This window comes from Petromyzon marinus, chromosome 55 (genome assembly GCF_048934315.1).
Source record: "Petromyzon marinus isolate PM22_M1 ecotype Great Lakes invasive population chromosome 55, UKy_Petmar_22M1.pri1.0, whole genome shotgun sequence".
Lineage (NCBI taxonomy): Eukaryota > Metazoa > Chordata > Hyperoartia > Petromyzontiformes > Petromyzontidae > Petromyzon > Petromyzon marinus.
Window position 1 is genome coordinate 765893 of NC_133721.1, and position 144179 is coordinate 910071.

At 45.0% G+C, this 144179-nt stretch overlaps 1 protein-coding gene across 1 annotated transcript; it reads left to right on the plus strand.

Moving 5' to 3' along the window:
• The first annotated feature begins 33919 nt into the window (after nucleotides 1-33919).
• LOC142905582 (exosome complex exonuclease RRP44-like) lies at nucleotides 33920-118984 on the plus strand. Its single transcript, XM_076052209.1, has 6 exons — nucleotides 33920-34154; nucleotides 35107-35275; nucleotides 115200-115327; nucleotides 116392-116478; nucleotides 116887-117043; nucleotides 118744-118984. Exons 1-6 carry the CDS (start codon nucleotides 34015-34017, stop codon nucleotides 118963-118965), a joined length of 903 nt encoding a protein of 300 aa, XP_075908324.1. The 5' UTR covers nucleotides 33920-34014; the 3' UTR covers nucleotides 118966-118984.
• The last annotated feature ends 25195 nt before the right edge of the window (nucleotides 118985-144179 follow it).

Consider the following 144179-nt stretch of genomic DNA (forward strand, 5'->3'; position numbering starts at 1 on the left):
AGACACAGAGATACATAGGAGATACAGAGAGACCCATTATGATTCCTAGAGATTCATAGAGACTCATACAGATACATAGCAGTGCATTAAAAACAAGCTCCTGTACGATTGTGGCCATGCAACCCAAACTATGGACCACATTTTACACCACTGTAGTCTGCGCTCCTTCAATGGAGGGGGTGGCAAGATGACACAAACTCTCTCCTGAGGCTCTTCCGTGGCTATCAGACCCATCCATTGGCATTTAGCCCCTGAACTTAATACCCTTATAACACAGGAATAAAATATAAACTCCGGTCTTGGATGGAAAAAATATATGTATAGCTAGCATTTTGAGCTGCAGTCTGTTGTCCTATACCTCCTGTAACTGGCAAATTGGATATAACGCGATGATGAACGTATGAGGGAACGCATTTTTTTGTATAACGCGGATCTGAACTGGATTTAACTCGGTTGAATGAATGGAACTACGTCGCGCGATTAGGAATAAGCGGTTGTGTAACGGCTGCCTCGGCGTAGCATCACACAAGGCGGGATGCTGCTGGATGCTTCTAGATGCTACCCACGTTCCTTAGTCTTTATTCAGCCTGTGTTACGCATCTCACGCGTTATTGCGGAGTGCGCTTTACCCCATATAATATATATTATTTATTATAACACGATTTTTCCAAAACGCGGTGTTCTTGAGGTACGCAACTACCGTATTATAGAACAGACTGTATATCCAAAGCCTATGGGATACTATCCCTACCTATATCAGTTGTGACTGTCCGTGTGTTTAAATCCAGCTTGAAAACGTCGTTATTAATTGGCTTTTCCTGGATTCTGATTGGTTATTACTGTGAGGGGAATCATTATGATTAGCTTTTATTACATTTTGCATGCTGTGTAAAGTGTCAGTATCACTGTCATTATTGTTATTATCGGCTTTTACTTTATTTCTATTGGCTTGTATCTATACTTGAGTAGTTTTTTAATGTCCAGTGCTTTTTTGAGATATTTCGATATCCAAGGTGCTGTATAAATTAGATTTTTATTATGGCCCTAGTTCATTGCACAAGAAGGGCCATTATCTGAAACATGACCTATTTAAATGATCGTTTGGGGCTGTTGTTGATGAATGCGAGTTCTCAAAATACCAAGCTAAGTCAGGGTGTGGGAGCCTTGGTAGATATCAGATGTCTTAACAAAACTCCATGAGTCTGTTCTGCATGGGTTTCCTCCGGGTTCTCTGGTTTCCTCCCATATCTAAAAAGAATCATGCGTTGAAACTGGTATTAAGGTAGTTTACGTATCGCCATGGGCGGCAGGGTGGCACATTGGTAAACCCTTGCGTCTTGCAGCAAGAAAACTGGGTTTGATTCCCAACTAGAGTGTTACTGTGTGGAGTTGTCATCTTCTCTCCCCCTGTTCCTCAAAAGTCTTCAGACTTGACGAAGTTTTTCAGTGTTAATAAGTGTAATAATAACGTATCACTTGTGTTGGAAATACTCGCATGTGTGTGTGTGAGAGCATTGGTGTAGTGGTTAGCACGCTGCGCTATGAACCCGGCAACCCAATTCCCACTCACCGCCAACACCAGTGAGGATTATCTGAACTGCTGTTTTGCCTACCCAAGGTCAACTCTTTCTTAAATGAGTACCTGGTGCAGTGTGTAAACATCAGCACTGGGGAGAGGTGTTGGCCACTTACCCCCTCGTGGGCCATGCCGCCTAACAGCAGCACAGTCTGTTAAAGGCTTATTTGGGTGACTATCTTCGTTGTACGTTTGTGCCATTTGTGTGTCCGCTGTCACAGATTCCAGGCTACAACCCTGCGGAGTCCACCCCATGGGGCTCGCCTTCTCCCCGGCCTAAGAAACCCAGACAGCACTAGTGTATCGTGGATGCGGTGTCAACAAGATGTCGGAGGAGGTGCATGAGTGGGCACACACTCTGGGTTTTACATCTGCAGAGTTAATTAAGTGTACATTGTGCTCGCAAGCAGAGGTGAACAATTGAAAAAAAAGCAGTGGCGGTTATGAGAAATGTTACCCTGAAGTAACAGACGGTTTGCACTCTGAACTTGCAATCCAGAGGTCACCGGTTCTTCGTTCTCCTGTCGCAGCGGTTCAAATGGTAGTACAATCAGCCAATGAAGGTGTATACGCGTCAAGATGTATGAAAGGTTTAGGATATCTTATGCCCCACTTCTTTGCCAGCCAAGACACTGACCCCCTTGTGATGAAGGTGATTTCACAAAAATATTGGTTACTGAATCGGTGGTGTGTATTGACTAACGCAGCAGTGTCCAACCCACAAAGCACTGTGATCCATTCTGGTATATCTCAACATGTTCCGTGATCTACCAGCAATATATGACCAACAGTTACCCGGATGGATTTAACCGACTAATAGAACACTGTAGACATGCCAAGTGCTAGTGCGATCTATTGGTTTAAGATATATATTATTAATCCATTAATTCTTAGTCGGGGATTTTGTTTTGCCATCTGCTATAACAAGAATTGCTTTATATTAGAGGTGTTAATTCCTATTTGTCCAGAGATCCACAATCAAATCTTTTGCGATCATCCACCCATGGATCGCGATTCACATATCGGCTACCACTGATCTAACAGTTGAAAACCAGTTTAACACGTAGGCTTTCGCGACCAATATCCATAACACAGGTTTTTTGGGTTAGATCGCGTAATAAATATTTAAATGTGTCGGTAAACCCACCACCACCCGACACAGCCAATTCGAAAGGTTTGTCACATTAACAGAACGTGCCAATTCGTTACTAGTAACATCACACCAGTGTCTTGGAGAGCAAAGCCCCAACATTTACAATCTGAGTACAATGTTTCACCAGTAATTACAACCAGCTTCATCAGGCGACAGCCAGATTCGTGGAGAATCCTCGTTCCTTAATGCGCATGCATAATGTGTGTTGATTAACATATAAATAACCCAATCGGCAATGGATACCCGTAGTCATATGCATTCATTGATTCCCCTCCCAATTCGCGAAAGAAGTGCTCACAAGTGATGGCTGTCGCCTGATGAAGCTAGTTAGTGCTGGGGAAATGTTGTACTTAGATTGTAAATGGTGTGGCTTTGCTCTCCAACACACTGGTGGACTGTACTAGTAACGAATTGACATGTTCTGTTTATGTGACAAACCTTACTAATTGGCTGTCGGGTGGTGGTGGGTTCAACAACACATTTATATATTTAAACGATCTAACCCATAAAACGTGTATTATAGTTGAAAACCTACAATTGTGCCAAGTTTGGCCTGTCGGAGTGGGCCATTAGGGTGGCCACTCGGAGGGCAAAGCTCTGGGGAATCCGAGCAAGAGCTTCGAAGTATGATTGTGCACGGTGACACCCGCAGGGGTCTCGTGATGGATGGCAAATGGAAGATATTTTTTTTATCGCGAGAGGATTCCCTGCAAGGGATGTTAGGTTACTTATTCTTGTGAGGATGCCATTTACTGTATGAAGGGGCAGCGGTCAGCTGCATAGAACAGAGTATAAAATTCCCCGAGCTGTTGCTGTTTAAATCGTCGGTTTAATGAAGAATTTCACCTCAAGTATTTTTTACACAGCTACCCCACCCCTCATCGGACTCTGTGCAATCACACAAGGAATGTTTTTGGAAAAAATGTCGGTGTCAGAATATTTTAAGGTTTAATCGTTTACAAATGCGCATTTCGTTACAGCTTCTCTTGTCCTTTAGACGTGCAAAGATAATTTCTGACAAAATATTGACACGTTTTCAAATTGTTTCGTAAATGGTTATAACTTTGCTTACGTATATACAGTACTTGGGCAATAATTCTGAGCTCCTGGAGTAGTGGTAAAGATTTAAGGGAGTTGATGTCTTTGCGACTTTGTGTAAATGTGTTTTACATTTTTTAGCTGAATCGTATATTCACAAGCATGTACACATGAGTTATACGCGTTTATATACAAAATTAAACCGATTTCTTTTCCATGCATCTTCTGTTATTTTGGTTACTTTAAGTTACGTTTTCCACTGCTGGATGAACATCTCGCCACGTGATGTTGGATGTCAGGTTTAGTTTGACCATACTTCACCATGCTGGTCACTGTTGGATGATAATAATGTCCACTTGCAATGCACCACCGCGCAGTATTCACTCGCCTTCGAATCGAGTCCTGCACCGCCGTTTCACATGCAAATTTGATTCTCAATCCCTGGGCCAACTTGCTCCTGATTAGCATGCGATTTGCCACATTTCGATCTCGGAGGTGATTAAATGCGCCGGCTTCCAGGCTTGTTGAGCCGCTCGGAGCCCAATTAACGAAAATTGTTGCCAAAGCAAAAGCGTGAGCTCGAATGTTTGTCCGTGTTCTTTTCAAACCACCAGTCGAACGCCGGCCTCTGCCCACTCCGACCGTGCGGAGGCCCTGGCCGTCGGGGAGGCCCTCATGGTGCCTCACGGCAAACGTGGGGCCCGGGTGGGCGCGTCGACGGTTGATCGCGTACAGGCGGTGCAACTCCCACAAATGAAACATCACACCTTGCTGATCTCGTGTCCAGGAGCATAAACGATCATCACGCAAACTCCGGTCATCCTCGCAGCAGCAGCTCTTGGCCATCGAACAAAGACGATCACCGCTTCCTTCCGATATTAGAAGCCACGAGCTATGAACGACTCGGAGGTTCGAGCAACCACAGCCGAGTGGGAAGGCAGCAGCAGCCCAGGCGGTGAGCCAGCTCCAAAATCCCCCAAGCACTGAAGTTCTCGATTTAGTACATTGAAAAACACGACGGTAAGTGAAACAACGTAAATCGAAACCAATTTTGCCATTCACTTGAGGGGCCGTCCATGAATGACGTCACGCAATTTTTGACCTCTCGTCACTCGGCGTCACAAAAAGTCAGACCCCCCCCTCAAATATGACGTCACACAGGTCTGCCCCCCCCCCAAAACCATATTTCCATTTTGAAAATAAAACATGCTTCAACTATTGTCATTGTAGTGCATGGCGCTGCACTGATGTTGTAGGAGTGTTATAACAATTAGTGTTATAACAATTCTATACTTAAAGTTGCGCATTTTGATGTGACGTCACATTTCTCAAACCCCCCCCCTCCCCCTCGTCACACATCGTCACAAATGTCTGACCCCCCCCCCCCCCCCCAAGGTGCATGACCGCGTTACCGTGTTCATTCTGTGAAGGGATGAGGAAAAGGAAGAGGGAAAAGCATCCAGCGTCGCCGCACGCAGGCAAGGTGTTTATCACACAGTGGTCAAAATATAAAAATACATATATGTAGTGGGTTCCACGGAGACTGGAGACGTCTTTAGAGGCAACGCAGTTTATTGGTAACTATGAACAGAACTCCCCTTAACTCCCACTATCTAGGGAGGTACAGCCTCCAGGCTAGCGTGCCCTCGCACTGATCAAACCTGGCTCTCAGCCCTCTGGCTATCTGTGCCCTAGGGGAGGATAACTGACCCGACCCAGCCAAGGTACGGGTCCTGACCACTGGTCCGCGCTCGGCCCCGACCCTTATAAGGATGTCGGGTCCCAGGGTCCTAGCTAGGCTGGTCTTCTGTTCTTCCTCTTCGGAACACTGCCCCGAGCTGTCCCAGAGGTGCCCCTTTAATACACCTCTCGGGGGCTCTCCACCCCCGGTACCGCCCCCTCTCTAGAACCTTCCAGGGGGCTCTGGAAGAACCCCCCAACCCCTCACCTGGGGCCTGGCTCTCTCTGTCCTTCCTCAGCTCAGGGTGGCACCCCCTATGGGCTTGTGCCCGCAACTGCAGGTAAGTATACCGATGGTATAGGATGTGCATTTATTACGCTACATCTATGCGAGAGAGGTTGTGGACAAGAGTCTGCTCTGCGGGAAGCAAGCATTGCCATACGAATGAGATGAGCTCGCGTTCGATGCGGGCAGTCTTGAGGACGACCGTCGACAGGCACGCGTGGAGGCACGCCGTGGTCACAGCGCAGCGCCGACTCGTGTAGGTGGTGATGGCTCAGTTGTAGAGAGGAATGCCGGAGCTTCGAGCAGATGTAGCCGAATGTAGGAGAGAGCATCTTGAGGAGCGTTGCCCTCGACCCCCTCCGGGAGGCCGTATGGTTTACTTGGCACTCCCGTCCCTTAGAGTCCAGTCTGATGTAAGCCTCCTCAGGTTCCAGCAGCCTGGCTTGGTAGGTCTTCATTGCACCGCTCTGCTCGTCTAGCATAGTCTGAAGGGTCATATGTGGCTGCCTCCTGAATCTTCACCCTCCTGCAAACCTTACTCGACATCTCGTTGAGGACCCGAAGAAGGGCAGTATTCTCTTTGTTTTTTTTTTTACAAAAGGGCTTGTAAGAGCTCTCCTTCCTCCCACCGGGATCTCTGGTGTCAACTTGAACGGGGGGGGGGGGGGGGGAGACAAAGCTATGGCTTTTTTCCCAGGGGATCTGTCTTCCATGGAGCACAAAGATACAGGCGGAAGGTCCCTTTGGCCTAGCCATGAGGTCAGGCTCGAGTTGCTTACTGAGGACCCTACACCTAAGCAGGCTGTGGATCGCCCTAGGAAGCTCCAAAGTAGAAAACCAGCTTTCCAAGGCCCCCTATAAAGTGCCTGAGGCCAGGTAGAAAAATAAGAAAACTATCAAACAGGAAAGCGAGTGGTTATGTTGGGTCGAAAAAGGTAATGTTCTAATGTAGGGGTTGGAGCGGTCATTGCTGCTTACTCGGCCATGACGTCACTGTAACTCGTTTGATTTACACTTTTAAAATACAAAAATCACGACGTGTACTGAACATATTATTCCAAATCGGTTTTACCACCACTACCACCATGACACAGTGGCAAGGCTGGCACATCGCAGTGCAGCTGCTAGGCTGAATCATATGAATAAATATAATAAAATCTATAAATATCCTTTATGTACCCAGGAGAGCCACATTGAGTCTCGAGACTCATTATTAGCTCCGTGCTGCATTAAGATGTTTGGACAATTTCAAGCATCAGGGTTCGGCACGTAGGAGGAAACCGGAGAAACGCGCAGATGTTGTGAAGCTGGCTTGGTGGTAGAAGTCAGTCCAGAACATTTGGCCCCACACCTATCACTGTAACGAATCAAGTGTTCTACGGTGGCATTCTAAGCGAGGACTGATTGTATTAAAATCTACTTTGATCTACTAATCGTAATGTATCAATAATGTTAACGTGTAACATGCCCCACGGTTTTTCTTAATCTGGAAGGAGAGAACAACGGATGATCTGTGTGCTGATGATGTTGGTGATGATCTCGTAATGGCTGTTCACTTCGAGGAGTGGGAGAGTCTGATGGTGAACCTGGATCGTGCCAATAAGAGGTAGGGCCTTACCATTCGCCCTACCAAATAAATCAAAGCAGTACCTGCCTTGATATTTTGTATGTCTTCAAGGACTCCACCCCCTCAACTCCGCATGATAGGTAGTTGTGGAAATAGTGGAGGTATTCCCATATCTGGGCAGTTGTTCATGACCAGCTCCAATTTCAGAGCGAAGGTCTTACTCTGAATTAGTTCAATGGCATATCCTTTTTTCAGCTGCATAGCGCTGTATAAAAGTTACATGGCCTATCACTTCATAAAAAGCTCTGGTTCTTTTCTGCCAAACTTGTCCTCTCCCTCCCAGCTATAACCTCCCGAAAGCAACATGTGACCTTTGTTTTGGCGTGACAAACACCAGTGAAAGCAAAACACCGAAAGTGTAATGACTACACGTAATGCAAGAATCTCAGTTGTATTTCTCAACGGGTATTGAATATGAAGTCCCAGGAGGGGGTGTCGATGCATCTCCCAACAGCATCCCTGGTGGTGCTGGGGAATGTTGGTGGGAAAAGCCATTAGGCTGATGTATTTAAACATCGTATTCTGATTTATGTGGAGACACAAAAAGCGAGTTATGCTTCTACAGTATTTGCTTGTGCAAAGCATGGACAATCATTGCCACAGAGAAAGAATCAGCTCGGTGGCTAGGAGATGTTAACTACCTCACCTGGTATGGAGGAGACCGAGGGTTTGATCCCGACTCTGATGCCTTTATAAGGAATACCTTGGATATCGATGTGGTTAAATTTTTGGAAAGTGCAGCAAAAGCCAAAAGCGTGATATTCAATACTTAAGCTTGACCTAAATAATGAACTTACATACACGGCAACCAAAAATAGACACATCACAATAGAAATGTGCTGTACTGAATGCCAAATTTACTACTATAATGAGCCAATAATGTCTGTGTCCCGCACGTGACGTCACTCCACGTCGAGCAGGCCCCCTCATTAATACTCATGAATAGACTAATCTCTCACAATACAAAGGCCACTGCCACATCCATTGACATGCTAATCTTACAATACAAAGGCCACTGCCCCAGCCTCTGTGGTTGGACCATCTCTAGCTCCACCCACCTACCTTGATGCACTCATCTCAGGCCTATATAAGACCTTGTCTCAGCAACTTTCGGGTGACGTCACTCCACATGGGGGGGTGGGCGAGGTGCCTCCTCCCCCCTCCTCAGCGTCAACTTAGAAACTCACTACAAAGGCAGAACCCTCACGTCACGCGATCTCCCTAACGCTATTGAGACATCGAAGTAGAAAGGACGTCATGATGAACAAGGGATTATAACCTTTAAATGAAATAGGTCTGTCACCGCGGCCTTACAAATTGCACACAAATGGATGCAATGAATATCACTTCGCGGTCTGATTTACTGCAATAGATTTACTGCAATACACCCATCCTTGGACGGGCAAAAGGCTAGTAAACAAATAATCCCCTCGCCCGCTCCCCACAACGATATCACACAATGATACAGTATCTCCTTGTACAGTATACCCGCTAAAGACCAAAACTAATCCCCATGATAGGTAAATTGATATACATAGAGCTTGCCGGCGATAGGTCTAAACCACGAACTATGAATTCGTGATATTCAAGGGTCTCCCGTATTTGGAGTGTGCATGTTCTCCCCATGGTCACGTATCCTTTTCTCCAGGTCCTCTGTTTTTTTTCTCCACATCTAAAAACATGCGTTAAGATAATTACTGCTATAAATATTCACAAAAGCCACTACGTTGAGCAACCATATGTGGCCAGGCTGCTTCTGGAAAAGAGCTATATATCTCAGTGGGCCTTACCTGGTCAAATAAAAATAGGTCGCTTACAGGAGCTGAATGGATTGCCACATCACAGGGACGCAAGGAATCGCAGCATGGAGAGGGCTTCATCCAGCAGTGGATTGATCCTGGTTTATGTTTTGCAAATAGTAAACTTCAGCGTGCACTTCCAAATGAAGGTGTTTAAAGTGTCTGTTTATCTTATTTGGTTCTTTCGGTAAAGTCACGTAGAATGAGAATAAAATAAAAATAAGACAATAACATTCTCACGACGTTTCGGCCACAACACAAGCGGCCTTCTTCAGGTGAAAGAACAGAACTGTCGGGACGACAGTGCTTCAATGAATGCTGCTGAGATTCGTGGCGTCTTTTAAACTCGGTGATAGGTGTGAATGACCTAGAAAGCAGGAGAATTTAGCATTGAAATAGCTAGGGATTAGCTTGTGACAAAAAATAGCTGTGTTAAAGTCAAAGTTTACATATCAACAGAGGCATTTAGTATATGGACGCTAAAGGGCCTCCAACTACCCAACTATCATACAGTAAACCAATGTGAGAAAAAAAAGAAGTCTATATTACATCAGTATAATTATTGTACTTGATATGTTCTTCAATAAGCTGAGCTATTAATCACAAAGCAACTGGGTATACACTACACTATATAAACAGGTCCCTGCAGGGTGGGCTGGTAGGAACATTGGAATTTTGTCTATTGCAGGCTGGTACACTCAGTTTACAACTTCGTTCCTTCCAGTATTAATACCATATAGTAAAAGCAATGAAAACCCAAATATAAACTACCTCAATGTTATCAATAAACTCTATATACTCTCCAATCAGCTGAGCCACCAACAATAAGTCGTTATATATCACAATGCCATATTGCGAAAAATGGCGTTTTTTCTTCCCATCAACGACCAGCACCACGGACAACGAACGAGCTTCGTTCAGACGGACGACTCAATCCATGCTCGGGAACGGAAGAGGGAGAGAGACAGCCATAATGCGTTGTTATACTCCATGTTATAACCCATACCATTAACCGTGGTGTGAGAGGTATTAAGAGGCAATATCAGCGAAAGAGCTGCGGTCTGACGGTAACCGTGAAATACAATTAATGAAGAACCATTGGAAAGATGTTTTAAACCATTTTGGAACTTCATTAAATGTATTGGCTGGTTGGGGAGGCCATATTAAGTTTGCGGGGTCTGAAACTCCAGGCCAAACATAAATAAACTTCCGTTATCTCCGAAAAAGTAAGATGGATTGATGACCAAGCTGTGGAGGTCTGCCTAAATTTATAAGATGTCCATTGTTTCACAAGAGATAGCATGAATCGGATAAGAAATACACTATTAATTCTTATACACTGGTCCATTCATACAATTAGTATATTAGTGGGCTACATTAGAGAAGATGAAGGGAGGAGAGGAGAAGAGGAGGGCCGGGGTGCCCGGAGCCCAGAGAGTGCCCAGAGGGGCCAGAGAGCCAGGGGCAACCCTGATGTTTATGTTGGCTGGATAGCATGTGCTCCCGTGCATGTGAGGTTGCTCTCAACAGAAGTCGTTCCTTGCACGAGATTGGCTGAAACGCTGAGTAACCACTCAGAGGTATAGTGGTTAAGCAGTGGAGACGGTATAGTGGAAAAACTGGAGATTTCTGAAGCAAAGTTTAAGATTTGCAGTTGTCAAATTATATTGAGCCGATCCATATGGCAAGTGAAAGAAAGAAGACTTAAAGTGTGTTGCTAAAAAAATCTTGGAGGAAAGAGAGGATACATGTGTGCCTCTTGGAGAAGGAAAGGCATTGCTCAAAACTGTGCTGCAAGGTCACGTGCCATGAATCACATGAGTTTAAAAAACGTGACTGTAAACCAACAAGCTTGTGAATAATATTCATGGTGAAGACACCTCTATACGTTGGATGCTGCACTTTGTCTTTTCATAAATGTCATATTGTGCACTGGGTTATGCCTTATTAACCTAAATTCTGAATTTAGCTATTCATGTATTTCTATTACAGTATCACATATTCTTTGGACCAAGTGTCAATTGCCAATTTGATGACTGGTACTCTGATTATTTTTTGCAAATAAGGGACTTGTTTTATTTAAAATGTGTCTGTGTGTGTAGTTGAACAGTGTAACAAATCCATGCGTTACATGTGTAGTGTTGCAGCGCCGACCTGGGCAAGGCCTATGATACAATCAGTAGGCCAGGGCTCTGGATTGTTATTCGTGTTTTCAGAGTTCCTTACCCTCTGCTCACAATGATTAAGGACCTTCACGATGGTCGGCAGGCCCGGATAAAGTTGCGTGCCCGGGAGTCAGAGCAATTTCCTGTTTACAGTGGGGTGTGACAGGGATCTACAGTGAGGGAAAAAAGTATTTGATCCCTTGCTGATTTGTACGTTTGCCCACTGACAAATAAATCATCAGTCTATAATTTTAATGGTACGTTTATTTGAACAGTGAGAGACAGAATAACAACAAAATCCAGAAAAACGCATGTCAAAAATGTTATAAATTGATTTGCATTTTAATGAGGGAAGTAAGTATTCGACCCCCTCTCAATAAGAAAGATTTCTGGCTCCCAGATGTATTTTATACAGGTAATGAGCTGAGATTTTGAGCACACTCTTAAAGGGAGCGCTCTTAATCTCAGCTTGTTACCTGTATAAAAAAACACCTGTCCACAGAAGCAATCAATCAATCAGATTCCAAACTCTCCACCATGGCCAAGACCAAAGAGCTCTCCAAGGATGTCAGGGACAAGATTGTAGACCTACACAAGGCTGGAATGGGCTACAAGACCATTGCCAAGCAGCTTGGTGCGAAGGTGACAACAGTTAGTGTGATTATTCGCAAATGGAAGAAACACAAAAGAACTGTCAATCTCCCTCGGCCGGGGGCTCCATGCAAGATCTCACCTCGTGGAGTTGCAATGATCATGAGAACGGTGAGGAATCAGCTCAGAACTACACGGGAGGACCTTGTCAATGATCTCAAGGCAGCTGGGACCATAGTCACCAAGAAAACAATTGGTAACACACTACGCCGTGAAGGACTGAAATCTTGCAGCACCCGCAAGGTCCCCTGCTCAAGAAAGCTCATATACATGCCCGCCTGAAGTTTGCCAATGAACATCTGAATGATTCAGAGGACAACTGGGTGAAAGTGTTGTGGTCAGATGAGACCAAAATGGAGCTCTTTGGCATCAACTCAACTCACCGTGTTTGGAGGAGGAGGAATGCTGCCTATGACCCCAAGAACACCATCCCCACCGTCAAACATGGAGGTGGAAACATTATGTTTTGGGGGTGTTTTTATGCCAAGGGGACAGGACAACTTCACCGCATCAAAAGGACGATGGACGGGGCCATGTACCATCAAATCTTGGGTGAGAACCTCCTTCCCTCAGCCAGGGCATTGAAAATGGGTCGTGGATGGGTATTCCAGCATGACAATGACCCAAAACACACGGCCAAGGCAACAAGGGAGTGGCTCAAGAAGAAGCACATTAAGGTCCTGGAGTGGCCTAGCCAATCTCCAGACCTTAATCCCATAGAAAATCTGTGGAGGGAGCTGAAGGTTCGAGTTGCCAAACGTCAGCCTCGAAACCTTAATGACTTGGAGAAGATCTGCAAAGAGGAGTGGGACAAAATCCCTCCTGAGATGTGTGCAAACCTGGTGGTCCAACTACAAGAAACGTCTGACCTCTGTGATTGCCAACAAGGCTTTTGTCACCAAGTACTAAGTCATGTTTTGCAGAGGGACCAAATACTTATTTCCCTGATTAAAATGCAACTCAATTTATAACATTTTTGACATGCGTTTTTCTGGATTTTGTTCTTATTCTGTCTCTCACTGTTCAAATAAACCTACCATTAAAATTATAGACTGATCATTTCTTCGTCAGTGGGCAAACGTACAAAATCAGCAGGGGATCAAATACTTTTTTCCCTCACTGTATGTGAGAAGTCTGTGGGTCGCAACATCACGTACGGCTGGAAGTAGGACATTCCAGACTAAGAGGGTTCATGATGGCAATGTCAACGACACTGAACCAGCCAGCACAACTCACTGCCAATAACACATATCCACATAATTCACTCTTAAGCAATTGTTCAATCAATTAATTGAATCAATACAATTAAAACCAAAGAATCTACCAGAACAAACACTTCGCACTCTCCTCCGTCAGCCACCTGCATCGACAATAGAAACGCATCAGTCCAGCAGTGGATAAAACCTGGCGTGGGAGGTATGGGGGGGGGGGGGCGGCTTACACTTGCGGTGGACAGCAGGGGGGTGGCTGGATGCAGTAGCCATCGCAGATCAAGCGGTAGAACTTGTCATCGACTGCCATGCGCCAGGGTAATGGGCCTCTCCTACACCCACACACATCACACTGAGCGGCACACACGTCACACCGAGGAGCACGCACGTCACACACCGAGCAGGTTGCACAGGTCTCCTTTATCAAGACAAACGTGGAGCAGATTACAACTACAACTCTTCTACGCCTGTCACAATGCCCCCCTCTCCCCCCCACCAGTTTATGGGGGGCCGCGGGCCTCACTCCCCCCTTCGCGTCAGCCCCCCCTAATAAATGATCCGGTTGCATTGTGAATGCACCACTCGAATGACGTGCAGTCCCGTGGTGCACTGTAACGGGCTCGTGATTTACTCACTAAAATTCAATGTAAAAAAATAAAAACGATCCCAAGACATTATTTAAAATAAAGTATGGCCATCGTGTGACAGCATCACAGGCGAAAATTGGCATGTAAAAAAAAACTTCACTCCGAATCACTCAATTGGGATTGCTCGCAGCAAACAGCACTTGACCTGCTTACAGGTTAGGTGCTGAACAACCGTGTGTCACACAGAGAACAGTTGCCACTGAGGGTGCCCTTTTCAAATGCTTGAGATGAGATGTGATTATCGCGTGTAAATGTACGCACTAAAATAACGAAAAAATTATAAGCGAACTATTATCGTTTCAGGTGGCAGGGTGGTGCAGCGGTGATCTTTGACCCTCGCAACAAGAAGGGCCTTGGTTAATTATCCGACTGGCACTTTGCGGAGTTTTCTACGTTCTCCCCTTTGTTCTGTATGGGTTATCCAGTTTGCTCACATAGCTAGAAAACACACAATCACAATGTAACTGGGTATTGGCCAAGCATCCCAATGCTAAAGTTACCTGCAAATTACTTCATTGGGATGACACTCGGCAGCAGAGCCGGATGATGGCATTGCTGGGGCCCTATGCCATTGTCAAGTTTAAGAGGCCCCTTCTATGAATGCCTGTATATTTTTGTCAGCAGAATGAAAATAACTGCTTTGGAGAGTCTTTTTTTCTCACCGATCTTTATTTATTAAGCAATTATGTTAAAACTCGAAACCTCGTGTCCATTTCTTGTTTCGTATTTAGAGATCCCCCCCCTCTCTTAATGCGAGGCCCTAAGCTGCAAGTGTGGCCGGTGTGAGCTCGCCTGTGATGAATCACACGTATAATTGTGCACTCTAATTTTCTATGGGTGGCCAGGATAATTTATTATTATTTAAGTGAATGCAATGGTGATCAGGGGAATGGATCCAGAGCCCCACGTACACAGTAGAGTACAAGGGAACGCCCACAATACAGATTTGAGCTGACCTGCGGATTGAGAAATTGAACGGTTTTGTGACGTGGAGGGTGTTTCTGATCGCTATTATGATCGTCCTGTCCCGTCGGGAGGAGAGAGGACAGGGTGGACCGGCTGCATGAGCTTACTCTCCGGCACTGCACAGCACAACATCGCCTCCCTACTGCAAAAATACTTGGCAGGACCCTCCTGAAAATGAAAGTCTTCGGAATCAGTGAGGCCTGTCCTTGGGAGGACAGGCGTAGTCTTGGTCGTCACAAGCGAACATTTGTTTCTCCACATGAATTTGTATCCCCGGGTTACCATCAGGGCTGGGTGCTGCAAGCTTAGCTTCTGAGATCTGATGAGACTGGCCGTTTTTTAAAAGGTAATTTCGGCATCTGGAGCCCAAGCATGCAACAACTTTATGCAACTTCTTGGTTATTTTGGTAAAGTCACGTAGAATGGAAATAAAATAATAAAAATAAAACATAATAAAAAATAAAATTCTCACGACGTTTCTGCCAAAACACAAGTAGCCTTCTTCAGGTGAAGGAACAGAACTGTCGGGACGACAGCGCTTCAATAACTGCTGCTAAGATTCGCAGCGTCTTTTAAGCTAGGTGGGAGAGGTAAAGCGCCTTGACAAAGGAGTTTACATATCAAACAGGAGAATTTAGCATTGCAATCGCTGTGTTAAAGTGTTGGATCAGCAGCGTGTTAAAGTCAGAAATTAGCATGTAACTGGGAGATTAGCATGATGTTAATGTGAGCGATTAGCATGCGACTGGTCACGGAAATAGCTATGTTAAGTCAAAGTTTCCATCTCAACAGAGGCATTTAGTATATGGACGCTAAAGGACTGCAACTACCCAACTATTATACAATTAACCGATGTGAAAAAAACTAAGTATAAACAACATCAATATAATAAATGTACTCAATATATTCTTCAATAAATTGAGCTATAAACATAAAGTAACTGGGTATACACTACACTATATAATGAATACCATATAGTAAAGGAATTAATAAAACTAAAATATAAACTACATCAATGTTATTAATAAACTCTATATACTCTCCAATCAGCTGAGCTACTAACAATAAGTCATTATACATTACAATGCCATATGGCGAAAAAATGGGTGGCGGTTTTTTCCTTCTTTCCAACGTTAGCACCACGGAGAGCGACGAGCCTCGTTCAGACGGACGAGTCCATCCATGCTCGGAACGGAGGAGGGGGGAGAAACAGCCACGATGTGCTGCTCTGTCCTGTGTTGCGTTACAACCATGCCATAAACTAGACTACTATACATTGTAACGTTATATCTTCCAATCTAAACTACATTGTATAATATCGTATACACAGCCCAATGTAAGCTTGAACATTATGCAGTATATTTATATGTCTTCAACTAAACTTTTTCCTACATTACACGACTATACACCGTAATATACACTACCATAGACAAACCCACCCTTGAATTACACAATGTGTTACTTTACACTACCCTATACTTTAGACTGTAAAATGTTAGACTTGTAATATTACACTATGTATTATTCTACTAACCTTACTGTATACCACACTGCTGTATATTCACAATACAATTACGATACTATATATTGCCTTATGAATTATGTTAAACATTAAAATGTTATACTATTTATTATATAACATGCTATAAACCATACCATTGATCGTCGTGTGAAGAGGCAGTGCCAGCGAATGGGCTGCAGTCTGAATGTCACCATAAAATACAATCAATTAAGAACTGAAATTGTTTATAACGTCTTTCCAATGAAATTTTGATTTAAAGCTTTCGTGACTGCAGTAATTCATATTCTTAGTTCTTTCGGTAAAGTCACGTTGAAGGGAAACAACAAAATAATAAAATATATATAAAACAATAAAAATTCTCACGACGTTTCGACCATAACACAAACCAATTCCTCGACCACATCAATTCCATACACCCAGCCATCAGATTCACCATGGAGGTCGAAAAAGATGGCAAGCTACCCTTTTTGGATGTCCTAATTAAAAGGAGACCTGATGGTTCAATGAGCCACTCTGTCGACAGGAAAGCTACGCATACGAATGCTTACTTATAACCGGATTCCCACCACCATCCATGCCAGAAGAACTCCCTCATCAAGACTCTATACCATAGAGCCCAATGCATTTCCGACCAGGAACACATTGCCAGTGAACTTAAGCACGTACACCAAGCTCTCAAGGCTAATGGTTACTCCGACTACACAATCCGCAAAGCCATCACCCAGCCATGAAGAAGGATCCTCTTGAGGAGCCATTCAAAACCATCACCTTACCCTACATTGCGGGGGTCACAAAAAAGATCTCCAAAATCCTGAATAAACACAAAATCCAGGTCCGATTCAACACAGTACATAAAATCCGTGATCTGGTTCCGTCTGTAAAAGATGTGGTTCCAGACATACAGTACCCGGACGTCTACAAACTAAGTTGCCTCTGTGGTAGCAGTTACATTGGAGAAACCAAACGACATATCTGGGACCGCATCTGTGAACATAAAGCAGACTTGAAACACGGTAGGACGAGCACCTCAGCCGTGGCAGATCACTTTTGTAATTCAGTGGGCTCACATGACATTGACTTCTCCAAGACGGACTTTCTCTGCAAGCCATCCGGCTACCATGAGAGATTCGTTCATGAGGCCATCCACATATACAAACACAGAAACAATTTCAACCGAGAAGATGGATTCTGGCTTAGTAACCATTGGAAAGACGTTATAAACCATTTTGGTACTTAATTGATTGTATTTTATGGTGACTTTCAGATCGCAGTCCATTCGCTGCCACTGCCTCTTAATACCTTTCACACGACGGTCAATGGTATGGTTTATAGCAGGGGTGTCCAAACTTTTTTTCCCGAGGGCCACATACAGAAAAAAATATACGAAGGATTGGGCCACTCACTAGACGTGAGGTATACTGCCTCACTTCTCATGCACTAATATTGTAAAAATCAATCAAATGCAGGTAAATTACATTTGATTATTGAACATGTTTGAAGAAAAAAAGCCTCCATCATAGCTCTTCATTAGTAGATATTAATTTAATTTTTTACAAAAAGGTTGGCAGGTAATTCTCTCAGTGACAGCCTCAGATTGGTTCTTAGGGTGCTGATCCCCCTTCATTGTCCATATGAAGGGAGAGACAAGAAGACAAATAGGGGATGTGGATATTTCAAGCTTATTACACAAATAAATTATTGGGCTTGTTAACACATCAACTAACGTTTGTTAAAAAAATTGTCATCAACTTTAATTGACTGAATTTATGAAGTAATTGGGCTTATTAACAAATGAAAACGGTGTGTATATTTTTAACTCACCTGTAATGGGAATAATGTTACGCTCAGTGGGAGCAGTGATGCTGTGCTTTGGTCTGAAGGATAGCTGGCAGGTCAGGAGTAAGTTTGGTGGTTGAGATGCGAAGGACGTCACGGAGATGGCTGTCGGTCGTTCTGGTTCTCAGCCTGCTTTTGTTCAGCGTTAACAGAGAGAATGTCTGCTCACATATGTATGTTGAGCCGAACAGACTCATCATTCGTTTTGCATGGCGTCTCGTCAGAGGAAACTTGGCCTTTTCCAAACTCCGGTAGAAGTGAGGTAGGGAGAGAAGCTGATGCTGATTCTTCAGAGAATCATCACACTGAATTTCGATCAGTTCTAATTGCAGACTCTCCTCCACTTCTTTTGCATCCATTGAAAACGGAGCCGCAAACAGTGTGATTTCCTTCTCAATGACAGAAAAATCTTGGAAGCGCTGACTGAATTCTGTCATGAGAGATGTGATCACAGACACATTCTCCCATTTTTGCAGAGAGCTTGGCATTTGGAAATGCGCATTGATTTCGGTCAGCGTGGGGAAGTGCGCTACATTGAAGTTGCGCAGTTGTGACTCGAAGAGACGGAGCTTCGCACGGAATGCTTTCATGTGCACATACAGCTGTGGTACCAGCTGCTCGTTGCCTTGTAGTCTCTTGTTCGGGGTGTTGAGATGATCAGTGAGATCAACTAAAAAAGCCAGGCGTGCCAACCATAAAGGGTCACTGATCTCATGGAGAGTTCTGCCCTTTTCTTTCAAAAACTTGTCGATATTTGATCTCAGGGAATAAAACCGCTGCAGCACGGAGCCGCGACTGAGCCAGCGCACTTGAGAATGGTAGAGTAGGTCCCCGTATTCAGCATCGACATCAGAGAGGAACGCTTGCAATTCTCTGTGGTAAAGCCCTCGGGCAATAATTTTTTGACATTTTTCACAACTGTGTTCATCACATCGCCAAGCTGGATTATCTTGGCACAGAGGGCTTCTTGGTAGATGATACAGTGCATTTTAACAGTCTCACCTCCGCTCTCCTGCACCTTGGCACTCACCATAGAAGCCATTCCTTTGCGCTCGCCTGTCATTGCTGGAGCCCCATCCATTGTAATTCCACACAGCTTGTCCCATTTAAGTCCAGCCTGGTTAATTGAATCTGACACAGCTTCAAAACATATCCTTCCCAGTTGTTGTCCCCTTTAGACTCCGAAGATCAAGCAGTTCCTCCGTAATGCAAAAATTCTCATCAACTCCCCGCAAAAAAATTAACAGCCGTGCAGTGTCCGTGGCATCTGTGCTCTCATCACATGCAATCGAGTAAAAATCGAAAGCACAAGCTTTATCTGACACTTGCTGTTTTAAGTTAGCCGACAAGTCTTCAATTCGCCGCACAACCTTATTTCTGGACATACTAACATCGTTAAAATCCTGCATTTTCTCCAGGCACATTCCCACGACTTTAGTGAGGCACTGTTTGATGAAGTCACCGTCTGAGAAAGGTTTCCCGTGTAGGGCAATGAGTTGAGCTACTTCATTGCTGGCTATTGTTGCATTTTCTTGAGCTTTGTTAGCACGGAAAAAAAACCCTGCTGCTGCGTTAGCAGGCTAGCTTGCCATTTGCTTTACCTTCTCTCTCCGCTCGGCGCCAGTGTAGGACGTGAAGGTCTGATGTTTCGTTTCATAATGCCGTCGTACATTGTACTCTTTCATCACGGCAACACTCTCATTACAAATCAAACAAACACACTTCCCCTTGGTTTCTATGAAAAAACATTCATTTTTCCACCGAGTCTGAAATTTTCTGCACTCGCTTGCAATCTTGCGTCTCTTCGGTTCCGGCATTTTTGGTGACCCTGAGCAAATGTTTTCTTCGATTGCTTGCTTTGTGGAGACGCTGCCTTGTTCAAGACAATAGCGCCATCTAGTGTTTAAATTAAGAAATGCAATACAGTGGGCCATAGTCCATTATATTTTTAAACTTTGATACGGGCCCATTAAAAATGGATGGCGGGCCGCAGTTGGCCCGCGGGCCGTAGTTTGGACACCCCTGGTTTATAGCATGTTATATAATAATAAATAGTATAACATTGTAATGTTTAACATAATTCATAAGGCAATATATAGTATTGTAATTTTATAGTGAATATACAGCTGTGTGGTATACAGTAGGGTTGGTAGAATAATACATAGTGTAATATTACAAGTCTAATATTTTACAGTCTAAAGTATAGGGTAGTCTAAAGTAACGCATTGTGTAATTCAAGGGTGGATTTGTCTATGGTAGTGTATATTACGGTGTATAGTTGTGTAATGTAGGAAAAAGTTTATTTGGAGACATATCAATATAATGCATAATGTTAGAGCTTACATTGGGCTGTGTATACGGTATTATACAATGTAGTTTAGATTGGAAGGTATAACATTACAATGTATAGTAGTCTAGTTTATGGCATGGTTGTAATGCAACACAGGACAGAGCAGCACATCGTGGCTGTTTCTCCCCCCTCCTCCGTTCCGAGCATGGATGGACTCGTCCGTCTGAACGAGGCTCGTCGCTCTCCGTGGTGCTAACGTTGGAAAGAAGGAAAAAACCGCCACCCATTTTTTTCGCCATATGGCATTGTAATGTATAACGACTTATTGTTAATAGCTCAGCTGATGGAGAGTATATAGAGTTTATTGATAACATTGATGTAGTTTGTATTTTAGTTTTTAGTAGTTTACTATATGGTATTCATTAGATAGTGTAGTGTATTCCCAGTTACTTTATGTTTATAGCTCAATTTATTGAAGAACTACAGTATATACGTTAATTGTGACTACTTTAATAATAGGGTATTTCCCTTTTTTTTCTGGCAACAAAACTGAAACCTTTTACAAGGAATCATGTGTGCATTAACCACAATACTTGTGGTCAAAATGCAAACAAAAAACACACTATGATAATATATGCATTGTCCTTGAGACTGATTGGTTCACACCAGGGACGGCTTTCTTTTGAGCCTCGACCCAATTGGTGCGAGACCAGAGGACGCCAAAAGGCGTACGCATATATTGCAAATATTATCAGTGTGTTTTTGTTTGCATTTTGACCACAAGTATTGTGGTTAATGCACACCTGATTCCTTGTAAGAGGTTTCAGTTTTGTTGCCAGAAAAAAGGGGAAAAACCCTATTATATTTTGGTACTGGCAAAGGAGGTCTAATGATGGTTGTGACTACTTTGTTAACAAAATGAATGGTCTATTTCCACCTCCAAAATGTAACGTTAAATAACAATTAGGTACATTGGCCCTTTGTTGGAAAAAAAAAACCCAGTCTAGAAATTGCCCTACTTGAACATATGTTACTGAAAAACATTGGTTTCAGAAGATTCATGGGCTCATAGTCCTACATTTTAAATTGTTTATTCGTGGTATTAAAACTCTTGTACAGTAAAACCTTGGATTGCGAGCATAATTCGTTCCGGAAACGTGTTTGTAATCCAAAGCACTCGTATATCAAAGCACTCGTATATCAGTTGTGATCACGTGACGCTCGGCAGTACAAAGCTGCTCGTATTGCAAGACCCTCGCTCGTTTATCAAATTAATATTTATTAAAAATTTTGCTTGTCTTGTAAAACACTCGCAGACCAAGTTACTCGCAATCCAAGGTTTTACTGTATATGCTGCTCTCTAACAGCACTTGGCCCAGCGGTCTGTTAAGACTATACGGGGGATCTTTTTTGTCTGCGTGCAGGTGTTGATCCAGGGCCTGCAGCATTTAAACCGCGCGATGCACGACGACATCGTGTGCGTGGAGATGTTCCCCGAGGAGCGCTGGGTTGCCCCCTCCTCGCTGGTCCTGCACGATGAGGGCGTCGCAGGGGACGTTGCAGAAGAGAATGAAGAGGATGTGGTGAGTGGAGCGTCAACACTGCCGAACCAAAATCAAACCCAGACACCTGCAGTGTGCGTGTCTCTCTCCCCGTGGTCGCATGGATTTTTCTCCAGGTCCTCCGGCTTTTTCCTCCACAGTTACAATCTGACATGCACTTAGAGTATGTGGCTGCTATCAATTTCAAATGTGATAAGATACTTCACTGAACGATCATTTGTGGCCAGGTCACTTAAAAAGAGCTATAGAGCTCTCAGGGTCCTTACCTGGTAAAGTTATTTAGTTTATAGTTTTTAAATAGTTATAATATAAATTTTGATTTAAAGCTTTCGTGACTGCAGTAATTCATATTCTTAGTTTTTTTTCGGTAAAGTCACGTTGAAGGGAAACAACAAAATAATAAAATATATAAAACAATAAAAAAATTCTCACGACGTTTCGACCATAACTCAAACGGTCGTCTTCAGGTGTGTTGGTTTGCATAAATTTATTTTTAAACGGCGCATTTATTTATTTATAAAAACGTTAGCGCCACGCGCAACGATTTGGCAGTTTATTTAGGACTAGCCCATCTATATTCTGAAAAGAGGAGGGGGGAGACAATTTTTTATAATGTATGCTGTCTGAAAGCCACTGTAAGCGTGAACAATCAATTAAGACCTGAAATGGTTTATCAAATCTTTCCAATGATTGCTAAGATAGAATCCATCTTCTCGGTTGAAATTGTCTCTGTGCTTGTATATGTGGATAGCCTCATGAACGAATCTCTCATGGAAGCCAGATGGCTTACAAAGAACCTCTGTCTTGGAAAAGTCAATGGCATGTGAGCCTACTGAATTAGAACAATGATCTGCCACGGCCGAGGTGTTGGTCCTACCGTGTTTAAGGTCTGCTTTGTGTTCACGAATGCGGTCCGAGACATGGCGTTTGGTTTCTCCAATGTAACTACTACCACAGAGGCAACTTAGTTTGTAGACACCAGGGTATTGTATGTCCGGAATCACATCTTTTACAGACGGAACCAGATCACGGATTTTATGTAATGTGTTGAAACGGACCTGGATCTTGTGTTTATTTAGGATTTTGGAGATCTTTTTTGTGACCCCCGCAATGTAGGGTAAAGTGATGGTTTTGAAAGGCTCCTCAAGAGGGTTCTTCTTCATGGTTTGAGTGATAGCTTTGCGGATTGTATAGTCGGAGTAACCATTAGCCCTAAGAGCTTGGTGTACGTGCTTGAGTTCACTGCTTATGTGTTCCTGGTCGGATATGCATTGGGCTCTATGATACAGAGTCTTGATGAGAGAATTCTTCTGTGATGAATGGTGGTGGGAATCCGGTTTCAGATAAGCATCCGTATGGGTAGCTTTCCTGTAGACAGAGTGGCTCATTGAACCATCAGGTCTCTTTTTAATTAGGACATCCAAAAAAGGTATCTTGCCATCTATTTCGACTTCCATGGTAAATCTGATGGCTGGGTGTATGAAATTGATGTGGTCGAAGAATTGGTCTAGAGCAAGCCGGTCATGTGGCCAGATGACAAAAGTGTCATCACGTACCTCTTCCATAAGGTTGCGCGCAGAGAGGCAGTCTGGATGGCGTCAGTCTCAAATTTCTCCATGAAAATGTTAGCTATAACTGGAGAAAGGGGGGAGCCCATTGGGGTGCCCTCAGTTTGTTTGTAGAAAGTTCCATTCCAAGTGAAGTATGTATTGGTTAAACAGTGTCTCACCAGGGGGGGTACCTCAGTGTTTAGTCCTTGATGAACCAAGTCTTCAATGATTGCAATGGTGTCAGGTACAGGAACCTTGGTGAATAAGGAAACTACATCAAAACTGATAAGCAGGTCGTCTGGGGACAGGGAAATACCCTTGATTGTCAATACCAGGTGAGTCGAATTTTGTACCACAGAGGTGGTCTTTCCAGTGAAAGGACGCAGGATTTCAGACAAAAAACGAGCTAGTTTGTAGGTGGGGGAGCCGATAGTAGAGACTATGGGACGAAGGGGTGTATCTACTTTATGTATTTTTGGTAAGCCGTATAATCTTGGTGGCCTGGCAGCAGAAGGTTTCAACGAAAACTGTTTAGATTGATCAATTAATGCGGTTGAATCAGAAATTATTTTGTTGGTTTGTGTGACGAGGCTGTTGGTGGGATCTCTTTTTATTTTTGTATAACTACCATCGTCGAGTAATTCTTAAATTTTGTTGTTGTATTCTATTTTATCCATGATGACAGTAGCATTGCCTTTGTCAGCTGAGAGGACTACAATATCATTCCTCTTTTTTAATTTATATAATTCAAAACGCTCATCTTTGCTGAGGTTGCTAGCTGGCATCTTAGCGTTTTTGAGGGTTGCAGCGATTTCAGATCTTGCTACGTCTGCAGCGATGTGACCCAGGCCCCTGAGAGCAATGTCGCAGCCAGCCATCGGTGGCTGGCTGCGACACTCCCGCTACCCGAACGTACGACTGCACCGTGACGCCCCGGACGCCGTGACACCTCACCCGTCTGTCCCGTGGTCGGCAACGTCGGGCTCATCCTTCTGTCACTTGATGCGCGGCCACGCGGCTCTGTATGCAAGCCGTCGAACCCAAAACACGAACGGTGACACGGTGAATTGGAAGTCAGGGTGGATGAAGTGGCACCACTGTGATATTTTTTTGTTTGAAAGCATGGCAAACTCACCTGTGATTCAACCTAGGTTATTAAGGTGTTGTAAGTTGATAGTCTCAGCCCAGTCACCAATAACTGCACCAAAAACGATATTAAATTTGGTCGTGCACTTCGATTGTTTGATTTCCATCTCTGAGAAAACTACTGCGTTTGACTGCCATGTGATGAACATTACTTTGATTGGCAGAGTGGTTGGAAAAGCACTGCCCCCCTACAATTTGGACTGCATTTCACTTCAATGGATCTTAGAAGTAGCTCTGTTATGTCTGCTCCTGTGGGTCGTCCTTGACCACGAAGGGTTTGTATAGATTGCTTGTCTTGTGCGATACCATTAACACAATGAGAAACTAAATTGGTGAAAAGTTAAATATATTGTTAAGATGTATTCTTTGGGTTGTATCTTTGTTTAAACAGATGTCGGTTAATATTCTACATAATGTACGTTAGGTACAAGGTTGGCATTGTGGTTGTGCTTTTCATACCTATTTGCCACTGCACAACCGAGCGACACCATGGCTGGCACGGTTTAGTAGGCTGCAGTTTGTTTATCCACTGCAAAAGCGGATCCATGCCATGGACGGTCAATGCTTTGAACAAGGCTAGGCACGTGCAGATGACGCTGTGGTGCCACGTCCCCGCGGTGTACTGACTGCCGTCACACAATGTGTCGCTAGCCCCGCCCCTGGCCCTGCTCGGCCCCCGGATATATTTGGATGCCTTGTGGGGCCAGCATACTACGGTTTGGTTCTGGTTCGACACGGCAAAAAGCCAGTGGGTGACCACAGACACTTCGAGAGATCTGCACTGTCTGGGTTCCATTGTACCAGTGGAAAAGGGATACCGGTGACGATTGGCCACGTATGTGCATATGCATGTTGAACTTCTTCCGTACCATACGTAGACAACCGTGCTAATCGTCGGTGTGCTTGTGCAGGGCCATTTTGTGCGCTCTCTGGGCGAATGTGGGGATAAGGAGACGGAGACGGAGGTGCTGCTGCTGGAGCACGACGTGCCACACCAGCCCTTCAGCCAGGCCGTACTTGCATGCCTGCCCCCTCCCACGTTCAGCATCACAGCAGAGGTACGCATGAGACGTGTGACGATATGTCAATTCATCGATTGAGTTCAATTCTTACGCCTGCGGTGTGTTGGTGTGCTTGGTCGTGCATGTGAGAATCCTTTACTTCAATGTTCTTTATTACAAGGCCCACGGGCCACTGGTGGCCCCTGGGTGGCCTTTGGTGTGGCCCATGACGTGTGGCCCCCGACGTATAGGCCCCCGACAATAGACAAATGCGAAAACAGCCCCCATCATCATCATCGTGCTGTCAAACCTCAATAGTTTCAAGATGTTTGGCCTGCGTAGAATACCTTCTAGAGGACCTCTCTGGAGCTCTCCCTCCAGTCGAGGTCCTTCCGCTGCACTGTCATGAACGAGAAGCCACGGGGCTCTACGCCTTTACCGCAGACCGTATATAGAAAAGCCGTCGACCTGAAAGAAAGTCGATGGCTCGGACACATCATCGTAAGAAGAGAGGAAATTCACATCGGAGGAAGGAAGGCGACGGACTTATGGAAGCACCAGGGCGGAGACCCGAGAGGCAGGCCTCGAGAGATGCGGATCAAAGTGGTGAGCCAGGATGTGGAGGGCTCTGCAGTAGCCGTGGAGATGGTCCAGTACAGAAATGAATGGAGCAAGGGGACTACAGACTTTTTTCCTATAACGCTGTACTTGCGTTCCTGAAGAACACCGAATTGTGGAAAAATCGCATAATAAATAAGATAGGGTAAAGCACAGTCCGCGATAACACGTGAGATGCGTACGCAGGCTTAACAAAGACTTCGGGTACGTGAGTAGCATCTAGAAGCATCCAGAAGCATCCCACCTTGTGTGATGCTACACCGAGGCAACCGTACAACCGCTTATTCTGCCTCGCACAACGCAGTTCTGTTCACTCGATCGCCTTTTATCCAATTCGCATCCATGTTATGAAAAAAATGTGTTCCCTAATGCATTCATCGCATTATATCTAATTCACGATATGAAAACACGCGGAGTTATAGGAGAATGGACTGTACTTTCAAAATATTCAGTCGCCTATTGAGAAGCTAGAACGCCATTAGAATGAAGTTGGTTTACCCATGTATGGCTCACCCTGTGTTTTGTTTGTTGTAAGGCAGCGTTTTGTTGAACCTGGTGCTGTGTGTGTCCCGTACAAGGACCAGGCTGGCAGGGAGGACCTCCGTGTGTTGTCCATCTGCAGTGTGGATCCTCCAGGCTGCACAGACATCGACGATGCCCAACACTGCAAACCGCTCGACAATGGGAACGCCGAGGTATTCATTTGGTGGTGGTAATCGTGGTCACGGTCGGGGTAATTCGTGCCTATTCCTTTCATGGTTTTGTCAATGCTAGCGGAGGTGACAAGGGGAGTTTAATGACACAATGATAAGTGCACTGCACATTCATCCTGTCAAGCTGGTTTAGTTCCAGTCATGGCTAACACCGGTACAGAGTGATATCTAAAAAAACTGCCCAAGTTCTCCCCTTCACCACCTGCATTGACCATCGTAACAAAGCAAGGTCAAATGACAATCGCGACCCATTACGGCATGGAGAAGCCCTCATCCTGCAGTGGATTGACAAAGGGGTGGACAATATTCCTGTTTTTAAGTTTCCAAACATTGTTGCCTTAGTGCCCGTATTCTTGGTCTCTGCTCGGCTCAGGACTGACTTCAACATGGCTCGGTTCTGGCTTGATCTGCTCCGTTGCCTCCAAAGAAGCATGAGTGGCTCAGCTGTGCCTTGGCTCACGCTCAGCTCACAGAAATTCTGAGCGTGGCTGGGAGCATGCAGGGATATACGAGGAGGCACAAGGGACACAGAGGCTCAGGGCTGGAACCATGCTTAGAGGCAGCTCGGGTTTTAAGCATTGCTTTGATGTGGCTTATTGAGAATTAGAATCAGAATATTTATACTGGAGGAATCCGATGAGCTATAAAGCTATTTTTCACATGTCCAGTAGAGGCGGGTAAGAACGTTACAACAACAAACAGTACAAAACATAATAGTAGTGCAAAGTACAAGAAAGACAAACAAATAACCCAAACACAAACAAATACAACAAAACCATCCCCATCCTACCAGGCAAAGCCCACTGAGGTATTGATTTATTTTTGATTAGTGACCTGGCCACAAATGAAAGCTGAACAAAGTGGCCCATCATTTGGACATTTATAGCAGCCAAAATAATAGAAATAATCTCAATGCATGTTGCGCGAGAGCCAAGCCTGAGCCAAGCCATAGCTAAGACTCCACTGGCCTAAGTGTCCACGTCACTGGCCGAATGCCTGGTTCACAATGAATGCACCAGGTGGTAATGGGTGTGCATTTAATTTCACATTATTGTGCTTTGGTTGGAGTGGCTATGGTGGAGGTTATGCATGCATGTGTAGTGAGCGACTTCCGACAGACGTCTAGTAGAAGGCGTCTTATTTATTAAAAGCACACAGGGCGATACACTTCGTAACGCGGCTACACCTAGGCTGTACAAACACGCAGCCCATCTCCGTCCTGCGTAGCTACGCTGGTTGGTTGACGAGCGTAGCGGCGGAGACAGAGCTGCTCTTGCAGAAGAACCAGCCACGTGGTCGAAGACGAAGAGATGACGACGGTAGCGACGCAACCAGGACCCAGACCCCACGCTAACAGCCCCGAAGTTCTGATTCGGTGCTCTTTATATCTGCCTGGAGTGGCCAAGCTCCACCTCTGGCCACGCCCCCATTCTAGAACCTTCTAGGCCCTTCGGGATGGTTCCCGGAGCTTCTCGACTGACTCCGCCGTTGACCTTTACCCCAGATACGCCCCTTCATAATAAGGCATTATGTAATGCAGCTATAACCTTAATTACCCTTACAGGCCGGCAGGTATCACCCTGTCATTACACATCCATGCATGTGAGGGTGGTGACGGTGTATTAATGTGTGTTCTAGGTTGGGGTACACATCGCCGATGTGAGCTACTTTATCCGGCCGGGGAATGCCTTGGATGAGGAGGCATCTCTGCGTGGTACCACAGTTTACCTGTGTGAGAAGGTGAGATGTGGATTTCTTCTTGCCACAATATCAAGTGTTTTACAACCCGCCGATTTCATCCTTTCATTCTTAACTTTACGACATGATGTAAAATATTATGATGTAATGATCATCGCGGTACCAGTTTCCCCACAACTGTAATTGTAGTTGACATTTTCACCACATTTTTTTGTGTGCTTTTCAGTACTTACCGTATGAATAACAACAATGCTAAATATCTCTCATGATGTATTAAACGAGGTGATTTTTGTGGATTTCTTATCATATGATGTACCGTCACATCATGAGCGACAGGCTATCGGCGCAGTGTAACACTCGTGCCTTGCAGCAAGGAGACGCTGGGTTTGATTACTCAACTCTTGTGCCTTTTTGCTTGCTGTTTTGTTTGTTCTCCCCCCTGTTAGTGAATGGGTTTCCTCTGGATTAATCAGATTTCCTCTAAATAAAACCCATACAATCTTAACTGGCATTCGCAAAAACATCCCCTTGCTGAACAGTTACATGCAGGTGATTTAATCATGTGTGGGTTTGCTTGCAAAACACTCGTTGAGTTGGTGCATATGTATTTGCCAGATTGTGTTTATTGATAGAGAAGTGGTTGCGTTTATGTGTTTTTGCACCTGCAGAGGATTGATATGGTGCCAGAGTTATTGAGCTCAAACCTGTGTTCCTTGAGATCCAACGTCGACCGGTGAGATGCACCAACAACTGTGAACTCGCGAGTGCGCACATTGCAACCCATACTCAGCAGCTAACGTGCGTTGTTGCCAGGTGCACATGTAATCCCATGATGCGTGGTACTGCAAAGCTTTTGCAGTCGAACAATGGTTGCTACGTATATATTCCAGTTGAGTAATTTGTAACAACCCAAACCGGTATTTGGCCAAACATCCCGCTGCTGAAAGAATGACTCGACTACCAAAAACTTGGCAAGACCCTCCTGAAAAAGAGTCTCGAGACTTTGCGAGGCTTTCCTGAGTGAACACCCTGCACCACTCCAATGTCGACGACTCCGCCACTCGACGGTGAATGGCGACGGTGCATGTGCTGTGCGCGTGCAGGCTGGCGTTCTCGTGCATATGGGAGATGACTCCAAAGGCTGAGATCGTGAGCACACGTTTTACCAAGAGCATCATCAATTCCAAGGTGATTCCCTCCCCCCCCCCACAGACGTTCAGTTTTTGTAAAACTCTCGTTTGCTTTCACGTTTATTGTATCAGTGCCTTGCTATGTTAGTGCAGTTGAGGTTTCCGGATGGCTGAGAGGTCAGAGCGTTGAGCTTGCACCTCTGGGTTCACAAGTGGAGCGAGATGAACCGGGTTCACAAGTGGTAGTATGTATGTTGAACTTCTTTTGCACCGTATGTAGCCAACTGTGCTAATCGGAGGTGCGAGGTAGGACATGAAAGTAGTGAGTTGATGGTCTCTGTCCAGTCAACAATCACTGCACAAAACACAGAACATGCCAATTCGTCACGAGTACAGCACACCGGTGTGTTGTACCAGTGACGAATTGGCCACGTTCTGTTTATGTGACAACCCTTACTAGTCGGCTGTGTCGGGTGGTGGCGGGTTTAACGACACATTTATGTATTTACACAATCTAACCCAAAAAACCTGTATTATGGATGATATTGGTCACGAAAGCCTACGTGTTAAACTCACTGCACAAAAGACCACCAAATTACATTGCACTAAATTTGGTTAAATTCCAGCTTTGAGAATTCAAAAAATATAAATTTTACTGTCTTTGGGTGAGCGTAACCCTCAGTGGTCATCGGGCGCCACGTAGACATCTGTTGAGTTCTGGCTTGGGCTTGGATCAGGCGTGGGCATTGTGTAATTGCGAGGACCCCATGGTTCACCCGTGGTGTGTTCATCGTATCCCCGCAGGCGTCTCTGACGTACACAGAGGCTCAGCTAATGATGGACGACGCCGGGCGGAAGGACCCGGTCACCAGCAGCTTGCGTGGCCTCAACTCCCTGGCCAAGATCCTCAAGCAGAGGCGCATTCAAAACGGGTAACTCATTTTCAAGATCCTCATCCCCTCCACCGCCTCTGGAGCGCTGAGCAGTATTAATGGGTGCACCACATTTAGTCGATCGGCAGGTCGCCTGTGGCGCGGTAAAGTGTGGTTACTCCCGTGTCTTCTAAGACATCCGGCCAGCGTGGAAGAGTAGGCTAAAATACATTGAGAGGGACTGTAAAAGGGTGTATCTCTAGAGGGGCCCCCTCTTATGGGAGCCCCCTTCCAGCAGTGGCTTGAGCAAGCAATTGCAAAGCTGCACCTGTAGGTTTTTTTGACCCCATGATGCATGAGGCTTGGGTGAATACCATGCACAAACAAGTGTTACAGGATTCATACTCTTTGTTTTTTTTTCAGTAAAGTCACGTAGGTAAAACTATAAAATAAAATAACAACTAAATTAAATCACGACATTTCGGGCGCAACACAAGCGTCCTTCTTCTGGTGGGACAACCACAGCCAGAAACAATTGCTGAAGTGGGCAAAAAAGGGCTGTTGTAACAGGCTATATAGGTAAGAGAGTGGGGGGGAGCAAGGGGGGAGAGATAGAGAGGGGGGTGTGGGATAGGGGAAGTGGGGTGCTGCTAGAGGGATTAAAGGGGCGAGCACGGCAAAATGCCGGGGGGGGGGGGGGGGAAGTGAGCGGGGCTGGGAGTGGGAGGCTGAAGAAGCTGGAGATGCGGAAATGAAGGCAACAATAAAGAAGTTAAGGTTTTACCTGGTTAATAACATCCTTCTAGATTGGAGTGTTACAGGCTGCTGCGGGGCTACATTGTGGGCAATAGAGGACAATGCAGTGACATAAATTGTTTTACTCTACTTAATGCTCCCATGTCTGTGCTCCCCCACCTTTGCCAGCGCGTACTGACCACCACGGTTTAGTACGGTAAAACCACCCCACGACTCGCATGACATGGGGGTGGCCCTCATCCAGCAGTGGATTGACTTAACGAGCTCTGCATGTTCAACTCAAATATCTGAGTTTGTGAAGTGTCTTATATTAAGATTCTGTGTTGTTTTGGCTGGACATGATAATCGCTCATGTCCCTTCTCCACCCGTAGGGCATTGACTCTGGCATCCCCTGAGGTCCGATTCCACATGGACAGCGAAACCCATGACCCGATCGACCTGCAGACCAAGGAACTCAAGTGAGTCTCGTCAAGAAGACACCTCCCATGACTGCAATCCGACTGTTGTGCAGACCTCTCTATCAGAATCAAAATATATATTTCTACTGGAAGAATCCGATGAGCTATAAAGCTCTTTTTTTCACAGATGTCCAGTTGGGGCAGGTCACAACGTTACAACAACAAACAATATAAGCACACGTTAGGATTGCAAAGTATTGGAAAGGTAAACAAATAACTTAAACAAATATACAAATAAAACTAAACTATTTATCTTTTTAAAAAATCTTACCTGACCACAAATGATAGCTGAACAAAGTGGCTTATCACGTGGGAAATTTATTATCAGCAAAATAATCTAAGATAAAGATTCTTGACCCTTGTGATTGATGTGTTGTGGTGGCGGAAACTGGTGCGTGTACACAGGGAGACCAACTCGATGGTGGAGGAGTTCATGTTGCTCGCCAACATCTCCGTGGCAGAGCGCATCGTAGACGAATTCCCCGAGTGTGCGCTGCTTCGACGCCACACCGGCGCCTCCGCCTTCCAACTACGACATCTTGGTGAAGGCGGCGAAATCAAAGGTAGAGTTAGAACCCCTTTTAACGACCACCCTTGTTAACTAATCGCTTAACAACGGACCTCCATAGAGCTCAATGTGTAGGCTTAACCGACCATTTCCCTGTTAACGACGGGCTGTTGTAGGTACAGTAAATATGAATTAATGCCACGTAGAAGGGAAACAATAAAATAATAATAATATAAAAAAATAAATTCTCACGACGTTTCGACTGCAACACAAGCAATCATCATCAGGTGTGAAAACCACAACAAGAAAATTTGAAAAAAGTGGCAGTTATTTTTAATGTTAGCACCACGGAGAGAGATTTGACAGTTTGTTCAGATGGACGAGTCCATCTATGTTCGGAAAAGAGGAGGGGGGAGACGAAAAATAATGGATGCGGTCTGAAAGCCACCTTGAGCGTGATCAATCAATTAAGACCCAAAATGGTTTATCAAATCTCTCTCCGTGGTGCTAACGTTAAAATAACCGCCACTTTTTTCAAATTTTCTTGTTGTGGTTTTCACACGTGATGATGATTGCTTGTGTTGCAGTCGAAACGTCGTGAGAATTTTATTGTTTTATATTTTTATTATTTTATTGTTTCCCTTCTACGTGAATTTACTGAAAGAACCAAGAATATGAATTCCTGCAGTCACGAAAGCTTTAAATCAAAATGAATTCATGCATTTATTAAGTGTTTATTTTAATATGATGTGTTTATAATGTTAGTATCTTTATGTATTCATATCCATTGTTTAAATATTATAAAATACGTGTTTTGGGTGAACAAGGGAAACTTTCGATGCTCGTGTTCGTGGAACCAATTACCGTCTTTAAGAGGGGTTCTATCGTCTCTAGATTGCTGTTAACCTTCCTTCAATATCATCCTCCTCGCAAGGAATTCAGAGGTCGCCGGGTGGCTCAAATTTTTGTTTGAGGTCTTTTGGTTTAACCGGGTGAGAACTCAAGAGACCATAATAGTCTCATTTGCAAGGGTCACCTGGGTCACCCTATGACCCAGAGATTACAGCTGGGACCCTGGCTTCAAAATCCAGCAGCCGCATTGAACACACTGTGTTATCAAGTGTAGGGAGTTGAAGGACTCGGCTCGTTTCCCAGCTACTCCACAGAAATAAGCAACAAAAAACCATCACGATAAATGTAGTACTGTATTTAATTTTAGATAAATTTCAGCACTGAAATGTTGAAATATCAGGTCGACTTATTGTGATGAACATTGTGCTCAAAATGGGTGGGAATGTGCTACCCCCTACTGTGAAGCAGAGGTGCCTTGAAACGATGTCAGTATTGGCCTGAGCGAGCAATTGCAGGGCTGCACCTTTTACCTTTATCTTGAGATGTAGCCGTATAGGTTCCACTCGCCCTTAGAGGCAGAACAACTCAAAAGGTGTGACGAACCACAGACAACGCTGGAAGGCAGCCAGGCACTGTGCCAGATGTAGATTAATCCACTTGCTGTACTGCCTTCTCCTGGCAAGCCAGGTTATGGAAACCTGAATGCCCACAGGAAGTGCGCGCATCCTGGCCACGCGCTGCGTGATGCAGGCCATCTACTTCTGCTCCGGCATGGAGCCCGACACCCACCACTACGGGCTCGCCACCGCCATCTACACCCACTTCACGTCGCCCATTCGACGGTGACGTGCTCTGGCGTCAGGCACACGCGTGAAATCGACCTTCGCGATTATTGAGGGGACTATGTTGTTGTCTTGGTGTGGTCTGGGACTGTGTTGCCTTTCCCAAGTTTAGGAATTTATTAATTAATTGATGTACTTATGCAATGTTAATTTGTCATTATGGCACACCTCCGATTAGCACGATTGGCTACGTACTTGTATATCTTTTTTCTATTATTTACTTTTAGTGATTTGTTTACCTTTCCTATTCTTAGCACTCCTATCATCTACCTACTGGACATCTGTCAAAAAGAGCTTTTATCGCGAATCGGATTTCTCCAGGATAAAGATTCAGATTTTGACTTATTTTTCTAAAAGGTCCTTTAAACGGGAAGTTTGGCCAATTCCTTAAATGGTTGTTTGGCTTGTGTTGGAGAAAAACTAGAGGATTCGGAGAACACCGACGCCTACAAGGAGGGTGACAGTGTTCCACGTGCAGAATCAAGAATCCATTGCCGTGTTGCAGCGGCGGCCAAAAGTGAATTGCAATTCTGCCATGGATCGCTAACGATTTTGTTGTGGATCTTAAATAAGAACACAGATATGAGCAGGCAGCAATTTGCGTTACATCTGATGACAAATAAAAAGTCCTCAACAAAGAATTAAATTCATACATTAACAAAGATAATTTCCACCAGCAGATGGTGCTAGAACGTGGTATGGCCAGAGTACAGTATTCTATCAGGGTTAAATCCATCTGAGTCATTGTTTGCGTAGCTTTCTGGTGGATCGTGAAACCCGCTGAGATCCAACAGAATGAATCGCGGTGCTTGGTGGATTAATACCGCTGCTCCGTTGGCATCTCGTGGCCATACCGCAGCCTGTATCTACTGTAAATTTAATCTTCATATTAAATAGAGGCTACAACAAATGTGAATATTGTTGTTGTTGTTGTCTCCCTGTACCGTTACAGATACTCGGATGTGATTGTGCACCGGCTGCTGGCCGTGTGCGTGGGCGCCGACCCCACGTACCCGGCGCTCACCGACAAGCAGAAGCAGCAGCAGCTCTGCAACAACCTCAACTACCGCCACAAGATGGCGCAGTACGCCCAACGCTCGTCTGTAGCTTTCCACACGCAGGTGGGAGGCGGAAGTGTGGGCCACGTGGAGCTTGCACGGCGTGTGCTTAGGCACCTGATAATGCGTCCATTCGTCTCTTGAAAACCATTTTTAAGGTCACGAAAGCAGGCATCGTATTGTGCGTGTAGTAAGAATCAATTGTTTTCTATTCGCACGCTTACGTGTGGTGGTGCCGTGGCTGTACTGGTTGGCTACACTTGACATTGCTTTTCAGCATTCTTCTGTGTTTGCTGAAAAACCTGGTTACTTGGCACATTTGCCCATGATGTGACAACTTTATTTGATTGGCTCTGTCAGGTGATGGAGGATTATAGTCAATACAATTGACATTGTACCTTCACGATTGAACTCAAAATAATCCCCATGACATGATGCCAATAGCACAACTGGAATAAATTAGCGGGGGGATGCAGGAAAATTACCTTAAATTTTGTTAAATAATTATGGGCTTGGTAAGTGATGCGCGTGTGTCTGCTCTTTGCCACGTAGCGGTGATTAACGGCTGTTGTTGTTGTGGTCTCAGTTGTTCTTCAAGACTAAGAGAGTGGTGAGCGAAGAGGGCTTCGTGCTGTTTGCGTGCAAAAACGCCGTGGTGGTGCTCATTGTTGTTGTGGTCTCAGTTGTTCTTCAAGACTAAGAGAGTGGTGAGCGAAGAGGGCTTCGTGCTGTTTGCGCGCAAAAACGCCGTGGTGGTGCTCATTCCCAAGTACGGCTTGGAGGGGACGGTTTTCTTTGACTCCAAAGATCTCAAGCTCAACGTTACCTTCGACGAGGAGGTAGGGCATGTGTTCACTTAACCGGGAGACATTGGCATTTCCTGAACGGCTGAATTCTGCATTTAAACCCAGGACTGGCTTAATGCACTGGGACCCAAGCCCCCTGACCATCTCTCTACGATTAGGTTTCTATCAGACACACAGACACTTGGTTTAAGGTGGAAGAACGCAGTGAGATACGAAGCTCCGTTTTTTTTGCCATTTGGCAGTGTGGACTATTACAGAGGAAGTTACACCGGTGGATACATTAGAGCCGGATGGCTCACAGGGCTATACCAAAATAAACTGAAACTGAATTAAATGATGTAAATGCGTTTCAAATATAAAACTGTCACAAATAAATTTGCTTTGGAAATAACTGCCATGACGGAGCCCGTATTGTCACGGAGAGGACATCACATTAAAAATACAGTAAAATCCTTCAGATCCGGAAGAATTATAGGGAAAATCTAATGCTTTCTGTAAACAATGAGAAACTCGAAGGGCAGAAAAGTACTTGTAGAATAAAAACAAATGAGGGAAATAGTAGTTGATGCAAAAAGTGATCTCTAGATGGCAAAAAGCACATTTGTCATCAGTGGATCCGGTCCTTTCCAGCATGTCTTGCATGCCGCATTACATTGTCACTCTGCGTGGATAATGCACACAGCCTAATTTGGACCAGAAGCTCAAAAGGGTCAACATTTGCAGCCATATTTTAGGTATGTTCTTAACTGCAATTGTACACTCCATATAACCTAAGGGGGGTTGCATCTACTACTTAATGATGGCCAAATAAGGCTTTAAAATTCCTTGGCTGGCCAGCACATCACGATCCCTCGGTTGGTTTGGTCATTGCAGCCATCGGCTTCTCATGCCTGATTTTCAGCTCGCGGTGAGGTGGCCCAAGCGGTATTGCATTCGCTGTGTGTTGTGGAGATTTGTGTTTCAAACTCGGTGGCCACTCCGGTTAATACTGTGGTGTGTCTTCTTTGGTTCTTTCGGTAAAGTCACGTAGAATGAGAATAAAATAATAAATTGATAAAATAAAATAGCACAATAATATTCTCACGACGTTTCGGCCACAACACAAGCGGCCTTCATCAGGTGAAGGGACGAGACTGTGTTGTGGCCGAAACGTCGTGAGAATATTATTGTGTTATTTTATTTTATCAATTTATTATTTTATTCTCATTCTACGTGACTTTACCGAAAGAACCAAAGAAGATGAATCCTTGCAGTCACGAAATCTTTAAATCGAAACTGTGGTGTATTAAGCGTAAAATATTTACAGGCTATCCGCTTTAACAGTGGACGTTAAAAGATCCTGTAACGTTATTCGTGTGCCAGCATCATGGTCCAAGGTTGGCAAATTACATGCAAATTACTTATTTGGGGAGCACATATCAATCGGTCGCCTCCTTTTACAAAGACGTAGCAGTGACCTTGAATGCAAACGTTTTGAGAATCAGTGAGGCTTTTCTGAGTGACCCATGTAATAGTATGAATAATAACGTTGGGTTTACGTCAATCCGTGCTTGTGTGCAGGGCACTTGGCAGAGAGCAGTCAGCGGTAGTGTAGCGGTTAGCGCTCTGCGCTACGATCCCGGCGACTTGGGTTCGATTCCTTCGCACGGTCAACACCAGTGATGATTATCTGAACCGGTCCTGGGCCTCGCCTAGGTTGACTCGGAACTCAATTGAATGCCTGCTGCGGTGTGTAAACATCGCCACTGGGGAGACAAAGGCGGCCGGGCATGGCGCTGACAACCCACCCCCTTGTGTGCCGTGCCGGCCTTCATCTGTGCTCCTCGCCAACAGCACTTGCCCCAACAGTCTGTTAAGGCTACATTGGAGATATGTCTTTGTGTTTTGTGTAGGGCCCCACGCTGTGCGTGGAGGGCATCGCGCTGAACATGTTCGACCGCGTGTGCGTGCGCGTGTCGCTGGATTCGTCCAACCTGCAGCACCAGCGGATCCGCATGCACCTCGTCCGCCCGGAGGTACTCACCGTGCGGCGCGACGCGCAACCTCGGAATACCACCGATTTGTATTGTGACCATGCTGCTGTTGCTGCTTGCTGCGCCAGCAGTAGTGCACAAAAAACAAACGCTCGCCGCATCGGAACGTCAGCGGGCCGAAAATTAATGGCACAAGCCACAGCATAGCGCTTGTTGCCATGCAACCCAAACTGTGGGACCGTATAGTAAACCCATAGAGACACAGAGATACATAGGAGATACAGAGAGACCCATTATGATTCCTAGAGATTCATAGAGACTCATACAGATACATAGCAGTGCATTAAAAACAAGCTCCTGTACGATTGTGGCCATGCAACCCAAACTATGGACTACATTTTACACCACTGTAGTCTGCGCTCCTTGAATGGAGGGGGTGGCAAGATGACACAAACTCTCTCCTGAGGCTCTCCCGTAGCTATCAGACCCATACATTGGCATTTAGCCCCTGAACGTAATACCCTTATAACACAGGAATAAAATATAAACTCCGGTCTTGGATGGAAAAAATATATGTATAGCTAGCATTTTGAGCTGCAGTCTGTTGTCCTATACCTCCTGTAACTGGCAAATTGGATATAACGCGATGATGAATGTATGAAGGAACGCATTTTTTGTATAACGCGGATCCAAACTGGATATAACTCGGTTGAATGAATGGAACTACGTCGCGCGAGTAGGAATAAGCGGTCGTAACGGCTGCCTCGGCGTAGCATCACACAAGGCGGGATGCTGCTGGATGCTTCTAGATGCTACCCACGTTCCTTAGTCTTTGTTCAGCCTGTGTTACGCATCTCACGCGTTATTGCGGACTGCGCTTTACCCCATATAATATATTATTTATTATAACACGATTTTTCCAAAACGCGGTGTTCTTGAGGTACGCAACTACCGTATTATAGAACAGACTGTATATCCAAAGACTATGGGACACTATCCCTACCTATATCAGTTGTGACTGTCCGTGTGTTTAAATCCAGCTTGAAAACATCGTTATTAATTGGCTTTCCTGGATTCTGATTGGTTATTACTGTGAGAGGAATCATTATGATTAGCTTTTATTGCATTTTGCATGCTGTGTAAAGTGTCAGTATCACTGTCATTATTGTTATTATCGGCTTTTACTTTATTTCTATTGGCTTGTATCTATACTTGAGTAGTTTTTTAATGTCCAGTGCTTTTTTGAGATATTTCGATATGCAAGGTGCTGTATAAAATAGATTTTTATTATGGCCCTAGTTCATTGCACAAGAAGGGCCATTATCTGAAACATGACCTATTTAAATGATGAATGCGAGTTCTCAAGATACCAAGCTAAGTCAGGGTGTGGGAGCCTTGGTAGATATCAGATTTCTTAACAAAACTCCATGAGTCTGTTCTGCATGGGTTTCCTCCGGGTTCTCTGGTTTCCTCCCATATCTAAAAATAAGCATGCGTTGAAACTGGTATTAAGGTAGTTTACGTATCGCCATGGGCGGCAGGGTGGCACATTGGTAAACCCTTGTGTCTTGCAGCAAGAAAACTGGGTTTGATTCCCAACTAGAGTGTGTTACTGTGTGGAGTTGTCATCTTCTCTCCCCGTGTTCCTCAAAAGTCTTCAGACTTGGCGAAGTTTTTCAGTGTTAATAAGTGTAATGATAACGTATCACATTTGTTGGAAATACTCGCATATGTGTGTGTGAGAGCATTGGTGTAGTGGTTAGCACGCTGCGCTATGAACCCGGCAACCCAATTCCCACTCACCGCCAACACCAATGAGGATTATCTGAACTGCTGTTTTGCCTACCCAAGGTCAACTCTTTCTTAAATGAGTACCTGGTGCAGTGTGTAAACATCAGCACTGGGGAGAGGTGTTGGCCACTTACCCCCTCGTGGGCCATGCCGCCTAACAGCAGCACAGTCTGTTAAAGGCTTATTTGGGTGACTATCTTTGTTGTACGTTTGTGCCATTTGTGTGTCCGCTGTCACAGATTCCAGGCTACAACCCTGCGGAGTCCACCCCATGGGGCTCGCCTTCTCCCCGGCCTAAGAAACCCAGACAGCACTAGTGTATCGTGGATGCGGTGTCAACAAGATGTCGGAGGAGGTGCATGAGTGGGCACACACTCTGGGTTTTACATCTGCAGAGTTAATTAAGTGTACATTGTGCTCGCAAGCAGAGGTGAACAATTGAAAAAAAAAAGCAGTGGCGGTTATGAGAAATGTTTCCCTGAAGTAACAGACGGTTTGCACTCTGAACTTGCAATCCAGAGTTCACCGGTTCTTCGTTCTCCTGGTGCAGCGGTTCAAATGGTAGCGCATTTTTTTTTTTGAATTTTTACCTTGCCAACCAGTACAATCAGCCAATTAAGGTGTATACGCGTCAAGATGTATGAAAGGTTTAGGATATCTTATGCCCCACTTCTTTGCCAGCCAAGACACTGACCCCCTTGTGATGAAGGTGATTTCACAAAAATATTGGTTACTGAATCGGTGGTGTGTATTGACTAACGCAGCAGTGTCCAACCCACAAAGCACTGTGATCCATTCTGGTATATCTCAACATGTTCCGTGATCTACCAGCAATATATGACCAACAGTTACCCGGATGGATTTAACCGACTAAAAGAACACTGTAGACATGCCAAGTGCTAGTGCGATCTATTGGTTTAAAATATATATTATTAATCCATTAATTCTTAGTCGGGGATTTTGTTTTGCCATCTGCTATAACAAGAATTGCTTTATATTAGAGGTGTTTATTCCTATTTGTCCTGAGATCCACAATCAAAATCTTTTGCGATCATCCACCCATGGATCGCGATTCACATATCGGCTACCACTGATCTAACAGTTGAAAACCAGTTTAACACGTAGGCTTTCGCGACCAATATCCATAACACGGGTTTTTTGGGTTAGATCGCGTAATAAATATTTAAATGTGTCAGTAAACCCGCCACCACCCGACACAGCCAATTCGAAAGGTTTGTCACATTAACAGAACGTGCCAATTCGTTACTAGTAACATCACACCGGTGTCTTGGAGAGCAAAGCCACAACATTTACAATCTGAGTACAATGTTTCACCAGTAATTACAACCAGCTTCATCAGGCGACAGCCAGATTCGTGGAGAATCCTCGTTCCTTAATGCGCATGCATAATGTGTGTTGATTAACATATAAATAACCCAATCGGCAATGGATACCCATAGTCATATGCATTCATTGATTCCCCTCCCAATTCGCGAAAGAAGTGCTCACAAGTGATGGCTGTCGCCTGATGAAGCTAGTTAGTGCTGGCGAAATGTTGTACTTAGATTGTAAATGGTGTGGCTTTGCTCTCCAACACACTGGTGGACTGTACTAGTAACGAATTGACATGTTCTGTTTACGTGACAAACCTTACTAATTGGCTGTCGGGTGGTGGTGGGTATAACAACACATTTATATATTTAAACGATCTAACACGTAAAACGTGTATTATAGTTAAAAACCTACAATTGTGCCAAGTTTGGCCTGTCGCAGTGGGCCATTAGGGTGGCGACTCGGAGGGCAAAGCTCTGGGGAATCCGAGCAAGAGCTTCGAAGTATGATTGTGCACGGTGACACCCGCAGGGGTCTCGTGATGGATGGCAAATGGAAGATTTTTTATCGCAAGAGGATTCCCTGCAAGGGATGTTAGGTTACTTATTCTTGTGAGGATGCCATTTACTGTATGAAGGGGCAGCGGTCAGCTGCATAGAACAGGGTATAAAATTCCCCGAGCTGTTGCTGTTTAAATCGTCGGTTTAACGGATAATTTCACCTCAGGTTTTTTTACACAGCTGCCCCACCCCTCATCGGACTCTGTGCAATCACACAAGGAATGTTTTTGGAAAAAATGTCGGTGTCAGAAAATTTTAAGGTTTAATCGTTTACAAATGCGCATTTCGTTACAGCTTCTCTTGTCCTTTAGACGTGCAAAGATAATTTCTGACAAAATATTGACACGTTTTCAAATTTTTTCGTAAATGGTCGTAACTTTGCTCACGTATATACAGTACTTGGGCAATAATTCTGAGCTCCTGGAGTAATGGTAAAGATTTAAGCGAGTTGATGTCTTTGCGACTTTGTGTAAATGTGTTTAACATTTTTTAGCTGAATCGTATATTTACAAGCATGTACACATGAGTTATACGCGTTTATATACAAAATTAAACCGATTTATTTTCCATGCATCTTCTGTTATTTTGGTTACTTTAAGTTACGTTTTCCACTGCTGGATGAACATCTCGCCACGTGATGTTGGATGTCAGGTTTAGTTTGACCATACTTCACCATGCTGGTCACTGTTGGATGATAATAATGTCCACTTGCAATGCACCACTGCGCAGTATTCACTTGCCTTCGAATCGAGTCCTGCACCGCCGTTTCACATGCAAATTTGATTCTCAATCCCTGGGCCAACTTGCTCCTGATTAGCATGCGATTTGCCACATTTCGATCTCGGAGGTGATTAAATGCGCCGGCTTCCAGGCTTGTTGAGCCGCTCGGAGCCCAATTAACGAAAATTGTTGCCAAAGCAAAAGCGTGAGCTCGAATGTTTGTCCGTGTTCTTTTCAAACCACCAGTCGAACGCCGGCCTCTGCCCACTCCGACCGTGCGGAGGCCCTGGCCGTCGGGGAGGCCCTCATGGTGCCTCACGGCAAACGTGGGGCCCGGGTGGGCGCGTCGACGGTTGATCGCGTACAGGCGGTGCAACTCCCACAAATGAAACATCACACCTTGCTGATCTCGTGTCCAGGAGCATAAACGATCATCACGCAAACTCCGGTCATCCTCGCAGCAGCAGCTCTTGGCCATCGAACAAAGACGATCACCGCTTCCTTCCGATATTAGAAGCCACGAGCTATGAACGACTCGGAGGTTCGAGCAACCACAGCCGAGTGGGAAGGCAGCAGCAGCCCAGGCGGTGAGCCAGCTCCAAAATCCCCCAAGCACTGAAGTTCTCGATTTAGTACATTGAAAAACACGACGGTAAGTGAAACAACGTAAATCGAAACCAATTTTGCCATTCACTTGAGGGGCCGTCCATGAATGACGTCACGCAATTTTTGACCTCTCGTCACTCGGCGTCACAAAAAGTCAGACCCCCCCCTCAAATATGACGTCACACAGGTCTGCCCCCCCCCCCCAAAACCATATTTCCATTTTGAAAATAAAACATGCTTCAACTATTGTCATTGTAGTGCGTGGCGCTGCACTGATGTTGTAGGAGTGTTATAACAATTAGTGTTATAACAATTCGATACTTAAAGTTGCACATTTTGATGTGACGTCACATTTCTCAAACCCCCCCCCTCCCCCTCGTCACACATCGTCACAAATGTCTGACCCCCCCCCCCCCCCCCAGGTGCATGACCGCGTTACCGTGTTCATTCTGTGAAGGGATGAGGAAAAGGAAGAGGGAAAAGCATCCAGCGTCGCCGCACGCAGGCAAGGTGTTTATCACACAGTGGTCAAAATATAAAAATACATATATGTAGTGGGTTCCACGGAGACTGGAGACGTCTTTAGAGGCAACGCAGTTTATTGGTAACTATGAACAGAACTCCCCTTAACTCCCACTATCTAGGGAGGTACAGCCTCCGGGCTAGCGTGCCCTCGCACTGATCAAACCTGGCTCTCAGCCCTCTGGCTATCTGTGCCCTAGGGGAGGATAACTGACCCGACCCAGCCAAGGTACGGGTCCTGACCACTGGTCCGCGCTCGGCCCCGACCCTTATAAGGATGTCGGGTCCTAGGGTCCTAGCTAGGCTGGTCTTCTGTTCTTCCTCTTCGGAACACTGCCCCGAGCTGTCCCAGAGGTGCCCCTTTAATACACCTCTCGGGGGCTCTCCGCCCCCGGTACCGCCCCCTCTCTAGAACCTTCCAGGGGGCTCTGGAAGAACCCCCCAACCCCTCACCTGGGGCCTGCCTCTCTCTGTCCTTCCCCAGCTCAGGGTGGCACCCCCTATGGGCTTGTGCCCGCAACTGCAGGTAAGTATACCGACGGTATAGGATGTGCATTTATTACGCTACATCTATGCGAGAGAGGTTGTGGACAAGAGTCTGCTCTGCGGGAAGCAAGCATTGCCATACGAATGAGATGAGCTCGCGTTCGATGCGGGCAGTCTTGAGGACGACCGTCGACAGGCACGCGTGGAGGCACGCCGTGGTCACAGCGCAGCGCCGACTCGTGTAGGTGGTGATGGCTCAGTTGTAGAGAGGAATGCCGGAGCTTCGAGCAGATGTAGCCGAATGTAGGATAGAGCATCTTGAGGAGCGTTGCCCTCGACCCCCTCCGGGAGGCCGTATGGTTTACTTGGCACTCCCGTCCCTTAGAGTCCAGTCTGATGTAAGCCTCCTCAGGTTCCAGCAGCCTGGCTTCGTAGGTCTTCATTGCACCGCTCTGCTCGTCTAGCATAGTCTGAAGGGTCATATGTGGCTGCCTCCTGAATCTTCACCCTCCTGCAAACCTTACTCGACATCTCGTTGAGGACTCGAAGAAGGGCAGTATTCTCTTTGTTTTTTTTTTTACAAAAGGGCTTGTAAGAGCTCTCGTTCCTCCCACCAGGATCTCTGGTGTCAACTTGAACGGGGGGGGGGGGGGGGGAGACAAAGCTATGGCTTTTTTCCAAGGGGATCTGTCTTCCATGGAGCACAAAGATACAGGCGGAAGGTCCCTTTGGCCTAGCCATGAGGTCAGGCTCGAGTTGCTTACTGAGGACCCTACACCTAAGGAGGCTGTGGATCGCCCTAGTGTTGTATATATAGGTGTTATGAAAATTGATGAAAATAATGAAAATTAAATGAAATTTGAGATTTGCATAATTTATCCGAAATTATGTTAATTAGTGTAATTATGCGCATAAATTATGCTGATTCGAGAGATAATCGTATTAATTTATGCGAGTGGGCGTGGTTATGATAATGCAGGTCGTTATGGATTATCAGGTCGATCCTCGGTGACAAGGATTGTGTTATGAATTGGAATAACGCAATTAATCGTATGCAGTGACACAGGCGTTGTGAGCGTGAATGAGAGAGAGACGATTCGGCTCTTTAATTCCGTATTATCGATAAGGATACGATTACTCTCGATTGAACATTACGGATTATGTGTGTTATGGATTATGTGGTGATAGTGTGCTTATGATAGGTCCCCAGGATTCAGATCTCATACGCAGAACAATATTATGCAGAATTTCAGGAAGAATCACACACAAACCTTCTGCTTTAATCAATTTTATTTCTAGCTAACTTTAATTTTTGGATAATATGAAAACTCAATCTCGGGATTTTGGAATTTCAACACAGCGTTAACATGATACCATCACGATTGCGTTGTTTCACCTCGATAGCGACACCTGTGGTTAATTCCCGACGCGTAACGCAATCGATCGGTTGTTGAGAGAGAGATTAAAAACATGCGAACTATTCTATCAAACCTTAACTTATAATATGCAAACTCGTATGCTTGAATTGTTACACAACACGGCACTTGGTCTTTGATTCGTATCCAATCCTTAATACATTCTGATATGCGAAGTTATTATGCTTGAAATCGTCAGCACAGTACCACGTTGATGTTCGTTCATTGATTCATAATGATTATGAATTTAAAGCGTTCGACTGAAATACTCCGAATTGCCTTATCAACACCACTCGATGGCCACAATGCTTCGTTACTTGAATTGTCACACAACACAGCATTCGGTCATTGATCATGCGCGGCCCTTAATGCCATTATTGTCACGTTGTTCACAATAGGATGACTGATTATTATGCAACGCTACTCGTTGACAGGGCACTACAACCAGTATTATTCTTGGAGGCACAACTATGCGTTTCAATTCGTTATTTCATTCGTGGATACCAGCAAGATTATGCAGAAAGACAAATATTAACGAACGACTCAAGTATTTCTAATCAACTTCTCAACGCGACTCAATGGGTGGCGATGTTTCCTTTTGAGATCCTTATCTCGGGCCAATCTTTAATTAATTGTGGCCAGACCCCTGACAGGGAACCGGTTGAACACGCTCTCTATCCCCGCGAGCGGCGCTCCGTGGTGAGGAGTCAAGAATTAATCCTTGTTAATGGGTCAGTTGGTAATTTATGCGGTTAGAAGTACAGCCCCAGCACAATATTACAGATAAAAATTATGAACACTCTTAAAAACGATGGATTATTCACTCGGTCGTTGCGATGTTTCCACAATCACGGATGGTTCAATGGCTTGAGGTTTTTAGGCTTTGTTAATGACCCGTGTGTGTGTGTTGAATGGTATGAGTGGTGAAAGAGTAGGCCAATGTTCGGAATCGATTCCTTGCGTCAAGCAGACGTCTGGTTTGTCGTGTAGTGGGGGGCAGTGTATCATACGTATCAGTTGATTCTTCTTTCAGTAGTTGGTTCGGACTCGACGGACGTTGGTGAACGAGTAGATGCGTTGTTGTAGCTGAGATGACCGTCTGGTAGACGGCGTTAGAAGCACACCCGCAGCGACGCGCTGGTGCTCCGTCGTCGGCGGTTGTAGATTGCAGGCTCACGATTCGCTCGTGGTGGCGCTGGCCGCTAACAGCGGCAGCGGGTCGCCAATCGGCGACACTCGCCAATTCGGCGAGTTGTAGAGACGTCTCCGGCGTCGGTGATGGCTGTTCTTCTGCTGAGATGAGTTGAGCGGGTCTTCTGCTGAGATGAGTAGAGATGAGTCTTCTTCTGTTGAGCTGAGTTGAGATGAGTCTTCTTCTGTTGAGCTGCCCCCGAGGGCTGATGAGCTGGCCCCGAGGGCTGATGAGTCTTCTTCTGTTGAGCTGCCCCCGAGGGCTGATGAGTTGGCCCCGAGGGCTGATGAGCTGATTTCAATGCTGAAACGGCTCCTTTTTATGCCAAAAATCTCTCTCCTTCTCGGCTCCCCCTCACGAGTCGGAGCTATCTTTGATTTGATCGTATGTCGGTGGGGGGGGGTTCGTGTGTCGGTGGTGGGGGGGTTCGTGTGTCAGTGTGTATGTTTGTGTGTGTGTCATTTATGACACGGTCCTGTTCGGGTCTTTCCTCAAGCCATAAACATCAAGACAACAGACACCTCGATTCATCTCGGTGGCGTCTGGTTGTCTAATCCCTCCACCCAGAGAGAGGGGCGGGTTCCCCCCCCCCTTTTCCGTACGCGTTCCGACGCACAAAGAAATGGTTAAGATTTTTTTTTAAGTTTAACATTTCACATCACAGTTGGTATCTTATCATACACAGTTATGATCCTGCTTGTGATTCATAGTATTTGATTTATTTCCAAGTGAAGATGCTCTTCCGAGCGTATGCATTTTATCACGTGCTGCAGGGAAAGACAAAGGTGGCCGGGATCTTCCCATCTCTCTATACTTTGCAAATATCATTGCGACTCCACATTCTACCAGCCTAATCCACCCCGTTACCTTGGCTCTTACTTAGTTTATTAATTTTCGTCACTTTGTGCGTTTATAAATGTGTGACAGTTTAACTTAAAGCTCGCTCGCTCTTTTGCTGCCCGTGTGCAGGGTGGGGTGGGGGCTATTACTAAGTTCCGTGTGTGGCAGATGGTCCCCGCGATAACGATCTGGTTGCCCTGGCGTGAAATTCCTCTCTCGCGCTCTTCGGGAGAGACAAAGGTGGTCGGGCGAGACAAAGGTGGTCGGGAGCACCTCTTTATACTTTCGACTTATATTTCTCAAATACCATTTGGTCCCATGTTCGCCAAGACTCGTGTTTGTAACTACGTCCTCCCGACACCTCTCGGTTTTACCGAGGTTCGAATTGTTATGATGGAATTATTAAAAAGAAAAATAATTATCATCCTGAGTTTAAGAGGTCCATTTCTTGATTGTTGGAATCCATATCCCTTGGTTCTATAAGGTTTTATAATGGAATGTCGTGTAAGGTTAACGCGTTGTTATTATTAATATTATTTTGCAATTTTCTTTAAAACTTTCTTTGCCTGGTTGCCGTGTGTGGGGTGGGTGTGTCTCCTCATCAAACCCGGCTGGCTTTTCCAGATGGCCCCTTGTGATAAGGTGTAATTCCTGCTTCTCCGCGCTGTGAGAGAGACAAAGGTGGTCGGGGTTGCTTGGAATATTGTTTAAACTCTTTCGCAAGTTTGCTCGTTGTCTCATTCCTTCTCGATAACCTTTGATGTGACTCGGTATTTTGTCTCCAAGCTTTGTTTTAACAGTAAAAGTATTAAAGGTGAAAATCATTTGATAGCGAATTAATCATTGGATAATAATTCACTGATGTGTCTGGTAGCCTGTTCTTAATTGGAGTGAGCGTTAGGATCGCTACTTTTATCTTATTCTTGTTGTTGCCTTTTAATTTTTTTGTTGTTTTACTGGAAAATAAGGAAAAGAATATGTATTCGATTTACCCTGTTGGCGTCTGGTGTCTGCTCTCTTGGTGTTCTGACCTCGAAGGGACCTTTCCTAAGGGGCCCATCAAACTCTTGTTCATCTGGAGATTTTCGCCGATAGCTGTTACATCCTCGCCTTGAGAGTTTTATTATTTCTTTATCTCTCTATATGGCCTGTTTATGACCGACATCTGGTTTTTCGTGTTTCTGGCTTACGGGATTGATTCATTAAAAAAATATATATATATTGTTTGTCATGAGAGAAAGGAAAAAGAAATCTAGGTGTATGCATCCGTAAATATTCTTATGGATATTAATTGTGGAAAAAGGGCCGTATACAACACCAGGAAGCTCCAAAGCAGAAAACCAGCTTTCCAAGGCCCCCTATAAAGTGCCTGAGGCCAGGTAGAAAAATAAGAAAACTATCAAACAGGAAAGCGAGTGGTTATGTTGGGTCGAAAAAGGTAATGTTCTAATGTAGGGGTTGGAGCGGTCATTGCTGCTTACTCGGCCATGACGTCACTGCAACTCGTTTGATTTACACTTTTAAAATACAAAAATCACGACGTGTACTGAACATATTATTCCGAATCGGTTTTACCACCACTACCACCATGACACAGTGGCAAGGCTGGCACATCGCAGTGCAGCTGCTAGGCTGAATCATATGAATAAATATAATAAAATCTGTAAATATCCTTTATGTACCCAGGAGAGCCACATTGAGTCTCGAGACTCATTATTAGCTCCGTGCTGCATTAAGATGTTTGGACAATTTCAAGCATCAGGGTTCGGCACGTAGGAGGAAACCGGAGAAACGCGCAGATGTTGTGAAGCTGGCTTGGTGGTAGAATTCAGTCCAGAACATTTGGCCCCACACCTATCACTGTAACGAATCAGTGTTCTACGGGGGCATTCTAAGCGAGGACTGATTGTATTAAAATCTACTTTGATCTACGAATCGTAATGTATCAATAATGTTAACGTGTAACATGCCCCATGGTTTTTCTTAATCTGGAAGGAGGGAACAACGGATGATCTGTGTGCTGATGATGTTGGTGATGATCTCGTAATGGCTGTTCACTTCAAGGAGTGGGAGAGTCTGATGGTGAACCTGGATCGTGCCAATAAGAGGTAGGGCCTTACCATTCGCCCTACCAAATAAATCAAAGCAGTACCTGCCTTGATATTTTGTATTTCTTCAAGGACTCTACCCCCTCAACTCCGCATGATAGGTAGTTGTGGAAAGAGTGGAGGTATTCCCATATCTGGGCAGTTGTTCATGACCAGCTCCAATTTCAGAGCGAAGGTCTTACTCTGAATTAGTTCAATGGCATATCCTTTTTTCAGCTGCATAGCGCTGTATAAAAGTTACATGGCCTATCACTTCATAAAAAGCTCTGGTTCTTTTCTGCCAAACTTGTCCTCTCCCTCTCAGCTATAACCTCCCGAAAGCAACATGTGACCTTTGTTTTGGCGTGACAAACACCAGTGAAAGCAAAACACCGAAAGTGTAATGACTACACGTAATGCAAGAATCTCAGTTGTATTTCTCAACGGGTATTGAATATGAAGTCCCAGGAGGGGGTGTCGATGCATCTCCCAACAGCATCCCTGGTGGTGCTGGGGAATGTTGGTGGGAAAAGCCATTAGGCTGATGTATTTAAACATCGTATTCTGATTTATGTGGAGACACAAAAAGCGAGTTATGCTTCTACAGTATTTGCTTGTGCAAAGCATGGACAATCATTGCCACAGAGAAAGAATCAGCTCGGTGGCTAGGAGATGTTAACTACCTCACCTGGTATGGAGGAGGCCGAGGGTTTGATCCCGACTCTGATGCCTTTATAAGGAATACCTTGGATATCGAGGTGGTTACATTTTTGGAAAGTGCAGCAAAAGCCAAAAGCGTGATATTCAATACTTAAGCTTGACCTAAATAATGAGCTTACATACACGGCAACCAAAAATAGACACATCACAATAGAAATGTGCTGTACTGAATGCCAAATTTACTACTATAATGAGCCAAGAATGTCTGTGTCCCGCGCGTGACGTCACTCCACGTCGAGCAGGCCCCCTCATTAATACTCATGAATAGACTAATCTCTCACAATACAAAGGCCACTGCCACAGCCATTGACATGCTAATCTTACAATACAAAGGCCACTGCCCCAGCCTCTGTGGTTGGACCATCTCTAGCTCCACCCACCTACCTTGATGCACTCATCTCAGGCCTATATAAGACCTTGTCTCAGCAACTTTCGGGTGACGTCACTCCACATGGGGGGGGCGAGGTGCCTCCTCCCCCCTCCTCAGCGTCAACTTATAAACTCACTACAAAGGCAGAACCCTCACGTCACGCGATCTCCCTAACGCTATTGAGACATCGAAGTAAAAAGGACGTCATGATGAACAAGGGATTATAACCTTTAAATGAAATAGGTCTGTCACCGCGGCCTTACAAATTGCACACAAATGGATGCAATGAATATCACTTCGCGGTCTGATTTACTGCAATAGATTTACTGCAATACACCCATCCTTGGACGGGCAAAAGGCTAGTAAACAAATAATCCCCTCGCCCGCTCCCCACAACGATATCACACAATGATACAGTATCTCCTTGTACAGTATACCCGCTAAAGACCAAAACTAATCCCCATGATAGGTAAATTGATATACATAGAGCTTGCCGGCGATAGGTCTAAACCACGAACTATGAATTCGTGATATTCAAGGGTCTCCCGTATTTGGAGTGTGCATGTTCTCCCCATGGTCACGTATCCTTTTCTCCAGGTCCTCTGTTTTTTTTCTCCACATCTAAAAACATGCGTTAAGATAATTACTGCTATAAATATTCACAAAAGCCACTACGTTGAGCAACCATATGTGGCCAGGCTGCTTCTGGAAAAGAGCTATATATCTCAGTGGGCCTTACCTGGTCAAATAAAAATAGGTCGCTTACAGGAGCTGAATGGATTGCCACATCACAGGGACGCAAGGAATCGCAGCATGGAGAGGGCTTCATCCAGCAGTGGATTGATTCTGGTTTATGTTTTGCAAATAGTAAATTTCAGCGTGCACTTCCAAATGAAGGTGTTTAAAGTGTCTGTTTATCTTATTTGGTTCTTTCGGTAAAGTCACGTAGAATGAGAATAAAATAATAAAATAAAACTAAGACAATAACATTCTCACAACGTTTCGGCCACAACACAAGCGGCCTTCTTCAGGTGAAAGAACAGAACTGTCGGGACGACAGTGCTTCAATGAATGCTGCTGAGATTCGTGGCGTCTTTTAAACTCGGTGATAGGTGTGAATGACCTAGAAAGCAGGAGAATTTAGCATTGAAATAGCTAGGGATTAGCTTGTGACAAAAAATAGCTGTGTTAAAGTCAAAGTTTACATATCAACAGAGGCATTTAGTATATGGACGCTGAAGGGCCTCCAACTACCCAACTATCATACAGTAAACCAATGTGAGAAAAAAAAGAAGTCTATATTACATCAGTATAATTATTGTACTTGATATGTTCTTCAATAAGCTGAGCTATTAATCACAAAGCAACTGGGTATACACTACACTATATAAACAGGTCCCTGCAGGGTGGGCTGGTAGGAACATTGGAATTTTGTCTATTGCAGGCTGGTACACTCAGTTTACAACTTCGTTCCTTCCAGTATTAATACCATATAGTAAAACCAATGAAAACCCAAATATAAACTACCTCAATGTTATCAATAAACTCTATATGCTCTCCAATCAGCTGAGCCACCAACAATAAGTCGTTATATATCACAATGCCATATTGCGAAAAATGGCGTTTTTTCTTCCCATCAACGACCAGCACCACGGACAACGAACGAGCTTCGTTCAGACGGACGACTCAATCCATGCTCGGGAACGGAAGAGGGAGAGAGACAGCCATAATGCGTTGTTATACTCCATGTTATAACCCATACCATTAACCGTGGTGTGAGAGGTATTAAGAGGCAATATCAGCGAAAGAGCTGCAGTCTGACAGTAACCGTGAAATACAATTAATGAAGAACCATTGGAAAGATGTTTTAAACCATTTTGGAACTTCATTAAATGTATTGGCTGGTTGGGGAGGCCATATTAAGTTTGCAAGGTCTGAAACTCCAGGCCAAACATAAATAAACTTCCGTTATCTCTGAAAAAGTAAGATGGATTGATGACCAAGCTGTGGAGGTCTGCCTAAATTTATAAGATGTCCATTGTTTCACAAGAGATAGCATGAATCGGATAAGAAATACACTATTAATTCTTATACACTGGTCCATTCATACAATTAGTATATTAGTGGGCTACATTAGAGAAGATGAAGGGAGGAGAGGAGAAGAGGAGGGCCGGGGTGCCCGGAGCCCAGAGAGTGCCCAGAGGGGCCAGAGAGCCAGGGGCAACCCTGATGTTTATGTTGGCTGGATAGCATGTGCTCCCGTGCATGTGAGGTTGCTCTCAACAGAAGTCGTTCCTTGCACGAGATTGGCTGAAACGCTGCGTAACCACTCAGAGGTATAGTGGTTAAGCAATGGAGACGGTATAGTGGAAAAACAGTGGAGATTTCTGAAGCAAAGTTTAAGATTTGCAGTTGTCAAATTATATTGAGCCGATCCATATGGCAAGTGAAAGAAAGAAGACTTAAAGTGTGTTGCTAAAAAAATCTTGGAGGAAAGAGAGGATACATGTGTGCCTCTTGGAGAAGGAAAGGCATTGCTCAAAACTGTGCTGCAAGGTCACGTGCCATGAATCACATGAGTTTAAAAAACGTGACTGTAAACCAACAAGCTTCTGAATAATATTCATGGTGAAGACACCTCTATACGTTGGATGCTGCACTTTGTCTTTTCATAAATGTCATATTGTGCACTGGGTTATGCCTTATTAACCTAAATTCTGAATTTAGCTATTCATGTATTTCTATTACAGTATCACATATTCTTTGGACCAAGTGTCAATTGCCAATTTGATGACTGGTACTCTGATTATTTTTTGCAAATAAGGGACTTGTTTTATTTAAAATGTGTCTGTGTGTGTAGTTGAACAGTGTAACAAATCCATGCGTTACATGTGTAGTGTTGCAGCGCCGACCTGGGCAAGGCCTATGATACAATCAGTAGGCCAGGGCTCTGGATTGTTATTCGTGTTTTCAGAGTTCCTTACCCTCTGCTCACAATGATTAAGGACCTTCACGATGGTCGGCAGGCCCGGATAAAGTTGCGTGCCCGGGAGTCAGAGCAATTTCCTGTTTACAGTGGGGTGTGACAGGGATCTACAGTGAGGGAAAAAAGTATTTGATCCCTTGCTGATTTGTACGTTTGCCCACTGACAAATAAATCATCAGTCTATAATTTTAATGGTACGTTTATTTGAACAGTGAGAGACAGAATAACAACAACATCCAGAAAAACGCATGTCAAAAATGTTATAAATTGATTTGCATTTTAATGAGGGAAGTAAGTATTCGACCCCCTCTCAATAAGAAAGATTTCTCGCTCCCAGATGTATTTTATACAGGTAATGAGCTGAGATTTTGAGCACACTCTTAAAGGGAGTGCTCTTAATCTCAGCTTGTTACCTGTATAAAAAAACACCTGTCCACAGAAGCAATCAATCAATCAGATTCCAAACTCTCCACCATGGCCAAGACCAAAGAGCTCTCCAAGGATGTCAGGGACAAGATTGTAGACCTACACAAGGCTGGAATGGGCTACAAGACCATTGCCAAGCAGCTTGGTGCGAAGGTGACAACAGTTAGTGTGATTATTCGCAAATGGAAGAAACACAAAAGAACTGTCAATCTCCCTCGGCCTGGGGCTCCATGCAAGATCTCACCTCGTGGAGTTGCAATGATCATGAGAACGGTGAGGAATCAGCCCAGAACTACACGGGAGGACCTTGTCAATGATCTCAAGGCAGCTGGGACCATAGTCACCAAGAAAACAATTGGTAACACACTACGCCGTGAAGGACTGAAATCCTGCAGCGCCCGCAAGGTCCCCTGCTCAAGAAAGCTCATATACATGCCCGCCTGAAGTTTGCCAATGAACATCTGAATGATTCAGAGGACAACTGGGTGAAAGTGTTGTGGTCAGATGAGACCAAAATGGAGCTCTTTGGCATCAACTCAACTCACCGTGTTTGGAGGAGGAGGAGGAATGCTGCCTATGACCCCAAGAACACCATCCCCACCGTCAAACATGGAGGTGGAAACATTATGTTTTGGGGGTGTTTTTCTGCCAAGGGGACAGGACAACTTCACCGCATCAAAAGGACGATGGACGGGGCCATGTACCATCAAATCTTGGGTGAGAACCTCCTTCCCTCAGCCAGGGCATTGAAAATGGGTCGTGGATGGGTATTCCAGCATGACAATGACCCAAAACACACGGCCAAGGCAACAAAGGAGTGGCTCAAGAAGAAGCACATTAAGGTCCTGGAGTGGCCTAGCCAATCTCCAGACCTTAATCCCATAGAAAATCTGTGGAGGGAGCTGAAGGTTCGAGTTGCCAAACGTCAGCCTCGAAACCTTAATGACTTGGAGAAGATCTGCAAAGAGGAGTGAGACAAAATCCCTCCTGAGATGTGTGCAAACCTGGTGGTCCAACTACAAGAAACGTCTGACCTCTGTGATTGCCAACAAGGCTTTTGCCACCAAGTACTAAGTCATGTTTTGCAGAGGGATCAAATACTTATTTCCCTGATTAAAATGCAACTCAATTTATAACATTTTTGACATGCGTTTTTCTGGATTTTGTTCTTATTCTGTCTCTCACTGTTCAAATAAACCTACCATTAAAATTATAGACTGATCATTTCTTCGTCAGTGGGCAAACGTACAAAATCAGCAGGGGATCAAATACTTTTTTCCCTCACTGTATGTGAGAAGTCTGTGGGTCGCAACATCACGTACGGCTGGAAGTAGGACATTCCAGACTAAGAGGGTTCATGATGGCAATGTCAACGACACTGAACCAGCCAGCACAACTCACTGCCAATAACACATATCCACATAATTCACTCTTAAGCAATTGTTCAATCAATTAATTGAATCACTACAATTAAAACCAAAGAATCTCCCAGAACAAACACTTCGCACTCTCCTCCGTCAGCCACCTGCATCGACAATAGAAACGCATCAGTCCAGCAGTGGATAAAACCTGGCGTTGGAGGTATGGGGGGGGGGGCGGCTTACACTTGCGGTGGACAGCAGGGGGGTGGCTGGATGCAGTAGCCATCGCAGATCAAGCAGTAGAACTTGTCATCGACTGCCATTCGCCAGGGTAATGGGCCTCTCCTACACCCACACACATCACACTGAGCGGCACACACGTCACACCGAGGAGCACACACGTCAAACCAAGGAGCACGCACATCACACATCCAGCGGCACGCACGTCACACACCGAGGAGCACGCATGTCACACACCGAGCAGGTTGCACAGGTCTCCTTTATCAAGACAAACGTGGAGCAGATTACAACTACAACTCTACGCCTGTCACAATGCCCCCCTCTCCGCCCCCCCCCCAGTTTATGGGGGGCCGCGGGCCTCACTCCCCCCCTTCGCGTCAGCCCCCCCTAATAAATGGTCCGGTTGCATTGTGAATACACCACTCGAATGACGTGCAGTCCTGTGGCGCACTGTAACGGGCTCGTGATTTACTCACTAAAATTCAATGTAAAAAAATAAAAACGATCCCAAGACATTATTTAAAATAAAGTATGGCCATCGTGTGTCAGCATCACAGGCGAAAATTGGCATGTAAAAAAAAACTTCACTCCAAATCACTCAATTGGGATTGCTCGCAGCAAACAGCACCTGACCTGCTTGCAGGTTAGGTGCTGAATAACCGTGTGTCACACAGAGAACAGTTGCCACTGAGGGTGCCCTTTTCAAATGCTTGAGATGAGATTTGATTATCGCGTGTAACTATGCACACTTACATTTTTTTATAAACGAACTATTATCGTTTCAGGTGGCAGGGTGGTGCAGCGGTGATCTTTGACCCTCGCAACAAGAAGGGCCTTGGTTTATTATCCGACTGGCACTTTAAGGAGTTTTCTACGTTCTCCCCTTTATTCTGTATAGGTTATCCAGTTTGCTCACGTAGCTAGAAAACACACTATCACAATGTAACTGGGTATTGGCCAAGCATCCCAATGCTAAAGTTACCTGCAAATTACTTCACTGGGATGACACTCGGCAGCAGAGCCGGATGATGGCATTGCTGGGGCCCTATGCCATTGTCAAGCTTAAGAGGCCCCTTCTATGAATGCCTGGATATTTTTGTCAGCAGAATGAAAATAACTGCTTTGGAGAGTCTTTTTTTCTCACCGATCTTAATTTTTTTAAACAATTATGTTAAAACTCGAAACCTCGTGTCCATTTCTTGTTTCGTATTTAGAGCCCCCCCCCCCCCCCCTCTCTTAATGCGAGGCCCTAAGCTGTAAGTGTAGCCGGTGTGAGCTCGCCTGTGATGAATCACACGTATAATTGTGCACTCTTATTTTCTATGGGTGGCCAGGAGAATTTATTATTATTCAAGTGAATGCAATGGTGATCAGGGGATTGGACCCAGAGCCCCACGTACACAGTAGAGTACAAGGGAACGCCCACAGTACAGATTTGAGCTGACCTCCAGATTGAGAAATTGAACTGTGTTATGACTTGGAGGGTGTTTCTGAACGCGATTGTGACCGACCCGTCCCGAAGGGAGGAGAGGGGACAGGGTGGACCGGCTGCATGAGCTTACTCTTTGGCACTGCACAGCACAACATCGCCTCCCTACTGCAAAAAACTCGGCAGGACCCTCCTGAAAATAAAAGTCTTCGGAATCAGTGAGGCCTGTCCTTGGGAGGACAGGCGTAGTCTTGGTCGTCACAAGCGAACATTTGTTTCTCCACATTAATTTGTAACCCCGGGTTACCATCAGGGCTGGGCGCTGCATGCTTAGCTTCTGAGATCTGATGAGACTGGTAGCCGTTTTTTAAAAGGTAATTTCGGCATCTGGAGCCCAAGCATGCAACAACTTTATGCAACTTCTTGGTTCTTTCGGTAAAGTCACGTAGAATGGAAATAAAATAATAAAAATAAAACATAATTAAAAATAAAATTCTCACGACGTTTCGGCCACAACACAAGTAGCCTTCTTCAGGTGAAGGAACAGAACTGTCGGGACGACAGCGCTTCAATAACTGCTGCTAAAATTCGCAGCGTCTTTTAAGCTAGGTGGGAGAGGTAAAGCGCCTTGACAAAGGAGTTTACATATCAAACAGGATAATTTAGCATTGAAATAGCTGCGTTAAAGTGTTGGATCAGCAGGGTGGTAAAGTCAGAAATTAGCATGTAACTGGGAGATTAGCATGATGTTAATGGGAGGGATTAGCATGCGACTGGTCACGGAAATAGCTATGTTAAAGTCAAAGTTTACATATCAACAGAGGCATTTAGTATATGGACGCTAATGGACTGCAACAACCCAACTATTATACAATGAAACCGATGTGAAAAAAAACTAAGTATAAACTACATCAATATAATAAATGTACTCAATATATTCTTCAATAAGTTGAGCTATAAACATAAACTGGGTATACACTACACTATATAATTAATACCATATAGTAAACGAATTAATACAACTAAAATATAAACTACATCAATGTTATCAATAAACTCTATATACTCTCCAATCAGCTGAGCTACTAACAATAAGTCATTATACATTACAATGCCATATGGCGAAAAAATGGGTGGCGGTTTTTTCCTTCTTTCCAACGTTAGCACCACGGAGAGCGACGAGCCTCGTTCAGACGGACGAGTCCATCGATGCTCGGGACGGAGGACGGGGGAGAAACTGCCACGATGCGCTGCTCTGTCCTGTGTTGCGTTACAACCATGCCATAAACTAGACTACTATACATTGTAACGTTATACCTTCCAATCTAAACTACATTGTATTATATCGTATACACAGCCCAATGTAAGCTCTAACATTATGCATGATATTGATATGTCTCCAACTAAAATTTTCCAACATTACACGACTATTCACCATAATATACACTACCATAGATAAACCCACCCTTGAATTATAAAATGCGTTACTTTACACTACCCTATACTTTAGACTGTAAAATGTTAGACTTGTAATATTACACTATGTATTATTCTACCAACCCTACTGTATACCACACTGCTGTATATTCACTATACAATTACGATACTATATATTGCCTTATGAATTATGTTAAACATTACAATGATATACTATTTATTATTATATAACATGCTATAAACCATACCATTGACCGTCGTGTGAAAGGTATTAAGAGGCAGTGCCAGTGAATGGACTGTGGTCTGAAAGTCACCATAAAATACAATCAATAAAGAACCGAAATGGTTTATAACATCTTTCCAATGGTTACTAAGCCAGAATCTATCTTCTCAGTTGAAATTGTCTCTATGTTTGTATATGTGGATGGCCTCATGAACGAATCTCTCATGGTAGCCGGATGGCTTGCAGAGAACGTCCGTCTTGGAGAAGTCAATGTCATGTGAGCCCACTGAATTATAACAGTGATCTGCCACGGCTGAGGTGTTCGTCCTACCATGTTTCAAGTCTGCTTTATGTTCACGGATGCGGTCCGAGATATGTTGTTTGTTTTCTCCAATGTAACTGCTACCACAGAGGCAACTTAGTTTGTAGAGGCCCGGGTACTGTATGTCTGGAACCACATCTTTTACAGACGGAACCAGATCACGGATTTTATGTACTGTGTTGAATCGGACCTGGATCTAGTGTTTATTCAGGATTTTGGAGATCTTTTTTGTGACCCCCGCAATGTATGGTAAGGTGATGGTTTTGAATGGCTCCTCAAGAGGATTCTTCTTCATGGCTGGAGTGATGGCTTTGCGGATTGTGTAGTCGGAGTAACCATTAGCCTTGAGAGCTTGGTGTACGTGCTTGAGTTCACTGGCAATGTGTTCCTGGTCGGAAATGCATTGGGCACAATGGTATAGAGTCTTGATGAGGGAGTTCTTCTGGGATGGATGGTGGTGGGAATCCGGTTTTAAGTAAGCATCCGTATGGGTAGCTTTCCTGTAGACAGAGTGGCTCATTGAACCATCAGGTCTCCTTTTAATAAGGACATACACAAAGGGTAGCTTGCCATCTTTTTCGACTTCCATGGTAAATCTGATGGCTGGGTGTATGGAATTGATGTGGTCGAGGAATTGGTCTAGAGCAGGCCGGCCATGTGGCCAGATGATAAAAGTGTCATCCACGTACCTCTTCCATAACGTCGGGCGTAGAGTGGCAGTCTGGATGGCATCAGTTTCAAATTTCTCCATGAAAACGTTGGCCCCCGTGGTGCCTCACCACAAACGTGGGGCCCGGTCAGCCGCGTCGACTGTCGTGATCGCGTACAGGTGGTGAAACTGCCACACATGAACCATTATACCTTGCTGATCTCGTGTCAAGGAGAATAAATCAGCAGCCCGTCGTTAGCAATGGGAATGATCGGTAAGGGAACACATTGGGCTCTACAGAGGCACTCCACTATTATACACCACTACTATACAGTAAACATTGGGCTCTATGGAGGCCTGTCATTAAGGGATTACTCGTTAACATGGGGTGGTCGTTAAGAGGGGTTCTATTGTATAATAAGTTTAAATATTTAATAAGTTAATAGAGAGTACTCAACTGAGATGGCAGAGGAGTTTGCTAAACTCACAATACAAAGGCCACTGTCCCAGCCTCTGTGGTTGGACCATCTCTAGCTCCACCCACCTACCTTGATGCACCTATCTCAGGCCTATATAAGACCTTGTCTCAGCAACTTTCTCTCTCACCTGACCTGAAGACGATTGCTTGTGTTGCGATCGAAACGTCGTGATATTTTTATTATTTTTTATTTACGTGGCTTTACCAAAGGACCCATAGAATATAATCATAAACAGGTTACGTCCTCTACATGGACCCCCCCCTCATTATTAATCATGAGCAGGTGACGTCCTCCAAATGGGCACCCCCCTCCATTGATAATAATTAGCGGGTGACATCACTCCACATGGGGGGGGGGGGGGGCGAGGTGCCTCCTCTCCTAAGCGTCAACTTACAAACTCACTACAAAGGCAGAACCCTCACGTAACGCGATCTCCATAACGCTATTGAGACATCTAAGTAAAAAGAACGTCATGATGAACAAGGGATTATAACCTTTAAATGAAATAGGTCTGTCACCGCGGCCTTAAAAATTGCATACAAATGGATGCAATGAATATCACTTCGCGGTCTGCTTTGCGCTTGCAAGTTTCAGATTTACTGCAATACACCCATGCTTGGACGGGCAAAAGGCTAGTAAACAAATAATCCCCTCGCCCGCTCCCCACCACGATATCACACAATGATATAGTACTTCCTTGTACAGTATACCCAATAAAGACCAAATCTAATCCCCATGATAGGTAAATTGATATACATAGAGCTTGCCGGCGATAGGTCTAAACCACGAACTATGAACTCGTGATATTCAAGGGTCTCCCGTATTTGGAGTTTGCATGTTCTCCCCATGGTCACGTTGAGATAATGACTGCTATGAATTTTCACATAAGCCACCTCGTTGAGCAATCATATGTGGCCAGGCTGCTTCTGGAAAAGAGCTATATATCTCAGTGGGCCTTACCTGGTCAAATAAAAATAGGTTGCTCACAGGAGTTTAATGGATTGCCACATCACAGGGATGTGAGGAATCGCAGAATGGAGAGGGCTTCATCCAGCAGTGGATTGAGTGTTCTTGTTGAAACGTGTGTATTTAATATTTCTCTGATGTTCTTTTAGTCTCGTGCTGATCATTCGTCCTGTTTGCCCAACATAACATTTGCCACAAGTGCAGTTAATCCTGTACAAACCTTCTGTTGATAGCTTAGGTAATACATATTTTATACCAGAAGTCGAGTTCAAGAAACATAAGTACGTTTTTATTTCAACTGAAATGTATATATACATATATAAATATACATGTCCATACAACCACGTCTCAATGTCTATGTATGGGAGAACACGCTAGTTTCTCCCTCTGTGGAGTCTCCACCACTTTTCTTTCTTCTTGTTTCCCAGCTCCTCGTCTTGGTGCTCCTTCCCTCTGTCTCCTCCTCGTTCATTCTCCTCTTCATCTTTCTCCAGCTGCCGTGTGCAGCACATGAAGCTCCAAATTGCCCAACGCCAGAAACTGTTCTTTCTCTCTCCCTTAGAAGATGGGATGTGCTTAATCTCTTTCTTCTCTTCCTGAACACTCTCTGCCCTCCAAGGTTGCTCACATCTTCCTTCCTCATTCAACACTTCCTGCTTTGTATCATCTTCAATCGTGTCGACCTCCTTCAGCTCTACCTCATTTGCCTCTAACTCAATAGCTCCTACTTCTTTTGCGTCTACCTCTATTGCCTCTACATCATTCGCCTCTACCAAAATCGCCTCACTCTCCTCCACCTCAATATCCCCCACCTCCACTTCTACCTCAATCACCTCTACGTCATTCGCCTCTAACTCATTCGGCTCTAACTCCATAACCACCTCCTGCTTGGCCTCTCCCTCAATCTCCTCTACCTCTTTTGCCACTTCCTGGATGGCATCTACTTCATATGCCTCAACCTCATTTGCCCCTTCCTGCTTTATCTCCTCCACCACGTTCTCAACTTTTTTTGCCATTTCCTGTTTGGCCTTTAGCTCATTCGTGTCTACCTCATTGATCAAGACCTGCATGGCCTTTTCTTTGATCATGTCAACCTGAATTGCCCCGACCTGTTTCACCAATTCCTGCTTTGTATCTCTCTCAATCCCTTCTACGACATTGGCCACAACCTCTTTCACCACTTCCTGCTTGGCCACTGCATCTACCTCAATCACCGCTACCTCTACCTCACTTGCCACTTCCTTCTTGGGCTCTACATCATTCCCCTCTCCCTCAATCTCGTTTACCTTCATCTCTTCTACTTCCCGAAATTTCATCTCAGTCCTTCGTAGCTTCCTATTCCTACGTTTCCTCTGAACACCATCCTCTCCTTCTTTCTTTGTCTCCACAACATTATCAACTTTCTTAGCCACTTCCTGTTTGGCTATTCCCTCATTCCCATCTACCTCACTTGCCTCTACCTCTTTCCCTAAGTCCTCCTTGGCATCTCTCTCAATCCCTTCTACGACATTGGCCTCTACCTCTTTCACAAATTCCTGTGTGGCCACTGCATCTACCTCAATCACCGGTACCTCTACCAAATTTGCCTCTACCTCACCCGCCACTTCCTTCTTGGGTTCTCCATCATTCCCCTCTCTCTCAATCTCGTTTTCCTTCATCTCTTCTACTTCCCGAACTTTCATCTCAATCCTTCGTAGCTTCCTATTCCTACGTTTCCTCTGAACACAATCCTCTCCCTCTTTCTTTGTCTCCACAATATTCTCAACTTTCTCCGCCACTTCCTGTTTGGCCATTCCCTCAATCCGATCGACCTCATTTGGCTCTACCTCTTCTGCTAATACCTGTTTTGCATCTCTCTCAATCCCCTCTATGACATTGGCTGCTATATCTTTCACCACTTCCTGCTTGGCCACTGCTTCTACCTCAATCACCGCTACCTCTGCCTCATTCGCTAATTCCCGCTTGTCATCTCCTTCTAATACCTCTACCTTATTCAACTCTACCTCATTCATCACATCCTCCAAAGCCACTGCCTCAATCATCTCTACCTCAATCGTCCCAACCTCCACCACTTCCTGCATGGGCTCTCCCTCACTCCCCTCTCTCTCAGCCACCTCTTCTTTCACTGTCTCCAGAACTTTCTTCTTGTTCTTGTGTTTCTTCCTATTACTACGTTTCCTCTGAACACCATCCTCTCCCTCTTTCTTTGTCTCCACAACATTATCAACTTTCTTAGCCACTTCCTGTTTGGCTATTCCCTTATTCCCATTTACCTCACTTGCCTCTACCTCTTCACCTAAGTTCTCCTTGGCATCTCTCTCAATCACTTCTACGACATTGGCCACTACCTCTTTCACAAATTCCTGTGTGGCCACTGCATCTACCTCAATCACCGCTACCTCTACCTCACTCGCCACTTCCTTCTTGGGCTCTCCATCATTCCCCTCTCCCTCAATCTCGTTTTCCTTCATCTCTTCTACTTCCCGCACTTTCATCTCAGTCCTTCGTAGCTTCCTATTCCTACGTTTCCTCTGAACACCATCCTCTCCCTCTTTCTTTGTCTCCACAACATTATCAACTTTCTTAGCCACTTCCTGTTTGGCCATTCCCTCATTCCCATCTACCTCACTTGCCTCTACCTCTTTCCCTAAGTCCTCCTTGGCATCTCTCTCAATCCCTTCTATGACATTGGCCACTACCTCTTTCACAAATTCCTGTGTGGCTACTGCATCTACCTCAATCACCGCTACCTCTACCTCATTCGCCTCTACCTCACTCGCCACTTCCTTCTTGAGCTCTACATCATTCCGCTCTCTCTCAATCTCGTTTACCTTCATCTCTCCTACTTCCCGAACTTTCATCTCAATCCTTCGTAGCTTCCTATTCCTATGTTTCCTCTGAACACAATCCTCTCCCTCTTTCTTTGTCTCCAAAACATTCTCAACTTTCTCCGCCACTTCCTGTTTGGCCATTCCCTCATTCCCATCGACCTCATTTGGCTCTATCTCTTCTGCTAATACCTGTTTTGAATCTCTCTCAATCCCCTCTATGACATTGGCTGCTATATCTTTCACCACTTCCTGCTTGGCCACTGCTTCTACCTCAATCACCGCTACCTCTGCCTCATTCGCTAATTCCCGCTTGTCATCTCCTTCTAATACCTCTACCTTATTCAACTCTACCTCATTCATCACATCCTCCAAAGCCACTGCCTCAATCATCTCTACCTCAATCGTCCCAACCTCCACCACTTCCTGCATGGGCTCTCCCTCACTCCCCTCTCTCTCAGCCACCTCTTCTTTCACTGTCTCCAGAACTTTCTTCTTGTTCTTGTGTTTCTTCCTATTACTACGTTTCCTCTGAACACCATCCTCTCCCTCTTTCTTTGTCTCCACAACATTATCAACTTTCTTAGCCACTTCCTGTTTGGCTATTCCCTTATTCCCATTTACCTCACTTGCCTCTACCTCTTCACCTAAGTTCTCCTTGGCATCTCTCTCAATCACTTCTACGACATTGGCCACTACCTCTTTCACAAATTCCTGTGTGGCCACTGCATCTACCTCAATCACCGCTACCTCTACCTCACTCGCCACTTCCTTCTTGGGCTCTCCATCATTCCCCTCTCCCTCAATCTCGTTTTCCTTCATCTCTTCTACTTCCCGCACTTTCATCTCAGTCCTTCGTAGCTTCCTATTCCTACGTTTCCTCTGAACACCATCCTCTCCCTCTTTCTTTGTCTCCACAACATTATCAACTTTCTTAGCCACTTCCTGTTTGGCCATTCCCTCATTCCCATCTACCTCACTTGCCTCTACCTCTTTCCCTAAGTCCTCCTTGGCATCTCTCTCAATCCCTTCTATGACATTGGCCACTACCTCTTTCACAAATTCCTGTGTGGCTACTGCATCTACCTCAATCACCGCTACCTCTACCTCATTCGCCTCTACCTCACTCGCCACTTCCTTCTTGAGCTCTACATCATTCCGCTCTCTCTCAATCTCGTTTACCTTCATCTCTCCTACTTCCCGAACTTTCATCTCAATCCTTCGTAGCTTCCTATTCCTATGTTTCCTCTGAACACAATCCTCTCCCTCTTTCTTTGTCTCCAAAACATTCTCAACTTTCTGCGCCACTTCCTGTTTGGCCATTCCCTCATTCCCATCGACCTCATTTGGCTCTATCTCTTCTGCTAATACCTGTTTTGAATCTCTCTCAATCCCCTCTATGACATTGGCCGCTATATCTTTCACCACTTCCTGCTTGGCCACTGCTTCTACCTCAATCACCGCTACCTCTGCCTCATTCGCTAATTCCTGCTTGCCATCTCCTTCTAACACCTCTACCTTATTCAACTCTACCTCATTCATCACATCCTCCAAAGCCACTGCCTCAATCATCTCTACCTCAATCGTCCCAACCTCCACCACTTCCTGCATGGGCTCTCCCTCACTCCCCTCTCTCTCAGCCACCTCTTCTTTCACTGTCTCCTCCAGAATTTTCTTCTTGTTCTTTTGTTTCTTCCTATTACTACGTTTCCTCTGAACACCATCCTCTCCCTCTTTCTTTGTCTCCACAACATTATCAACTTTCTTAGCCACTTCCTGTTTGGCTATTCCCTCATTCCCATCTACCTCACTTGCCTCTACCTCTTTCCCTAAGTCCTCCTTGGCATCTCTCTCAATCCCTTCTACAACATTGGCCACTATCTCTTTCACATATTCCTGTGTGACTACTGCATCTACCTCAATCACCGCTACCTCTACCTCATTCGCCTCTAGCTCACTCGCCACTCCCTTCTTGGGCTCTCCATCATTCCCCTCTCTCTCAATCTCGTTAACCTTCATCTCTTCTACTTCCCGAACTTTCATCTCAATCCTTCGTAGCTTCCTATTCCTACGTTTCCTCTGAACACAATCCTCTCTCTTTGTCTCCACAATATTCTCAACTTTCTCCGCCACTTCCTGTTTGGCCATTCCCTCATTCCGATCGACCTCATTTGGCTCTACCTCTTCTGCTAATACCTGTTTTGCATCTCTCTCAATCCCCTCTACGACATTGGCTGCTATATCTTTTACCACTTCCTGCTTGGCCACTGCTTCTACCTCAATCCGCGCTACCTCTGCCTCATTCGCTAATTCTCGCTTGCCATCTCCTTCTAATACCTCTACCTTATTCAACTCTACCTCATTCATCACATCCTCCAAAGCCACTGCCTCAATCATCTCTACCTCAATCGTCCCAACCTCCACCACTTCCTGCATGGGCTCTCCCTCACTCCCCTCTCTCTCAGCCACCTCTTCTTTCACTGTCTCCAGAACTTTCTTCTTGTTCTTGTGTTTCTTCCTATTCCTATGTTTCCTCTGAACACCATCCTCTCCCTCTTTCTTTGTCTCCACAACATTATCAACTTTCTTAGCCACTTCCTGTTTGGCTATTCCCTCATTCCCATTTACCTCACTTGCCTCTACCTCTTTCCCTAAGTTCTTCTTGGCATCTCTCTCAATCCTTTCTACGACATTGGCCACTACCTCTTTCACAAATTCCTGTGTGGCCACTGCATCTACCTCAATCACCGCTACCTCTACCTCACTCGCCACTTCCTTCTTGGGCTCTCCATCATTCCCCTCTCCCTCAATCTCGTTTTCCTTCATCTCTTCTACTTCCCGCACTTTCATCTCAGTCCTTCGTAGCTTCCTATTCCAACGTTTCCTCTGAACACCATCCTCTCCCTCTTGTCTCCACAACATTCTCAACTTTCTCCGCCACTTCCTGTTTGGCCATTCCCTCATTCCCATCGACCTCATTTGGCTCTATCTCTTCTGCTAATACCTGTTTTGAATCTCTCTCAATCCCCTCTATGACATTGGCCGCTATATCTTTCACCACTTCCTGCTTGGCCACTGCTTCTACCTCAATCACCGCTTCCTCTGCCTCATTCGCTAATTCCTGCTTGCCATCTCCTTCTAACACCTCTACCTTATTCAACTTTACCTCATTCATCACATCCTCCAAAGCCACTGCCTCAATCATCTCTACCTCAATCGTCCCAACCTCCACCACTTCCTGCATGGGCTCTCCCTCACTCCCCTCTCTCTCAGCCACCTCTTCTTTCACTGTCTCCTCCAGAATTTTCTTCTTGTTCTTTTGTTTCTTCCTATTACTACGTTTCCTCTGAACACCATCCTCTCCCTCTTTCTTTGTCTCCACAACATTATCAACTTTCTTAGCCACTTCCTGTTTGGCTATTCCCTCATTCCCATCTACCTCACTTGCCTCTACCTCTTTCCCTAAGTCCTCCTTGGCATCTCTCTCAATCCCTTCTACAACATTGGCCACTATCTCTTTCACATATTCCTGTGTGACTACTGCATCTACCTCAATCACCGCTACCTCTACCTCATTCGCCTCTAGCTCACTCGCCACTCCCTTCTTGGGCTCTCCATCATTCCCCTCTCTCTCAATCTCATTAACCTTCATCTCTTCTACTTCCCGAACTTTCATCTCAATCCTTCGTAGCTTCCTATTCCTACGTTTCCTCTGAACACAATCCTCTCTCTTTGTCTCCACAATATTCTCAACTTTCTCCGCCACTTCCTGTTTGGCCATTCCCTCATTCCGATCGACCTCATTTGGCTCTACCTCTTCTGCTAATACCTGTTTTGCATCTCTCTCAATCCCCTCTACGACATTGGCTGCTATATCTTTTACCACTTCCTGCTTGGCCACTGCTTCTACCTCAATCCGCGCTACCTCTGCCTCATTCGCTAATTCTCGCTTGCCATCTCCTTCTAATACCTCTACCTTATTCAACTCTACCTCATTCATCACATCCTCCAAAGCCACTGCCTCAATCATCTCTACCTCAATCGTCCCAACCTCCACCACTTCCTGCATGGGCTCTCCCTCACTCCCCTCTCTCTCAGCCACCTCTTCTTTCACTGTCTCCAGAACTTTCTTCTTGTTCTTGTGTTTCTTCCTATTCCTATGTTTCCTCTGAACACCATCCTCTCCCTCTTTCTTTGTCTCCACAACATTATCAACTTTCTTAGCCACTTCCTGTTTGGCTATTCCCTCATTCCCATTTACCTCACTTGCCTCTACCTCTTTCCCTAAGTTCTTCTTGGCATCTCTCTCAATCCTTTCTACGACATTGGCCACTACCTCTTTCACAAATTCCTGTGTGGCCACTGCATCTACCTCAATCACCGCTACCTCTACCTCACTCGCCACTTCCTTCTTGGGCTCTCCATCATTCCCCTCTCCCTCAATCTCGTTTTCCTTCATCTCTTCTACTTCCCGCACTTTCATCTCAGTCCTTCGTAGCTTCCTATTCCTACGTTTCCTCTGAACACCATCCTCTCCCTCTTTCTTTGTCTCCACAACATTCTCAACTTTCTCCGCCACTTCCTGTTTGGCCATTCCCTCATTCCGATCGACCTCATTTGGCTCTACCTCTTCTGCTAATACCTGTTTTGCATCTCTCTCAATCCCCTCTACGACATTGGCTGCTATATCTTTTACCACTTCCTGCTTGGCCACTGCTTCTACCTCAATCCGCGCTACCTCTGCCTCATTCGCTAATTCTCGCTTGCCATCTCCTTCTAATACCTCTACCTTATTCAACTCTACCTCATTCATCACATCCTCCAAAGCCACTGCCTCAATCATCTCTACCTCAATCGTCCCAACCTCCACCACTTCCTGCATGTGCTCTCCCTCACTCCCCTCTCTCCCAGCCACCTCTTCTTTCACTGTCTCCAGAACTTTCTTCTTGTTCTTGTGTTTCTTCCTATTCCTATGTTTCCTCTGAACACCATCCTCTCCCTCTTTCTTTGTCTCCACAACATTATCAACTTTCTTAGCCACTTCCTGTTTGGCTATTCCCTCATTCCCATTTACCTCACTTGCCTCTACCTCTTTCCCTAAGTCCTCCTTGGCATCTCTCTCAATCCCTTCTACGACATTGGCCACTATCTCTTTCACATATTCCTGTGTGACTACTGCATCTACCTCAATCACCGCTACCTCTACCTCATTCGCCTCTAGCTCACTCGCCACTCTCTTCTTGGGCTCTCCATCATTCCCCTCTCTCTCAATCTCGTTAACCTTCATCTCTTCTACTTCCCGAACTTTCATCTCAATCCTTCGTAGCTTCCTATTCCTACGTTTCCTCTGAACACAATCCTCTCTCTTTGTCTCCACAATATTCTCAACTTTCTCCGCCACTTCCTGTTTGGCCATTCCCTCATTCCGATCGACCTCATTTGGCTCTACATCTTCTGCTAATACCTGTTTTGCATCTCTCTCAATCCCCTCTACGACATTGGCCACTATATCTTTCACCACTTCCTGCTTGGCCACTGCTTCTACCTCAATCACCGCTACCTCTGCCTCATTCGCTAATTCCCGCTTGCCATCTCCTTCTAACACCTCTACCTTATTCAACTCTACCTCATTCATCATATCCTCCAAAGCCACTGCCTCAATCATCTCTACCTCAATCGTCCCAACCTCCACCACTTCCTGCATGGGCTCTCCCTCACTCCCCTCTCTCTCAGCCACCTCTTCTTTCACTGTCTCCTCCAGAACTTTCTTCTTGTTCTTATGTTTCTTTCTACTCCCACGTTTTCTCTTCATACCATTTCTCTCCCCCACTTTCTCCATCTCTTCAATCTCGTTCTCAACCTTCTTGCTATTCTGACATGTCTGCTTCACATCCTCATTATTGGTGTTGACTTCCACCTGCTGCTGCTCTTTTGCCTTTTGCTGCTGCTGCTGCTGGTGGATGATGAAGCTCTTCAGCTCGGTGCTGTTCTGGAATTCCAGCAGCTCCCGCTGATATTTGGCCTGCTGCTGTGCACAATGATCCAGCAGGATCATCTCAAGCTCCAGAATCTGGCGCTTAGCTTCTAGTCTTGTGTCAACGAGGAACCTCTTTCGCTGCCCCTTCGAGCGACGGTCTGGGGAGTCACATGGGGAGGAGAGAGCAGCACCACAATTGATTCGTTAATGGGTATTTGAGTATTTCCTGTATGATAATAGGTTTTTCCCGTTTTTACTGGCAACAAAACAGGTGTTAAGATGTTAAAACACCAAACTTAAACCTTTTACAAGGAATCATGTCTGCATTAACCATGATGCTTGTGGTCAGAATGCAAACAAAAAACATACTCTGATAATATATGCATTGTACGCCAAAAGGCGTATTTCCTGTATGTTATTTTGGTAAAGAAACTTGGCACCATTGACAGGAATCTAACTTAACTTGAGACCGATGTAACAATGATAACACTGTAGGGAGGTCTGGAGGTTGACTCATGTGCCGGAGACACCTCCTCCTCCAAATAACTTCATTAGGATTATGGGCTGGTTGTGGAGGCCATATTAAGTTTGCGAGGTCTGGAAACTCCAGGCCAAACATAGATAAACTTCCGTTATCTCAGAAAAAGTAAGATGGATTGATGGGCAAACTGTGGAGGTCTGGCTAAATTTATAAGATGTCCATTGTTTCACAAGAGAGAACATGAATTGGATAAGAAATACACTATTAATTCTTATACACTGGTCCATTCATACAATTAGTATATTAGTGGGCTACGTTAGAGAAGATAAATGGAGGAGAGGAGAAGAGGAGGGTGCCCAAAGGGGCCAAAGAGCCAGGGGCAACCCTAATGTTTATGTTGGCTGGATAGCATGTGCTCCCGTGCATGTGAGGTTGCTCTCAACAGAAGTCATTCCTTGCACGAGAATGGCTGAAACGATGAGTAACCACTCAGAGGTATAGTGGTTAAACAGTGGAGACGGTATAGTGGTAAAACAGTGGAGATTTTAAAAGCAAAGTTTAAGATTTGCATTTGTCAATTTATATTGAGCCGATACATATGGCAAGTGAAATTAAGAAGACTTAAAGTGAGTTTTGCAGAAAGAGAGAATACATGTGTGTCTCTTGGAGAAGGAAAGGCATTGCTCAAAATTGTGCTGCAAGGTCACGTGCCATGAATCACATGAGTTTAGAAAAAACGTGACTGTAAACCAACAAGCCTGTGAATAATTATCATGGTGAAGACACCTCTATACGTTGGATACTGAAGGAAATCCATCGTGCTACACATCGTCAAAGCCCGACAACACCTGACATTCGAGAAAGAAGTACAATTGCATCGTTCTACACATCGTCAATACCCTACAACACCTGGAAAGTCACCAGCTGCATCAAGCATCTGACTGTTGTATTGTTCGAAAGACACTGTGTGTAACGACTTTACATCCGCCGGCACTGCGGGTTTCTAAACGCCTGCCATGTCACCTTCTCAACACTAGCGTCTGAGACCGTCTGATATAGACTGAAAGCTTATTTCCTTTGTTGCACTGTTTGTCTTTTCATGAATGTCATATTGTGCACTGGGTTATGCCTTATCAACCTAAATTCTGAATTTAGCTATTCATGTATTTCTATTACAGTATCACATATTCTTTGGACCAAGTGTCAATTGCCTATTTGATGACTGGTACTCTGATTCTTTTTTTTACAAATCAGGGACTTGTTTTAATTAAAATGTGTCTGTGTGTGTGGTTGAACGGTGTAACAAATCCATGCGTTACATGTGTAGTGTTGCAGCGCCGACCTGGTCAAGGCCTATGATACAATGAGTAGGCCAGGGCTCTGGATTGTTACTCGTATTTCCGGAATCCCTAACCCTCTGCTCACAATCATTAAGGACCTTCACGATGGTGGGCAGGCCCGGATAAAGTTGCGTGCCCGGGAGTCAGAGCAATTTCCTGTTTACAGTGGGGTGCGACAGGGATCTACTCTGGCTGACAGATTATTTAGCATCATCTTCGACCACATAGTTCGAGAAGTTTTTTTATGGCTGTACCGGTGGATTTTTTTTATATTTGCTACAGATACAATGGGAGGCTAATTGATGCCTGGGTGAGGTCAAGGGATGGCTCCCTACTGGTCAACCATGTTATGTACACTGATCATTTGAAAGTTGATGCTCACACTGAAAAATAGTTGGAGGTTCTGCTGCTAAGCCTGGAGCGTGTGACAAAGAGGTGGTGCCTTACCATCAGCCCCACCAAAACTAAGCACCCGCCTGAGTATTTTGTGTAATTTAATACTCCGCCCCCTCAACTACTCTTGAGTGATGGGGTAATTGTAGAGAGAAGTTTACGTACCTGGATAGTGTGCTTATGCAAAAATTCTGGTTTGGCAGCAGAGGTCTCACTCCGAATCGGTCAAGTGGCATATTTTCATCAGCTTCGCAACACTTTGGGGTATCTACCTGGTCTGTCACTCGACACAAAACGCTGGGTCTTCTTGGCCAATGTAAGAATAAATTAAAAATCTGAACCAGCTTTACACTTTTAGACTGGCCTGCCTACGATCCACCCTGGGTTTAACTAGGCTGGAATGTGTGAAGAGCTCACAGTGAGCTCCACTGGTAGGCAGGGCTGCATTGCCTGGGTCATGTAGCCTGCTTGCTCAGCCACCGCATGCCCAAGCAGCCTCTGTTTTTCCAGATAGAGGGGGCTAAATGGGCGTGGCACGGCCTGGAGAAGAGATGGACTGATGCAGTACAGGAGGATACGGAACTAAGTGGACTAGCCAAAGACTGGTACCACTGGTGTCAAGATCTGCCTCTATGGAGGAAGCTCGTGAAGGATGCTTATGGGAAGTTGGTGGCAGTTGCCCTCAAGCAAAAAAGGAGGGTGAGAGGAGCGACGCTCACAACAACAGACGGTGCACTGGATGACTAAAACGCAGCAAGTTGGCACAGTAGGATGCAAAGGTGGTGCGTCTGCCAGTCATCTCAGTCAGTCAACCCATCGCACTGGGGTCTGTCCCCTGATCTCCTGTCGGCAAGCCTTCGACACTTCAAGTGGCCTCGGAGTGCACCAGGCCTGGCACAAGCGCCATGGTGACGTCTCCGTCACTTAGTGGCGAATGAGGGCTGTTGTTATCTGAGTCGGTTAGGGGCCTCCCCTAGGTCCACTCAGCCTCAAATAAGTATCTGATACGGTGTGTAAACATCGCCACTTGGGAGACAAAGACGGACAAGTGTGGTGCTGGCAACCCACCCCTCGTGTGCGGTGCCGGCCGTCATAGGTGCTCACTAACAGCACTTGCTCCTACAGTGTTTCAAGGCTATACACAAGATTTCTGTCTTTGTGTCTATGTGCAGTGTCTGTATGAGTGGTTGGGAGCAGTTGTGTCTGTGGGGATCGACCTGAGTTCGATTCCCATTCACAACCATCAGTGACTAATAAATAAAACCGGTCGTGTGCGTCCCCTACATCTACTCAAACTTAAAATAGTACCTCGTGCAACGTATAAACATCAAATGTGGGGAGACAAAGGCATCCGGATGCGGTGCTGACCACCCACCCCATCATAGGTGCTAACTCGCTAACAGCACTTGACTCACTAGTCTGTTAAGGCTATACAGGGATCTGTCTTTGTATACAGGTGCATGTGTCTGTGTGTATGTCTGTGTGTGGAATTACAGTACTCACTTCCCGTCGGCTTGCTCATCTCTCCACCCTGCAACAAAATCACAGCAGCGCACGTGAGACTCTAATCATATCACAGCTTACAACCACCACCACCATCATCATTACCGTCCTCATCATTAAACATTTCGAACAGACACACATTCACATATAGATGTTCTCTCAGATTAATGTTATCCTGATACAGCGCGCGTGTGGATGTACTCACGGAAGACATCGCCTTGAAGGCAGAACGAGAAGTCACGGATGGTCACGTTTTGTCAATAGATTTCGTTAACTGTGTTAATGAAGTGTTCAACCTCACGGATGTTTGTCAATGAGGTTTACCAAGTAATTTAACCGCGTTATCGATGTTCACTGACGACGTTGTCGAAGTGTGCTCCCGAATGCGATCTTTAAGCACACAGAGCGCGCGTCCACCTCCGTCTGTAACGATCGACCGTTGCTAGGGAAGTGACGTCACTTGTTAAGGTAACGAACCCCGGAAACCACGTGGTCCACTGTATCCTCCAGGCCTGATTAGTTACACGACTGTCAAATTTTTACTTTAAACTTTCGTAACTTGCAGGAATTCATATTTTTGGTTCTTTCGGTAAAGTCACGTAGATAGAAAATAACATTTTAAGTGAAGGCAAAAAACCCACGAGGTTTCGGTGGCAACACAAGCGGTCTTCATCACGTGTTGCGATCGAAACGTCGTGGGTTTTTTGCTTTTATTTTAATTTATTTTTATTTTATTGTTGTTATTTTCTATCTACGTGACTTTACCTGAAAGAACCAAGAATATAGTAAGGATTGTACCCTGGTCGCCACGGATGAAGAGGCCGAGCGGGCTCGGTTCAACTGTTGCCAGGTACCTCCACCACTCAGCTCGCAGCACACACACACACAGTGTCCACTATGTAAAAATCAGGCTAAACTAAACCTTTCTAGAAGTTACTAAAATAATGCTATAAAAACAATGCAACAGTGATCATAAGACATGTGATTGAAAGTTAACAATAGCGACATATATAACATATATTACTAAACCTAGCATCCTTCGCTAGCTGCTTGAGTCAATCCATAATAGCAGGAGTAACAATTATGTATGTTGATTAACTGCGAATAACCCAATCAATAACAGATATCCATTGTAATTTACATCAATACATTACCCCCCCCCCCCGTCTTCGTATCGGATCTGCTTACAAGCGACGACGTCACATTTATCCCCCGTCTACGTCTATTAAAGACCGAAACAGGGGAAGGATTTCACCACAACTCTGGCTGTCACCTGACGAGGCGGGTTGTTGTTGTAGTTACAGGCGAAACGTCACGGTACTTGAATTGTAAATGTTGTGGGTTTACTCTCCAACACACCGATGTGCTGAATTAGTCACTAATTGGCATGTTTTGTTTACGTGACAAACTTGACTAAGATTTACGCGAGCTAACCCAAACAAACAAAAACACCCTCTAATAAGGAAATATTTGTATTAATTCCATGAATGGACCTTGGCCTGGGACTGTGGGGATTGAGACGTTATGGATGCAGCTTCTGTTTGTGCTGCCATCAGAATGACCAACAAATAAATAAATAATACACACGGATTGGTGACTACAGTACTAGACCCCCAGTGCTTTTATATTTAAAAGTGTATGTGCTTTGTGGTTGCTTTATTGCGCGTGTGTACGTACTGTGTAACACTTGTTTGAACGCAGGTGATGGGGTTGTCCATGTTGGGTGTCATTACAGCCAAAAACAAGCAGCAGTACGAAGACCAGGACGCCGTGGCCGACCATGAGGACGGAAATTGGCCTCGCCCGGTCACAACGTACGACAGCAGTACAGGTTTCCCTCCACACATGCACACACCTACGAGGTTCACACTACAGAGACGAAGATCCCCCATATAGCCTTAACAGACTGTTGTGGCAAGTGCTGTTCGCAAGCACCAATGAAGGTCGGCATGGTATATCAGGGGGTAGGTGGCCAACACCACACCCGGCCGCCTTTGTCTCCCAAGTGGTGACGTATACACACACCGCTCCAGGTATTTATTTGAGGTTGAGTCGACCCAGGACCGGTTCAGATAAATAATCGTCACTGGCGTTGGCCATGAGCGGGACTCCAACTCGCATGTTTGCGGGGTTTGGAGCGTAGCATACTATCCACTGCGCCACTGTTACCTTCACATAACGCACACAGAAACAACACACAGGGACCCACACGCACGGACACACAGGGACCTGCTCAACATTGAAATGTGCAGCCCTTGTGTGGCGGCCTGCGTTGAATTTGGGCGTTCATCTCGTCACCCATACAAAAGGTCTCGACAATCAATGGCAGTCCCCCTTGCCCTGCCTGGCACGCACATCGGGCCAGTCACCCCACGCACAGCGCACACAACGTGCGCGTCGCGTATGCCAAATCAAGAGTCGTCCCCGAGTGTCCGGCAAATTGGACCGACTATCCCGGGCCCCGCGCTTCGGGGGAGGCCCCACGTGTAGACATCAGTGTCACATGTAATGCTTCCGGTTTAGTTTGAAGGCATCGGGGGGGGGGGCCCACGCACCCCCTATGGACGGCCCTGGTCAAAGCACACGGCAGCGCGGAGCACGCGCGTCACGCGCACGGGCCACGTGCGTCACGGGTACGTGACATCTACAAGGCAAGCACCTGCATCGCGTGGTCATCACTTGTAAGGCATGCCCTTTGTGCATGGGACGTGCGTAGTGTGTGCAACACGTGGCACATGTATGTCACACATGCGCATCGCAATGTGATGTCATGTGTACGTGGACATTTGAATCGCATGTAGCTGTCTGGTGGGCAGGACGGATCTACGCGTGGGCAAGTAAGGGGGTGGCTGAGTAAGACTGATACGGAGACACGTCAAGCCACACACTCACCACACACTCACCGGTACACTCACACACACCACATTCACCGCACACTCACTTACCGGCACACTCGCACACTGGCACTCACTGCACACTCACACACCGCACACTCACCACGCACTCGCTTACCGGCACACTGACTGCACATTCACACACACTCACCGCTCTCACCACGCACTCACTTACCGGCACACTGACTGCACATTCACACTCACACACCGCACACTCACCACGCACTCACCGGCACACTGACTGCACATTCACACACACTCAGCGCTCTCACCACGCACTCACTTACCGGCACACTGACTGCACATTCACACACACTCACCGCACACTCACTTACCAACACTCTGACTGCACATTCACACACACCGCACTCACACCGCATTCACACACACTCACACACACTCACACCGCACTCATTCACTCACACACACTCACTCACACACACTCACACAAATTTACACACACTCACCACACGCTCACACACACTCACACTCACCGGCACACTCGTGTGCAAGCACACTAGTGAGCTTCCACAAGATGTTCTGCACATTAGTGAGGCCACACACCAGCAGGTTTACACATCAGTGAGCTTACACACTAGTGTGCACACACACAGTCGTAAGCTTACAGATTAGATAGCGTACACACCAGCTCACCGGTGAGGTGAGCTACACACTGGTGAGTTAACACACCCACCTGTTCACGTGCGCAAAGCTCTTAACCCTAAACCTAACATATCCCAAATGCCATGGCTAAAGTTATTTTACACACGCACGTCCATACACGCATGCGCATATGAAGGCACGCATGCACACATACGTGCACACAAACACACATGCACGCACATGTTTAAACATATACAATTCCATGGCGTTGGACTTGAGACTCCCAGAAGTGGAATCAGGACTCCTGAGTGTGCGATATAGCTCAGTGGGCCTTACTTGGTAAAATTTAAATAATTAATTTAGTTTCAGGATGTAGGGTTCTGAAGATATTTCATCTTTCAGTCCTTTCTGACCGTTTGAGTGTGGGTGAGTGAGTGACAACTACTTATGCATTTTTTGTTATTACAAATACAAGCATTTCCAGCTATTGACATGAAATGTATTAACTCTGGAAGATGATGGTGATACAGGTGGTGGGTAGCGGTAGTGTAGCGTTTAGCACGCTGCGCTACGAACCCGGCGACCCGAGTTAAATTCTCGCTCATGCGCAACGCAGGTAACGACTCTCTGAACCGGTCATGGGCCTCCCCTAGGTCGACTCAGCCTCAAATGAGTACTTGGTGTGGTGTAAACATCACTACTGGGGAGACAAAGGCGGCCGGGCGTGGTGTTGGCCACCCACCCCTCGTGGGCCATGCTGGCCTTCACAGGTACTTGCTTACAGCACTTGCCCCAATAGTCTATTCGGGCTATACGGGGAGTCTTTGCTTTGGTGGTGATAATACAGATGGTGATTGATTATACAGATGGTTAGGATGATGATAATGATACATTTGGTGATGATGGTGGTGATGATGGGACTGTAAGAGTGGTCCTTGAAGATATTTACTGTGTAATATTAAGACACACTAATATAAATGTAATCATTAAAGCACAATATATAACACTTGTAATTTCTGTTGAAAGCATGTGCTTTTAATGGTCACGTGTATTTGTACGTGGTTGTGCATGAATGCACGTGTTTTTATTTTCTGTATTAGGTGCTTGACGACAGCCCTTGGCCCAACAGTCTATATTGGTTGTACAGGAAATCTTTGTGTTTTGATTTACGAATGTTCCATTCACGAAATGTAGTGAAAACGAAATTGACAAATTAAGGATACTTTTCGACTTACAAAATAGAATTTCAGCGGAAACAATATATCACATGGCACGCGCCATGAGATCATCAAGCAAGAAGCTGTCATCCATTCACGACAGTGTCACGGTATCCCCATAGTGCAAAAGTAACGCCTCGTCACCTCTCCAGTCATTCCAACATGCAGATCTTTTGGTGAGTTCCTTGAAGATGTTAATTATTTTTGTTTTAAATTGATTATTATTCAACCGTTGTAATATTTGTTCTCTATTATTTTTTGCATTGTGAAATATTGGTGTTTATTTTGGGTTTATAGTAGAAATGACTGTCTGAAACACATCGCAAGTTTTTTGTATTCAATTAATGGGAAAAGCCATTCCGATTTGCGATATTTTGTTTTACGGGCGTTTTTAGAAGAACGCATCCCTTTCGTAAGTAGAGGCATACATGTACAGGAATCCATTGCCAACCGCTAATTTACCAACCACGAAATTTTAGTAAACACGGATTGACTACTGGACACCTGTTTACTAACCACGAGCATCTCGCTTTGAGTATTCGCGAGTCGCGCCGAGTAGTGAAATCAAAACAACACGATGTACCTTATGGGGGGGGGGGGGTTCTTGTATTTGTTCTTGTATTTGTACGAGCTGTTGTTTGTTTATGTTACCGATGTTTACGGGGAGCGTTAGTGCAGCGGGTTAGCGAGCTGTACTATAAAGCCATAAATCCTGGTATAATTTCTGCTCATGGCCAACACCAGTGGCAATTATCTGAACCATTCCTGGACCTACCCTCGGCCTCAGATGAGTACTTGGTGCATTGTGAAAACATCAGCACTGGCAGAGACAAACCCCATATGCTGTGCTGGCCTGCATAAGTGCTCATAACGGCACTTACCCAACAGTCTGTTACATGGGGGGATCTTAGTCTTGGCGTGTAAGTGAGAGTTTGTGGATTTTGCATGTTCTTCCCCTGTTGTGCACGCGTTTTCTCAGGGTTCTCAGCTTTCAAAAAAGAACAACCAATTCTAACTGTAAGATATTACCTGCAAATTACTTAAACAAGGATTACACACCGTGGCAACATCGCCCCCTTCTGTGAAAGCTGGACAGGACCCTCCTGCAAAAGAGTGAGACTTCTCTGAATAAACAAATGTAGCACGGCAATCTTTGAGATAATAAAAAAAAACTATTCACCCCTAGAGTGGACAAGGTAGCGAGGGCGATCCTAGCAAGCGAGGGAGCTGTACTCAGACGGAACGGACGACGGCTCCCAGCCGACCTCTTCGCCTTTGTCGATCTTGTCATCGTTGGAGGCCGGTCTCAGCTCTGCGAGGATCGCCTCAAACTTGGGGCGCTCTAACGGCGCGTGGCTCCAGCAGCGGTGCATCACCTTGCGGCTGTGGGGCGAGGGGAGGGTGCGGTAAGGGTGCGAGGAAGGTGAATCGCGCACAAGCTCGGACTGCGCTTTCACCTCTTCCAGTGTGCGTTCGTTCTCAGAATGGTTGAATGAGTGCCGATGATGTTAATGACGTCATAGAGGGGGATGAAGGGGGTCAGGTGGCGAGGGGGGTGAGGGGGGGGTGAGTAGGTAGAGGGTCATGAAGGCATAAAATATCTACAGAATGGATTCACACAGCGGCGTCTAAATGCCACTGCATCTCCATACGTAGTGCAGAAACACTGATCATGTTTATCTTGTAGAGAGAGAAGCAGTCTGTGGGTCTCTACAGTGAGGGAAAAAAGTATTTCATCCCCTGCTGATTTTGTACGTTTGCCCACTGACAAAGAAATGATCAGTCTATCATTTTAATTGTAGGTTTATTTGAACAGTGAGAGACAGAATAACAACAAAAAATCCAGAAAAACGCATGTCAAAAATGTTATGAATTTATTTGCATTTTAATGAGGGAAATAAGTATTTGACCCCTCTGCAAAACATGACTTAGTACTTGGTGGCTAAACCCTTGTTGGAAATCACAGAGGTCAGACGTTTCTTGTAGTTGGCCACCAGGTTTGCACACATCTCAGGAGGGATTTTGTCCCACTCCTCTTTGCAGATCTTCTCCAAGTCATTAAGGTTTCGAGGCTGACGTTTGGCAACGCGAACCTTCAGCTCCCTCCACAGATTTTCTATGGGATTAAGGTCTGGAGACTGGCTAGGCCACTCCAGGACCTTAATGTGTTTCTTCTTGAGCCACTCCTTTGTTGCCTTGGCCGTGTGTTTTTGGTTATTGTCATGCTGGAATACCCATCCACGACCCATTTTCAATGCCCTGGCTGAGGGAAGGAGGTTCTCACCCAAGATTTGATGGTACATGGCCCCGTCCATCGTCCCTTTGATGCGGTGAAGTTGTCCTGTCCCCTTAGCAGAAAAACACCCCCAAAGCATAATGTTTCCACCTCCATGCTTGACGGTGGGGATTGTGTTCTTGGGGTCATAGGCAGCATTCCTCCTCCTCCAAACACGGCGAGTTGAGTTGATGCCAAAGAGCTCCATTTTGGTCTCATCTGACCACAACACTTTCACCCAGTTGTCCTCTGAATCATTCAGATGTTCATTGGCAGGGAAAAAAGTATTTGATCCCCTGCTGATTTTGTACGTTTGCCCACTGACAAAGAAATGATGAGTCTATATTTTTAATGGTAGGTTTATTTGAACAGTGAGAGACAGAATAACAACAAAAAAATCCAGAAAAATGCATGTCAAAAATGTTATAAATTAATTTGCATTTTAATGAGGGAAATAAGTATTTGACCCCCTCTCAATCAGAAAGATTTCTGGCTCCCAGGTGTCTTTTATACAGGTAACGAGCCGAGGTTAGGAGCACACTCTTAAAGGGAGTGCTCCTAATCTCAGCTTGTTACCTGTATAAAAGACACCTGTCCACAGAAGCAATCAATCAATCAGATTCCAAACTCTCCACCATGGCCAAGACCAAAGAGCTCTTCAAGGATGTCGGACAAGATTGTAGACCTACACAAGGCTGGAATGGGCTACAAGACCATTGCCAAGCAGCTTGGTGAGAGGTGAGAAGAGTTAAAGCGATTATTCGCAAATGGAAGAAACACAAAAGAACGGTCAATCTCCCTTGGTCTGGGGCTCCATGCAAGATCTCACCTCGTGGAGTTGCAATGATCATGAGAACGGTGAGGTCGTGGATGGGTATTCCAGCATGACAATGACCCAAAACACACGGCCAAGGCAACAAAGGAGGGGCTCAAGAAGAAGCACATTAAGGTCCTGGAGTAGCCTAGCCAGTCTCCAGACCTTAATCCCATGGAAAATCTGTGGAGGGAGCGGAAGGTTCGAGTTGCCAAACGTCAGCCTCGAAACCTTAATGACTTGGAGAAGATCTGCAAAGAGGAGTGGGACAAAATCCCTCCTGAGATGTGTGCAAACCTGGTGGCCAACTACAAGAAACGTCTGACCTCTGTGATTGCCAACAAGGGTTTTGCCACCAAGTGCAGAGGGGTCAAATACTTATTTCCCTCATTATAATGCAAATCAATTCATAACATTTTTGACATGCATTTTTCTGGATTTTGTTGTTATTCTGTCTCTCACTGTTCAAATAAACCTACCATTAAAAATATAGACTGATCATTTCTTTGTCAGTGGGCAAACGTACAAAATCAGCAGGGGATCAAATACTTTTTTCCCTCAATGTATATGTGCTTTCTTGAGCAGGGGGACCTTGCGTGCGCTGCAGGATTTCAGTTCTTAACGGCGTAGTGTGTTACCAATTGTTTTCTTGGTGACTATGGTCCCAGCTGCCTTGAGATCATTGACAAGATCCTCCCGTGTAGTTCTGGGCTGATTCCTCACCGTTCTCATGATCATTGCAATTCCACGAGGTGAGATCTTGCATGGAGCCCCAGGCCGAGGGAGATTGACAGTTCTTTTGTGTTTCTTCCATGATGCGCACCAACTGTTGTCACCTTCTCACCAAGCTGCTTGGCAATGGTCTTGTAGCCCATTCCAGCCTTGTGTAGGTCTATAATCTTGTCCCTGACATCCCTGGAGAGCTCTTTGGTCTTGGCCATGGTGGAGAGTTTGGAATCTGATTGATTGATTGCGTCTGTGGACAGGTGTCTTTTATACAGGTAGCAAGCTGAGATTAGGAGCACTCCCTTTAAGAGTGTGCTCCTAATCTCAGCTCGTTACCTGTATAAAAGACACCTGGGAGCCGCTTTCTGATTGAGAGGGGGTCAAATACTTATTTCCCTCATTAAAATGCAAATCAATTTATAACATTTTTGACATGCGTTTTTCCGGATTTTTGTGTTGTTTTTCTGTCTCTCACTGTTCAAATAAACCTACCATTAAAATTATAGACTGATAATTTCTTTGTCAGTGGGCAAACGTACAAAATCAGCAGGGGATCGAATACTTTTTTCCCTCATTGTATGTGAGGAGTCTGTGGGTCGCAACAGCACGTACGTCTGGAAGTAGGACATTCCAGACTAAGAGGGTTCATAATGGCCGTGTCAACGAGACTGAACCAGCCAGCACAACTCACTGCTAATAACACATCACATAATTCACCCTTAAGCAATTGTTCAATCAATTAATTAAATCACTACAATTAAAATCAAAGAATATCCCAGAACAAACACTTCGCACTCTCCTCCGTCAGCCACCTGCATCGACAATAGAAACGCATCAGTCCAGCAGTGGATAAAACCTGGTGTGGGAGGTATGGGGGGGCGGCTTACACTTGTGGTGGACAGCAGGGGGGTGGCTGCATGCAGTAGCCATCGCAGATCAAGCGGTAGAACTTGTCATCGACTGCCATGCACCAGGGTAAGGGGCCTCTCCTACACCCACACATATCACACACCGAGCGGTACACACGTCACACCGAGGAGCACGCACGTCACACACCGAGCAGGTTGCACAGGTCTCCTTTATCAAGACAAACGTGGAGCAGATTACAACTACAACTCTTCTACACCTGTCACAATGCCCCCCTCTCCCCCCCCCCCCCCCCAGTGTATGGGGGGGCGCGGGCCTCACTCCCCCCTTCGCGTCAGCCCCCCCTAATAAATGGTCCGGTTGCATTGTGAATGCACCACTCGAATGACGTGCAGTCCCGTGGCGCACTGTAACGGGCTCGTGATTTACTCAATAAAATTCAACGTAAAAAAATAAAAACGATCCCAAGACATTATTTAAAATAATGTATGGCCATCGTGTGTCAGCATCACAGGCGAAAATTGGCATGTAAAAAAAAACTTCACTGCGACTCACTCAATTGGGATTGCTCGCAGCAAAGGGCACTTGACCTGCTTACAGGTTAGGTGCTGAATAGCCGTGTGTCACACAGAGAACAGTTGCCACTGAGGCTGCCCTTTTCAAATGCTTGAGATGAGATGTGATTATCGCGTGTAAATGTACACACTAAAATAACGAAAAAATTATAAGCGAACTATTATCGTTTCAGGTGGCAGGGTGGTGCAGCGGTGATCTTTGACCCTCGCAACAAGAAGGGCCTTGGTTAATGATCCGACTGGCACTTTGCGGAGTTTTCTACGTTCTCACCTTTGTTCTGTATGGGTTATCCAGTTTGCTCACATAGCTAGAAAACACACAATCACAATGTAACTGGGTATTGGCCAAGCATCCCAATGCTAAAGTTACCTGCAAATTACTTCATTGGGATGACACTCGGCAGCAGAGCCGGATGATGGCATTGCTGGGGCCCTATGCCATTGTCAAGTTTAAGAGGCCTCTTCTATGAATGCCTGTATATTTTTGTCAGCAGAATTAAAATAACTGCTTTGGAGAGTCTTTTTTTCTCACCGATCTTTATTTATTAAGCAATTATGTTAAAACTCGAAACCTCGTGTCCATTTCTTGTTTCGTATTTAGAGATCCCCCCCCTCTCTTAATGCGAGGCCCTAAGCTGCAAGTGTGGCCGGTCTGAGCTCGCCTGTGATGAATCACACGTATAATTGTGCACTCTAATTTTCTATGGGTGGCCAGGAGAATTTATTATTATTTAAGTGAATGCAATGGTGATCAGGGGATTGGATCCAGAGCCCCACGTACACAGTAGAGTACAAGGGAACGCCCACAATACAGATTTGAGCTGACCTGCGGATTGAGAAATTGAACTGTTTTGTGACGTGGAGGGTGTTTCTGACCGCTATTATGACCGACCCGTCCCTACGGGAGGAGAGAGGACGGGGTGGACCGGCTGCATGAGCTTACTCTCCGGCACTGCACAGCACAACATCGCCTCCCTACTGCAAAAATACTCGGCAGGACCCTCCTGAAAATGAAAGTCTTCGGAATCAGTGAGGCCTGTCCTTGGGAGGACATGCGTAGTCTTGGTCGTCACAAGCGAACATTTGTTTCTCCACATGAATTTGTATCCCCGGGTTACCATCAGGGCTGGGCGCTGCAAGCTTAGCTTCTGAGATCTGATGAGATTGGTAGCCGTTTTTTAAAAGGTAATTTCGGCATCTGGAGCCCAAGCATGCAACAACTTTATGCAACTTCTTGGTTATTTTGATAAAGTCACGTAGAATGGAAATAAAATAATAAAAATAAAACATAATAAAAAATAAAATTCTCACGACGTTTCTGCCAAAACACAAGTAGCCTTCTTCAGGTGAAGGAACAGAACTGTCGGGACAACAGCGCTTCAATAACTGCTGCTAAGATTCCCAGCGTCTTTTAAGCTAGGTGGGAGAGGTAAAGCGCCTTGACAAAGGAGTTTACATATCAAACAGGAGAATTTAGCATTGAAATCGCTGTATTAAAGTGTTGGATCAGCAGGGTGTTAAAGTCAGAAATAAGCATGTAACTGGGAGATTAGCATGATGTTAATGTGAGGGATTAGCATGTGACTGGTCACGGAAATAGCTATGTTAAAGTCAAAGTTTACATCTCAACAGAGGCGTGTAGTATATGGACGCTAAAGGACTGCAACTACCCAACTATCATACAATAAACCGATGTGAAAAAACTAAGTATAAACTACATCAATGTTATCAATAAACTCTATATTCTCTCCAATCAGCAGAGTGCTTCAATGAACGCTGCTAAGATTCGCAGCGTCTTTTAGGCTAGGTGGGAGAGGTAAAGCGCCTTGACAAAGGCGTTTACATATCAAACAGGATAATTTAGCATTGAAATAGCTGTGTTAAAGTGTTGGATCAGCAGGGTGTTAAAGTCAGAAATTAGCATGTAACTGGGAGATTAGCATGATGTTAATGTGAGGGATTAGCATGCGACTGGTCACGGAAATAGCTATGTTAAAGTCAAAGTTTCCATCTCAACAGAGGCATTTAGTATATGGATGCTAAAGGACTGCAACTAACCAACTATTATACAATTAACCGATGTGAAAAAAAACTAACTAGAAACTTCATCAATATAATAAATGTACTCAATATGTTCTTCAATATGTTGAGCTATAAACATAAAGTAACTGGGTATACACTACACTATATAATGAATACCATATAGTAAAGGAATTAATAAAACTAAAATATAAACTACATCAATGTTATTAATAAACTCTATATACTCTCCAATCAGCTGAGCTACTAACAATAAGTCATTATACATTACAATGCCATATGGCGAAAAAATGGGTGGCGGTTTTTTCCTTCTTTCCAACGTTAGCACCACGGAGAGCGACGAGCCTCGTTCAGACGGACGAGTCCATCCATGCTCGGAACGGAGGAGGGGGGAGAAACAGCCACGATGTGCTGCTCTGTCCTGTGTTGCGTTACAACCATGCCATAAACTAGACTACTATACATTGTAACGTTATACCTTCCAATCTAAACTACATTGTATAATATCGTATACACAGCCCAATGTAAGCTTGGACATTATGCAGTATATTTATATGTCTTCAACTAAACTTTTTCCTACATTACACGACTATACACCGTAATATACACTACCATAGACAAACCCACCCTTGAATTACACAATGCGTTACTTTACACTACCCTATACTTTAGACTGTAAAATGTTAGACTTGTAATATTACACTATGTATTATTCTACCAACCTTACTGTATACCACACTGCTGTATATTCACAATACAATTACGATACTATATATTGCCTTATGAATTATGTTAAACATTACAATGTTATACTATTTATTATATAACATGCTATAAACCATACCATTGATCGTCGTGTGAAGAGGCAGTGCCAGCGAATGGACTGCAGTCTGAATGTCACCATAAAATACAATCAATTAAGAACTGAAATTGTTTATAACGTCTTTCCAATGAAATTTTGATTTAAAGCTTTCGTGACTGCAGTAATTCATATTCTTAGTTCTTTCGGTAAAGTCACGTTGAAGGGAAACAACAAAATAATAAAATATATATAAAACAATAAAAATTCTCACGACGTTTCGACCATAACACAAACCAATTCCTCGACCACATCAATTCCATACACCCAGCCATCAGATTCACCATGGAGGTCGAAAAAGATGGCAAGCTACTCTTTTTGGATGTCCTAATTAAAAGGAGACCTGATGGTTCAATGAGCCACTCTGTCGACAGGAAAGCTACGCATACGAATGCTTACTTAAAACCGGATTCCCACGACCATCCATGCCAGAAGAACTCCCTCATCAAGACTCTATACCATAGAGCCCAATGCATTTCCGACCAGGAACACATTGCCAGTGAACTTAAGCACGTACACCAAGCTCTCAAGGCTAATGGTTACTCCGACTACACAATCCGCAAAGCCATCACCCAGCCATGAAGAAGGATCCTCTTGAGGAGCCATTCAAAACCATCACCTTACCCTACATTGCGGGGGTCACAAAAAAGATCTCCAAAATCCTGAATAAACACAAAATCCAGGTCCGATTCAACACAGTACATAAAATCCGTGATCTGGTTCCGTCTGTAAAAGATGTGGTTCCAGACATACAGTACCCGGGCGTCTACAAACTAAGTTGCCTCTGTTGTAGCAGTTACAGTGGAGAAACCAAACGACATATCTGGGACCGCATCCGTGAACATAAAGCAGACTTGAAACACGGTAGGACGAGCACCTCAGCCGTGGCAGATCACTGTTATAATTCAGTGGGCTCACATGACATTGACTTCTCCAAGACGGACTTTCTCTGCAAGCCATCCGGCTACCATGAGAGATTCGTTCATGAGGCCATCCACATATACAAACACAGAAACAATTTCAACCGAGAAGATGGATTCTGGCTTAGTAACCATTGGAAAGACGTTATAAACCATTTTGGTACTTAATTGATTGTATTTTATGGTGACTTTCAGATCGCAGTCCATTCGCTGCCACTGCCTCTTAATACCTTTCACACGACGGTCAATGGTATGGTTTATAGCAGGGGTGTCCAAACTTTTTTTCCCGAGGGCCACATACAGAAAAATATACGAAGGATTGGGCCACTCACTACACGTGAGGTATACTGCCTCACTTCTCATGCACTAATATTGTCAAAATCAATCAAATGCAGGTAAATTACGTTTGATTATTGAACATGTTTGAAGAAAAAAGCCTCCATCATAGCTCTTCATTAGTAGATTTTAATTTTATTTTTTACAAAAAGGTTGGCAGGTAATTCTCTCAGTGACAGCCTCAGATTGGTTCTTAGGGTGCTGATCCCCCTTCATTGTCCATATGAAGGGAGAGACAAGAAGACAAATAGGGGATGTGGATATTTCAACCTTATTACACAAATAAATTATTGGGCTTGTTAACACATCAACTAACGTTTGTTAAAACAATTGTCATCAACTTTAATTGACTGAATTTATGAAGTAATTGGGCTTATTAACAAATGAAAACGGTGTGTATATTTTTAACTCACCTGTAATGGGAATAATGTTACGCTCAGTGGGAGCAGTGATGCTGCGCTTTGGTCTGAAGGATAGCTGGCAGGTCAGGAGTAAGTTTGGTGGTTGAGATGCGAAGGACGTCACGGAGATGGCTGTCGGTCGTTCTGGTTCTCAGCCTGCTTTTGTTCAGCGTTAACAGAGATAATGTCTGCTCACATATGTATGTTGTTATTATTCTGTCTCTCACTGTTCAAATAGACCTACCATTAAAATTATAGACTGATCATTTCTTTGTCAGTGGGCAAACGTACAAAATCAGCAGGGGATCGAATATTTGTTTCCCTCATTGTATGTGAGGAGTCTGTGGGTCGCAACAGCACGTACGGCTGGAAGTAGGACATTCCAGACTAAGAGGGTTCATAATGGCCGTGTCAACGAGACTGAACCAGCCAGCACAACTCACTGCCAATAACACATCACGTAATTCACCCTCAAGCAATTGTTCAATCAATTAATTGAATCACTACAATTAAAATCAAAGAATATCCCAGAACAAACACTTCGCACTCTCCTCCGTCAGCCACCTGCATACACAATAGAAACGCATCAGTCCAGCATTGGATAAAACCTGGTGTGGGAGGTATGGGGGGGCGGCTTACACTTGCGGTGGACAGCAGGGGGGTGGCTGCATGCAGTAGCCATCGCAGATCAAGCGGTAGAACTTGTCATAGACTGCCATGCGCCAGGGTAAGGGGCCTCTCCTACACCCACACACATCACACACCGAGCGGTACACACGTCACACCAAGGAGCACGCACGTCACACACCGAGCAGGTTGCACAGGGCTCCTTTATCAAGACAAACGTGGAGCAGATTACACCTACTACAATACGCCTGTCACAATGCCCCCCTCTCCCCCCCCCCTCCAGTTTATGGGGGGGCACGGGCCTCACTCCCCCCTTCGCGTCAGCCCCTACTAATAAATGGTCCGGTTGCATTGTGAATGCACCACTCGAATGACGTGCAGTCCCGTGGCGCACTGTAACGGGCTCATGATTTACTCAATACAATTCAACGTAAAAAAATGAAAACGATCCCAAGACATTATTTAAAATAAAGTATGGCCATCGTGTGTCAGCATCACAGGCGAAAATTGGCATGTAAAAAAAAACTTCACTGCGAATCACTCAATTGGGATTGCTCGCAGCAAACAGCACTTGACCTGCTTGCAGGTTAGGTGCTGAATAACCGTGTGTCACACAGAGAACAGTTGCCACTGAGGGTGCCCTTTTAAAATGCTTGATGAGATGTGATTATCGCGTGTAAATGTGCACACTAAAATAACCAAAAAATTATAAGCGAACTATTATCATTTCAGGTGGCAGGGTGGTGCACCGGTGATCTTTGACCCTCGCAACAAGAAGCGCCTTGGTTAATTAATTATCCAGTTTGCTCACATAGCTAGAAAACACACAATCACAATGTAACTGGGTATTGGCCAAGCATCCCAATGCTAAAGTTACCTGCAAATTACTTCATTGGGATGACACTCGGCAGCAGAGCCGGATGATGGCATTGCTGGGGCCCTATGCCATTGTCAAGTTTAAGAGGCCCCTTCTATGAATGCCTGTATATTTTTGTCAACAGAATGAAAATAACTGCTTTGGAGAGTCTTTTTTTCTCACCGATCTTTATTTATTAAGCAATTATGTTAAAACTCGAAACCTCGTGTCCATTTCTTGTTTCGTATTTAGAGATCCCCCCCTCTCTTAATGCGAGGCCCTAAGCTGCAAGTGTGGCCGGTGTGAGCTCGCCTGTGATGAATCACACATATAATTGTGCACTCTAATTTTCTATGGGTGGCCAGAAGAATGGTGATCAGGGGATTGGATCCAGAGCCCCACGTACACAGTAGAGTACAAGGGAACGCCCACAATACAGATTTGAGCTGACCTGCGGATTGAGAAATTTAACTGTTTTGTGACGTGGAGGGTGTTTCTGAACGCTATTGTGACCGACCCATCCCGACGGGAGGAGAGAGGACAGGGTGGACGGGCTGCATGAGCATACTCTCCGGCACTGCACAGCACAACATCGCCTCCCTACTGCAAAAATACTCGGCAGGACCCTCCTGAAAATGAAAGTCTTCGGAATCAGTGAGGCCTGTCCTTGGGAGGACAGGCGTAGTCTTGGTCGTCACAAGCGAACATTTGTTTCTCCACATTAATTTGTATCCCCGGGTTACCATCAGGGCTGGGCGCTGCAAGCTTAGCTTCTGAGATCTGATGAGATTGGTAGCCGTTTTTTAAAAGGTAATTTCGGCATCTGGAGCCCAAGCATGCAACAACTCTATGCAACTTCTTGGTTCTTTTGGTAAAGTTACGTAGAATAGAAATAAAATAATAAAAATAAAACATAATAAAAAATAAAATTCTCACGACGTTTCGGCCACAACACAAGTAGCCTTCTTCAGGTGAAGGAACAGAACTGTCGGGACGACAGCGCTTCAATAACTGCTGCTAAAATTCGCAGCGTCTTTTAAACTAGGTGGGAGAGGTAAAGCGCCTTGACAAAGGAGTTTACATATCAAACAGGAGAATTTAGCATTGAAATAGCTGTGTTAAAGTGTTGGATCAGCAGGGTGTTAAAGTCAGAAATTAGCATGTAACTGGGAGATTAGCATGATGTTAATGTGAGCGATTAGCATGCGACTGGTCACGGAAATAGCCATCTCAACAGAGGCATTTAGTATATGGACGCTAAAGGACTGCAACTACCCAACTATTATACAATTAACCGATGTGAAAAAAAACTAAGTATAAACTACATCAATATAATAAATGTACTCAATATGTTCTTCAATACGTTGAGCTATAAACATAAAGTAACTGTGTATACACTACACTATATAATGAATACCATATAGTAAACGAATTAATAAAACTAAAATATAAACTACATCAATGTTTTGATTTAAAGCTTTCGTGACTGCAGTAATTCATATTCTTAGTTTTTTCGGTAAAGTCACGTTGAAGAGAAACAACAAAATAACAAAATATATATAAAACAATAAAAAAATTCTCACGACGTTTCGACCATAACGTCGTGAGAATTTTTTTATTGTTTTATATATATTTTGTTATTTTGTTGTTTCTCTTCAACGTGACTTTACCGAAAAAACTAAGAATATACATCAATGTTATTAATAAACTCTATATACTCTCCAATCAGCTGAGCTACTAACAATAAGTCATTATACATTACAATGCCATATGGCGAAAAAATGGGTGGCGGTTTTTTCCTTCTTTCCAACGTTAGCACCACGGAGAGCGACGAGCCTCGTTCAGACGGACGAGTCCATCCATGCTCGGAACGGAGGAGGGGGGAGAAACAGCCACGATGTGCTGCTCTGTCCTGTGTTGCGTTACAACCATGCCATAAACTAGACTACTATACATTGTAACGTTATACCTTCCAATCTAAACTACATTGTATAATATCGTATACACAGCCCAATGTAAGCTCGAACATTATGCAGTATATTTATATGTCTTCAACTAAACTTTTTCCTACATTACACGACTATACACCGTAATATACACTACCATAGACAAACCCACCCTTTAATTACACAATGCGTTACTTTACACTACCCTATACTTTAGACTGTAAAATGTTAGACTTGTAATATTACACTATGTATTATTCTACCAACCCTACTGTATACCACACTGCTGTATATTCACAATACAATTACGATACTATATATTGCCTTATGAATTATGTTAAACATTACAATGTTATACTATTTATTATTATATAACATGGTATAAACCATACCATTGACCGTCGTGTGAAGAGGCAGTGCCAGCGAATGGACTGCAGTCTGAATGTCACCATAAAATACAATCAATTAAGAACTGAAATTGTGTATAACGTCTTTCCAATGAAATTTTGATTTAAAGCTTTCGTGACTGCAGTAATTCATAATCTTAGTTCTTTCGGTAAAGTCACGTTGAAGGGAAACAACAAAATAATAATATATATAAAACAATAAAAATTCTCACGACGTTTCGACCATAACACAAACCAATTCCTCGACCACATCAATTCCATACACCCAGCCATCAGATTCACCATGGAGGTCGAAAAAGATGGCAAGCTACCCTTTTTGGATGTCCTAATTAAAAGGAGACCTGATGGTTCAATGAGCCACTCTGTCGACAGGAAAGCTACGCATACGAATGCTTACTTAAAACCGGATTCCCACCACCATGCATGCCAGAAGAACTCCCTCATCAAGACTCTATACCATAGAGCCCAATGCATTTCCGACCAGGAACACATTGCCAGTGAACTCAAGCACGTATACCAAGCTCTCAAGGCTAATGGTTACTCCGACTACACAATCCGCAAAGCCATCACTCCAGCCATGAAGAAGGATCCTCTTGAGGAGCCTTTCAAAACCATCACCTTACCCTACATTGCGGGGGTCACAAAAAAGATCTCCAAAATCCTGAATAAACACAAGATCCAGGTCCGATTCAACACAGTACATAAAATCCGTGATCTGGTTCCGTCTGTAAAATATGTGGTTCCAGACATAGAGTACCCGGACGTCTACAAACTAAGTTGCCTCTGTGGTAGCAGTTACATTGGAGAAACCAAACGACATATCTGGGACCGCATCCGTGAACATAAAGCAGACTTGAAACATGGTAGGACGAGCACCTCAGCCGTGGCAGATCACTTTTATAATTCAGTGGGCTCACATGACATTGACTTCTCCAAGACGGACGTTCTCTGCAAGCCATCCGGCTACCATGAGAGATTCGTTCATGAGGCCATCCACATATACAAACACAGAAACAATTTCAACCGAGAAGATGGATTCTGGCTTAGTAACCATTGGAAAGACGTTATAAACCATTTTGGTACTTAATTGATTGTATTTTATGGTGACTTTCAGATCGCAGTCCATTCGCTGCCACTGCCTCTTAATACCTTTCACACGACGGTCAATGGTATGGTTTATAGCAGGGGTGTCCAAACTTTTTTTCCCGAGGGCCACATACAGAAAAATATACGAAGGATTGGGCCACTCACTACACGTGAGGTATACTGCCTCACTTCTCATGCACTAATATTGTCAAAATCAATCAAATGCAGGTAAATTACGTTTGATTATTGAACATGTTTGAAGAAAAAAAGCCTCCATCATAGCTCTTCATTAGTAGATTTTAATTTCATTTTTTACAAAAAGGTTGGCAGGTAATTCTCTCAGTGACAGCCTCAGATTGGTTCTTAGGGTGCTGATCCCCCTTCATTGTCCATATGAAGGGAGAGACAAGAAGACAAATAGGGGATGTGGATATTTCAAGCTTATTACACAAATAAATTATTGGGCTTGTTAACACATCAACTAACGTTTGTTAAAAAAAATTGTCATCAACTTTAATTGACTGAATTTATGAAGTAATTGGGCTTATTAACAAATGAAAACGGTGTGTATATTTTTAACTCACCTGTAATGGGAATAATGTTACGCTCAGTGGGAGCAGTGATGCTGCGCTTTGGTCTGAAGGATAGCTGGCAGGTCAGGAGTAAGTTTGGTGGTTGAGATGCGAAGGACGTCACGGAGATGGCTGTCGGTCGTTCTGGTTCTCAGCCTGCTTTTGTTCAGCGTTAACAGAGAGAATGTCTGCTCACATATGTATGTTGAGCCGAACAGACTCATCATTCGTTTTGCATGGCGTCTCGTCAGAGGAAACTTGGCCGTTTCCAAACTCCGGTAGAAGTCAGGTAGGGAGAGAAGCTGATGCTGATTCTTCAGAGAATCATCACACTGAATTTCGATCAGTTCTAATTGCAGACTCTCCTCCACTTCTTTTGCATCCATTGAAAACGGAGCCGCAAACAGTGTGATTTCCTTCTCAATGACAGAAAAATCTTGGAAGCGCTGACTGAATTCTGTCATGAGAGATGTGATCACAGACACATATTCTCCCATTTTTGCAGAGAGCTTGGCATTTGGAAATGCGCATTGATTTCGGTCAGCGTGGGGAAGTGCGCTACATTGAAGTTGCGCAGTTGTGACTCGAAGAGACGGAGCTTCGCACGGAATGCTTTCATGTGCACATACAGCTGTGGTACCAGCTGCTCTTTGCCTTGTAGTCTCTTGTTCGGGGTGTTGAGATGATCAGTGAGATCAACTAAAAAAGTCAGGCCTGCCAACCATAAAGGGTCACTGATCTCATGGAGAGGTCTGCCCTTTTCTTTCAAAAACTTGTCGATATTTGATCTCAGGGAATAAAACCGCTGCAGCACGGAGCCGCGACTGAGCCAGCGCACTTGAGAATGGTAGAGTAGGTCCCCGTATTCAGCATCGACATCAGAGAGGAACGCTTGCAATTCTCTGTGGTAAAGCCCTCGGGCCATAATTTTTTTTGACATTTTTCACAACTGTGTTCATCACATCGCCAAGCTGGATTATCTTGGCACAGAGGGCTTCTTGGTAGATGATACAGTGCATTTTAACAGTCTCACCTCCGCTCTCCTGCACCTTGGCACTCACCATAGAAGCCATTCCTTTGCGCTCGCCTGTCATTGCTGGAGCCCCATCCGTTGTAATTCCACACAGCTTGTCCCATTTAAGTCCAGCCTGGTTAATTGAATCTGACACATCTTCAAAACATATTCTTCCCAGTTGTTGTCCCCTTTAGACTCCGAAGATCAAGCAGTTCCTCCGTAATGCAAAAATTCTCATCAACTCCCCGCAAAAAAATTAACAGCCGTGCAGTGTCCGTGGCATCTGTGCTCTCATCATATGCAATCAAATAAAAATCGAAAGCACAAGCTTTATCTGACACTTGCTGTTTTAAGTTAGCCGACAAGTCTTCAATTCGCCGCACAACCTTATTTCTGGACATACTAACATCGTTAAAATCCTGCATTTTCTCCAGGCACATTCCCACGACTTTAGTGAGGCACTGTTTGATGAAGTCACCGTCTGAGAAAGGTTTCCCGTGTAGGGCAATGAGTTGAGCTACTTCATTGCTGGCTATTGGTGCATTTTCTTGAGCTTTGTTAGCACGAAAAAAAAACCCTGCTGCTGCGTTAGCAGGCTAGCTTGCCATTTGCTTTACCTTCTCTCTCCGCTCGGCGCCAGTGTAGGACGTGAAGGTCTGATGTTTCGTTTCATAATGCCGTCGTACATTGTACTCTTTCATCACGGCAACACTCTCATTACAAATCAAACAAACACACTTCCCCTTGGTTTCTATGAAAAAAAAATCATTTTTCCACCGAGTCTGAAATTTTCTGCACTCGCTTGCAATCTTGCGTCTCTTCGGTTCCGGCATTTCTGGTGACCCTGAGCAAATGTTTTCTTCGATTGCTTGCTTTGTGGAGACGCTGCCTTGTTCAAGACAATAGCGCCATCTAGTGTTTAAATTAAGAAATGCAATACAGTGGGCCATAGTCCATTATATTTTTAAACTTTGATACGGGCCAATTAAAAATGGATGGCGGGCCGCAGTTGGCCCGCGGGCCGTAGTTTGGACACCCCTGGTTTATAGCATGTTATATAATAATAAATAGTATAACATTGTAATGTTTAACATAATTCATAAGGCAATATATAGTATTGTAATTTTATAGTGAATATACAGCTGTGTGGTATACAGTAGGGTTGGTAGAATAATACATAGTGTAATATTACAAGTCTAATATTTTACAGTCTAAAGTATAGGGTAGTGTAAAGTAATGCATTGTATAATTCAAGGGTGGGTTTGTCTATGGTAGTGTATATTACGGTGTATAGTTGTGTAATGTAGGAAAACGTTTATTTGGAGACATATCAATATAATGCATAATGTTAGAGCTTACATTGGGCTGTGTATACGATATTATACAATGTAGTTTAGATTGGAAGGTATAACATTACAATGTATAGTAGTCTAGTTTATGGCATGGTTGTAACGCAACACAGGACAGAGCAGCGCATCGTGGCTGTTTCTCCCCCCTCCTCCGTTCCGAGCATGGATGGACTCGTCCGTCTGAATGAGGCTCGTCGCTCTCCGTGGTGGTAACGTTGGAAAGAAGGAAAAAACCGCCACCCATTTTTTTCGCCATATGGCATTGTAATGTATAACGACTTATTGTTAGTAGCTCAGCTGATGGAGAGTATATAGAGTTTATTGATAACATTGATGTAGTTTGTATTTTAGTTTTTTATTAGTTTACTATATGGTATTCATTAGATAGTGTAGTGTATACCCAGTTACTTTATGTTTATAGCTCAATTTATTGAAGAATATATTGAGTACATTTATTAGATTGATGAAGTTTCTACTTAGTTTTTTTCACATCGGTTTATTGTATGATAGTTGGGTAGTTGCAGTCCTTTAGCGTCCATATACTAAACGCCTCTGTTGAGATGTAAACTTTGACTTTAACATAGCTATTTCCATGACCAGTCACATGCTAATCCTTCACATTAACATCATGCTAATCTCCCAGTTACATGCTAATTTCTGACTTTAACACCCTGCTGAGCCAACACTTTAACGCAGCTATTTCAATGCTAAATTATCCTGTTTGATATGTAAACTCCTTTGTCAAGGCGCTTTACCTCTCCCACCTAGTTTAAACGACACTGCGAATCTTAGCAGCAGTCATTGAAGTGCTGTCGTCCCGACAGTTCTGTTCCTTCACCTGAAGAAGGCTACTTGTGTTGTGGCCGAAACGTCGTGAAAATTTTATTTTTTATTACGTTTTATTTTTTTTATTTTTTTTCCATTCTACGTTACTTTATCGAAAGAACCAAGAAGATGAATCCCTGCAGTCACGAAAGCTTTAAATCTGAACTTTACGCAATTAAAAATCATAGTGTAAGATAAGACTAAAATCGTTGTCTGCTGTGAGGATCTTCTGTACTCAGGGCCCCGAATGTTTGTGGCAAGTGAAAGTTTGTCTCAGCAAAATATAAGATTTCTCACAGTAGCATACCGTATGACCACACGTCGCTCTGCACCTTGTAGAGCTCATGGAACATGCTTTCTGAAGACATCCACTTTACAGGCAGAGGCACCTAATGGACATGACCGCATGGCCACAAGCACAACAACAATACGTTCAGTAAATTCAGTTCAGGCCGATGCATCGCGATTCGTCATACGTTTTTTTGCATCAGGCCACATTCATCTGGCCAAATTAGCGTCATCTAGCCCTCCACTACCCTGAAGGGTTAAATGTGTAGTGACATCACGGGATGTCACTGTGTAGTGCCGGCCCTATTGACATCGCGGATACCACTCTGGTGTGGGTGTAGTACCGGCCCTAGAGGGGCTCGGTCAGCGCTGATTGATCCCGCTGGATGGCATCACGCTTGGCGTGCAGTGCCAACCCAACAGGATAGGGTGTGGGAGTGCCGGCCGTAGGAAACGGGTTACTAAATGCCATGGCACTCTGGTTGACCCGAGAGGACACGTGACCGGTTAAGTCTACAAAGGGGCCCCAAGTGGGGGCTAGGGGTGGTCACGTGGTCGGGGTCCAGATCCTGCTGCTCGATGATTCTAGAAGGTGGTCGTGGCCAAGGGCGGAGCCAGCCACGCCACAGAGAATATAAGCTGGGTCCCCCAGAGGGACCGGCGTTGTTGTTCATCCTGAAGAACCTTTGTCTACGTCTACGTTCTACCAAGTCTCCAACACATGGACTGGGACCCGAGCTGTGGTCCCGTTCTGTCGTAGCTAGTCATGTTGTAATTAGTGTAGTTAGCCTGGTGGTCACCACCACAGGTTGTTATTCTGGGCCAGTTACCCCGTGTACCACACGGGGGGGGGGGAGGAGGAAGGGGATTTGTGAAATTGCATCCATATTTTGAACTGTCGGCAGAGCAGGGAGATTGAATCCAATTGCCGACCTCTGGATTGCAAGTCCAGGGTGGGAGAGCCATTGCACCACCGTGTGTGGCAGCACCACCCACTCTTTTTTTCTTAGGGGCTGTGCAAAATAAAATAAAAACATTGAGTACAATTAAAGTGATGGGCCTTCCATTCCGATGATGGTGATGACATTGGCGATACTGATAATGATGCTGATGATGCTAAGTAAGGTGAAGGACTCACTTTGCCCTTCACCACGTAGTTGGGGTCAGTCTGGACGTTCCGTGCCAGCCCAAAGTCGCAAATCTTGGCGATGTGTCCATGCGTTACCAGCAAATTCCTCGCAGCCAGGTCGCGGTGGATGCACTAAAAAAAAGAAAATAATTCCATGTGTGGCCTTCAACAAACTTGGGGCAACTTCTGTGAAGGTCGGCCACGGTACACGACAGGGTGGGTGCCCAGCACCACGCTCGGCTGCCTTTGTCTCCCCAGTGTAGATGTTTACACACCGCACCAGGTACTCATTTGAGACTGAGTCCATCTGGGGAGGCCCAAGACCGGTTCAGATAATTGTCACTGGTGTTGGCCGTGAGCGGGAATCGAACTCTGGCCGTTGGGTTCGTAGCGCAGTGAACTAACCACTGAGCGACCACTCGCCACCCAGACAGACATATTAAGGGCAACAAAGACGTGCACCACAGACACAGTCACATACAAAGACACAGTTAAACACGCACAGTCACAGGGATACAGTTAAACATACTCTTTGGTTCTTTCGGTAAAGTAACATAGGTATAAAATAAAACAAATCACGACGTTTCGGGCGCAACACAAGTGTCCCTCATCAGGTGGGAAAGCATGATCTACTGCTGAGGCAGACTGTTTTAAAAGGTTTGAAATAGGTGTAGCCCAAGGGTCATAAAGAAGTGGGCGGGGCTAGTGATGTTAATGTGAGAAATTAGCATGTAAATGTAAGATCGGAGAGCAGCCTCCTCGACGAGGGCTTCAAATCAAGACAGTTAAACACGCGCAGTCACACAGATGGTCATGGCCCTGTAGGGATAGAGACAGACAGGCACGGAGATACATACAGAGAGACACAGAGACAGGTTAAAATCATCACGTATTTTCATCATTATGTTCCACCACTCTTTCAACCGAGGAGAGAGGCTCACTGCTGATTCACTCATCTCGCGACTCACGTTCTTGTGAGCGAGGAAGGCCATATCGCTCGCGACCTGCTCCGAGAAGCTCGGGAGGTTGTCCACCCCGGATGGAGTAGAGTCGCTCACGATCGCTTCTCTCTCCGACGACGACGCGTCCCAGCCTGCGGCGCACAAGGAAGCCCGGACGATTCAGAAATGCCCTAACTATAGAGTATCTATACTAGATCATCGATTATTCGGCGGCTACGGGGGGAAGGGGACGCCAATTTTTTTTTAACAACGCCGGATATTCACTACATAATAATTTTAAAAAAGCTAATTTTTTGCACATTCTTGCATAGCATTGTTTTTAAATGTTGTGAATGTTTTGTTGTCTTTTAAATTAGTTTACTATATGAAATTGGTGTGAATAAACATACAAATACACAGAAATAAATATCCTACTGTAAAATGTAACCTATTTACTGTACCGTACTTACCAATCCAATCTCGAAGACTCTGAATCGAGTGATGTATATACGTGCAGTATTGTCATTTTTTAAAGTTGTATTTAGTGTATAATGTACCGTCTGTAATATTTAACACTGAAATGAAGTCGGTGGCCGCTCTGGTTAATAACGCGGTCTACTTCGCAGTAGACACAGTTAGAGCGAACACGTACATGATTAGAAAAAGAGAGTCGGCCAAGTGTTGTGTGGTGTAATTACCCAAATTTGAGAAATTTACTCGCAAATTATTCCATCGGGGAAGCTGCCTAATAACATCACAAACCCACTTGGCAGGGTAAAGCCCGCTTGCAAGGCTGTGGCTGCACAGGGGCAGCTGCCCCCAGTCCATGGAAACTGGTACTGATGTAATTTTGATTTAAAGCTTTCGTGACTGCAGTAATTCATATTCTTAGTTTTTTCGGTAAAGTCACGTTGAAGAGAAACAACAAAATAACAAAATATATATAAAACAATAAAAAATTCTCACGATGTTTCGACCATAACTCAATCGGTCATCATCACACCTGATGATGACCGATTGAGTTATGGTCGAAACGTCGTGAGAATTTTTTATTGTTTTATATATATTTTGTTATTTTGTTGTTTCTCTTCAACGTGACTTTACCGAAAAAACTAAGAATATGGTACTGATGTAGTTTACGAATCGCCATGGGTGGCATGGTGGCACATTGGTAAGTAACCCTTGCGCCTTGCAGCAAGAAAGCTGGGTTTGATTCCCGACTCGGGCGCGTTTCGGCGTGGAGTTGTCATCTTCTCTCCCCCTGTTCGTCAGAGTGTGTAAGTGCAATGAAGTGTTTGAGTGAGTGTGTGAGCGAGTGAGTTAGCGTGAATGTGTGAGTGGGTGAAGATTGTATGTTCACCCCCTCTTCTGGGTCTCCTCCGTGTTCTCGAGTTTCCTCCCATAGTAAAAAAAAATACCCAATACAACGAGTCTGGCATTGGGCAAAACATACCAATACTGAAAAATCACCTGCAAATTACTCAATTGGGACTACACAGTGACGGCAAAAACTTCGCAGGACCCTCATGAAGAAGTCTTGAGTTTTTGCACAGTAAACAAATGTAATAATAAATCTTGACTTAAAGCTTTTGTAACTGCAGGAAGACATTCTTTGGGTCTTTCGGTAACGTCACGTAAATAGGTTCAAATGAAATAACCAAAAATAACAAAAACTACGACGTTTCGATCACAACACAAGCTTTTGTCATTAGGAAGAAAAAAAGAGAGGGGGACAGCTGCTGAGGCAGACAGTCTGCCTTATCTCAACCGGTGTTGTGCCTATCCTAGGTAAACTCTGTCTTAAATGAGTACCTGGTGCAGTGTGTAGACATGAGCACTGGGGAGACAGAGGTGGCTGCATGCGCGTGGTGCTGGCCACTCACCTCCTCGTGGGCCATGCCGCCTAACAGCAGCACAGTCTGTTAAGGCTTATTTGGGTGATCTTCATCTTTGTTGTACGCTTGTGCCATCTTGTGTGTCCGCTGTCACAGATTCCAGGCTACAACCCTCCGGAGTCCACCCCATGCGGCTCCCCTTCTCCCCGGCCCAAAAAACCCAGACAGTACTCGTGCATCATGTATGCGGTGTCAGCAAGAGGTAAGAGGTGCATGAGTGGGCACACACTCTGGGTTTTACATCTGCAGAGTTAGTTAAGTGTACATTGTGCTCGCAAGCAGAGGTGAACAATACAAAAATCAGTGGCGGTTATGAGAAACGCTACCCTGAAGTAACGGGCGGTTTGCACTCTGAACTTGCAATCCAGAAGTTACTGGTTCGTTTTCCCATCGCAGCATTTGAAACAGTATCGCAATTTTCTTAAATTTACAATTTTTACCTTTCCAACCAGTACAAACAGCCAGGTGAGGTGTATAAGCGTCACTATGTATGAATAGTTTAGGACATCTTATGCTCACAAACTCACCCATTCACGCACTCAACCACCAACTCAATCTCACTCAAACCACCAACTCACTCAAACCACCAACTCACTCAACCATCAACTCACTCAACCCATCATCTCACTCAAACCACCAACTCACTCAAACCACCAACTCACTCAAACCACCATCTCATTCAAACCACCATCTAATTCAAACCACCAACTCACTCAAACCACCAACTCACTCAAACCACCAACTCACTCAAACCACCAACTCACTCAACCACCAACTCACTCAAACCACCATCTCACTCAAACCACCAACTCACTCAACCATCAACTCACTCAACCCACCAACTCACTCAACCATCAACTTACTCAAACCACCATCTCACTCAAACCACCATCTCAAACCACCATCTCACTCAAACCACCAACTCACTCAAACCACCAACTCACTCAAACCACCAACTCACTCAAACCACCAACTCACTCAAACCATCAACTCACTCAACCACCAACTCACTCAAACCATCAACTCACTCAACCACCATCTCACTCAAACCACCAACTCACTCAAACCATCAACTCACTCAAACCACGATCTCAGTCAAACCAGCATCTCACTCAAACCACCACCTCACTCAACCACCAACTCACTCAAACCACCATCTCACTCAAACCAGCATCTCACTCAACCATCAACTCACTCAACCCACCAACTCACTCAACCATCAACTCACTCAAACCACCATCTCACTCAAACCACCATCTCACTCAAACCACCAACTCACTCAAACCACCAACTCACTCAAACCACCAACTCACTCAAACCACCAACTCACTCAAACCATCAACTCACTCAACCACTATCTCACTCAAACCACCAACTCACTCAAACCACCATCTCACTCAAACCACCAACTCACTCAAACCATCAACTCACTCAAACCACCAACTCACTCAAACCACCATCTCACTCAAACCACCAACTCACTCAACCACCAACTCACTCAAACCACCATCTCACTCAAACCACCATCTCACTGAAACCACCAACTCACTCAAACCACCAACTCACTCAAACCACCACCATCTCACTCAAACCACCATCTCACTCAAACCACCATCTCACTCAAACCACCAACTCACTCAAACCACCATCTCACTCAAACCACCATCTCACTCAAACCACCACCATCTCACACAAACCACCAACTCACTCAAACCACCATCTCACTCAAACCACCATCTCACTCAAACCACCATCTCACTCTAAAAGGTTGAAGGTTAAGGTGCAGGCAGCCCTGAAAATATATTGGCTCGTGCCACTGCAAGCTCCCTTCTGGAGGATATGTTGTTGAGCCAGACGTTTGGAAGAGGTGGGAGTAACCCACATTTTACCCCACCACACACGACCTGCCGATGGACTACCCATTGACAGTGCTGAGTGGACAACGGCAGGGCCAGTGAGGGGGGATTTAAGAAACGGTTCAATCACCTGCCGCGCTTGGAGGATGAACCGGCGGCATTTGGGTTGCCAAGCCCAGTGTGATAACCGTCACATTATGGCAGCATCATAATCTGAATATTTTTCCTGGATCAATCCGATGAGCTATAAAGCTCTTTTTCACAGGTGTCCAGCACCACTTCATCATATGGATGAGGGGTTCCTGAATCAGGTGAGAGACAGATTTGTCCTCCTCTACCAGGTGAGGTCGGGCAATTTTACTTCTCACTTCACCTTCCTCACCTCAACTGGTAAGGTAGGAAAATCATTGCTCCTGAACTAGGTGAGAGCCCAATCAGGTGTGACCTGTGGTGCATAAGGGGACCACACCAATGATAAAAAAAATACTAAACTAATTTTTTATTTTCTTGGTTCTTTTGGTAAAGTCTCGTAGAAGGGAAATAATACAAATATAAAACAATACAATTCTCACGACGTTTCGACTGCAACACAAGCAATCATCATCGCTTCTACGTGACTTTACCGAAAGAACCAAGAATATGAATCCCTGCAGTCACGAAAGCTTTAAATCAAAATATATTTTTTTTATTTATTTACCAAGGTCACATCTATAACAGCAGCCACTATACCTGACCAGTGTTACTCATTTCTACTTTTACCTATTATTATGATTAGTGTGTGGACCCACCACAAAATTTCATACTTAACTTGCAGTTCATCAATCTTTGTAATAGCGTAATCAACCAGACTATGCGTTAATTGTGTTTTGACCGACCGTCTGTGTTGCTTTATATGGTTTCCAAATTTTGCTAAATACTGTTTGTTTGGTATGCTTCTCTCTCTGTGTCCCCTGTTGTATCTGTGTTAGTTTCTCCCTACTTGTGTGTCTGTATATACATATGGGGTTATGTGTTTCCTCTCTCTCGTAAATTTAGCTCTTCTGTACCTGATGATGGCTGCTTGTGTTGCAACCGAAACGTCGTACGCTATTATGTTATTTTATTATTTCTTATTTATACGTGACTTTACCGAAAAAAAACAAAGAGTAATTCCTGCAGTCACGAAAGCTTTGAATCAAGTCTGTAGTGCCTCTTGTTAAACAGTGCTTCAGTTAAACAGGAAAATTAATAAATCCAGCAGGCATGACTTGAAAAGTAACACATTTACATTTTGGGTGGCACTCTAAATCGTCCGGTAAATCGTGTCGCCAATTATAATTTCTGCGTTTATCTGCGCGTGTCTGTGTACCCCCAGTGGAGGAATACGTGCGCAGCTTGCTGGACAACCCTGAGTTGATTGACCGTCTGGCACTGGCCTCGGAGCAGGTGAGACTCCGTATGCGTGCATCAGCTCTGCCCCCCCCTCATATTTATGGTGTGGGCCTGTACCCTTGTCCGACCCCTCACTTCCGCGTTGCATCCAGCTGCCTCACTGAAGAAAGGGACACTTGCCTTGCGCTGAGTACGACGTTTCGCTGGTTGTAATCGCCAGGGAAACGATATACTCGATTTGTAAGTGTTGTGGGTTTACTCTCCAATACACTGGCGTGCTGCAGTAGTAACTAATTGACACGTTTTGTTTTACGTAACAAACCTTACTAATTGTCTGTGCCGGGTTAACTACGCACATTTACGCGCTCTTACCCAAAAAACCTTTATTATGGATAATATTGGTCGCAAAAGAACACGTGTTAAACAGCTCCCGTTTAGAACGTCTCATCCTCACCATCAATGGTCAATCAATCAAATAAATCCTAGATTTATAACGTGGTATATTTACCAAAAAGCAGAGACGGAAGGGTGAAACTCTAGAGGTAGCTCTATGATATCCGCTTTTGTGGAACGTTCTCTAACACGGATGGCCGTACTGAGATAAATCAGACTGGATCCTTCGTCTCGTTACGTGATGGCGGTTGCAAAATTGTTGTTGACGCGTGCATGTGCCGTGCGTGTGCTGTGTACGTGTGCAGGATGTGGTGGAGTCCCGGGTAATCTTCCCCGAACATCTCCCGCTGTCCCAGCTGCAGCAAGGTGTGCGCACCACAATACTTGTGGTCAAAATGCAAACAAAAAACACACTATGATAATATATGCATTGTCCTTGAGACTGATTGGTTCACACCAGGGACGGCTTTCTTTTGAGCCTCGACCCAATTGGTGCGAGACCAGAGGACGCCAAAAGGCGTACGCATATATTGCAAATATTATCAGTGTGTTTTTGTTTGCATTTTGACCACAAGTATTGTGGTTAATGCACACCTGATTCCTTGTAAGAGGTTTCAGTTTTGTTGCCAGAAAAAAGGGGAAAAACCCTATTATATTTTGGTACTGGCAAAGGAGGTCTAATGATGGTTGTGACTACTTTGTTAACAAAATGAATGGTCTATTTCCACCTCCAAAATGTAACGTTAAATAACAATTAGGTACATTGGCCCTTTGTTGGAAAAAAAAAACCCAGTCTAGAAATTGCCCTACTTGAACATATGTTACTGAAAAACATTGGTTTCAGAAGATTCATGGGCTCATAGTCCTACATTTTAAATTGTTTATTCGTGGTATTAAAACTCTTGTACAGTAAAACCTTGGATTGCGAGCATAATTCGTTCCGGAAACGTATTTGTAATCCAAAGCACTCGTATATCAAAGCACTCGTATATCAGTTGTGATCACGTGACGCTCGGCAGTACAAAGCTGCTCGTATTGCAAGACCCTCGCTCGTTTATCAAATTAATATTTATTAAAAATTTTGCTTGTCTTGTAAAACACTCGCAGACCAAGTTACTCGCAATCCAAGGTTTTACTGTATATGCTGCTCTCTAACAGCACTTGGCCCAGCGGTCTGTTAAGACTATACGGGGGATCTTTTTTGTCTGCGTGCAGGTGTTGATCCAGGGGCTGCAGCATTTAAACCGCGCGATGCACGACGACATCGTGTGCGTGGAGATGTTCCCCGAGGAGCGCTGGGTTGCCCCCTCCTCGCTGGTCCTGCACGATGAGGGCGTCGCAGGGGACGTTGCAGAAGAGAATGAAGAGGATGTGGTGAGTGGAGCGTCAACACTGCTGAACCAAAATCAAACCCAGACACCTGCAGTGTGCGTGTCTCTCTCCCCGTGGTCGCATGGATTTTTCTCCAGGTCCTCCGGCTTTTCCCTCCACAGTTACAATCTGACATGCACTTAGAGTATGTGGCTGCTATCAATTTCAAATGTGATAAGATACTTCACTGAACGATCATTTGTGGCCAGGTCACTTAAAAAGAGCTATAGAGCTCTCAGGGTCCTTACCTGGTAAAGTTATTTAGTTTATAGTTTTTAAATAGTTTTAATATAAATTTTGATTTAAAGCTTTCGTGACTGCAGTAATTCATATTCTTAGTTTTTTTTCGGTAAAGTCACGTTGAAGGGAAACAACAAAATAATAAAATATATAAAACAATAAAAACATTCTCACGACGTTTCGACCATAACTCAAACGGTCGTCTTCAGGTGTGTTGGTTTGCATACATTTATTTTTAAACGGCGCATTTATTTATTTATAAAAACGTTAGCGCCACGCGCAACGATTTGGCAGTTTATTTAGGACTAGCCCATCTATATTCTGAAAAGAGGAGGGGGGAGACGAATTTTTTTATAATGTATGCTGTCTGAAAGCCACTGTAAGCGTGAACAATCAATTAAGACCTGAAATGGTTTATCAAATCTTTCCAATGATTGCTAAGATAGAATCCATCTTCTCGGTTGAAATTGTCTCTGTGCTTGTATATGTGGATAGCCTCATGAACGAATCTCTCATGGAAGCCAGATGGCTTACAAAGAACCTCTGTCTTGGAAAAGTCAATGGCATGTGAGCCTACTGAATTAGAACAATGATCTGCCACGGCCGAGGTGTTGGTCCTACCGTGTTTAAGGTCTGCTTTGTGTTCACGAATGCGGTCCGAGACATGGCGTTTGGTTTCTCCAATGTAACTACTACCACAGAGGCAACTTAGTTTGTAGACACCAGGGTATTGTATGTCCGGAATCACATCTTTTACAGACGGAACCAGATCACGGATTTTATGTAATGTGTTGAAACGGACCTGGATCTTGTGTTTATTTAGGATTTTGGAGATCTTTTTTGTGACCCCCGCAATGTAGGGTAAAGTGATGGTTTTGAAAGGCTCCTCAAAAGGGTTCTTCTTCATGGTTTGAGTGATAGCTTTGCGGATTGTATAGTCGGAGTAACCATTAGCCCTAAGAGCTTGGTGTACGTGCTTGAGTTCACTGCTTATGTGTTCCTGGTCGGATATGCATTGGGCTCTATGATACAGAGTCTTGATGAGAGAATTCTTCTGTGATGAATGGTGGTGGGAATCCGGTTTCAGATAAGCATCCGTATGGGTAGCTTTCCTGTAGACAGAGTGGCTCATTGAACCATCAGGTCTCTTTTTAATTAGGACATCCAAAAAAGGTATCTTGCCATCTATTTCGACTTCCATGGTAAATCTGATGGCTGGGTGTATGAAATTGATGTGGTCGAAGAATTGGTCTAGAGCAAGCCGGCCATGTGGCCAGATGACAAAAGTGTCATCACGTACCTCTTCCATAAGGTTGGGCGCAGAGAGGCAGTCTGGATGGCGTCAGTCTCAAATTTCTCCATGAAAATGTTAGCTATAACTGGAGAAAGGGGGGAGCCCATTGGGGTGCCCTCAGTTTGTTTGTAGAAAGTTCCATTCCAAGTGAAGTATGTATTGGTTAAACAGTGTCTCACCAGGGGGGGTACCTCAGTGTTTAGTCCTTGATGAACCAAGTCTTCAATGATTGCAATGGTGTCAGGTACAGGAACCTTGGTGAATAAGGAAACTACATCAAAACTGATAAGCAGGTCGTCTGGGGACAGGGAAATACCCTTGATTGTCGATACCAGGTGAGTCGAATTTTGTACCACAGAGGTGGTCTTTCCAGTGAAAGGACGCAGGATTTCAGACAAAAAACGAGCTAGTTTGTAGGTGGGGGAGCCGATAGTAGAGACTATGGGACGAAGGGGTGTATCTACTTTATGTATTTTTGGTAAGCCGTATAATCTTGGTGGCCTGGCAGCAGAAGGTTTCAACGAAAACTGTTTAGATTGATCAATTAATGCGGTTGAATCAGAAATTATTTTGTTGGTTTGTGTGACGAGGCTGTTGGTGGGATCTCTTTTTATTTTTGTATAACTACCATCGTCGAGTAATTCTTAAATTTTGTTGTTGTATTCTATTTTATCCATGATGACAGTAGCATTGCCTTTGTCAGCTGAGAGGACTACAATATCATTCCTCTTTTTTAATTTATATAATTCAAAACGCTCATCTTTGCTGAGGTTGCTAGCTGGCATCTTAGCGTTTTTGAGGGTTGCAGCGATTTCAGATCTTGCTACGTCTGCAGCGATGTGACCCAGGCCCCTGAGAGCAATGTCGCAGCCAGCCATCGGTGGCTGGCTGCGACACTCCCGCTACCCGAACGTACGACTGCACCGTGACGCCCCGGACGCCGTGACACCTCACCCGTCTGTCCCGTGGTCGGCAACGTCGGGCTCATCCTTCTGTCACTTGATGCGCGGCCACGCGGCTCTGTATGCAAGCCGTCGAACCCAAAACACGAACGGTGACACGGTGAATTGGAAGTCAGGGTGGATGAAGTGGCACCACTGTGATATTTTTTTGTTTGAAAGCATGGCAAACTCACCTGTGATTCAACCTAGGTTATTAAGGTGTTGTAAGTTGATAGTCTCAGCCCAGTCACCAATAACTGCACCAAAAACGATATTAAATTTGGTCGTGCACTTCGATTGTTTGATTTCCATCTCTGAGAAAACTACTGCGTTTGACTGCCATGTGATGAACATTACTTTGATTGGCAGAGTGGTTGGAAAAGCACTGCCCCCCTACAATTTGGACTGCATTTCACTTCAATGGATCTTAGAAGTAGCTCTGTTATGTCTGCTCCTGTGGGTCGTCCTTGACCACGAAGGGTTTGTATAGATTGCTTGTCTTGTGCGATACCATTAACACAATGAGAAACTAAATTGGTGAAAAGTTAAATATATTGTTAAGATGTATTCTTTGGGTTGTATCTTTATTTAAACAGATGTCGGTTAATATTCTACATAATGTACGTTAGGTACAAGGTTGGCATTGTGGTTGTGCTTTTCATACCTATTTGCCACTGCACAACCGAGCGACACCATGGCTGGCACGGTTTAGTAGGCTGCAGTTTGTTTATCCACTGCAAAAGCGGATCCATGCCATGGACGGTCAATGCTTTGAACAAGGCTAGGCACGTGCAGATGACGCTGTGGTGCCACGTCCCCGCGGTGTACTGACTGCCGTCACACAATGTGTCGCTAGCCCCGCCCCTGGCCCTGCTCGGCCCCCGGATATATTTGGATGCCTTGTGGGGCCAGCATACTACGGTTTGGTTCTGGTTCGACACGGCAAAAAGCCAGTGGGTGACCACAGACACTTCGAGAGATCTGCACTGTCTGGGTTCCATTGTACCAGTGGAAAAGGGATACCGGTGACGATTGGCCACGTATGTGCATATGCATGTTGAACTTCTTCCGTACCATACGTAGACAACCGTGCTAATCGTCGGTGTGCTTGTGCAGGGCCATTTTGTGCGCTCTCTGGGCGAATGTGGGGATAAGGAGACGGAGACGGAGGTGCTGCTGCTGGAGCACGACGTGCCACACCAGCCCTTCAGCCAGGCCGTACTTGCATGCCTGCCCCCTCCCACGTTCAGCATCACAGCAGAGGTACGCATGAGACGTGTGACGATATGTCAATTCATCGATTGAGTTCAATTCTTACGCCTGCGGTGTGTTGGTGTGCTTGGTCGTGCATGTGAGAATCCTTTACTTCAATGTTCTTTATTACAAGGCCCACGGGCCACTGGTGGCCCCTGGGTGGCCTTTGGTGTGGCCCATGACGTGTGGCCCCCGACGTATAGGCCCCCGACAATAGACAAATGCGAAAACACCCCCCATCATCATCATCGTGCTGTCAAACCGCAATAGTTTCAAGATGTTTGGCCTGCGTAGAATACCTTCTAGAGGACCTCTCTGGAGCTCTCCCTCCAGTCGAGGTCCTTCCGCTGCACTGGCATGAACGAGAAGCCACGGGGCTCTACGCCTTTACCGCAGACCGTATATAGAAAAGCCGTCGACCTGAAAGAAAGTCGATGGCTCGGACACATCATCGTAAGAAGAGAGGAAATTCACATCGGAGGAATGAAGGCGATGGACTTATGGAAGCACCAGGGCGGAGACCCGAGAGGCAGGCCTCGAGAGATGCGGATCAAAGTGGTGAGCCAGGATATGGAGGACTTTGCAGTAGCCGTGGAGATGGTCCAGTACATAAATGAATGGAGCAAGGGGACTACAGACTTTTTTCCTATAACGCTGTACTTGCGTTCCTGAAGAACACCGAATTGTGGAAAAATCGCATAATAAATAATATAGGGTAAAGCACAGTCCGCGATAACACGTGAGATGCGTACGCAGGCTTAACAAAGACTTCGGGTACGTGAGTAGCATCTAGAAGCATCCAGAAACATCCCGCCTTGTGTGATGCTACACCGAGGCAACCGTACAACCGCTTATTCTGCCTCGCACAACGCAGTTCTGTTCACTCGATCGCCTTTTATCCAATTCGCATCCATGTTATGAAAAAATGTGTTCCCTAATGCATTCATCGTATTATATCTAATTCACGATATGAAAACACGCAGAGTTATAGGAGAACGGACTGTACTTTCAGAATATTCAGTCGCCTATTGAGAAGATAGAACGCCATTAGAATGAAGTTGGTTTACCCATGTATGGCTCACCCTGTGTTTTGTTTGTTGTAAGGCAGCGTTTTGTTGAACCTGGTGCTGTGTGTGTCCCGTACAAGGACCAGGCTGGCAGGGAGGACCTTCGTGCGTTGTCCATCTGCAGTGTGGATCCTCCAGGCTGCACAGACATCGACGATGCCCTACACTGCAAACCGCTCGACAATGGGAACACCGAGGTATTCATTTGGTGGTGGTAATCGTGGTCACGGTCGCGGTAATTCGTGCCTATTCCTTTCATGGTTTTGTCAATGCTAGCGGAGGTTACAAGGGGAGTTTAAGTGGCACAATGATAAGTGCACTGCACATTCATCCTGTCAAGCTGGTTTAGTTCCAGTCATGGCTAACACCGGTACAGAGTGATATCTAAAAAAAACTGCCCAAGTTCTCCCCTTCACCACCTGCATTGACCATCGTAACAAAGCAAGGTCAAATGACAATCGCAACCCATTACGGCATGGAGAAGCCCTCATCCTGCAGTGGATTGACAAAGGGGTGGACAATATTCCTGTTATTAAGTTTCCAAACATTGTTGCCTTAGTGCCCGTATTCTTGGTCTCTGCTCGGCTCAGGACTGACTTCAACATGGCTTGGTTCTGGCTTGATCTGCTCCGTTGCCTCCAAAGAAGTATGAGTGGCTCAGCTGTGCCTTGGCTCAGGCTCAGCTCACGGAAATTCTGAGCGTGGCTGGGAGCATGCAGAGATATACGTGGAGGCACAAGGGACACGGAGGCTCAGGGCTGGAACCATGCTTAGAGGCAGCTTGGGTTTTAAGCGTTGCTTTGATGTGGCTTATTGAGAATTAGAATCAGAATATTTATACTGGAGGAATCTAATGAGCTATAAAGCTATTTTTCACATGTCCAGTAGAGGCGGGTAAGAACGTTACAACAGCAAACAGTACAAAAACATAATAGTAGTGCAAAGTACAAGAAAGATCAACAAATAACCCAAACACAAACAAATACAACTAAACCATCCCCATCTTACCAGGAAAAGCCCACTGAGGTATTGATTTATTTTTGATTAGTGACCTGGCCACAACTGAATAGCTCAACAAAGTGGCCCATCATTTGGACATTTATAGCAGCCAAAATAATAGAAATAATCTCAATGCATGTTGCGCGAGAGCCAAGCCTGAGCCAAGCCATGGCTAAGACCCCACTGGCCTAAGTGTCCACGTCACTGGCCGAATGCCTGGTTCACAATGAATGCACCAGGTAGTAATGGGTGTGCATTTCATTTCACATTATTGTGCTTTGGTTGGAGTGGCTATGGTGGAGGTTATGCATGTATGTGGAGTGAGCGACTTCCGCCAGACGTCTAGTAGAAGGCGTCTTATTTATTAAAAGCACACAGGGCGATACACTTCGTAACGCGGCTACACCTAGGCTGTACAAACACGCAGCCCATTTGCGTCCTGCGTAGCTACGCTGGCTGGTTGACGAGCGTAGCGGCGGAGACAGAGCTGCTCTTGCAGAAGAACCAGCCACGTGGTCGGAGACGAAGAGATGACGACCGTAGCGACGCAACCAGGACCCAGACCCCACGCTAACAGCCCCGAAGTTCTGATTCGGTGCTCTTTATATCTGCCTGGAGTGGCCAAGCTCCACCTCTGGCCACGCCCCCTTTCTAGAACCTTCTAGGCCCTTCGGGATGGTTCCCGGAGCTTCTCGACTGACTCCGCCGTTGACCTTTACCCCAGATACGCCCCTTCATAATAAGGCATTATGTAATGCAGCTATAACCTTAATTACCCTTACAGGCCGGCAGGTATCACCCTGTCATTACACATCCATGCATGTGAGGGTGGTGACGGTGTGTTAATGTGTGTTCTAGGTTGGGGTACACATCGCCGATGTGAGCTATTTTATCCGGCCGGGGAATGCCTTGGATGAGGAGGCATCTCTGCGTGGTACCACAGTTTACCTGTGTGAGAAGGTGAGATGTGGATTTCTTCTTGCCACAATATCAAGTGTTTTACGACCCGCCGATTTCATCCTTTCATTCTTAACTTTACGACATGATGTAAAATATTACGATGTAACGATCATCGCGGTACCAGTTTCCCCACAACTTTGTATTTGACATTTTCACCACATTTTTTTGCGTGCTTTTCAGTACTTCCCGTATGAATAACGATAACTTAAAAATGAATTAGAATTTAAAAAATGTGCAACAACAATGCTAAATATCTCTCATGATGTTTTAAACGAGGTGATTTTTGTGGATTTCTTATAATATGATGTACCGTGACATCATGAGCGGCAGGCTATCGGCGCAGTGGTAACACTCGTGCCTTGCAGCAAGGAGACGCTGGGTTTGATTACTCAACTCTTGTGCCTTTTTGCTTGCAGCTTTGTTTGTTCTCCCCCCTGTTAGTGAATGGGTTTCCTCTGGATTCATCAGATTTCCTCTAAATAAAACCCATACAATCTTAACTGGCATTCGCGAAAATATCCCCTTGCTGAACAGTTACCTGCAGGTGACTTAATCATGTGTGGGTTTGCTTGCAAAACACTCGTTGAGTTGGTGCATATGTATTTGGCAGATTGTGTTTATTGACAGAGAAGTTGTTGCGTTTATGTGTTTGTGCGCCTGCAGAGGATTGATATGGTGCCAGAGTTATTGAGCTCAAACCTGTGTTCCTTGAGATCCAACGTCGACCGGTGAGATGCACCAACAACTGTGAACTCGCGAGTGTGCACATTGCAACCCATACTCAGCAGCTAACGTGCGTTGTTGCCAGGTGCACATGTAATCCCATGATGCGTGGCACTGTTTAAGTGTCATTGTACAGATCCACACAAGCATGTGTACATACATAAGCAGCCAAACCAGGATGGCACAATGGTAACACATGTCTCACAGCAAGAATGGCCTAAGATTGATGCCCGACTTGGTTGCCTTTCCATGTAGATTTTGTATGTTCTCCCCCTATTTAGCATGGGTTGACTCCAGGTTATCAGGTTTCCTCTCATTGCTAACATAAACGTGTTATTACTACTATGATCCTTAACCATGGAAAGCCTCACTGAATCTCATAACTTCGGGAGGGTACTGCAAAGCTTTTGCAGTCGAACAATGGTTGCTACATATATATTCCAGTTGAGTAATTTGTAACAACCCAAACCGGTATTTGGCCAAACATCCCGCTGCTGAAAGAATGACTCGACTACCAAAAACTTGGCAAGACCCTCCTGAAAAAGAGTCTCGAGACTTTGCGAGGCTTTCCTGAGTGAACACCCTGCACCACTCCAATGTCGACGACTCTGCCACTCGACGGTGAATGGCGACGGTGCATGTGCTTGTGCGCGTGCAGGCTGGCGTTCTCGTGCATATGGGAGATGACTCCAAAGGCTGAGATTGTGAGCACACGTTTTACCAAGAGCATCATCAATTCCAAGGTGATTCCCCCCCCCCCCCCCCCCACAGACGTTCAGTTTTTGTAAAACTCTCGTTTGCTTTCACGTGTATTGTATCGGTGCCTTGCTATGTTAGTGCAGTTGAGGTTTCCGGATGGCTGAGAGGTCAGAGCGTTGAGCTTGCACCTCTGAGTTCACAAGTGTAGCGAGATGAAACGGGTTCACAAGTGGTAGTATGTATGTTGAACTTCTTTCGCACCGTACGTAGCCAACTGTGCTAATCGGAGGTGCGAGGTAGGACATGAAAGTAGTGAGTTGATGGTCTCTGTCCAGTCAACAATCACTGCACAAAACACAGGTTTGTTTTTTTAGGTTAGATCGTGTAAATATGTAAATGTGTCATTAAACCCACCCCCACCCGACACAGCCAACTAATAAGGGTTGTCACGTAAACAGAACATGCCAATTCGTCACGAGTACAGCACACCGGTGTGTTGTACCAGTGACGAATTGGCCACGTTCTGTTTATGTGACAACCCTTACTAGTCGGCTGTGTCGGGTGGTGGCGGGTTTAACGACACATTTATGTATTTACACAATCTAACCCAAACAACCTGTATTATGGATGATATTGGTCACGAAAGCCTACGTGTTAAACTCACTGCATGAAAGACCAACAAATTACATTGCACTAAATTTGGTTAAATTCCAGCTTTGAGAATTAAAAAAATATATATCAATTTTACTTTCTTTGGGTGAGCGTAACCCTCAGTGGTCATCGGGAGCCACGTATACATCTGTTGAGTTCTGGCTTGGGCTTGGATCAGGCGTGGGCATTGTGTAATTGCGAGGACCCCATTGTTCACCCGTGGTGTGTTCATCGTATCCCCGCAGGCGTCTCTGACGTACGCAGAGGCTCAGCTAATGATGGACGACGCTGGGCGGAAGGATCCGGTAACCAGCAGCTTGCGTGGCCTCAACTCCCTGGCCAAGATCCTCAAGCAGAGGCGCATTCAAAACGGGTAACTCATTGTCAAGATCCTCATCCCCTCCACCGCCACTGGAGCGATGAGCCGTATTAATGTGTGCACCGCATTTAGTCGATCGGCAGGTCGCCTGTGGCGCAGTAAAGTGTGGTTACTCCCGTGTCCTCTAAGACATCCGGCCAGCGTGGAAGAGTAGGCTAAAATACATTGAGAGGGACTGTAAAAGGGTGTATCCCTAGAGGGGCCGCCTCTTATGGGAGCCCCCTTCTTCCAGCAGTGGCTTGAGCAAGCAATTGCAAGGCTGCACCTGTTGCTTTTTTGACCCCATGATGCATGAGGCTTGGGTGAATATCATGCACAAACAAGTGTTACAGGATTCATACTCTGGTTTTTTTCGGTAAAGTCACGTAGGTAAAACTGTAAAATAAAATAACAACTAAATTAAATCACGACGTTTCGGGCGCAACACAAGCGTCCTTCTTCAGGTGGGACAACCACAGCCAGAAACAATTGCTGAAGTGGGCAAAAAAGGGCTGTTGTAACAAGAGGCTATATAGGTAAGAGAGTGGGGGGGAGCAAGGGGGGAGAGATAGAGATGGGGGGTGTGGGGTAGGGGAAGTGGGGTGCTGCTAGAGGGATTAAAGGGGCGAGCACGGCAAAATGCCGGGGGGGGGGGGAAGTGAGTGGGGCTGGGAGTGGGAGGCTGAAGAAGCTGGAGATGCGGAAATGAAGGCAACAATAAAGAAGTTAAGGTTTTACCTGGTTAATAACATCCTTCTAGATTGGAGTGTTACAGGCTGCTGCGGGGCTACATTGTGGGCAAGAGGACAATGCAGTGACATAAATTGTTTTACTCTACTTAATGCTCCCATGTCTGTGCTCCCCCACCTTTGCCAACGCGTACTGACCACCACGGTTAAGTACGGTAAAACCACCCCACGACCCGTATGACATGGGGCGGCCCTCATCCAGCAGTGGATTGACTTAACGAGCTGTGCATGTTCAACTCAAATATCTGAGTTTGTGAAGTGTCTTATATTAAGATTCTGTGTTGTTTTGGCTGGACATGATAATCGCTCATGTCCCTTCTCCACCCGTAGGGCATTGACTCTGGCATCCCCTGAGGTCCGATTCCACATGGACAGCGAAACCCACGACCCGATCGACCTGCAGACCAAGGAACTCAAGTGAGTCTCGTCAACAAGACACCTCCCATGACTGCGATCCGACTGTTGTGCAGATCTCTCTATCAGAATCAAAATATATATATATTTCTACTGGAAGAATCCGATGAGCTATAAAGCTCTTTTTTCACAGATGTCCAGTTGGGGCAGGTCACAACGTTACAACAACAAACAATACAAGCACACGTTAGGATTGCAAAGTATTGGAAAGGTAAACAAATAACTTAAACAAATATACAAATAAAACTAAACTATTTTTATCTTACCAAGTAAAACCCTGACCACAAATGATAGCTGAACAAAGTGGCTTATCACGTGGGAAATTTATTATCAGCAAAATAATCTAAGATAAAGAATCTTGACCCTTGTGGTTGATGTGTTGTGGTGGCGGAAACTGGTGCGTGTACACAGGGAGACCAACTCGATGGTGGAGGAGTTCATGTTGCTCGCCAACATCTCCGTGGCGGAGCGCATCGTAGGCGAATTCCCCGAGTGTGCGCTGCTCCGACGCCACCCGGCGCCTCCGCCTTCCAACTACGACATCTTGGTGAAGGCGGCGAAATCAAAGGTAGAGTTAGAACCCCTTTTAACGACCACCCTTGTTAACTAATCGCTTAACAACGGGCCTCCATAGAGCTCAATGTGTAGGCTTAACCGACCATTTCCCTGTTAACGACGGGCTCTTGTAGGTACAGTAAATATGAATTAATGCCACGTAGAAGGAAAACAATAAAATAAATATAAAACAATAAAATTATCACGACGTTTCGACTGCAACACAAGCAATCATCATCAGGTGTGAAAACCACAACAAGAAAATTTGAAAAAAGTGGCAGTTATTTTTAACGTTAGCACCACGGAGAGAGATTTGACAGTTTGTTCAGATGGACGAGTCCATCTATGTTCGGAAAAGAGGAGGGGGGAGACAAAAATAATGGATGCGTTCTGACAGCCACCTTAAGCGTGATCAATCAATTAAGACCCGAAATGGCTTATCAAATCTCTCTCCGTGGTGCTAACGTTAAAATAACCGCCACTTTTTTCAAATTTTCTTGCTGTGGTTTTCACACCTGATGATGATTGCTTGTGTTGCAGTCGAAACGTCGTGAGAATTTTATTGTTGTATATTTTTATTATTTTATTGTTTCCCTTCTACGTGAATTTACCGAAAGAACCAAGAATATGAATCCCTGCAGTCACGAAAGTTTTAAATCAAAATGAATTCATGCATTTATTAACAGTGTTTATTTTAATATGATGTGTTTATAATGTTAGTATCTTTATGTATTAATATCCATTGTTTAAATATTATAAAGTACGTTTTTTGGGTGAACAAGGGAAACTTTCGATGCTATCGGAACGAATTAAGCTTTTAACACGTATTTCCTATACTCGCTTAATGACCAAATCCTTTAATGCTCGTGTTCGTGGAACCAATTACCGTCTTTAAGAGGGGTTCTACTGTCTCTAGATTGCTGTTAACCTTCCTTCAATATCATCCTCCTCGCAAGGAATTCAGAGGTCGTCGGGTGGCTCAAATTTTTGTTTGAGGTCTTTTGGTTTAACCGGGTGAGAACTCAAGAGAACAAAATAGTCTCATTTGCAAGGGTCACCTGGGTCACCCTATGACCCAGAGATTACAGCTGGGACCCTGGCTTCAAAATCCAGCAGCCACATTGAACATACTGTGTTATCAAGTGTAGGGAGTTGAAGGACTCGGCTCGTTTCCCAGCTACTCCACAGAAATAAGCAACAAAAAACCATCACGATAAATGTAGTACTGTATTTAATTTTAGATAAATTCCAGCACTGAAATGTTGAAATATCAGGTCGACTTATTGTGATGAACATTATGCTCAAAATGGGTGGGAATGTGCTACCCCCTACTGTGAAGCAGAGGTGTCTTGAAACGATGTCAGTATTGGCCTGAGCGAGCAATTGCAGGGCTGCACCTTTTACCTTTATCTTGAGATGTAGCCGTATAGTTTCCACTCGCCCTTAGAGGCAGAACAACTCAAAAGGTGTGACGAACCACAGACAACGCTGGAAGGCAGCCAGGCACTGTGCCAGATGTAGATTAATCCACTTGCTGTACTGCCTTCTCCTGGCAAGCCAGGTTGTGGAAACCTGAATGCCCACAGGAAGTGCGCTGAATAACGTTTTCTTTCCAATACACCACAACCCTTGCTGCTTCCCCAGCACTGAACTACAAGCCACGTGCGGGATAGTCACCTCACAAACGCCGGTGTGCCCGATTTTTTTGCGCAGAACATCGAGATCCAGGTGGACTCGGCTAAGGCGTTGGCCGAGTCCCTGGACCGGGCGGCGGTGCCGGGAGCGCCACCATACCTCAACACTCTGCTGCGCATCCTGGCCACGCGCTGCATGATGCAGGCCATCTACTTCTGCTCCGGCATGGAGCCCGACACCCACCACTACGGGCTCGCCACCGCCATCTACACCCACTTCACGTCGCCCATTCGACGGTGACGTGCTGTGGCGTCAGGCACACGCGTGAAATCGACCTTCGCGATTATTGAGGGGACTATGTTGTTGTCTTGGTGTGGTCTGGGACTGTGCTGCCTTTCCCAAGTTTAGGAATTTATTTATTAATTGATGTACTTATGCAATGTTAACTTGTGATTACGGCACACCTCCAATTAGCACGGTTGGCTACGTACGGTGCGAATTAAGTTTAACATACAACTTGTATATCTTTTTTCTATTATTTACTTTTACTGATTTGTTTACCTTTCCTCTTCTTAGCACTCCTATCATATACCTACTGGACATCTGTCAAAACGAGCTTTTATCACGAATCGGATTTCTCCAGGATAAAGATTCAGATTTTGAGTTATTTTTCCAAAAGGTCCTATAAACGGGAAGTTTGGCCAATTCCTTAAATGGTTGTTTGGCTTGTGTTGGGGAAAAACTAGAGGATCCGGAGAACACCAACGGCTACAAGGAGGGTGACAGTGTTCCACGTGCAGAATCAAGAATCCATTGCCGTGTTGCAGCGGCGGCCAAAAGTGAAATGCAATTCTGCCATGGATCGCTAACGATTTTGTTGTGGATCTTAAATAAGAACACAGATATGAGCAGGCAGCAATTTGCGCTACATCTGTTGACAAATAAAAAATCCTCAACAAAGAATTAAATTCATACATTAACAAAGATAATTTCCACCAGCAGATGGTGCTAGAACGTGGTATGGCCAGAGTACAGTATTCTATCACAGCGTTAAATCCATCTGAGTCATTGTTTGCGTAGCTTTCTGGTGGATCGTGAAACCCGCTGAGATCCACCAGAATGAATCGCGGTGCTTGGTGGATTAATACCGCTGCTCCGTTCGCATCTCGTGGCCATACCGCAGCCTGTATCTACTGTAAATTTAATCTGCATATTAAATAGAGGCTACAACAAATGTGAATATTGTTGTTGTTGTTGTCTCCCTGTACCGTTACAGATACTCGGATGTGATTGTGCACCGGCTGCTGGCCGTGTGCGTGGGCGTCGACCCCACGTACCCGGCGCTCACCGACAAGCAGAATCAGCAGCAGCTCTGCAACAACCTCAACTACCGCCACAAGATGGCGCAGTACGCCCAACGCTCGTCTGTAGCTTTCCACATGCAGGTGGGAGGCGGAAGTGTGGGCCACGTGGAGCTTGCACGGCGTGTGCTTAGGCACCTGATAATGCGTCCATTCGTCTCTTGAAAACCATTTTTAAGGTCACGAAAGCAGGCATCGTATTGTGCGTGTAGTAAGAATCAATTGTTTTCTATTCGCACGCTTACGTGTGGTGGTGCCGTGGCTGTACTGGTTGGCTACACTTGACATTGCTTTTCAGCATTCTTCTGTGTTTGCTGAAAAACCTGGTTACTTGGCACATTTGCCCATGATGTGACAACTTTATTTGATTGGCTCTGTCAGGTGATGGAGGATTATAGTCAATACAATTGACATTGTACCTTCACGATTGAACTCAAAATAATCCCCATGACATGATGCCAATAGCACAACTGGAATTAATTAGCGGGGGGGATGCAGAAAAATACCTTAAATTTTGTTAAATAATTGTGGGCCTGGTAAGTGATGCGCGTGTGTCTGCTCTTGGCAACGTAGCGGTGATTAACGGCTGTTGTTGTTGTGGTCTCAGTTGTTCTTCAAGAGCAAGGGAGTGGTGAGCGAAGAGGGCTTCGTGCTGTTTGTGCGCAAGAACGCCGTGGTGGTGCTCATTCCCAAGTACGGCTTGGAGGGGACGGTTTTCTTTGACTCCAAAGATCTCAAGCTCAACGTTACCTTCGACGAGGAGGTAGGGCATGTGTTCACTTAACCGGGAGGCATTGGCATTTCCCGAACGGCTGAATTCTGCATTTAAACCCAGGACTGGCTTAATGCACTGGGACCCAAGCCCCCTGACCATCTCTCTACGATTAGGTTTCTATCAGACACACAGACACTTGGTTTAAGGTGGAAGAACGCAGTGAGATACGAAGCTCCGTTTTTTTGCCATTTGGCAGTGTGGACTATTACAGAGGAAGTTACACCGGTCTATACATTAGAGCCGGATGGCTCACAGGGCTATACCAAAATAAACTGAAACTGAATTTAATGATGTAAATGCGTTTCAATTATAAAACGGTCACAATTAAATATGCTTTGGAAATAACTGCCATGACGGAGCCCGTATTGTCACGGAGAGGACATCAGATTAAAAATACAGTAAAATCCCTCAGATCCGGAAGAATTATAGAGAAAATCTAATGCTTTCTGTAAACAATGAGAAACTCAAAGGGCAGAAAAGTACTTGTAGAATAAAAACAAATGAGGGAAATAGTAGTTGATGCAAAAAGTGATCTCTAGATGGCAAAAAGCACATGTGTGACCAGTGGATCCGGTCCTTTCCAGCATGCCTTGCATGCCGCATTACATTGTCACTCTGCGTGGATAATGCACACAGCCTAATTTGGACCAGAAGCTCAAAAGGGCTTCTCATGCCTGGTTTTCAGCTCGCGCTGAGGCGGCCCAAGCGGTATTGCATTCGCTGTGTGTTGTGGAGGTTTGCGTTTCAAACTCGGTGGCCACTTCGGTTAATACTGTGGTGTGTATTAAGTGTAAAATATTTACAGGCTATCCGCTTTAACAGTGTACGTTAAAAGATCCTGTAACGTTATTCGTGTGCCAGCATCATGGTCCAAGGTTGGCAAATTACATGCAAATTACTTATTTGGGGAGCACATATCAATCGTTCGCCTCCTTTTACAAAGACGTAGCAGTGACCTTGAATGCAAACGTTTTGAGAATCAGTGAGGCTTTTCTGAGTGACCCATGTAATAGTATGAATAATAACGTTGGGTTTACGTCAATCCGTGCTTGTGTGCAGGGCACTTGGCAGAGAGCAGTCAGCGGTAGTGTAGTGGTTAGCGCTCTGCGCTACGATCCCGGCGACTTGGGTTCAATTCCTTCGCACGGTCAACACCAGTGATGATTATCTAAACCGGTCCTGGGCCTCCCCTAGGTTGACTCGGAACTCAATTGAATTCCTGGTGCGGTGTGTAAACATCGCCACTGGGAAGACAAAGGCGGCCGGGCATGGCGCTGGCGACCCACCCCCTTGTGTGCCGTGCCGGCCTTCATCTGTCCTCCTCGCCAACAGCACTTGCCCCAACAGTCTGTTAAGGCTACATTGGAGATATGTCTTTGTGTTTTGTGTAGGGCCCCACGCTGTGCGTGGAGGGCATCGCGCTGAACATGTTCGACCGCGTGTGCGTGCGCGTGTCGCTGGATTCGTCCAACCTGCAGCACCAGCGGATCCGCATGCACCTCGTCCGCCCGGAGGTACTCACCGTGCGGCGCGACGCGCAACCTCGGAATACCACCGATTTGTATTGTGACCATGCTGCTGTTGCTGCTTGCTGCGCCAGCAGTAGTGCACAAAAAACAAACGCTCTCCGCATCGGAACGTCAGCGGGCCGAAAATTAATGACACAAGCCACAGCATAGCGCTTGTTGCCATGCAACCCAAACTGTGGGACCGTATAGTAAACCCATAGAGACACAGAGATACATAGGAGATACAGAGAGACCCATTATGATTCCTAGAGATTCATAGAGACTCATACAGATACATAGCAGTGCATTAAAAACAAGCTCCTGTACGATTGTGGCCATGCAACCCAAACTATGGACTACATTTTACACCACTGTAGTCTGCGCTCCTTGAATGGAGGGGGTGGCAAGATGACACAAACTCTCTCCTGAGGCTCTCCCGTAGCTATCAGACCCATACATTGGCATTTAGCCCCTGAACGTAATACCCTTATAACACAGGAATAAAATATAAACTCCGGTCTTGGATGGAAAAAATATATGTATAGCTAGCATTTTGAGCTGCATTCTGTTGTCCTATACCTCCTGTAACTGGCAAATTGGATATAACGCGATGATGAATGTATGAAGGAACGCATTTTTTGTATAACGCGGATCCAAACTGGATATAACTCGGTTGAATGAATGGAACTACGTCGCGCGAGTAGGAATAAGCGGTCGTAACGGCTGCCTCGGCGTAGCATCACACAAGGCGGAATGCTGCTGGATGCTTCTAGATGCTACCCACGTTCCTTAGTCTTTGTTCAGCCTGTGTTACGCATCTCACGCGTTATTGCGGACTGCGCTTTACCCCATATAATATATTATTTATTATAACACGATTTTTCCAAAACGCGGTGTTCTTGAGGTACGCAACTACCGTATTATAGAACAGACTGTATATCCAAAGACTATGGGACACTATCCCTACCTATATCAGTTGTGACTGTCCGTGTGTTTAAATCCAGCTTGAAAACATCGTTATTAATTGGCTTTTCCTGGATTCTGATTGGTTATTACTGTGAGAGGAATCATTATGATTAGCTTTTATTGCATTTTGTATGCTGTGTAAAGTGTCAGTATCACTGTCATTATTGTTATTATCGGCTTTTACTTTATTTCTATTGGCTTGTATCTATACTTGAGTAGTTTTTTAATGTCCAGTGCTTTTTTGAGATATTTCGATATGCAAGGTGCTGTATAAAATAGATTTTTATTATGGCCCTAGTTCATTGCACAAGAAGGGCCATTATCTGAAACGTGACCTATTTAAATGATGAATGCGAGTTCTCAAGATACCAAGCTAAGTCAGGGTGTGGGAGCCTTGGTAGATATCAGATTTCTTAACAAAACTCCATGAGTCTGTTCTGCATGGGTTTCCTCCGGGTTCTCTGGTTTCCTCCCATATCTAAAAATAAGCATGCGTTGAAACTGGTATTAAGGTAGTTTACGTATCGCCATGGGCGGCAGGGTGGCACATTGGTAAACCCTTGTGTCTTGCAGCAAGAAAACTGGGTTTGATTCCCAACTAGAGTGTGTTACTGTGTGGAGTTGTCATCTTCTCTCCCCGTGTTCCTCAAAAGTCTTCAGACTTGGCGAAGTTTTTCAGTGTTAATAAGTGTAATGATAACGTATCACATTTGTTGGAAATACTCGCATATGTGTGTGTGAGAGCATTGGTGTAGTGGTTAGCACGCTGCGCTATGAACCCGGCAACCCAATTCCCACTCACCGCCAACACCAATGAGGATTATCTGAACTGCTGTTTTGCCTACCCAAGGTCAACTCTTTCTTAAATGAGTACCTGGTGCAGTGTGTAAACATCAGCACTGGGGAGAGGTGTTGGCCACTTACCCCCTCGTGGGCCATGCCGCCTAACAGCAGCACAGTCTGTTAAAGGCTTATTTGGGTGACTATCTTTGTTGTACGTTTGTGCCATTTGTGTGTCCGCTGTCACAGATTCCAGGCTACAACCCTGCGGAGTCCACCCCATGGGGCTCGCCTTCTCCCCGGCCTAAGAAACCCAGACAGCACTAGTGTATCGTGGATGCGGTGTCAACAAGATGTCGGAGGAGGTGCATGAGTGGGCACACACTCTGGGTTTTACATCTGCAGAGTTAATTAAGTGTACATTGTGCTCGCAAGCAGAGGTGAACAATTGAAAAAAAAAGCAGTGGCGGTTATGAGAAATGTTTCCCTGAAGTAACAGACGGTTTGCACTCTGAACTTGCAATCCAGAGTTCACCGGTTCTTCGTTCTCCTGGCGCAGCGGTTCAAATGGTAGCGCATTTTTTTTTTTTTAGAATTTTTACCTTGCCAACCAGTACAATCAGCCAATTAAGGTGTATACGCGTCAAGATGTATGAAAGGTTTAGGATATCTTATGCCCCACTTCTTTGCCAGCCAAGACACTGACCCCCTTGTGATGAAGGTGATTTCACAAAAATATTGGTTACTGAATCGGTGGTGTGTATTGACTAACGCAGCAGTGTCCAACCCACAAAGCACTGTGATCCATTCTGGTATATCTCAACATGTTCCGTGATCTACCAGCAATATATGACCAACAGTTACCCGGATGGATTTAACCGACTAATAGAACACTGTAGACATGCCAAGTGCTAGTGCGATCTATTGGTTTAAAATATATATTATTAATCCATTAATTCTTAGTCGGGGATTTTGTTTTGCCATCTGCTATAACAAGAATTGCTTTATATTAGAGGTGTTTATTCCTATTTGTCCTGAGATCCACAATCAAAATCTTTTGCGATCATCCACCCATGGATCGCGATTCACATATCGGCTACCACTGATCTAACAGTTGAAAACCAGTTTAACACGTAGGCTTTCGCGACCAATATCCATAACACTGGTTTTTTGGGTTAGATCGCGTAATAAATATTTAAATGTGTCCGTAAACCCGCCACCACCCGACACAGCCAATTCGAAAGGTTTGTCACATTAACAGAACATGCCAATTCGTTACTAGTAACATCACACCGGTGTCTTGGAGAGCAAAGCCACAACATTTACAATCTGAGTACAATGTTTCACCAGTAATTACAACCAGCTTCATCAGGCGACAGCCAGATTCGTGGAGAATCCTCGTTCCTTAATGCGCATGCATAATGTGTGTTGATTAACATATAAATAACCCAATCGGCAATGGATACCCATAGTCATATGCATTCATTGATTCCCCTCCCAATTCGCGAAAGAAGTGCTCACAAGTGATGGCTGTCGCCTGATGAAGCTAGTTAGTGCTGGCGAAATGTTGTACTTAGATTGTAAATGGTGTGGCTTTGCTCTCCAACACACTGGTGGACTGTACTAGTAACGAATTGACATGTTCTGTTTACGTGACAAACCTTACTAATTGGCTGTCGGGTGGTGGTGGGTTTAACAACACATTTATATATTTAAACGATCTAACACATAAAACGTGTATTATAGTTAAAAACCTACAATTGTGCCAGGTTTGGCCTGTCGCAGTGGGCCATTAGGGTGGCCACTCGGAGGGCAAAGCTCTGGGGAATCCGAGCAAGAGCTTCGAAGTATGATTGTGCACGGTGACACCCGCAGGGGTCTCGTGATGGATGGCAAATGGAAGATTTTTTATCGCGAGAGGATTCCCTGCAAGGGATGTTAGGTTACTTATTCTTGTGAGAATGCCATTTACTGTATGAAGGGGCAGCGGTCAGCTGCATAGAACAGAGTATAAAATTCCCCGAGCTGTTGCTGTTTAAATCGTCGGTTTAACGGAGAATTTCACCTCAGGTTTTTTTACACAGCTGCCCCACCCCTCATCGGACTCTGTGCAATCACACAAGGAATGTTTTTGGAAAAAATGTCGGTGTCAGAAAATTTTAAGGTTTAATCGTTTACAAATGCGCATTTCGTTACAGCTTCTCTTGTCCTTTAGACGTGCAAAGATAATTTCTGACAAAATATTGACACGTTTTCAAATTTTTTCGTAAATGGTCGTAACTTTGCTCACGTATATACAGTACTTGGGCAATAATTCTGAGCTCCTGGAGTAATGGTAAAGATTTAAGCGAGTTGATGTCTTTGCGACTTTGTGTAAATGTGTTTAACATTTTTTAGCTGAATCGTATATTTACAAGCATGTACACATGAGTTATACGCGTTTATATACAAAATTAAACCGATTTATTTTCCATGCATCTTCTGTTATTTTGGTTACTTTAAGTTACGTTTTCCACTGCTGGATGAACATCTCGCCACGTGATGTTGGATGTCAGGTTTAGTTTGACCATACTTCACCATGCTGGTCACTGTTGGATGATAATAATGTCCACTTGCAATGCACCACTGCGCAGTATTCACTTGCCTTCGAATCGAGTCCTGCACCGCCGTTTCACATGCAAATTTGATTCTCAATCCCTGGGCCAACTTGCTCCTGATTAGCATGCGATTTGCCACATTTCGATCTCGGAGGTGATTAAATGCGCCGGCTTCCAGGCTTGTTGAGCCGCTCGGAGCCCAATTAACGAAAATTGTTGCCAAAGCAAAAGCGTGAGCTCGAATGTTTGTCCGTGTTCTTTTCAAACCACCAGTCGAACGCCGGCCTCTGCCCACTCCGACCGTGCGGAGGCCCTGGCCGTCGGGGAGGCCCTCATGGTGCCTCACGGCAAACGTGGGGCCCGGGTGGGCGCGTCGACGGTTGATCGCGTACAGGCGGTGCAACGCCCACAAATGAAACATCACACCTTGCTGATCTCGTGTCCAGGAGCATGAACGATCATCACGCAAACTCCGGTCATCCTCGCAGCAGCAGCTCTTGGCCATCGAACAAAGACGATCACCGCTTCCTTCCGATATTAGAAGCCACGAGCTATGAACGACTCGGAGGTTCGAGCAACCACAGCCGAGTGGGAAGGCAGCAGCAGCCCAGGCGGTGAGCCAGCTCCAAAATCCCCCAAGCACTGAAGTTCTCGATTTAGTACATTGAAAAACACGACGGTAAGTGAAACAACGTAAATCGAAACCAATTTTGCCATTCACTTGAGGGGCCGTCCATGAATGATGTCACGCAATTTTTGACCTCTCGTCACTCGGCGTCACAAAAAGTCAGACCCCCCCCCTCAAATATGACGTCACACAGGTCTGCCCCCCCCCCCCCAAAACCATATTTCCATTTTGAAAATAAAACATGCTTCAACTATTGTCATTGTAGTGCGTGGCGCTGCACTGATGTTGTAGGAGTGTTATAACAATTAGTGTTATAACAATTCTATACTTAAAGTTGCGCATTTTGATGTGACGTCACATTTCTCAAACCCCCCCCCTCCCCCTCGTCACACATCGTCACAAATGTCTGACTCCCCCCCCCCAAGGTGCATGACCGCGTTACCGTGTTCATTCTGTGAAGGGATGAGGAAAAGGAAGAGGGAAAAGCATCCAGCGTCGCCGCACGCAGGCAAGGTGTTTATCACACAGTGGTCAAAATATAAAAATACATATATGTAGTGGGTTCCACGGAGACTGGAGACGTCTTTAGAGGCAACGCAGTTTATTGGTAACTATGAACAACTCCCCTTAACTCCCACTATCTAGGGAGGTACAGCCTCCGGGCTAGCGTGCCCTCGCACTGATCAAACCTGGCTCTCAGCCCTCTGGCTATCTGTGCCCTAGGGGAGGCTAACTGACCCGACCCAGCCAAGGTACGGGTCCTGACCACTGGTCCGCGCTCGGCCCCGACCCTTATAAGGATGTCGGGTCCTAGGGTCCTAGCTAGGCTGGTCTTCTGTTCTTCCTCTTCGGAACACTGCCCCGAGCTGTCCCAGAGGTGCCCCTTTAATACACCTCTCGGGGGCTCTCCGCCCCCGGTACCGCCCCCTCTCTAGAACCTTCCAGGGGGCTCTGGAAGAACCCCCCAACCTCTCACCTGGGGCCTGCCTCTCTCTGTCCTTCCCCAGCTCAGGGTGGTACCCCCTATGGGCTTGTGCCCGCAACTGCAGGTAAGTATACCGACGGTATAGGATGTGCATTTATTACGCTACATCTATGCGAGAGAGGTTGTGGACAAGAGTCTGCTCTGCGGGAAGCAAGCATTGCCATACGAATGAGATGAGCTCGCGTTCGATGCGGGCAGTCTTGAGGACGACCGTCGACAGGCACGCGTGGAGGCACGCCGTGGTCACAGCGCAGCGCCGACTCGTGTAGGTGGTGATGGCTCAGTTGTAGAGAGGAATGCCGGAGCTTCGAGCAGATGTAGCCGAATGTAGGATAGAGCATCTTGAGGAGCGTTGCCCTCGACCCCCTCCGGGAGGCCGTATGGTTTACTTGGCACTCCCGTCCCTTAGAGTCCAGTCTGATGTAAGCCTCCTCAGGTTCCAGCAGCCTGGCTTCGTAGGTCTTCATTGCACCGCTCTGCTCGTCTAGCATAGTCTGAAGGGTCATATGTGGCTGCCTCCTGAATCTTCACCCTCCTGCAAACCTTACTCGACATCTCGTTGAGGACCCGAAGAAGGGCAGTATTCTCTTTGTTTTTTTTTTACAAAAGGGCTTGTAAGAGCTCTCGTTCCTCCCACCGGGATCTCTGGTGTCAACTTGAACATGGGGGGGGGGGGGGGAGACAAAGCTATGGCTTTTTTCCCAGGGAATCTGTCTTCCATGGAGCACAAAGATACAGGCGGAAGGTCCCCTTGGCCTAGCCATGAGGTCAGGCTCAAGTTGCTTACTGAGGACTCTAGCACCTAAGGAGGCTGTGGATCGCCCTAGGAAGCTCCAAAGTAGAAAACCAGCTTTCCAAGGCCCCCTATAAAGTGCCTGAGGCCAGGTAGAAAAATAATAAAACTATCAAACAGGAAAGCGAGTGGTTATGTTGGGTCGAAAAAGGTAATGTTCTAATGTAGGGGTGGGAGCGGTCATTGCTGCTTACTCGGCCATGACGTCACTGCAACTCGTTTGATTAACACTTTTAAAATAAAAAATGACGACGCGTACTGAACATATTATTCCGAATTGGTTTTACCACCACTACTACGATGAAACAGTGGCAAGGCTGGCACATCGCAGTGCAGCTGCTAGGCTGAATCATATGAATAAATATAATCAAATCTAGAAATATCCTTTATGTACCCAGGTTAGCCACATTGAGTCTCGAGACTCATTATTAGCTCCGTGCTGCATTAAGATGTTTGGACAATTTCAAGCATCAGGGTTCGGCACGTAGGAGGAAACCGGAGAAACGCGCAGATGTTGTGAAGCTGGCTTGGTGGTAGAAGTCAGTCCAGAACATTTGGCCCCACACCTATCACTGTAACGAATCAGTGTTCTACGGGGGCATTCTAAGCGAGGACTGATTGTATTAAAATCTACTTTGATCTACTAATCGTAATGTATCAATAATGTTAACGTGTAACATGCCCCACGGTTTTTCTTAATCTGGAAGGAGAGAACAACGGATGATCTGTGTGCTGATGATGTTGGTGATGATCTCGTAATGGCTGTTCACTTCGAGGAGTGGGAGAGTCTGATGGTGAACCTGGATCGTGCCAATAAGAGGTAGGGCCTTACCATTTGCCCTACCAAATAAATCAAAGCAGTACCTACCTTGATATTTTGTATGTCTTCAAGTACTCCACCCCCTCAACTCCGCATGATAGGTAGTTGTGGAAAGAGTGGAGGTATTCCCATATCTGGGCAGTTGTTTATGACCAGCTCCGATTTCAGAGCGGAGGTCTTACTCTGAATTAGTTCAGTGGCAGATCCTTTTTTTCAGCTGCTTAGCGCTGTATAAAAGTTACATGGCCTATCACTTCATACAAAGCTCTGGTTCTTTTCTGCCAAACTTGTCCTCTCCCTCCCAGCTATAACCTCCCGAAAGCAACATGTGACCTTTGTTTTGGCGTGACAAACACCAGTGAAAGCAAAACACCGAAAGTGTAATGACTACACGTAATGCAAGAATCTCAGTTGTATTTCTCAACGGGTATTGAATATGAAGTCCCAGGAGTGGTGAAGGTGCATCAGCCTGCAGACGCACAGGTGGCAGCGGTGGATTGGCCTGCAGACGTTGGGGTGGTGGTGGATTGGCATGCAGACGCTGGGGTGGTGGCGGTAGATCGGCCTGCAGACGCAGGGGTGTCGGTGGTGGATCGGCCTGCAGATGTAGGGGTAGCGGCGGTGGATCTTCCAGCAGTAGCCGACCAGTGAAGTTCTCGAATACATTTACGCAATTTGCCGAACCTGGTGGCTTTGGCACAGGCGGTGGTGGTGGTGGATCTCCCAGCAAAAGCTGGGGAGGCAGTGGTGCATCTGCCAGCATGAGCTGGGTTGGGATGACAGCGTTGGATCTCCCGGCAGCAGCCGGGGTGGTGGTGGCGGTGTTGGAGATGCCAGCAGCAGCCGGGGTGGCAGCGCTGAATCTGCCAACATCAAGCGCCATAGCGGTGGGGGTGAATAATATGCTAGAAGCAGTCGGGGTGGGGGTGTCGATGCATCTCCCAACAGCATCTCTGGTGGTGGTGGCGGAACTGCATGTGGCTGCCAGGATGGCGTTGGAGGCAGTAGTGGTGTTGGTGGAGACCGTGGCCGTGGCTTTCTCCAGCTCCTTGAGCTATCGACGCATCATTTCCAACTGCAGATGGCACTCCACATTCTCCCATTTGTATACTTGAGTGCAGGGAAACATTCTACAGTTTGATCAACATTAGCCCCTACACGAGCCTTCTAATCATCGCAACTTTTCAAACTATATCGCTTATATAATGTACATCATTTCAGTCACAGCAAAAATTACATATAACACATCGGGGCTGTGAAAATTACGGCTTCGTATTACCAATATCTTGCCTGTCCAGAGAAGCCCATGAACTAACATTGTACATACAAACTCATAGACTCAGAGGCCCATAGACTGAGTCACAAATAGCAGTGGATAGGGCCCGGAACGGTGTGGTGGTAGTGAAAATATGAACCCAACTGCGTCCTTTTCAATGGAACCAGGGACCCAAGTGTCATCATAGGCTTTCCCTCGCAATCGAGGATTGCCTTCCAGAGAAAATTTGGATTTTCTGTGGGTCCAAAGATGGCTGAAGAGACCAATCTGGGATCGACAGATTCTGCCGCAACTCTGGCACATGTGTCCAGAAATAGTGGTGGGTGGAACTGCATTAGTAAGTCGGGCTGCAGGCTGTTGTTTCCGCCATTCCCACTTTTTCTGTTTCTGCTGTTAAGTTTTAAAATGTTTGGCTTCTTGAAATAGACTCTGCCTCCATCTGAGGTGATCCTGAGAAAGATACTCCCTTGAGTTAGTGTCGATGGAGCACTTCTTCATGTTGGACTTGAGGACATCCTTGAAGCACTTTCTCTGACGAACTACATTCTCCCACTTTTGGTTAATCAAGTTTGACAGTTTTTCATTGAGGCATTGGCGGAAGAGGTCTTGCTTAATGGAGTCCTATAAAGCTTCAATGTTAATCTTCTGTAGACATCTCTTCCGATGAAGCCGTCACTTGGGAGCCACTTTTATGAGCATGGTTGAGCAGATGAGTCGATGATCAGTCCAGCCACCAGCAGCTACTAGAATAGCTTGGATGATGCAGACATCTTTGGGATCCTGGGCATGGACAATGACGTAATCGATCAAGTGGCGGTGCTTATATCACAGATGATGCTATGATGTTTTGTATTTGTTTTTCTGGCGTAACAGGGTGTTGATGATTACTCCATTTTCCGTGCATTTAGTCAAGGGAAGGATGCCGTTGGAATTGACTTTACCCACTCCATCTTTCCCGATGGTTCCATTATAGAGGTTTATGTTTCTTCCAACTCTGGCATGCATATCACCGAGCAGAATAAGTTTGTCTCCCACAGGAACAGTAGAAAGGACCTGATCAAGGTTGATGTAACATTCATAATCGGAGTGAAGAATCAGGGCATATACGCTGATGACAGTAGAATATTGGCTCCCCACCAGTGTGAGACATAGAGTCATGAGGCGCTCACTCATCAAGTTCATTCTTGATGGAGAAACCAACTCTGTGCAGCCGCCGCTGTTCTTCCTGTCTGCCTTTACAGAAGAGGGTACAGCCAGCTCCTTGTTCCTTGAGCTGCCCCTCCTCTTCTCGTCGAGCATCATTGAGGGCAGCTACGTCAGTGTTGTGTCGTCTGAATTTCTGGACCACGATTAAGGTGCAGCATTCTGGGCGTTCACTTTTAGTGTTGTCCATAAGGGTCCTGACATTCCAGTTCCCAAAGGTAATTATCTGACTTTTAGTTTTATTTCCACCACAGTAATGGGGATCCTTCTGAACGTGGTTATCCAGTCGGGAAGGAGTGAGACAGACTATGTTTAGGGCCACTTTCCTAGCTCCTTCCCCACGTGGGGTGAGCAGAGTGGATCATTTGAAAGGACTTCTTAGTCGCAGGTACAGCTGCAGAAACACACTCTTGCTTCTGCTGAGTGTTAGACGACCTTCTTGTAGCTGCCACTAGAAGCTTCCAGACTTCACAATCATGCTCCCGTCGTCACTAGCTGGTCACCAAAAACATTGTATTGAATGGGCCAGAAGATGTTGTTCCTTTAATGAAACATGCCTGTGCATGATTTATTTTATTGTGGAGAAGCTAATAATTGTTTTTTTTACCCTGTTATCTGGCAAAAAAACTGACACCTTTTTTTTACAAGGAGTCATGTTTGCATTGACCACAATACCTGCGGTCGGAATGCAAACAAAAAACATAACTCTGATAATGTATGCACTGTCGTTGAAATTGATTGGTCCACACCCGAGACAGCTTTCGTTAGAGGCTAGTCTCACATGGTGTTGGACCAGATGACGCCAAAAAGCTGTTGTACAGTAGCTTCCACAGTTCTTGAGAGAATGGGACCATGAATCCAATGGCAAGGAGACCAGTACGATTGGCGATATCGTTCTGCTGCAGTCTTGGTCCGCCTTCACAGCTGTTGAGATGTTAACATCTTCCTCCTCCTGCTCTGCCGTTGAGGACTTGTTAACCCATGGCTGGTGGCAGACATGCTTATTATAATGGCGGCCTATACTCGCCATGCGGCAGCATCGTTAAAGGGTATATGTCGCTTTTCAAGAGGAAAACCATTGGCATTTTCAGTCCTAACCACACCCTGGTGGTGCTGTCACTGCTTGGTCCACAACTGCTTATCCGCCAGGGTTGCCGCTACTTATTTTGCAGCTAACGTTCACAGAAGGTCGTTCCACTATCCACCACCTGTGGACGCGCAGGGTCCCTGATATACAATACCCTGGCGTCTACAAACTAAGCCGTGTCTGTGGCAGTAGTTACATTGGGGAAACTAACCGACATGTCTCTGACTGTGTTCATGAGCATAAGGAAGATTTGAAACACGGTAGGACCAACACGGTAGCCTTGGCTGATCATTGTTTTAATGCGGTTGGCTCACACGCCAATTGATTTCTCTAAGACGAAGGTACTTTGTAAGCCCACTGGCTATCAAAAAAATTCGTTCATGAAGCCATCCACATATATAGACACAGTCACAATTTCAACCGAAAGGATGGGTACAAATTCAGCAATCATTGGAAGAACGTCATCAACCAGTTTAAGTCATAACTGGTGTTGTTCTCATCCTGCCACCTTCCGATGTTAGTTTTTATTATCCCCGTAGGTTCGGCTCTCCGATCTTACATTAACAGGTGAAACAAATTTCACACCAACATAGCCCCTTCCGCGTGCTGACCTCGACGTGGCGGCAGCTCTGCGATCTTACATTAACATGCCAATCTCTCACATTAACATAGCCACCTCCGCGCCCTCGTCATGGAGGCCGCTCTCCGATCTTACATTAATGTGCTAATTTCTCACATTAACATCACTAACCACGTCGTTTATGACCCTTGAGCTACACCCATTTTCAACCTTTAAAACAGTCTGCCTCAGCAGCTTTCCCCCTCTTTCTTCTTCTTGATGACGATCACTTGTGTTGTGATTAAAACGTCAGAGTTTTTTGTTTATTTTATTTTTATTAATTTGAACCTATCTACGTGACTTTACCGAAAGACCCAAATAATATGAATTCCTGCAGTCACGAAAGCTTTAAGTCAAGATTTATAGTAATGACTCTTCCTCAGATCGAATTAGATTAAATCATTACCAGATGTATTTGCACCATTCCTACAATGCAAGGCTCTCACGAAGGTGATATGTTTTACAGATGGGTAGAGTGTGCCATGGTTTCACATTAAGGCCAATGCTGCTCTGTGGTTTTAACCAATTGGATAATTGGAAAGTATTATTTAAAGTCTGGTAAATTTGGACTGTGGCACTGACGCAAATGGCCGGCTCTTTTTTGAATAACAACCACCATTAGTTTAACAAGCCTAACTGATAAAACCCAAATGGAAGCCGGTATAATTATATTGCTTAAAACAAATGCTGCTGGGGAATGTTGGTGGGAAAAGCCATTAGGCTGATGTATTTAAACATCGTATTCTGATTTATGTGGAGACACAAAAAGCGAGTTATGCTTCTACAGTATTTGCTTGTGCAAAGCATGGACAATCATTGCCACAGAGACAGAATCAGCTCGGTGGCTAGGAGATGTTAACTACCTCACCTGGTATGGAGGAGGCCGAGGGTTTGATCCCGACCCTGATGCCTTTATAAGGAGTACCTTGGATATCGAGGTGGTTACATTTTTGGAAAGTGCAGCAAAAGCCAAAAGCGTGATATTCAATACTTAAGCTTGACCTAAATAATGAGCTTACATACACGGCAACCAAAAATAGACACATCACAATAGAAATGTGCTGTACAGATTACCAAATTTACTACTATAATGAGCCAAGAATGTCTGTGTCCCGCGCGTGACGTCACTCCACGTCGAGCAGGCCCCCTCATTAATACTCATGAATAGACTAATCTCTCATAATACAAAGGCCACTGCCACAGCCATTGACATGCTAATCTCACAATACAAAGGCCACTGCCCCAGCCTCTGTGGTTGGACCATCTCTAGCTCCACCCACCTACCTTGATGCACTCATCTCAGGCCTATATAAGACCTTGTCTCAGCAACTTTCGGGTGACGTCACTCCACATGGGGGGGCGAGGTGCCTCCTACCCCCTCCTCAGCGTCAACTTAGAAACTCACTACAAAGGCAGAACCCTCACGTCACGCGATCTCCCTAACGCTATTGAGACATCGAAGTAGAAAGGACGTCATGATGAACAAGGGATTATAACCTTTAAATGAAATAGGTCTGTCACCGCGGCCTTACAAATTGCACACAAATGGATGCAATGAATATCACTTCGCGGTCTGATTTACTGCAATAGATTTACTGCAATACACCCATCCTTGGACGGGCAAAAGGCTAGTAAACAAATAATCCCCTCGCCCGCTCCCCACCACAATATCACACAATGATATAGTACTTCCTTGTACAGTATACCCGCTAAAGACCAAAACTAATCCCCATGATAGGTAAATTGATATACATAGAGCTTGCCGGCGATAGGTCTAAACCACGAACTATGAACTCGTGATATTCAAGGGTCTCCCGTATTTGGAGTGTGCATGTTCTCCCCATGGTCACGTATCCTTTTCTCCAGGTCCTCCGGTTTTTTTCTCCACATCTAAAAACATGCGTTAAGATAATTACTGCTATAAATATTCACAAAAGCCACTACGTTGAGCAACCATATGTGGCCAGGCTGCTTCTGGAAAAGAGCTATATATCTCAGTGGGCCTTACCTGGTCAAATAAAAATAGGTCGCTTACAGGAGCTGAATGGATTGCCACATCACAGGGACGCAAGGAATCGCAGCATGGAGAGGGCTTCATCCAGCAGTGGATTGATCCTGGTTTATGTTTTGCAAATAGTAAACTTCAGCGTGCACTTCCAAATGAAGGTGTTTAAAGTGTCTGTTTATCTTATTTGGTTCTTTCGGTAAAGTCACGTAGAATGAGAATAAAATAATAAAATAAAAATAAGACAATAAAATTCTCACGACGTTTCGGCCACAACACAAGCGGCCTTCTTCAGGTGAAAGAACAGAACTGTCGGGACGACAGTGCTTCAATGAGTGCTGCTGAGATTCGTGGCGTCTTTTAAGCTCGGTGATAGGTGTGAATGACCTAGAAAGCAGGAGAATTTAGCATTGAAATAGCTAGGGATTAGCTTGTGACAAAAAATAGCTGTGTTAAAGTCAAAGTTTACATATCAACAGAGGCATTTAGTATATGGACGCTAAAGGGCCTCCAACTACCCAACTATCTTACAGTAAACCAATGTGAGAAAAAACTAAGTCTATATTACCTCAGTATAATAATTGTACTTGATATGTGCTTCAATAAGCTGAGCTATTAATCACAAAGCAACTGGGTATACACTACACTATATAAACAGGTCCCTGCAGGGTGGGCTGGTAGGAACATTGGAATTTTGTCTATTGCAGGCTGGTACACTCAGTTTACAACTTCGTTCCTTCCAGTATTAATACCATATAGTAAAACCAATGAAAACCCAAATATAAACTACCTCAATGTTATCAATAAACTCTATATACTCTCCAATCAGCTGAGCCACCAACAATAAGTCGTTATATATCACAATGCCATATTGCGAAAAATGGCGGTTTTTCTTCCCATCAACGACCAGCACCACGGACAACGAACGAGCTTCGTTCAGACGGACGACTCAATCCATGTTCGGGAACGGAAGAGGGAGAGAGACAGCCATAATGCGTTGTTATACTCCATGTTATAAACCATACCATTAACCGTGGTGTGAGAGGTATTAAGAGGCAATATCAGCGAAAAAGCTGCGGTCTGACGGTAACCGTAAAATACAATAAATGAAGAACCATTGGAAAGATATTCATATTCTTAGTTTTTTCGGTAAAGTCACGTTGAAGAGAAACAACAAAATAACAAAATATATATAAAAACAATAAAAAATTCTCACGACGTTTCGACCATAACTCAAACGGTCATCATCAGGTGTGTCGGTTTGCATAAATTTATTTTGAAAACGGCATATTTATTTATTTATATATATATATAAAATAACGTTTGCGTCACGCGCAACGATTGGCAGTTTGCCCAGGACTAGTCCATCTATTTTTTGAAAAGAGGAGGGGGGAGACGAAATTTGTTTTTATGTATGCTGTCTGAAAGCCACTGTAAGCGTGAACAATCAATCAAGAACTGAAATGATTTATCAAATCTTTCCAATGATTGCTAAGATAGAATCCATCTTCTCGGTTGAAATTGTCTCTGTGTTTGTATATGTGGATAGCTTCATGAATGAATCTCTCATGGAAGCCAGATGGCTTACAAAGAACCTCCGTCTTGGAGAAGTCAATGTCATGTGAGCCTACTGAATTATAACAATGATCTGCTACGGCCGAGGTGTTGGTCCTACCGTGTTTAAGGTCTGCTTTATGTTCACGAATGCGGTCCGAGATATGGCGTTTGGTTTCTCCAATGTAACTACTACCACAGAGGCAACTTAGTTTGTAGACACCAGGGTATTGTATGTCTGGAATCACATCTTTTACAGACGGAACCAGATTACGGATTTTATGTAATGTGTTGAAACGGACCTGGATCTTGTGTTTATTCAAGATTTTGGAGATCTTTTTTGTGATCCCAGCAATGTAGGGTAAAGTGATGGTTTTGAAAGGCTCCTCAAGAGGGTTCTTCTTCATGGTTTGAGTGATAGCTTTGCGGATTGTATAGTCGGAGTAACCATTAGCCCTAAGAGCTTGGTGTACGTGCTTGAGTTCACTGCTTATGTGTTCCTGGTCGGATATGCATTGGGCTCTATGATACAGAGTCTTGATGAGAGAATTCTTCTGTGATGGATGGTGGTGGGAATCCGGTTTCAGATAAGCATCCGTATGGGTAGCTTTCCTGTAGACAGAGTGGCTCAATGAACCATCAGGTCTCTTTTTAATTAGGACATCCAAAAAAGGTATCTTGCCATCTATTTCGACTTCCATGGTAAATCTGATGGCTGGGTGTATGGAATTGATGTGGTCGAAGAATTGGTCTAGAGCAGGCCGGCCATGTGGCCAGATGACAAAAGTGTCATCCACGTACCTCTTCCATAAGGTTGGGCGCAGAGTGGCAGTCTGGATGGCGTCAGTCTCAAATTTCTCCATGAAAATGTTAGCTATAACTGGAGAAAGGGGGGAGCCCATTGGGGTGCCCTCAGTTTGTTTGTAGAAAGTTCCATTCCAAGTGAAGTATGTATTGGTTAAACAGTGTCTCACCAGGGGGGGTACCTCAGTGTTTAGTCCTTGATGAACCAAGTCTTCAATGATTGCAATGGTGTCAGGTACAGGAACCTTGGTGAATAAGGAAACTACATCAAAACTGACAAGCAGGTCGTCTGGGGACAGGGAAATACCCTTGATTGTTGATACCAGGTGAGTAGAATTTTGTACCGCAGAGGTGGTCTTTCCAGTGAAAGGACGCAGGATTTCAGACAAAAAACGAGCTAGTTTGTAGGTGGGGGAGCTGATAGTAGAGACTATGGGACGAAGAGGTGTATCAACTTTATGTATTTTTGGTAAGCCGTATAATCTTGGTGGCCTGGCAGCAGAAGGTTTCAACGAAAACTGTTTAGATTGATCAATTAATGCGGTTGAATCAGAAATTATTTTGTTGGTTTGTATGACGAGGCTGTTGGTGGGATCTCTTTTTATTTTTGTATAACTACCATCGTCGAGTAATTCTTTAATTTTGTTGTTGTATTCTATTTTATCCATGATGACAGTAGCATTGCCTTTGTCAGCTGAGAGAACTACAATATCATTCCTCTTTTTTAATTTATATAATTCAAAATGCTCATCTTTGCTGAGGTTGCTAGCTGGCATCTTAGCGTTTTTGAGGGTTGCAGCGATTTCAGATCTTGCTACGTCTGCAGCGATGTGACCCAGGCCCCTGAGAGCAACGTCTACTTGGGCAATTATATCATTAACTGGTATGTGTTTAGGTGTGACTGCAAAGTTTAGACCTTTAGCTAAAACGGATTTCAGACCATCGGAAATAGAACTGTTACTGCGATTAATTACGACTTTATTAACGTCTAACTTTTTGGTGTGTGGGTCCGGTCTTTTGTTGAAGAGGAGGTTAAATTTGGAAATCAGGTTTTCCTTACATTTGGTCGACATAGTAGCAGCTGAAGAGGCAGTCATATTGTCTACATGTTCCCAATCCGATGTGGACATTATTGCCGTCAATGATAAGTGTGATTTGTAGAGTGTCTTGTCTAACTGATCTAGTTCTGTGCGTATAAGTCTGATTTTTTCTGAGATAAGAGCTAAGCTAGTTTTGAAAAGAATTCGTTTCGCATTAGAAGAAGTTACAGTAGCAGAGGTGAGTGTAAATGCGATTGGTATTACCCCAGAGTCGTGGCATCTCTTCAGGAAGGTGAGAGACTCGATCAGCTGAGCTTTCTTATCCCGGAGTTTGTTGAAGGATCTTAAAGTTATGTGAAAACCCTCCCTGTAGAGGCGATTAAATTTTGATTTAAAGCTTTCGTGACTGCAGTAATTCATATTCTTAGTTTTTTCGGTAAATTTATTGGCTGGTTGGGGAGGCCATATTAAGTTTGCGAGGTCTGAAACTCCAGGCCAAACATAAATAAACTTCCGTTATCTCCGAAAAAGTAAGATGGATTGATGACCAAGCTGTGGAGGTCTGCATAAATTTATAAGATGTCCATTGTTTCACAAGAGATAGCATGAATCGGATAAGAAATACACTATTAATTCTTATACACTGGTCCATTCATACAATTAGTATATTAGTGGGCTACATTAGAGAAGATAAAGGGAGGAGAGGAGAAGAGGAGGGCCGGGGTGCCCGGAGCCCAGAGAGTGCCCAGAGGAGCCAGAGAGCCAGGGGCAACCCTGATGTTTATGTTGGCTGGATAGCATGTGCTCCCATGCATGTGAGGTTGCTCTCAACAGAAGTCGTTCCTTGCACGAGATTGGCTGAAACGCTGAGTAACCACTCAGAGGTATAGTGGTTAAGCAGTGGAGTCGGTATAGTGGAAAAACAGTGGAGAGTTGTCAAATTATATTGAGCCGATCTATATGGCAAGTGAAAGAAAGAAGACTTGAAGTGTGTTGCTAAAACAATCTTGGAGGAAAGAGAGGATACATGTGTGCCTCTTGGAGAAGGAAAGGCATTGCTCAAAACTGTGCTGCAAGGTCACGTGCCATGAATCACATGAGTTTAAAAAAACGTGACTGTAAACCACAAGCTTGTGAATAATATTCATGGTGAAGACACCTCTATACGTTGGATGCTGCACTTTGTCTTTTCATGAATGTCATATTGTACACTGGGTTATGCCTTATTAACATAAATTCTGAATTTAGCTATTCATGTATTTCTATTACAGTATCACATATTCTTTGGACCAAGTGTCAATTGCCTATTTGATGACTGGTACTCTGATTATTTTTTGCAAATAAGGGACTTGTTTTATTTAAAATGTGTCTGTGTGTGTAGTTGAACAGTGTAACAAATCCATGCGTTACATGTGTAGTGTTGCAGCGCCGACCTGGGCAAGGCCTATGATACAATCAGTAGGCCAGGGCTCTGGATTGTTATTCGTGTTTTCAGAGTTCCTTACCCTCTGCTCACAATGATTAAGGACCTTCACGATGGTGGGCAGGCCCGGGTAAAGTTGCGTGCCCGGGAGTCAGAGCAATTTCCTGTTTACAGTGGGGTGTGACAGGGATCTACAGTGAGGGAAAAAAGTATTTGACCCCCTGCTGATTTGTACGTTTGCCCACTGACAAATAAATCATCAGTCTATAATTTTAATGGTACGTTTATTTGAACAGTGAGAGACAGAATAACAACAACAAAATCCAGAAAAACGCATGTCAAAAATGTTATAAATTGATTTGCATTTTAATGAGGGAAGTAAGTATTCGACCCCCTCTCAATAAGAAAGATTTCTGGCTCCCAGATGTATTTTATACAGGTAATGAGCTGAGATTTTGAGCACACTCTTAAAGGGAGTGCTCTTAATCTCAGCTTGTTACCTGTATAAAAAAACACCTGTCCACAGAAGCAATCAATCAATCAGATTCCAAACTCTCCACCATGGCCAAGACCAAAGAGCTCTCCAAGGATGTCAGGGACAAGATTGTAGACCTACACGAGGCTGGAATGGGCTACAAGACCATTGCCAAGCAGCTTGGTGCGAAGGTGACGACAGTTGGTGTGATTATTCGCAAATGGAAGAAACACAAAAGAACTGTCAATCTCCCTCGGCCTGGGGCTCCATGCAAGATCTCACCTCGTGGAGTTGCAATGATCATGAGAACGGTGAGGAATCAGCCCAAAACTACACGGGAGGAGCTTGTCAATGATCTCAAGGCAGCTGGGACCATAGTCACCAAGAAAACAATTGGTAACACACTACGCCGTGAAGGACTGAAATCCTGCAGCGCCCACAAGGTCCCCCTGCTCAAGAAAGCTCATATACATGCCCGTCTGAAGTTTGCCAATGCACATCTGAATGATTCAGAGGACAACTGGGTGAAAGTGTTGTGGTCAGATGAGACCAAAATGGAGCTCTTTGGCATCAACTCAACTTACCGTGTTTGGAGGAGGAGGAATGCTGCCTATGACCCCAAGAACACCATCCCCACCGTCAAACATGGAGGTGGAAACATTATGCTTTGGGGGTGTTTTTCTGCCAAGGGGACAGGACAACTTCACCGCATCAAAGGGACGATGGACGGGACCATGTACCCTCCTTCCCTCAGCCAGGGCATTGAAAATGGGTCGTGGATGGGTATTCCAGCATGACAATGACCCAAAACACACGGCCAAGGCAACAAAGAAGTGGCTCAAGAAGAAGCACATTAAGGTCCCGGAGTGGCCTAGCCAGTCTCCAGACCTTAATCCCATAGAAAATCTGTGGAGGGAGCTGAAGGTTCGAGTTGCCAAACGTCAGCCTCGAAACCTTAATGACTTGGAGAAGATCTGCAAAGAGGAGTGGGACAAAATCCCCCCTGAGATGTGTGTAAACCTGGTGGTCCAACTACAAGAAACGTCTGACCTCTGTGATTTCCAACAAGGCTTTTGCCACCAAGTACTAAGTCATGTTTTGCAGAGGGGTCAAATACTTATTTCCCTGATTAAAATGCAAATCAATTCATAACATTTTTTACATGCGTTTTTCTGGATTTTGTTGTTGTTATTCTCTCTCACTGTTCAAATAAACCTACCATTAAAATTATAAACTGATCATTTCTTCGTCAGTGGGCAAACGTACAAAATCAGCAGGGGATCAAATACTTTTTTCCATCACTTTATGTGAGGAGTCTGTGGGTGGCAACATCACGTACGGCTGGAAGTAGGACATTCCAGACTAAGAGGGTTCATGATGGCAATGTCAACGACACTGAACCAGCCAGCACAACTCACTGCCAATAACACATATCACATAATTCACTCTTAACTAATTGTTCAATCAATGAATTGAATCACTACAATTAAAACCAAAGAATCTCCCAGAACAAACACTTCGCACTCTCCTCCGTCAGCCACCTGCATCGACAATAGAAACGCATCAGTCTAGCAGTGGATAAAACCTGGCGTGGGAGGTATGGGGGGGGCGGCTTACACTTGCGGTGGACAGCAGGGGGGTGGCTGGATGCAGTAGCCATCGCAGATCAAGCGGTAGAACTTGTCATCGACTGCCATGCGCCAGGGTAATGGGCCTCTCCTACACCCACACACATCACACTGCGCGGCACACACGTCACACCGAGGAGCACGCACGTCCAACCAAGGAGCACGCACATCACACATCCAGCGGCACGCACGTCACACACACAGGTTGCACAGGTCTCCTTTATCAAGACAAACGTGGAGCAGATTACAACTACAACTCTACGCCTGTCACAATGCCCCCCTCTCCCCCCCCCCAGTTTATGGGGGGCCGCGGGCCTCACTCCCCCCTTCGCGTCAGCCCCCCCTAATAAATGGTCCGGTTGCATTGTGAATGCACCACACGAATGACGTGCAGTCCCGTGGCGCACTGTAACGGGCTCGTGATTTACCCACTAAAATTTAATGTAAAAAAATAAAAACGATCCCAAGACATTATTTAAAATAAAGTATGGCCATCGTGTGTCAGCATCACAGGCGAAAATTGGCATGTAAAAAAAACTTCACTGGGAATTACTCATTTGGGATTGCTCGCAGCAAACAGCACTTGACCTGCTTGCAGGTTAGGTGCTGAATAACCGTGTGTCACACAGAGAACAGTTGCCACTGAGGGTGCCCTTTTCAAATGCTTGAGATGAGATGTGATTATCGCGTGTAAATGTGCACACTAAAATAAAAAAAATCATAATTATAAGCGAACTATTATCGTTTCAGGTGGCAGGGTGTTGCAGCGGTGATCTTTGACCCTCGCAACAAGAAGGGCCTTGGTTAATCATCCGACTGGCACTTTGCGGATGTATGGGTTATCCAGTTTGCTCACGTAGCTAGAAAACACACTATCACAATGTAACTGGGTATTGGCCAAGCATCCCAATGCTAAAGTTACCTGCAAATTACTTCACTGGGATGACACTCGGCAGCAGAGCCGGATGATGGCATTGCTGGGGCCCTATGCCATTGTCAAGTTTAAGAGGCCCCTTCTATGAATGCCTGTATATTTTTGTCAGCAGAATGAAAATAACTGCTTCGGAGAGTCTTTATTTCTCACCGATCTTTATTTTTTAAACAATTATGTTAAAACTCGAAACCTCGTGTCCATTTCTTGTTTCGTATTTAGAGACCCCCCCCCCCCCCTCTCTTAATGCGAGGCC

Excerpts from the sequence above, each read along its gene's own strand:
- LOC142905582 (XM_076052209.1), top strand. The coding sequence starts at position 34,015 with ATGCCCACAGGAAGTGCGCGCATCCTGGCCACGCGCTGCGTGATGCAG. Across the intron at positions 115,328-116,391 it reads CAGAGGCGCATTCAAAACGG|GGCATTGACTCTGGCATCCC; the intron begins GTAACTCATTGT and ends CTCCACCCGTAG. Across the intron at positions 116,479-116,886 it reads CTGCAGACCAAGGAACTCAA|GGAGACCAACTCGATGGTGG; the intron begins GTGAGTCTCGTC and ends GCGTGTACACAG.